This window comes from Anguilla rostrata, chromosome 2, assembly GCF_018555375.3.
Source record: "Anguilla rostrata isolate EN2019 chromosome 2, ASM1855537v3, whole genome shotgun sequence".
Taxonomy (NCBI): Eukaryota; Metazoa; Chordata; class Actinopteri; order Anguilliformes; family Anguillidae; genus Anguilla; species Anguilla rostrata.
Window position 1 is genome coordinate 62,673,121 of NC_057934.1, and position 144,179 is coordinate 62,817,299.

Consider the following 144,179-nt stretch of genomic DNA (forward strand, 5'->3'; position numbering starts at 1 on the left):
AAGCACAGGCACATTACAGTTTTGCTCCGAAACATGTCAATCTTAAATTTTTCCCCTTGATGTAATAATAGTAATTCAACGAAATAGCCAAATAATCATTGTTCCCTTGATGTAGTAGTAGTCATTCCCAGATATTCAAATGTGAATTTGGTTTTTCATTTGGTTCTGTCTCAGGTAATAGAAATGCAATTTCTTTAGGCCTATTATCTGTCAATTTCATTGGTTAGATCTCGGCAAGGCTTATCTCACTGGCACATAAAAACGTGAGTCACACCTTACAGTTTACTCCACATTACAACCAGAGCCATACAGCTGTGAGGAATCAGCAACTGAACTGCCAAGATGTCTGTAAGTATAGAGGATTTTCATCTAAAACATACACAACAAAGAAACACAGAATGCTGTTTATGATACACATGGAGTAATTAATTTGATAAATTCAGCTAAATCAAATCATTGAAATACTCTTAACGCAACACAATAAAAGATGTCAAGAAATAGTTAAGAGAAAGGCAGAGTAACTGGTATGGATCACAAAGCAAACAATGTCTCAGTGTGATGCCATCTCCAGCTCTGCTTGTGTTGTAGATGGGGCACAATCTTTGGACAGTAATGTTGCACTGTTGAGAAGATGGTTTAAGTTTTCATTTTATTATAAAAGTTTTGACTTTCTAGTATAACTCCCAAGACAAGTAAAAAAATCTAGTTTATGGAGTGTAGATACATTTTCATGCTTTCATGTTGCAGATAATCACTAGAGAAATGCATGCATCAGTGTACGAGAAGGCCTTCTGGATGCGTTGAGCATAAATGTCCCTGATTGCTTCTGTTCTGTTGTAAACAGTACATGGAGGTGAAAAACATAAACTTCAGTACAGGAATGGAACTGAAGGTCAAAGGCGTCGTCAAACCCAATCCGGTTCGGTGAGTCATTACTGCCTCTGTCTCTATGGAGCCTGTTATTCACCTGGTAAATCACTTGCTGGCTGCATTTATGATCATCCATCTTAATTTAAAATATCAATGAACACCATTCTCTCTATTCGAGGTCTGCATTCTGATTGGTTGCCATCCCTTGCGCTACTCTGTTTCTTTTTCAGTTTCTCTATCAATGTGGGGCTCACCGAAGATAAAATTGCACTGCACTTTGACCCACGTTTCAACTATCGTGGGGACATCCGTACCATCATCTTGGACACCAAGAAAGATGGATCCTGGCAAGAACAGCAGAAAGAAAAAGACTTCCCATTTGAGGCAGAGCAGGAGTTTGAGGTGAGGCCTGGGAAAGTAAATTATAGAACAAGTAGGCAGATGCCAGAAAGGTAGATATGATCTGTAAACAAAGTGTTCTTCTTTTTAGGAAGCCTTTTTATAACACTTTGGCCAGGGACTACAGATGAAAATGAGCCTTTTGGCTAAATCTTGCATATTTACATTTGTTGTTGATTAATATGCACTGCCCCTTCTTAAATAAACAAAAGAAATAAATAAAATAAATAAATAAATATTGTAAATATTTTAGAACTTATTTATTTGTAGATTTATTGCATTGTTTTTCACTGCAGTCATAGTGTGTTCTTTGTAAGTTGGACTGCTAACATTCTTCTTCTCCTGCCTTCTCCCCCCATTTTTCTTTTTTTAACTTTCTACCTATCTTTCTATCTCCAAGGTGACCATTGTTTTCAACCTTGACACTTTTGACATTTATCTGTCAAGTGGCAAAATGGTGCAGTTCCCCAACCGTCTGGGTCTCAACAAATACAAGCACATTTTCTTTGTGGGAGATGCTACGATCCAAGAAATAATTGTGAAGCCATCTGGAAAAGCTACCAAGAAATAGTGTGGCTGCTGATTGGCTGCTTGGCTTCCTCCTTCCTGCCTACTGCTTCACTGCAACTACACCACCCGACCATCAGGGAATTTAGTCTTCTGCCTCTGCATTTCTCTGATGTCTATGAAAACTCACTGAGTATGGAAATAATCCCAGCTTTACAATAAATTTCTAGCAAGAAAATCTTGATGCCTGTGAGTGTATAGTCATTTGGGATGAGGGTTGGTGTCTGTGTTGGGTGGTAGGGGGGGGGGGGGGGGAGGGAGGGAGGGGGAGGATTGTATCAAGTCCTTTCTACACTGAAGAACAATATAAATGCAACACTTATCATTTTGAATATTTTATTGAGGTAATAAACGTAAATCAGTCAACTGAAATAGACTCATTTAGCACTTATCTATTGATTTCATGTGATTGGCGATACAGATATGCATTTGTTAGTCACAGATTCCCCCCAAATTATTTTAATAATAAACACAAGATACTTGTGCCCTAATGATAAGAATAATCGCTCAATGAAGAAACCCAATCCCATTGCCAAAAGAAAGTCAAACATGCCTATGCATATTTATACTATGGGACTACACACTACGAATGTATTACATGGCCCATAGCGGCCCCCAAACAGCATTGCCAACTTCAACAGACCCGTGCTCCATTGATACGAGTTCCAGGTATTGACAATGCCGATGCTACATACCCTACCACATGGCCCCTAATGGTCACCACAACCCAACGTGTAGATAGATAGGCAGTGCGAGTATAACGGATTATTGTAAATATTCCACTTGCCTTTGTATTGGCTGTTTGTATGTTTCTCTCAGCCTATGCTGCACGCTGCTGATTGGGTTGGGCGTTTGCTGACTAGGGACGGAAGTGACGTTGTGTTCGTCCCAGTCGGTGAGCGTGTGTTCAGTGGTAGGTCACCGTGAAAAATTTGTCCAGTAGATATTGTAAATATAACACTTTAAAATATGTGTGGTTCAATTTAAATGATATGGTGTCAAACATAAAGTTAAAGTAGACATCTCTCCTGAATGTGATGACTCTTAAAGTTAATATTTTCGGAGCTATTTGTATTTGAGTGTTTGAGCTAATGCCGATGTACTAGTTGTTAGCTAGTGCACAGTTTCACATGGGAATGTGTGTTTCGAACAGCGTGTTGCAGAGAGATGAACATGCAGACGGGCTATTGATAAGATGTTTCTTGTAACAGGTACCGTATCTCTCCTTGTTAAGTGTCATGTATTTTAGTATTTTTTAGTTATTTTAAGTTATCAGGATAATGTTTCAGTTAGAATAATCCGGATTGTACAGACTATTGTTTTTGTTGTATATGTTTCTTTTAAGTAATGGCGTAAGTCATTTATTTTTATATGAATTTATTTTTATATGTTTATATATATATATTTATATATATATATACGTGCCAGTCGGTGAGTGTGTGTTCAGTGGGGCAGAAGTGACGTTGCGTTCGCCCCAGTCAGTGAGCGCGTGTTCAGTGTGTGTTGCAGAGAGTTGAACATGCAGACGGGCTGTTGATAGGATGTTTCTTGTAACGGAATAAAACATGAAGACGATGACGGATGCTGAGTCTTTTATAAAACACAACATAGAAGAGAAGTGTTACACAAGCCAGCATATCAAGTGGGCACCTCCCTTCACCGGTGTTTTGTCAAGTTGGGCCCACGACACCTCGGGAAGGCTCAACAGTTAGTTCCAGCGTCCCAGAACCACCCCCTCCATAGCCGAGTTTCCACCGCAGGAACTTTACCCCGGAACTAGGAACCTTTTGACCGCAGGAACTAGGGTCTAAATTAAGTTCCGGGGACTTTATTTTACCCCCAAAAAAGTCTCTGCTGGGGGGGTAGTATTTTCCAAAAGTACCGGAACCTTTGGGGTGGGGCGCAAGCGCTGAAAATTTCTGATTGGTCGACTACTTGCAGTGTTTTATTTCAACCGCCATTTTTAAAAATCTGCAGCCGCAAACCGATTTATTTTCATAATAACTTGAAATCAAACTTGTATGTTATGCGGCGCAGTAGCCTACTTTTGGTTATAGCCTGCCAATGTCTTGGAATTATAATGTGTGCTCTTCTGTTCTTTTCTTGCTTTAGTATTCGCTTTATAAAATGCTAAGCATTTGTGCTGGGACAGCATATTACATACCAAAACATTCAAACGGTTTCATTCAGTTGCTGAATATTTTCTTCCAGATTTTCTTTGTTAGCCCGTTGTAATTGACTCAACACGTTATGTGAGGTATGCGGTAGTTCTGCGTAATTTACATTGGTGATACAGTAAAAGCAAACTGGAAATCACCTTCTGTACTTTTTGTCAGGGTAAAATAACAGGTTAATTCTAGTAATCGTCACTTTTGCTTTTTTCAGACGGCCATAATTTTACTCATTTTTCAATTCCACAAAAAGACCAGGAAGACTATGGACTAATTTATGGTGCATGGTTCGCATCTGGAGGGCACACTTCGCTGCTCGGCTAGCAGTAACTTTGAAGGAAAGCAAACGGTGGCTGTACCACTGCTAATTTAAATTTTCACGTTCTATTCTTGTCATTTTGCGATTAGCCTATATGGAATTGACAATGAGAAAGTAATCAATTCAACAGCAAATTGTTAACAACGTGTGCATGTTTTCTGCTGTTGTTGCCAGTTATTTGTGGAATGTGAATTCATTCTCGGATGTCAAGACATGAAAGTGAATGTTTGAGAGGATATATAAAACAGTTACAATCTGACTATTGGCCTGTTATATCCTATTTGTTGCATAACAACGGTCCAAGTTCAACCACCAACAACGGTAAAATATGCCCAAATGGCTGCGGAAGAATATTTAAATTTCAGGTGATTAAATCGATAAAAATCAATAAATACAAAAGTAACCATATATAGTCATTGTTGGTAACCCGTTGTATATAAGTGGAATAAACCCCTCCGGGCTGTCCCGGTTATTAGAAAATAATGTAGGCTACTTCGGTGGTATTATGGGGCTACAGAAGAAATCATAGGACAGGTGGACCGACGACAACGTTGCTTTTTCATACGTCAGTGGGCTAATTTGCCTAATCTTCGCGGGACTTTAGACTGCGGTGGAAACGCAGACAACAATGGGCTGAAGGAACCTTTTAGTTCCTTGAAAAGTAGTTCCTGGGACTAAAAGTTCCGGGTAATTTTGGTGGAAATGCGGCTCATGCTAGCTCTCATTGTCCATGATACACACATGCAGAACTTCCTTGGCAACATGGTGCGGTTTCCCAATCGTCTGAGTAGCCAGAAATACAAATGCATTATCTTTGCGGGAGATGCCACAATCAAAGACATAAGTGTGAGACCATCTTTAAAACCATCCAAGAAATAGACATCTCTCTTCTGACTCCTGGTTGGTTCCTCTGCACCCTGCTTCCTTCCTACAGATGTGCTACAACAGCACTTTGTCTGCACCTCCCAAACATCACGGTCGTTAATGTTGTGCTTCTCTGCAACATTGCACATGTTTCAGTGAAAACTCACTCAGTATGGAAATCATTCCAGGTTTGAAAATAAACCACTAGCAAGAAAATATTTGTGCCTGTGTGTAGATTTTCACTAGTACATACCTTGTCAGGATACAGTTTTACAGTATTTTTGCTAGGCTGGTCAGTGCTGTTTATGATAGGTGAATAACATAGATCAAATTTCATACATTTTATTTATTTTTTTATTTTCTGGAGAGATCCAGGTCAGGTTTCTTAATAACGGGAGTTAATGTTGATGCACCTGTACTCACCACTGGGCAGATTACTTCAGTTTCAAACCTTCTTTCAAAGAGCCAAAATCATACTCTGAGCATAATGCTTTGTACCGTATATTGGCATTTTTTGATATTAAAGCCAGAGACAATACACATACAGATTGTTCACTTTCACATGTGTCCATGTGTTCTATTTGAGACCATATGTATCACTCTTTCAGCAGAGCTTCTCCACTAACTGAGTTGGTACATAGCATACAATATTTAAATTTAGTGTGATTACCTGTGATTAACTAACAGATCCTGTATTTGATTGTATATTATAGAGTGTCAAGAGCATACAAGTGCAATATGAATCTAATTTTCAACCCATAACTTGGCCTTGACCCATAACAGGTCGTATAGTTGCTACAGTACATTATAAGCATCAAACTGGTAGTCCAATGGCTCAATTTGTATAGCACTGTGCTGGCAACGCAAAGGTTGTGGGTTTGCTCAGGGGGCTCCATATGCTTAAAAATGTGTGCATTCATATACTGCACATTGCTTTCGATAAAACTGTCTGCTATGAGTATGTAGACACATGACAACTAATATCTGTCCAAATGTAATTGGCAAATCAAAGTCATGGCTAACCACTGTGCACCGACAGTCACTCAGTGATAGAGTCACCGACAAACCTCTTTTCTGAGGAATGAATATTATAATGTGATCTATATATTTCTATTTTATTGGCTGAATTTATTAAAATAATTACTATGTTGCCATCTTAATACCATTCAAACAACTGGATATAAATTAGAACAAGTTCTGGTTATTCACAAGCTATATATAAACTATATAAACTAAATGGCAAGATGACCATCTTGGGAATGTTATCTTTAACAATATTATCATCAGTCTTAATTATTCACAGTGCAAACATTTATATGATTGTCAATACTCTGAAATGCCCTAGCAGCATGCTATCATCACGCGTCACCTCACTGTCCCCCTCATATGCTGTCACCCTATGAGGAGGAACCTTGGCAGAAGTGGACAAGAGGGCAGGTTCAACAAATGGTGACAAACCATTTCATTCACTCAAAGAGCTCAATTCACAAACAAAATAAGGCTTCAATGAATTAACATGGTAAAGTTTAGTTGAGTTTCTGTGATCAGGAGTAGCTATTAAATACAGCAGTTCTGATCAGAAACTTTGCACAACACAGTAAAGGGACTAGTATTTTTAGCCATGAATGGCAAACAAAAAATAGATAAAAGGGCAAGGCTTTGATCCCCTGAACTAAACTGCCTTTCCTCCGCTCCACTATCGTAAATAACTTTTATTTTCTTCTGTGAAAACTGCAGTTCCTGTTTTGCTTTTACTCGTGCATCATGTAGTCGATGCCTAAAGCCATTCACAGTCAATTATGTTTTTGGGAGACTCAGATGACTGCCACTCATCCCTTAAAACATAAAATGGGCCACACACGGTATGTCCAAAAACCAGATAATTTGGGTTAAAACCAGCGCTTTCCTGAATGACTTCTCTAGCTGTCAGGAGTAAGCATGGCAAGCCCCCTGCCCAGTCTCAACTCAGCAGCAATAGCTTCAACGTCTGGTGGGATCGTTCCAACATACCTGGACTCTTTTGTGCAAGGTCAGCTGAAGATGCATTGTGCTTTATATGGTGTTGTTGGAGGACCTGAGAAAACAGCTGGAAGGTAAAGTCAGTTCCTAGGTCACTTTGAATGATCTTAGGTGTACCAAATACGGAGATGGACTATGCTTAAGCCCTAACCACTGATTTGGCTGTAATTCTGTGCAGTGTATAAGCAGCTGGATACCTTATGACCCGGCACAACTGTAAGTAAGTAAGTATTACCAAAACAAGACCGAATCAGAGGATCCACACAGTAAATAATCAATTGTTCAAATGACTGACCCACTGCAGGTGACAGGTTTTAATAAAAACTGAAACATCTTGTTTTAACTGAGGCCAGACAAAATGGCACAGCATGCATTCATATGTTTTCATAACCCCCATATGATGTGCTGTTTTGTCATGTGAAACCTGAAGCACCATTTGTTGAAATTTAGATGGGACTACTAATTGAAAAAATTAGGCCTCTCACAAAAACTTCCTCATGTGAAACCCACTTTCTCACCAACATTTAAAAGACAGCCACAATGTGCAGTATTTTCCATTCCATTCCATTTTCCAGTACATTATTATCATTTTTGCCCGAAACCAATGAGGAGGAAGGGTGATGATCGTTTATTTTATTTCTGGCGTGTGACAGTTTGGTGCCGAAACTGGAGAGGGAACCCACACAAACATGAAATAAAATAATCGCCATCTTCACCCTTCCCCTCACAGGTTCCAGGCAAAAATAATTAACTAAAAACACAAGCTAAAATAACAAAGACAAAAAAGTAAAACAGAGTGACAACTATTTCAGTTCCCTGCTCGTAGCTGGCCAGCTCCTCCCACTTTTCAGGAGGGGTTCACGTTTTCCCCCGTCTTGTTAAAAGAACAAAACGGAAATTAAACGCAATTCAAATAAAGAAACATACTCTCAGTGTGATCTCCTGGTTTCGGGACCCGAACTGTGGTGAGCAGCACACCTTTAAACACTTGGACTGATTAGCTAACGCAGCCCAGGTGCGTGTGCTCTCTCCACCGGCCTGCGCAGCCGAGACCAATCCGCCTCTCCGGCGCACCGAGTGCCGCATATGCATCTACATATTTCTTAACAGACATTTTTAACCATATGTAGTCCCCTGAGCCAATTCACAATCTTTATGCTGCGAGCGCAGTGCTGTACCAACTACACCATAGGACTACTTGTTTGATATTTATGATGTAATGTAGTAACTATATGACCTGAAGAAATGAGCTGAAAATTAGATTCATATCCTTCAGAGATCATAGAAATATACTCGACACTCTGTAATATACAATCAAATAAAGGAGCTATCAGTTAATCACACCAGTTAAATAATTGGATGCTAGGTACCAACACAGTTGAAAGAGTGATACAAGATATGTGGTCTCAAATAGCACACATGGCCATTTTGGAAGTGAAGCATGCTTTATGAAAGTGGGAAGTCTGGCTGGCTTTAATATCCACAAATGAGAAAATTCTATACAGAGCATTACATTACTAAGATGTTTGAATCTTAAAGCAATCTTCCCAGTGGTGAATACATGTTGTTTGAGGTACAGCATATATGGGGCTGTTGCAGTTGTAAAAGATCTGTGCTGATACACCTACAGAGCATTACATTACTAAGATGTTTGAATCTTAAAGCAATCTTCCCAGTTGTGAATACATGTTGTTTGAGGTACAACATATACGAAACGATCTGTGCTGATACACCTAGAGAGCATTACATTACTAAGATGTTTGAATCTTAAAGCAATCTTCCCAGTGGTGAATACGGGTAACTGAGTGTGGTAATCTTCTGGACCGCCTGAGGGCGCTCCGTGATTGCTTTTGATTACGACCGATTGTTTGCACCTGATTTAGAGAGCTTATATACGCTCACGGGAGATCTGTTCTTTGCGTTAGTGTCTACTGACGTACACGAAAGCCGGTACAGAGAAAAGCTCTCTTAGAGAAAAGTGTGGTGATGAAAAAGGTATAGGATTTTTCAATATAGCTTTGATTAGTAGTAAGACTTCGGTCCTGCTAAACACTTAGCTGCATTCTTTATTTTACTTTAAATGCCGTTTTGCCTTCCTCGTTACGAGGCAACTTTTCTTTGCTTTTCTTCCGACTGCACTGCAGTCGTACTAAATTTCTACTCACTCCCTACGCTTTAGATCCTTGTCCCGCTGAGACTATTACATTGTGTTGGGATATTCTCCCTTAGGAGTTGAGTCTTTTCTTTTTGTTACCCCCTCCTCGAGTCTCTTACTGAGACCTAGTGGTTTCCACTTTGGTGGTAACTTAAAAGAAACCCCCTTTTGAATTCACTGTAGTTGCATGTGGTCGTTAACACTTCCCCACCCTCACACCCATTGAAATGAATGGGGCTTTAATTATAACTAGTTAAAATTAAATTCCTGATATCAAGAATTCCAATTTTAAGTAGTTAAAATGTCATTATTGATATCAAAAACCAGTTGAATAAAAGCTTAAACGGCATGCCATACAGGAGCATTAACAGTACTCCTCTTAACATATAACCTGACCTGAATCTCTTTGGAAAATATCCGGCTGTGTAAATGGAAAATGTGTGAAGTTGAATCTGTTATCCATCCAACCATAAACACCTCAGACCAGGCTATTACATAAGTGTCAAATCCTGATAAAATACGTACAAGTAAACATCCACACACAGGCACCAAGATTTAGTTGCTAGCTATTTATTAACTTCCATGCTGAGTGAGATTGTACAGGCAGAAGCGCAATGTTGTAGAGAAACAAAAGATTAAAGGCATGATGTTTGGGAGGTGCAGACAAAATGCAGTTGTAGCACATCTGCAGGGATCGAAGCAGGGAGCCGAGCAGCCAACCGGGAGTCAGAAGTGGGATGTCTATCTCTTGGTTGGTTTGTCAGATGGTCTCACACTTATGTCTCGGACTCTGGCTTCTCCCCCAAACGAAATGTATTTGTATGCCATGCTACCCAGACGGTTGGGGAACTGCACCATGCTGCCATTTGACAGATAAATGTCAAAAGTGTCAGAGTTGAAGAGAATGGTCACCTGGGAGATAGAATGAGAGAACATAGGAAAGTTAAAAAGAGGGATGTGGAAAAAAGGCAGGAGAGGTAAGATACCAAAGAAGAACGTTAACACAGTCCAACTCACAGAGAACACACTAAAACACCACACCTGCAGTTTAAAACAATGAACCCACAACAGATCTATGAATAAAAAAATATTCAAATCTTAACAGTGCAGTTTTGTGCTTCATATTTAGGCTACATATTTATCTTTTGTTGGGAATATTTATTTTCAGAAATTTCTCAAATAAAAAACAACACTGGAGGAAATGAAGAGTTTGGTATTAATTAATGTGGAAAGCATTCAGTGGTGCCAATTCATCATTGGAGGTTCTCATAACCAAACACCACTCTGAATGATTTGACTGAAATATTTGTCATGAAGCTCTGCTGTCCTGGTACAGAATTTCAGACCTCTTTTTAAAGGGTCAATATATCTTGCATGCAGAATTGTGAAGGTCAATTATCCATGGGATGGTGCCTAACAATTCTTGGGTGAAATTTCTCATCATTTTGTATGATGCAAGGGCTTTTCATTTAGCCGTTTCAGGCTGATCCATTGAACGCAGGTGCAAAGGAGTGAGGGCCTACAACTCAGTGTGTCCCTGTCCCAGGCCTCACCTCAAAGTCCTTCCCTGCCTCAAAGGGGAATTCTTTGCTTCTCTGCTCTTCTTGCCAGGTTTCATCTTTTTTGGTGTTCAGGACGATGGTGCGGACGTCCCCAGCATAGTTGAAGCGTGGGTTGAAGTGCAGTGCGATGAGGTCACTGGAGTGGCCCACATTGATCGCGAAACTGTGAGATAAAGGGAGCCGCACAAGGGAAGGTAACCGACCAGAAAGCAGGAAATGATGAGATCTTTTTTTTTTTTTTAAATGGATGGTCATAGATGAAGTCAGTAAGTGGTTTAGTGAATACAGTAAACAGGCCTCATAGCAATAAAGTACTGGCTTACCGAATCACAGAGGATTGGATAACACCTTTGACACACAGTTCCATTCCTGACCTAAAGGTCAGGTTTCTCAACTGCATTGGTAGCTAAAAAAGACAAAAAAGCAGACACACTTATAGTGCAAGCACAAAGATTTCCTTCTGTACATGCAAACCGCTTTCACACTGATGCATGTATTTCTCTTGTGATTATGTGCAGTAAGAAGACGGCCAAATATGTCTGCATTCCGTACAATGACTCTTTTACTTCTCTCAGGCATTTGAAGTGAGAAAGTCGCCATTTTCATAGTTCAATGATAAATTACACAATTTTCTCAGGAGGGAAGCTATGAGCAAGGAATGCCCCCCATGATAAACAGAGCTGGTGATAGCTGCACACGGAGCTACAAGGGCTCCGTTTGGTGAATGCTTAATTACGAAACAATTAGATAAATAATTAATATTGGTTTCAACTTTCTCTTCGCTTTATCTATTGTGTAAATATCCTCTTTCTTTATGTCACATTAAGTATATTTCAACTATAAGATGGATTTGGATTCTCTAAATCTGAACAAATTACTCTATGCACATCATTTACAGCATTCTGTAGGCATTCTTTTTTCAGCTTTTTCAAATGAAAAATTCTCTATACTTACAACCATCTTGGCTGTTCAGCTGCGGACTCTTCACTACAGTACAGTTCTGGTTGCAAAGCGAAGTGAAATGTGAGGCAAGATTCACGTATTTATGTGAAACTGAGACTAGCAACGGTTTGCATTTGCAAGCTCTAACCAATCACATCGATGAGAAAATAATAGGCCTAGAGCAATTATGCATATATTATAAGCCGTGAGCTTACATTTGAATGACATCTTTGCCAATAGAAGCAATATACCTGCAGTTGAATCTTCTCAGCTTGATTTGTTTCAGAATTCTATGTAAAGAGAATATGTAAAACATGTTCATTTTATCTGTTCAGGTAACACTTAGTAGCACTTGTTTTCAATTAATGATGTGCACTGTTACTTTGCTCTTAATTTCTTTTTCACAAGTTGAACAGTTGAGACGTTCAGATGTAAGTTCAGTAAGTGTAGTTTAAGTAACTTTTACACTTTACTGTCTTTGTTACATTTACATTTCCTACTTTTTAAACGTCAGTCTCTTTATATTGAATGCTTCACAAATGGTCCCAAACTCAAACTATCAATGTTATGTTTATTACAATTTTACAAAATAACCTTTCCCTGATTCAGCAGTATTTGCAGTTCAATCCATCTTTGTGCCTCCCTTACTCTACTGGAACCAGCCAGCACTTCTAACCCATTGTTGCATTTGAGGGCACATGCAGAACCTACTCAATTCTCAAGATATCTCCCCAACCTCAAATTTATGTTCTGTGTGTGTTACTGTTATTATAAATCATGTTCCATGTGTGTTCTCTTTCCATAAATCATAATTAATTTAGGTGCAGTTAAAATCCATACAATCAAGAAGCGCTAATGTTTTTATTGCAGTGCTAATTGTTTTTCATTTACTTTCTTCATATTTGCTTAATTCCATTAAGTTCCAGTAGTTTTTTAGTTTAGTTTATTCTTTGAATAAACCTGTTATGTTCTGTTAACACTCTGTTATGTTCTGGCACAATACGACCACACTTTTGAAAGAAAGCACTTATGTTGGAATATGAGTGGCCAGGCTAGAATATGCCATCGAGCTAAAATAGAGATGAATGATTGAGGGTTGTTCTTTTACATTTTTGTCCAATAGCAGACTCTTTCCATTAGCATGCACCCTGCTTGGTGTTAAGCTCTTTCTAAACCCATTTTGCATTTCTGTTCTCTTCTCCAGAAGCCTCATCCAGCTCCGTCTCTTGCCTTGTTCAAGCCCATCTCATTATACAACCCAAAGGCCTTGATGCATTGCATCAGCCACACCTTTTCTGAATAGGAATTTGTGCTTTTTTGTTTGCAATTTCTGGTTTAACAGCTTGGATAATTCCCTATGCAATTCTCTGCATGCTTCAATAGATTCACCATTACCTGTCTCTTATTATTTATCTTATGTTCGACATATGAAACCAGGCGGGAAATGGGCTCCCTCTCTATATCTGTCATGGTCCTGCGTTCCCATTTTCCCTGTTGGGCCGCCAAATGGGGGCACTTCTGTTTTGTGTCCTGATCCCCCTGTGTTAATTGTATGATTGTTTCCAATTGTCCAATCATTGTTTTCTGGCTGTCTCATTTTCCCTTCTTCTTCTGTGGCCTGATTGTTCATGGTGCCCTCCTGGTTTTTTTTAGCTTCTTAAGTATCTTTTTGTGTTCATGGTATTTTTGACCTCTGCGTTTGGGTCCAACCCCCCCACGCAGCCTGACAGAAGAATCCAGCCAGTGCTGGACCCAGCGGAGTTTTTTTTTTTTTTTTTTTTTCATGCCACCAGTCTGGAGCAAGCCGGTGGTCGCTGGGGGGGCCTCTGAGCTCAGCCCTGCCGTCGGTGGACATGAGGCGGACCAGCTGACGAGCATACGCCAGGGGTCGCGGTCGTTCATAGAATACGCGACCGAGTTTTGCTCGTTGGCTGCGCAGAGCGATTTGGCCCAGGCTGTTTTGTGCCAGTTATTTCTGGACAGTGTTAAGGACTCTCTCCATGGTGGCCTGGACTACTCTGGGCTTATCGGGTCATCTGACCTAAGAGCCCTGATGACCGCAGCCCTCCAGTGGGAGGCTTACCTCCAGGGGCGCACAGAGATGCCCCCACTGGCCCAGACGTACGCCCAGCCCTGTCTCCCGCAGGGGTCTCCGCTGCCTGCTCGGCCCGCCGTTCCGCAGGAGCTGCCTGCTCGTCCCGCCGTTCCGCAGGAGCTGCCTGCTCGTCCCGCCGTTCCGCAGGAGCTGCCTGCTCGGCCCGCCGTTCCGCAGGAGCTGCCTGCTCGGCCTGCCATTCCGCAGGAGCTGTCTGCTCAGTCAGCCGTTCCCCAGGAGTGGCCAGCTCTGCCCCGCGCCCCAGAGAATCCGCCTGCTCTATCTGTTCCGCAGGGGCCACGGCCGCCTGCTCTGTCTGTTCCGCAGGAGCCACGGCCGCCTGCTCCGTCTGTTCCGCAGGGGCCACGGCCGCCTGCTCCGTCTGCAGTCCCGGAGGGGCCTTCACAGCCTGCCCCGCCCCAAGCCCCGGAGGGGCCTGCTCGGCCTGCTCGGCCTGCTCCGCCCCAAGCCCCGGAGGGGCCTTCACGGCCTGCTCCGCCCCACGTCCCGGAGGGGCCTTCACGGCCTGAGGGGCCTTCACGGCCTGCGCCGCCCCACGTCCCGGAGGGGCCTTCACGGCCTGCACCGCCCCACGTCCCGGAGGGGCCTGCTCGGCCTGCGCCGCCCCACGTCCCGGAGGGGCCTGCTCGGCCTGCTCCACCCCAAGCCCAGGAGGGGCCTTCACGGCCTGCGCCGCCCCAAGCCCAGGAGGGGCCTTCACGGCCTGCGCCGCCCCAAGCCCAGGAGGGGCCTTCACGGCCTGCTCCGGCCCCAAGCCCAGGAGGGCCTCACGGCCTGCTGCCGCCCCAAGCCCAGGAGTGGCCTTCACGGCCTGCGCCGCCCCAAGCCCAGGAGGGCCTTCACGGCCTGCGTTGCCCCAAGCCCAGGAGGGGCCTTCACGCCTGCGCCACCCCAAGCCCAGGAGGGGCCTTCACGGCCTGCGTTGCCCCAAGCCCAGGAAGGGCCTTCACGGCCTGCTCCGCCCCAAGCCCAGGAGGGGCCTTCACGGCCTGCTCCGCCCCAAGCCCAGGAGGGGCCTTCACGGCCTGCTCCGCCCCAAGCCCAGGAGGGGCCTTCACGGCCTGCGCCGCCCCAAGCCCAGGAGGGGCCTTCACGGCCTGCGTTGCCCCAAGCCCAGGAAGGGCCTTCACGGCCTGCGCCGCCCCAAGCCCAGGAGGGGCCTTCACGGCCTGCGCTGCCCCAAGTCCTGGAGGGGCCTCCGTTGCCGGCTCTGCCCGCCTCTCCGCAGGAGCTGCCTCCTGCTTTGCCCCGCGCCCAGGAGCTGCCTCCTGCTTCGCCCCGCGCCCAGGAGCTGCCTCCTGCTTCGCCCCGCGCCCAGGAGCTGCCTCCTACTTCGCCCCGCGCCCTGGAGAAGCCTCCGAAGCTGCCTAGCGCTCCTGCCCTGCCTTGTGCCCCTGCGCCCCCTGTTCCCTCGTCCCTTGGTGTTCCCTCATCCCTTGGTGTCGTCGCTCCCCCTAGTGGCCGTCCTTCCCCCGGTGTCGTTGCTCCCCCTAGTGTTCGCCCTCCCCCCAGTGTCCGTCCTCCCCCTAGAGTCCGCACTCCACCTAATGTATTCACGCCACCCAGTGTTCCCAACCGTGTGTCTGTGTGTTCCCCGGCCCCCGTGTCTATTTGTCTGCCCGCCTGTTTGTCTGCCTGTTTACCCGCATGTTTGTTAGCCTGTTTGTCTGCCCAATGTGTTCTCCCTGCCTGTCTGTCTGTGTGTCAATCTGCATGTCTCTTGTCTTGTCTGCCTATTTGTCAGTCCATGTGCCAGTTGTTGGGTTCCCCCCTCTCCTTCCCTGTCTGTCTGACCCTTTGTGTGTCGGTTAGTCTAGCCGTGAGCCTCCCCGCCTGCTTGTCCCTTTGTTTGTCCTTGTAAGTCTCCTGTGTCTGTCAGTCCGTTTTGTCAGTCGAGTTCCCGTTCCATGTAGTGTCGAGTCTGCTCCGTGTTTATCTTGTACCCAGTCCTGTGTTGTGTGGGTATCTATTATGTAGGGTCTTGGTGTTGTCTGTTCTTGTCTTGAGTCTTGTCCCTTCCTGTCATAGGTCCAGTCCGGTGTTCAGTCTTGAGTCTTTACCCAGTCCAGTGTTCTGTCTCGTCTCGTCATGTACTAGTCCGGTGTTTGTCGCGTTGTTTCTGTCTAGTCACGCCCCAGTCCAGTCCTGTGCGTCTGCCTCGCCCCAGTCCAGTCCTGTGCGTCTCCCTCGCCCCAGTCCAGTCCTGTGCGTCTGCCTCGCCCCAGTCTGAGTCCCTGTCCAGCCCTGAATCCCTGTCCAGCCCAATCCGTCCCTGTCCTGTCTAGTCCAGCCCAGTCCGTCCCTGTCCTGTCTAGTCCAGCCCTGAGCCCCTGTCCTGTCTAGTACAGCCCTGAGTCCCTGTCCTGTCTAGTCCAGCCCTGAGCCCCTGTCCTGTCTAGTACAGCCCTGAGTCCCTGTCCGGTCTAGTCCAGCCCTGAGTCCCTGTCCTGTCCAGTATTGTTCCTGCCCCAGTCCTGTTCCTGCTCTGTGTCCAGTCCCTGTTCCTGTCTGAGTCCTGTTCCCCTGTCAGAGTCCGGTCCAGAGTCCTGTTCCTGTGTTCTGTCCCTGTTCTTGTCAAGTCCAGTCCTGAGTCCTGCCTCCAGCCCCCACCCTCTGTTCACTCCCTCTCCAGGTCAGCCTCCTGGGACGTCCAGGAGCCGTCCCTTGGGGGGGGGGTACTGTCATGGTCCAGCGTTCCTGTCTGCATTTTCCCTGTTGGGCCGCCAGATGGCGGCACTTCTGTTTTGTGTCCTGATCCCCCCGTGTTAATTGTATGATTGTTTCCAATTGTCCAATCATTGTTTTCTGGCTGTCTCGTTTTCCCTTCCCCTTCCGTGGCCTGATTGTTCATGGTGCCCTCCTGTGTCTCGTCAGTGTGTTCTATTTAAGTTGCCCTCTTCCTTGACTCAGGTGCTGGATTCTTGTGGTAATGTCTGGTTGTTCTGTGCTCCCCTCCTCAAGTTCCTGCTCCATGCGTTCCTGTCTATGTTCTGGTTTCCTTGTGTTTGTTTCCACTCTTTTGAATGTATGTATTCTGCCCGCTTCGGTCCTGTTTGGACTGCAAATTCAGTGCTCAGTGCTCTTCAAATGGACGAGGCTGTGCACGTGCTATTGCAAATGAGATCTTTCTGTGTTGAAGTAGTTCCTGATAAAATTTTCATTCTATTTATATCATACATGGTGCATATAATGGGAACATTGTGCAGTTCTGGCAGGCCACTATATTCAAGGGCCATGTTTTGCACTTACTGTATGCCCTTACTCACGAAAATGCATGAAACACATTAGTATTACCTAGCTGGCATTTTCAGGTGTCTGCTTCTGGAACGCATGTACCTAACTTTAATGTTTTACAGTGGGTATATGTTTGGTGAAACTGAGAAGTGAAACATAACAAATATGTGTTAAAGTTAGTCAGTGAGTTCTGTCTTATGTGGATTCAATTTTTGGCTGGACCGCAACAAACTCAAATGTCTGTGACTGAAGTAACACCATTGGTCGGCCGAGTTATGAAGTTACACCATTGGTCGGCCGAGTTATGAAGTTACACCATTGGTCGGCTGGATGGCGTGTCTTAGGTCCAGGGATATATTAGGTTTTCACCTGGTCTTGTTTTTTTTTTTTTTTGATGATTGGAAATTCCATTACATTTGATCCATGAAAGTAAAATACTTTTGTAAATGGGAAAATGTGTGGTTGATTACTTGTGGATAGTAATGTGGTGGGTCGGGGTGTGTTATATGGTAACTTTGTGCAACATGGTATTGAATGTGGGTTTACAGACATAGTGTGTTTGGGTGGGATATTTTCCTCACCTGTGCTATACTCAATGTACTGTGTGGTGCAGTGTTATATAAAGTAAGGTTTAAACACCTGATGCACTATACAATCTAATACTTGCTTTAGGATGATGTTTTGAATTCCATTTTTAATTCAAGTTGGTAATTTAATAAAGTTGAATAATATTTCATAAGGCTGCATGCATAAAAATACAAAGTTTTAATTTAACCTCCCATTATAAAAATTAAGGAAATTAATCGCAAACAAAATAAAATAAACAATTTATCTGAGTGAAATGTTTGTGCTTGCCAAAAGCCTCAAAAGACAGGAAATGAATTGATCAACCCTAACACTAACACCAGCCTGTTTAGCATAAAGATGTATTAGCAGAAAGCTAACTTCTACAGCTGTGTGTATGTCTACTGTACTTCAAACAACATGTACTTACTACTGGTCAGACTTCTTAAGATTCAAACTTTTCCTCAAAGAGCCTAATTCATATTCTTCAGAGTAGTGACTATCATATTAATGTTTCCACTGTGAAGAATAAATACTGATGTTAATATAGTTACAGGTAACATTCCCAGATGGTCATGATGCCATTCGAATGACCCCTCATCGTCCAGAGAACCAAAAAATGTTAACTGTTAATATTTCGCTTGCACATAACCAAAATTTGGTCTTATTTATATCCAGTTATTTGCACAGTATTAAGATGGCAGAATATTATTTGGATAAATTCAGCAGATAAAATATAAATATATAGATTACATTATAATATTCATTCCTCACAAAAGAGATTTGTTGTTGTCTCTACAGTATCACTGAGTGACTATTTGCACAGTGAACTTTGATCTGCCAATTACATTTTGACAGATACTAGTAATTATGCATCTACATACTTCTGCATACTACGTACTTCTTAGCAGACACTTTTTTATATTTTTAACCATATGTAGTCCAATGAGCCAATTCACAATATTTATGCTGTAAGTGCTGTACCAACTGAACCATAGGACTACTTGTTTGATATTTATGATGTAATGTAGTAACTATATGACCTGAAGTACTGAGTTGAAAATTAGATTTATATCCTTAAGAGATCATAGCAATATACTCAACACTCGACACTCTGTAATATACCATCAAATACAGGAGCTATCAGTTAATCACACCAGTTTAATAATTGGATGCTAGGTACCAACAGAGTTGAAAGAGTGATACAAAATATGTGGTCTCAAATAGCACACATGGCCATTTTGGAAGTGAAGCATGCTTTATGAAAGTGAGAAGTCTGGTTGGCTTTATTATCCATAAATGACAAAATTCTGTACAGAGCATTACTCTTAAGAGTGTGATTCTTAAGATGATCTTAAAGTAATCTTCCCAGTGTTGAATACATGCTGTTTGAGGTACAGTATATGTGGAGCTGTAGCAGTTGTAAAAGATCTGTGCTGATACACCTTCATGGAGAGCAGGCTGATATTAGCATCAGGGCTGGTCAGTTTATTTTCCTGACTTTTAACATTTTTGGCAAACAAAACCGTTTCACTTAAAACATACCTTTGTGATTGATCATCATATAAATCAAACCACGCCTTTCCTATGCATGTCTGTGTGGCCACTAGTTATGAAAATGGAGTGGAGTATGACAAGCCGTTTTAGCTTAAATTCATTTCTAGAGGATATCACAAATTCAATTCTAACTAGTTAGAATGCAAATTCTTGATATCAGAAATTTAATTGTAACTAGCTAGAATGTGTAGTTCTGATATCCGAAATTAGATTTTAACTAGTTGAAATGCATATGATTGATATTGGAAATTCAATTTTCACTAGTTAAAAAGCCAATTCATGATATCAGAAATTCTATTTTAACTAGTGAGATTTAAAACGTTTTTTCTCATTAACTTCAATGGGAGTTGGAATTTGACCTAGTTAAAATGCCAATTTCTGATATCAACAATATAACTTCAACTAGATAAATTACCAATTTCTGATATCATGAATTCAATTTGAACTAGTTATATTTGGATTTCTTTATATCATGAATTCAATTTTAACTAGTTTAAATTAAATTAATGATATCAACAATATGATTTTAACTAGTTTTAATTAGAATGTCCAATTTTAACTAGTTAAAATACAATTCTTGATATCAAGAATTCCTATTTTAACTAGTTGAAATTGAATTCTTGATATCAAAAATGAAAGGTCCCATTTCCTCTCTTAGAGAAAAGTGTGGTGATGAAAAAGGTATAGGATTTTTCAATATAGCTTTTTGTTTTGATTAGTAGTAAGACTTCGGTCCTGCTAATCACTTAGCTGCATTCTTTATTTTACTTTAAATGCCGTTTTGCCTTCCTCGTTACGAGGCACCTTTTCTTTGCTTTTCTTCTGACTGCACTGCAGTCGTACTAAATTTCTACTCACTCCTTATGCTTTAGATCCCTGTCCCGCTGAGGCTATTACTTTGTGTTGGGATATTCTCCCTTAGGAGTTGAGTCTTTTCTTTTTGTTACCCCTTCCTCAAGTCTCTTACTGAGACCTAGTGGTTTCCACTTTGGTGGTAACTTAAAAGAAACCCCCTTTTGAATTCACTGTAGTTGCATGTGGTCGTTAACACTTCCCCACCCTCACACCCATTGAAATGAATGGGGCTTGAATTATAACTAGTTAAAATTAAATTCCTGATATCAAGAATTCCAATTTTAAGTAGTTAAAATGTCATTATTGATATCAAAAACCAGTTGAATAAAAGCTTAAATGGCATGCCATACAGGAGCATTAACAGTACTCCTCTTAACATATAACCTGACCTGAATCTCTTTGGAAAATATCCGGCTGTGTAAATGGAAAATGTGTGAAGTTGAATCTGTTATCCATCCAACCATAAACACCTCAGACCAGGCTATTACATAAGTGTCAAATCCTGATAAAATACGTACAAGTAAACATCCACACACAGGCACCAATATTTAGTTGCTAGCTATTTATTAACTTCCATGCTGAGTGAGATTGTACAGACAGAAGCACTGGGATCTGCAGGGATCGAAGCAGGGAGCCGAGCAGCCAACCGGGAGTCAGAAGTGGGATGTCTATCTCTTGGTTGGTTTGTCAGATGATCTCACACTTATGTCTCGGACCCTGGCTTCTCCCCCAAACGAAATGTATTTGTATGCCATGCTACCCAGACGGTTGGGGAACTGCACCATGCTGCCATTTGACAGATAAATGTCAAAAGTGTCAGAGTTGAAGACAATGGTCACCTGGGAGATAGAATGAGAGAACATAAGAAAGTTAAAAAGAGGGATGTGGAAAAAAGGCAGGAGAGGTAAGATACCAAAGAAGAACGTTAACACAGTCCAACTCACAGAGAACACACTAAAACACCACACCTGCAGTTTAAAACAATGAACCCACAACAGATCTATGAATAAAAAAATATTCAAATCTTAACAGTGCAGTTTTGTGCTTCATATTTAGGCTACATATTTATCTTTTGTTGGGAATATTTATTTTCAGAAATTTCTCAAATAAAAAACAACACTGGAGGAAATGAAGAGTTTGGTATTAATTAATGTGGAAAGCATTCAGTGGTGCCAATTCATCATTGGAGGTTCTCATAACCAAACACCACTCTGAATGATTTGACTGAAATATTTGTCATGAAGCTCTGCTGTCCTGGTACAGAATTTCAGACCTCTTTTTAAAGGGTCAATATATCTTGCATGCAGAATTGTGAAGGTCAATTATCCATAGGATGGTGCCTAACAATTCTTGGGTGAAATTTCTCATCATTTTGTATGATGCAAAGGATTTTCATTTAGCCGTTTCAGGCTGATCCATTGAACGCAGGTGCAAAGGAGTGAGGGCCTACAACTCAGTGTGTCCCTGTCCCAGGCCTCACCTCAAAGTCCTTCCCTGCCTCAAAGGGGAATTCTTTGCTTCTCTGCTCTTCTTGCCAGGTTTCATCTTTTTTGGTGTTCAGGACGATGGTGCGGACGTCCCCAGCATAGTTGAAGCGTGGGTTGAAGTGCAGTGCGATGAGGTCACTGGAGTGGCCCACGTTGATCGCGAAACTGTGAGATAAAGGGAGCCGCACAAGGGAAGGTAACCGACCAGAAAGCAGGAAATGATGAGATCTTTTGTTTTTTTTAAAATGGATGGTCATAGATGAAGTCAGTAAGTGGTTTAGTGAATACAGTAAACAGGCCTCATAGCAATAAAGTACTGGCTTACCGAATCACAGAGGATTGGACAACACCTTTGACACACAGTTCCATTCCTGACCTAAAGGTCAGGTTTCTCAACTGCATTGGTAGCTAAAAAAGACAAAAAAGCAGACACACTTATAGTGCAAGCACAAAGATTTCCTTCTGTACATGCAAACCGCTTTCACACTGATGCATGTATTTCTCTTGTGATTATGTGCAGTAAGAAGACGGCCAAATATGTCTGCATTCCGTACAATGACTCTTTTACTTCTCTCAGGCATTTGAAGTGAGAAAGTCGCCATTTTCATAGTTCAATGATAAATTACACAATTTTCTCAGGAGGGAAGCTATGAGCAAGGAATGCCCCCCATGATAAGCAGAGCTGGTGATAGCTGCACACTGAGCTACAAGGGCTCCGTTTGGTGAATGCTTAAGTACTAAACAATTAGATAAATAATTAATATCGGTTTCAACTTTCTCTTCGCTTTATCTATTGTGTAAATATCCTCTTTCTTTATGTCACATTGAGTATATTTCAACTGTAAGATGGATTTGGATTCTCTAAATCTGAACAAATTACTCTATACACATTTACAGAATTCTGTAGGCATTCTTTTTCAGCTTTTTCATATGAAAAATTCTCTATAGTTACACCCATTTTGGCTGTTCAGCTGCGGACTCTTCACTACAGTACAGTTCTGGTTGCAAAGTGAAGTGAAATGTGAGGCAAGATTCACGTATTTATGTGCAATTGAGACAAGCAACGGTTTGCATTTGCAAGCTCTAACCAATCACATCGATGAGTAAATAATAGGCCTAGAGCATATATTATAAGCCATGAGCTTACATTTGAATGACATGTTTGCCAATAGAAGCAATATGCCTGCAGTTGAATCTTCTCAGCTTGATTTGTTTCAGAATTCTATGTAAAGAGAATATGTAAAACATGTTCATTTTATCTGTTCAGGTAACACTTAGTAGCACTTGTTTTCAATTAATGATGTGCACTGTTACTTTGCTCTTAATTTCTGTTTCACAAGTTGAACAGTTGAGACGTTCAGATGTAAGTTCAGTAAGTGTAGTTTAAGTAACTTTTACACTTTACTGTCTTTGTTACATTTACATTTCCTACTTTTTAAACGTCAGTCTCTTTATATTGAATGCTTCACAAATGGTCCCAAACTCAAACTATCAATGTTATGTTTATTACAATTTTACAAAATAACCTTTCACTGATTCAGCAGTATTTGCAGTTCAATCCATCTTTGTGCCTCCCTTACTCTACTGGAACCAGCCAGCACTTCTAACCCATTGTTGCATTTGAGGGCACACGCAGAACCTACTCAATTCTCAAGATATCTCCCCAACCTCAAATTTATGTCCCGTGTGTGTTACTGTTATTATAAATCATGTTCCATGTGTGTTCTCTTTCCATAAATCATAATTAATTTAGGTGCAGTTAAAATCCATACAATCAAGAAGCGCTAATGTTTTTATTGCAGTGCTAATTGTTTTTCATTTACTTTTTTCATATTTGCTTAATTCCATTAAGTTCCAGTAGTTTTTTAGTTTAGTTTATTCTTTGAATAAACCTGTTATGTTCTGTTAACACTCTGTTATGTTCTGGCACAACACGACCACACTTTTGAAAGAAAGCGCTTATGTTGGAATATGAGTGGCCAGGCTAGAATATGCCATCGAGCTGAAATAGAGATGAATGATTGAGGGTTGTTCTTTTACATTTTTGCCCAATAGCAGACTCTTTCCATTAGCATGCACCCTGCTTGGTGTTAAGCTCTTTCAAAACCCATTTTGCATTTCTGTTCTCTTCTCCAGAAGCCTCATCCAGCGCCGTCTCTTGCCTTGTTCAAGCCCATCTCATTATACAACCAAAGGCCTTGATGCATTGCATCAGCCGCACCTTTTTTGAATAGGAATTTGTGCTTTTTTCTTTGCAATTTCTGGTTTAGCAGCTTGGATAATTCCCTATGCAATTCTCTGCATGCTTCAATAGATTCACCATTACCTGTCTCTTATTATTTATCTTATGTTCGACATATGAAACCAGGCCACTCAGCGGGAAATGGGCTCCCTCTCTATATCTCCCTTGATTTTGCCCAACTGGTCTGTTCTTCCTCATCATTTGAGTTTTTTTCTTTTTTTTTTGTGCCAGCTGGTGAGTTCTTACCTCACTTGCTGATTTTTTTGTGTTCCTGCTGGGAGTTACCTAATTTTTTCAATGGCCTGTTTCTGTCAAGTGTCTCTGTGAAACTTTGACATCAGAAATGTGTAATTGAACTGAATATTTGACAACTGCTTGTAAAATCATGGTCTAGTCCTTTTTTAGCACAATGGATGCACTGTATCCATTGTGCTAATCTCAATGTAAATAAAGCCCCATCTTCAACAGAACTGTGCTATTAATTTGTATGCAGTAATTAATGGCACAGGTCTCTTTGAATGCTGGAGTGTGCATTTGCAATGGTAATCTCCATTTTTTTACAGTCGGGCAAATGCTGGGAGGCTATGGATACGAAGGCCTTAAAGTCCTACAAAGAGCATCCAGTATGGATATAAATACTCATATTAAAGCTGACAATCTACACGTTCACCTCGTGTTCCTTGCTTTCATTTCAAAAGAGCAAAAACATGATGGCCAGATCAAATAGATTTAGATGAAATAGTTTTCATGTAGAAAATCCTATAGGGCTTTTGGGGCCCATAGTCCTGTGGGATCTCTTGCAGGAATCCTGCAGCACTCAGGACAGACAACACTAATGGAATTAAATCCCAGAAGGTGTCCTATAGAAATGCATCAGACACAGTCTGTGCTCACTGTCGGTACGCCAGAATCCTGCAGTGGTTTAATAGAGCCTGCAGCAATCTGCTTGTTCTGCAGGAATATCAAAATTCTAAAGTTTTGATCCTATAGGACTCAAAAGGGATATATGCAAGATTGTATAAAATCCTACAGGACTGTAGACTGATGTCCTACAGGTATTTATGACTCCTCACCTACAGGAATTTGACACTTTTTTGGCACAATTCCTTCAGGACACCTCCACAATTCCTTCACAAATGGCAGAAGTTCCTGAACAACTTCTTTAAAAAAATAAATAAATGAGGGGTCGCAGTGGATTTTTGAATGAAAATGAAATTAAAAATGAAAATGTTAAATTATATCATAAATTTTTTTTGCTCTGCAACATTCTTTGCATAAATAACCAGAAAATTCAGATATCACCACTTGGTGTTTGTGCCAGAACAGAACTGAGTAGTGTTGCAGATTTATTCAGTTGATAAAACCAGATCATCTTCAATTCAAAGGAACTCGCATAAAAAACATTTTCACTAAAAACACAAACACAAACACAACACTGCAATAGCTAAATTATTTTTTGTTCATTATATAGATTTTAACTGCCCCTCAATTAGGTCACGTAGCCATGACACTACTATAGACTGTTTGATTTCTAAACATATTTTATAAATCATTCTTAATAAGTGATCACGTTATGAAAATAGCCGTCTGATACCAGAAGCTATTTAAAGGACAGTTCAGTCAGGACCGCTGTCATCAAAGTAAGATCTTTATTGACAATAAAGGCAATATATTTATGTTTGGAGGTATGGCTCTGTTCTGGAAGCCTTCCCACCAACCATGCAGCAAGCGTGGATAAGGCCGGGAGGCCAGCAGCCAAACCCCCCTAGAGGGATACACACAGAACAGATCCAGCAGCAATGCAAATTATTAACTCATAAGGATGGAGCTGGGGTGGTGGAGGGGATTTATAAAGCAATGTGCAGGAAGTTTGCATGCAGGAGGAGCAGCCAAATGAGTAGAGGGAGGCTATTTAAGTAGATTATTATGTGAATGTACTGTGTGACGACTATCTGCCCTGTCTGCTTATGTGGTTTGTGTGGATGCTGTCTTTGCTGTCTTGGCAGGTACTGGAGGTGGGCGTGGCAGAGTTATCAGGAACACTGGCAACACTGTGTGTGCCAGTGGTCTTTATCTTCTTGGAGCTCAGTTGCTGTTGGCTCTCCTCCCTGAGACACCCTTTGGTTTTTGGTTTGCGTTTGGCTTGTGTTTCTACACATGCCACTGTTAGTTTCGGTTCCCTTATGGTATTCCTTTTTCTTTTAATAAATTGTTTGTTAATTGGCTTGGTTGTGTCTGCCTCCCACTTTTGACATGGCCCCATCAGCTGGAAGCGGCTTGAATCTAGTGGCCTGCCAGAACTGCACGGTGTTCCCATTATATGCACCATGTATGATATAAATAGAATGAAAATTTTATCAGGAACTACTTCAACACAGAAAGATCAGCTCATTTGAGATAGCACGTGCACAGTCAAAACTGTAGAACTGTTAGTCAAAAAGCAGCCTCGTCCATTTGAAGAGCACTGAGCACTGAATTTGCAGTGGTAATCTCAAAGCAAATGTAGCGCACACTCATATTCAAAAGGACAATTCAATTATTTCATAAGCAGTAGTCAACTAATGGCACAGTCCTGTTGAAGAATAAAACTGCACAGCATTTACCCGACTGTAAAAAAATGGAGATTACCATTGCCAATGCACACTCCAGCATTCAAAGAGACCTATGCCATTATATTACTGCATACAAATTAATAGCACAGTTCTGTTGAAGATGGGGCTTTATTTACATTGAGATTAGCACAATGGATACAGTGCATCCATTGTGCTAAAAAAAGGACTAGACCATGATTTTACAAGCAGTTGTCAAATATTCAGTTCAATTACACATTTCTGATGTCAAAGTTTCACAGAGACACTTGACAGAAACAGGCCATTGAAAAAATTAGGTAACTCCCAGCAGGAACACAAAAAAATCAGCAAGTGAGGTAAGAACTCATCAGCTGGCACAAAAAAAAGAAAAAAACTCAAATGATGAGGAAGAACAGACCAGTTGGGCAAAATCAAGGGAGATATAGAGAGGGAGCCCATTTCCCGCTGAGTGGCCTGGTTTCATATGTCGAACATAAGATAAATAATAAGAGACAGGTAATGGTGAATCTATTGAAGCATGCAGAGAATTGCATAGGGAATTATCCAAGCTGCTAAACCAGAAATTGCAAACAAAAAAGCACAAATTCCTATTCAGAAAAGGTGCGGCTGATGCAATGCATCAAGGCCTTTGGGTTGTATAATGAGATGGGCTTGAACAAGGCAAGAGACGGAGCTGGATGAGGCTTCTGGAGAAGAGAACAGAAATGCAAAATGGGTTTTGAAAGAGCTTAACACCAAGCAGGGTGCATGCTAATGGAAAGAGTCTGCTATTGGGCAAAAATGTAAAAGAACAACCCTCAATCATTCATCTCTATTTCAGCTCGATGGCATAATCTAGCCTGGCCACTCATATTCCAACATAAGCGCTTTCTTTCAAATGTGTGGTCGTGTTGTGCCAGAACATAACAGAGTGTTAACAGAACATAACAGGTTTATTCAAAGAATAAATTAAACAAAAAAACTACTGGAACTTAATGGAATTAAGCAAATATGAAGAAAGTAAATGAAAAACAATTAGCACTGCAATAAAAACACTAGCGCTTCTTGATTGTATGGATTTTAACTGCACCTAAATGAATTATGATTTATGGAAAGAGAACACACATGGAACATGATTTATAATAACAGTAACACACACAGAACATAAATTTGAGGTTGGGGAGATATCTTGAGAATTGAGTAGGTTCTGCGTGTGCCCTCAAATGCAACAATGGGTTAGAAGTGCTGGCTGGTTCCAGTAGAGTAAGGGAGGCACAAAGATGGATTGAACTGCAAATACTGCTGAATCAGGGAAAGGTTATTTTGTAAAATTGTAATAAACATAACATTGATAGTTTGAGTTTGGGACCATTTGTGAAGCATTCAATATAAAGAGACTGACGTTTAAAAAGTAGGAAATGTAAATGTAACAAAGACAGTAAAGTGTAAAAGTTACTTAAACTACACTTACTGAACTTACATCTGAACGTCTCAACTGTTCAACTTGTGAAACAGAAATTAAGAGCAAAGTAACAGTGCACATCATTAATTGAAAACAAGTGCTACTAAGTGTTACCTGAACAGAGAAAATGAACATATTTTTACATATTCTCTTTACATAGAATTCTGAAACAAATCAAGCTGAGAAGATTCAACTGCAGGCATATTGCTTCTATTGGCAAAGATGTCATTCAAATGTAAGCTCATGGCTTATAATATATGCATAATTGCTCTAGGCCTATTATTTACTCATCGATGTGATTGGTTAGAGCTTGCAAATGCAAACCGTTGCTTGTCTCAATTGCACATAAATACGTGAATCTTGCCTCACATTTCACTTCGCTTTGCAACCAGAACTGTACTGTAGTGAAGAGTCCGCAGCTGAACAGCCAAAATGGGTGTAAGTATAGAGAATTTTTCATATGAAAAAGCTGAAAAAGAATGCCTACAGAATTCTGTAAATGATGTGCATAGAGTAATTTGTTCAGATTTAGAGAATCCAAATCCATCTTACAGTTGAAATATACTCAATGTGACATAAAGAAAGAGGATATTTACACAATAGATAAAGCGAAGAGAAAGTTGAAACCGATATTAATTATTTATCTAATTGTTTAGTACTTAAGCATTCACCAAACGGAGCCCTTGTAGCTCAGTGTGAAGCTATCACCAGCTCTGTTTATCATGGGGGGCATTCCTTGCTCATAGCTTCCCTCCTGAGAAAATTGTGTAATTTATCATTGAACTATGAAAATGGCGACTTTCTCACTTCAAATGCCTGAGAGAAGTAAAAGAGTCATTGTACGGAATGCAGACATATTTGGCCGTCTTCTTACTGCACATAATCACAAGAGAAATACATGCATCAGTGTGAAAGCGGTTTGCATGTACAGAAGGAAATCTTTGTGCTTGCACTATAAGTGTGTCTGCTTTTTTGTCTTTTTTAGCTACCAATGCAGTTGAGAAACCTGACCTTTAGGTCAGGAATGGAACTGTGTGTCAAAGGTGTTATCCAATCCTCTGTGATTCGGTAAGCCAGTACTTTATTGCTATGAGGCCTGTTTACTGTATTCACAAAACCACTTACTGACTTCATCTATGACCATCCATTTAAAAAAAAAAAAAAGATCTCATCATTTCCTGCTTTCTGGTCGGTTACCTTCCCTTGTGCGGCTCCCTTTATCTCACAGTTTCGCGATCAACGTGGGCCACTCCAGTGACCTCATCGCACTGCACTTCAACCCACGCTTCAACTATGCTGGGGACGTCCGCACCATCGTCCTGAACACCAAAAAAGATGAAACCTGGCAAGAAGAGCAGAGAAGCAAAGAATTCCCCTTTGAGGCAGGGAAGGACTTTGAGGTGAGGCCTGGGACAGGGACACACTGAGTTGTAGGCCCTCACTCCTTTGCACCTGCGTTCAATGGATCAGCCTGAAACGGCTAAATGAAAAGCCCTTGCATCATACAAAATGATGAGAAATTTCACCCAAGAATTGTTAGGCACCATCCTATGGATAATTGACCTTCACAATTCTGCATGCAAGATATATTGACCCTTTAAAAAGAGGTCTGAAATTCTGTACCAGGACAGCAGAGCTTCATGACAAATATTTCAGTCAAATCATTCAGAGTGGTGTTTGGTTATGAGAACCTCCAATGATGAGGCTTTCCACATTAATTAATACCAAACTCTTCATTTCCTCCAGTGTTGTTTTTTATTTGAGAAATTTCTGAAAATAAATATTCCCAACAAAAGATTACATTACATTACATTATAGGCATTTAGCAGACGCTCTTATCCAGAGCGACGTACAACAAGTGCATAGGTTTCATGATGTAGAGGCGCAAAAGAAACACTAGAGTGAAGTAAGGATCGTAGTGCCAGAAGTGACCACATCGATCAGGACTCCAACCCTGTAGAGTAAGCTTGTTCAGCAAGCAAGAATCCTACCAAGTACAAACTAGCACTGGAATCACACCTAATCATACAAAAACAATCCTGCCAGATACACTAACATAATCAAATTATCCTAGCTAGGTACAGTGAGCTGAACTATAGGCTAGGGAGGGGTGGGGAGAGGTGCAGCCTGAAGAGATGAGTCTTCAGTCTGCGTTTGAAAGTGGTGAGATTCTCTGCTGTTCTGACCATCACGGGGAGGTCATTCCACCAGCGGGGGGCTAGGACAGACAGCAGACGGGAGCGGGAAGTGCAGACGCGAAGAGGGGGAGGTGCCAAGCGTCCAGAGGTGGCAGAACGGAGAGGTCTGGCTGGTGTGTAGGGTCTGATGATCCTCTGAATGTACCCTGGTGCTGACCCCTTAGCTGCCTGGTATGCAAGCACCAAGGTCTTAAATTTGATGCGAGCCATAACAGGCAGCCAGTGGAGGTCAGTGAGCAGGGGGGTGACATGGGAATGTCTGGGGAGGTTGTAGACCAGACGCGCTGCAGCATTCTGGATGAGCTGCAGGGGTCTGATGGCGGATGCTGGCAGACCAGCCAGTAGCGAGTTGCAGTAGTCCAAGCGGGACAGGACCATCGCTTGAACCAGGAGCTGGGTTGCGTAGGTGATGAGGAAGGGGCGGATTCTCCGGATGTTGTACAGGAAGAACCTGCACGTTCGACTCACCGCCGTGATGTTCTGGGAGAGGGACAGTCTGTTGTCCATCACCACTCCAAGGTTTTTGGCAGTGGGTGATGATGACACCACAGTGTCCCCTAGGGAAATAAAAAAGTCGAGAAGGTTAGAGGATGGAGCAGGGATGAAGATCATCTCCGTCTTGCCTGGGTTCAGCTTAAGATGGTGGTTATCCATCCAGCTCTGGATGTCCCTCAGGCAAGCAGAGATGCGAGCAGAGACCTGAGTGTCAGAGGGCGGAAAGGAGAGAAAGAGTTGGGTGTCATCGGCATAACAATGATAGGACAACCCATGGGCAGAGATTACAGGACCAAGAGATTGGGTGTACAGGGAGAATAGGATGGGACCAAGGACAGAGCCCTGGGGAACTCCTGTGGCAAGGGGGCGAGGTGCTGATACTGCACCAGCCCAGGTGACTTGGAAGGAGCGACCGGAGAGGTAGGACTCAATCCAGTCTAGTGCGGTGCCACAGATCCCCATAGCTGCCAGGGAGGACAGGAGGATGGGGTGGTTGACGGTGTCAAAGGCAGCAGAAAGGTCTAGGAGGATCAGGACAGATGAATGGGAGGCTGCTTGTGCGGCGTGAAGCGACTCATTGACCGAGAGGAGTGCGGTCTCTGTTGAGTGGCCAGGTCTGAAGCCAGACTGATAGGGGTCTAGGAGGTTGTTCAGGGAGAGAAAAGAGGAGAGTTGATTAGAAGCAGCTCGTTCAATTGTTTTGGATAGGAAAGGGAGAAGGGAGACAGGGCGGTAGTTCTGGATGACAGAGGGATCCAGAGTGGGCTTTTTCAACAGTGGGGTGATGTGGGCCAGCTTGAAAGAAGAGGGGAAACATCCAGAAGACAAGGAGGAGTTTACGAGGGAGGTGACATGTGGGAGGATGTCAGGTGTGATAGTCTGAAGGAGAGAGGAAGGGATGGGGTCAAGAGCACAGGTGGTAGGGCGGTGGGAGATAAATATGTAGCCTAAATATGAAGCACAAAACTGCACTGTTAAGATTTGAATATTTTCTTATTCATAGATCTGTTGTGGGTTCATTGTTTTAAACTGCAGGTGTGGTGTTTTAGTGTGTTCTCTGTGAGTTGGACTGTGTTAACGTTCTTCTTTGGTATCTTACCTCTCCTGCCTTTTTTCCACATCCCTCTTTTTAACTTTCCTATGTTCTCTCATTCTATCTCCCAGGTGACCATTGTCTTCAACTCTGACACTTTTGACATTTATCTGTCAAATGGCAGCATGGTGCAGTTCCCCAACCGTCTGGGTAGCATGGCATACAAATACATTTCGTTTGGGGGAGAAGCCAGGGTCCGAGACATAAGTGTGAGACCATCTGACAAACCAACCAAGAGATAGACATCCCACTTCTGACTCCCGGTTGGCTGCTCGGCTCCCTGCTTCGATCCCTGCAGATCCCAGTGCTTCTGTCTGTACAATCTCACTCAGCATGGAAGTTAATAAATAGCTAGCAACTAAATCTTGGTGCCTGTGTGTGGATGTTTACTTGTACGTATTTTATCAGGATTTGACACTTATGTAATAGCCTGGTCTGAGGTGTTTATGGTTGGATGGATAACAGATTCAACTTCACACATTTTCCATTTACACAGCCGGATATTTTCCAAAGAGATTCAGGTCAGGTTATATGTTAAGAGGAGTACTGTTAATGCTCCTGTATGGCATGCCGTTTAAGCTTTTATTCAACTGGTTTTTGATATCAATAATGACATTTTAACTACTTAAAATTGGAACTCTTGTTATCAGGAATTTAATTTTAACTAGTTATAATTCAAGCCCCATTCATTTCAATGGGTGTGAGGGTGGGGAAGTGTTAACGACCACATGCAACTACAAGTGAATTCAAAAGGGGGTTTCTTTTAAGTTACCACCAAAGTGGAAACCACTAGGTCTCAGTAAGAGACTCGAGGAGGGGGTAACAAAAAGAAAAGACTCAACTCCTAAGGGAGAATATCCCAACACAAAGTAATAGTCTCAGCGGGACAAGGATCTAAAGCATAAGGAGTGAGTAGAAATTTAGTACGACTGCAGTGCAGTCGGAAGAAAAGCAAAGAAAAGGTGCCTCGTAACGAGGAAGGCAAAACGGCATTTAAAGTAAAATAAAGAATGCAGCTAAGTGATTAGCAGGACCGAAGTCTTACTACTAATCAAAACAAAAAGCTATATTGAAAAATCCTATACCTTTTTCATCACCACACTTTTCTCTAAGAGAGGAAATGGGACCTTTCATTTTTGATATCAAGAATTCAATTTCAACTAGTTAAAATACGAATTCTTGATATCAATAATTGTATTTTAACTAGTTAAAATTGGACATTCTAATTAAAACTAGTTAAAATCATATTGTTGATATCATTCATTTAATTTAAACTAGTTAAATTGAATTCATGTTATAAAGACTTCCAAATTTAACTAGTTCACACTGAATTAATGATATCAGAAATTGGTAATTTATCTAGGTCAAATTCCAACTCCCATTGAAGTTAATGAGAAAAAACGTTTTAAATCTCACTAGTTAAAATAAAATTTCTGATATCATGAATTGGCTTTTTAACTAGTTAAAACTGAATTTCCAATATCAATCATATGCATTTCAACTAGTTAAAATCAAATTTCGGATATCAGATTCTAGCTAGTTACAATTAAATTTCTGAATTTCAAGAAATTCAAGAATTTGCATTCTTACTAGTTAGAATTGAATTTGTGATATCCTCTAGAAATGAATTTAAGCTAAAACGGCTTGCCATACTCCACTCCATTTCCATAACCAGTGGCCACACAGACATGCATAGGAAAGGCGTGGTTTGATTTATATGATGATCAATCACAAAGGTATGTTTTAGGTGAAACGGTTTTGTTTGCCAAAAATGTTAAAAGTCAGGAAAATAAACTGATCAGCCCTGATGCTAATATCAGCCTGCTCTCCATGAAGGTGTATCAGCACAGATCTTTTACAACTGCTACAGCCCCGCATATGCTATACCTCAAACAGCATGTATTCAACACTGGGAAGATTGCTTTAAGATCATCTTAAGAATCACACTCCTAAGAGTAATGCTCTGTACAGAACTTTGTCATTTATGGATATTAAAGCCAACCAGACTTCTCACTTTCATAAAGCATGCTTCACTTCCAAAATGGCCATGTGTGCTATTTGAGACCACATATCTTGTATCACTCTTTCAACTGTGTTGGTACCTAGCATCCAATTATTAAACTGGTGTGATTAACTGATAGCTCCTGTATTTGATGGTATATTACAGAGTGTCGAGTGTTGAGTATATTGATATGATCTCTTAAGGATATAAATCTAATTTTCAACTCAGTACTTCAGGTCATATAGTTACTACATTACATCATAAATATCAAACAAGTAGTCCTATGGTTTAGTTGGTACAGCACTGCACTTACAGCATAAAGATTGTGAATTGGCTCATGGGACTACATATGGTTAAAAATATAAAAAGTGTCTGCTAAGAAGTACGTAGTATGTAGAAGTATGTAGATGCATAATTACTAATATCTGTCAAAATGTAATTGGCAGATTAAAGTCCACTGTGCAAATAGTCACTCAGTGATACTGTAGAGTCAACAACAAATCTCTTTTGTGAGGAATGAATATTATAATGTAATCTATATATTTATATTTTATCTGCTGAATTTATCCAATTAATATTCTGCCATCTTAATACTGAGCAAATAACTTTGAGAAAAATTTTGAATCTTAAGAAGTCTGACCAGTAGTAAGTACATGTTGTTTGAAGTACAGTTGAAACACAGCTGTAGAAGTTAGCTTTCTGCTAATACATCTTTATGCTAAACAGGCTGGTGTTAGTGTTAGGGTTGATCAATTCATTGCCTGTCTTTTGAGGCTTTTGGCAAGCACAAACATTTCACTCAGATAAATTGTTTATTTTATTTTGTTTGCGATTCATTTCCTTAGTTTTTATAATGGGAGGTTAAATTAAAACTTTGTATTTTTATGCATGCAGCCTTTTATGAAATATTATTCAACTTTATTAAATTATTACCAACTTGAATTAAAAATGGAATTCAAAACATCATCCTAAAACAAGTATTAGATTGTATAGTGCATCAGGTGTTTAAACCTTACTTTATATAACACTGCACCACACAGTACATTGAGTATAGCACAGGTGAGGAAAATATCCCACCCAAACACACTATGTCTGTAAACCCACATTCATTACCATGTTGCACAAAGATACCATATAACACCCCGACCCACCACATTACTATCCACAAGTAATCAACCACACACTTTCCCATTTACAAAAGTATTTTACTTTCATGGATCAAATGTAATGGAATTTCCAATCATCAAAAAAAAAAAAACAAGACCAGGTGAAAACCTAATATATCCCTGGACCTAAGACACGCCATCCGGCCGACCAATGGTGTAACTTCATAACTCGGCCGACCAATGGTGTTACTTCATCACTCAGTCACAGACATTTGCGTTTGTTGCGGTCCAGCCAAAAATTGAATCCACATAAGACAGAACTCACTGACTAACTTTAACACATATTTGTTATGTTTCACTTCTCAGTTTCACCAAACATAAACCCACTGTAAAACATTAAAGTTAGGTACATGCGTTCCAGAAGCAGACACCTGAAAATGCCAGCTAGGTAATACTAATGTGTTTCATGCATTTTCGTGAGTAAGGGCATACAGTAAGTCCAAAACATTATTTAGCCATATAGGATATGCTCCTAGATCATCATCACTTTTGTTGTTCCTGAAACAACATCCCAATTAACCAATCATTTCCCTCTGATGTCATCAGCATGTTCCAAACAACCGTCCCCTGAGCCATTTTTAAATTCTCCAAAACTCCCTGCTTTTCAGAGAAATAAGATATTGCGTAGCTCCCCATTTAAGTTCATAACATTGAACAAAATGTATTATGTTGATTTAAAACAAAATAAAAAAATAAAGAAAACTGGGTGCCCTTGTTAAAATGTAGTAAGATGGGTGCTCTTGGAACTGGGAGAACAAAGCAAAAGCAAAGAAGCAAAACTGATTGTCATTCTAGGCAGTCAAAAAATAAAAATGAATGAAATGGATTGAATGCATTAAAAAGCTTCAGTGATCACATGGATAAACACACCGGATGGCAAGGACTCTTGGGAAGAGGGGCTGAGAAGCTTTCCCTTCCGGCCTGGGCAGGAGTTTAAGGTGAGGACGCGAACATGGACGTGGACGTGAACGTGGACGCGGACATGGCTATGGATGTGGATGTGGACGAGGACCCTGACTTTGAAGCCCTAACAGGAGCCTTCGTTTAAATCTCTGCACCCGATTTTCCCGCCGTGACAGCTCTCTACTTATTCCACTGAATGTCCCCAAATGCCAGATATTGAGCCAAATTTGTGTGTGGTTCAGTAGGTTATTATCACACATAGCCTCCTACCCGAAGGCTAGATTGCCTACAGTAGATTACTGCTGCCCCCTCTGGGGTCTCCTCTGGTAGACCTCGAGTTCTGGTTCTTCTGTGCCAGGTAGTCCTTGGAGCTGCTGATGCAGCTGTTCCCACAGGTGAGATGGGGTGGTGGGATCCTTAAATTACCATGATTCCCATGGGCTGGGGCAGGACGAGACCATCGCTTTTCCATGATAAATGTCTTTTCCATGATAAAAAATAATGTAAATGTTTGTTTCCTTTTTGTTTACTAATGAACTACATCAACTTGTAATGTATGCAATCACTTTTCTGTGCATAGCACATTTATAGCCGATATGATTAGGTTTTAATCAACATCACATTGATCACAATGACAAGTAGGCCTATACGCTATATCCAATCATCCATTATCTATACTCGCTCATCCTGGTCAGGGTCACAGGGGCACTGGAGCCTATCCCAGCGTGCTTTTGGCGAGAGGCACATACAGTACAGATAAAGTTAATTTAATGAACCAAGAAACACACGTGGAGCATGATTTATAGATCATAGTAACTCACATGGAACATAGATCTGAGGTTGGAATTGAGCGGGTGCTTTAAATAACTGCAGGTGCCCTCAAATGTAACAACGCATCGGTGTGGGCAGGTGCCAATACAGTGAGGCACATTATTAATAATTTATTTTGCTTTAGTCAGACAGAAAGAGTAATAGACCAAGAAGGGACCACAGCTGAGATAGGCGAAATCGTACGGGGGAAACACATATGACTGAAAATCAGTGTTGTTTTCCTTTGCTTTCTCTTTAGAACCACACACACACACAACCAGGCATAAACACAAACTTGTTAAAGAGCCATAACAGCAACTGTAGCAAGAGTGTCTTGCCATACTGTGTTGCAACGCGCCTTAAAGGCACAGTAAATCCTTTAGCACCTCATCCCGTCTCTGAATTCTCACTGATTCCTTGTGGCGAATACTACCTCAGTACAGTCCCTACAATACCTGTCCTCCATCACATTATCACAGACACTGAATGGTTACATTGGCACGGTGACCGCGGATCTGTGAATGGAGGTCATCATTCCACTGTGTGGGTCAGCCCCACTGAGACGGCCAGCTGTCTCTGAGCAGCCATCTCTGAGTCCACATGAGGAGGGAAGGATCCTAGGAAACATACCTTCTGTGGTCCAGCTACCTCTGGCCTCCCATTTTTAGATCCCCAACAATACCATGCCTGGAATGTATTCCTGGTGGTGGTGGCCCTTCAGCTTTACAGTGCTGCTGCTAGCACAGACAAAACCGACCGCAAGGCAAAATGCATGCCGAGCCCACTGCGGATGACAAATTACAAGAAAAACCTGAGTAAATGAGCGGAGAAACATAACAAATATAGACGCTTCCATACAGGTGTACTGCATGATACAATTAAGCAATTAACATCCTATAATGGCCTGTGGCATGTGTAAAAATGCTATGCAGACCGAGGTGACCTCGATTTTGGATTAAGATGGCAAGGGGCAATATTGGGGCAGGGACGGCAGGAGTTTCAGTCACAAAGACTGTTCGACTGGCTTGTGTTTCAACAGGAACAGTGACTAAAGTGACCTATGTATTCAGATCGATGGGAAAGGCATCAGTAAATTGGGTCAGAAATTATGGTTGAAACCTTCAATGACCATGATTCGAGTGAAGATGTGCTTCATTTGTCGTTAGTTAGTAGACTAATGCATAGTTTGCCTGACTGTTGAAATTCTTCCTTAATAGTTGTTTGTGCATGCATCTAAGTGTAAGTATGTTGTTATATATTTATACAAATGGTGAGTAATCTTGTTTGTTAAAATTTATGCTATCTTTAAACAGATCAGCAGCTGATTACAATGTTCCATTGATGGAATAATATTATGTTTCTTGCTTATATGCACAGAACTTATCGCTAGAGCGCTACATGTTTGCCTTATGGACTGTATGTGGTACAGTATTTGGATGAATTTATGGCTCAGTCATTAACTCTTGCTCTTCCTAGAGGACTAACCAAATTGTTGTTAGCCAGCACGACATAGTTATTTAATTCTGGGTAGGTGCATGTGTATACTGTAAGTTTACTAATTTATTTATTTATTTAACCTTTATTTACCCAGGGTAGGTTCACTGAAAATGCTCTTTTGCAGGAATGCCCTGCTTCACACTCATACACATTCACACCTGGGAGCTGCCCAGTACAGCTACAATTCTCTATTGTTGGCCACTGAGCAGCTCCACTGGAGGAAGAGAACATTTTTTAGCCAATTAAATCGGGGGATGTTTAGTTGATTAGGTGATTAAGTTTTTGCGAGAGCCAGATCTGGGATTTAGCCAGGACATCGGCGAACCCCCTACTCTTTGCGAATAGTGTCATGGGATCTTTACTGACCACAGTGAGTCAGGACCTCGGTTTAACGTCTCATCTGAAAGACGGCATCTCCTACAGCACAGTGTCCCTGTCACTGCACTGGGGCATTGGGGTTTATTTGATCAGAGGGAAGATTGCCCCCTGCTGGCCCACCAACACCACTTCCAGCAGCAACTCCCTGGTGGTCTTCCATTCAAGTACTAACCAAGCCCACACCTGCTTAGCTTCCGCCAGTCGGCAGGAGCAAGTGGTATGGCTGCTGGCAATTGCTACTGGCAAAACTAATTGCGTCATCCATAAATGTGACCCCTTTAACATTTACAATTCAACAGTTATACAGTTGGATATATACTGAAGCAATGCCCTTTCAGTACTTATTTAGGTTCTGAAGATCTACGGATATTATCGTAGTTAGATAGTTGTCTTACAATAAGTGAGCCTTGTTAGTATATTTTTATTTATTTATTTATTTTTTTATATGGTCCTGCCCGTTGACACCTTCATTCCGTTTTTTCTTAATCACCAATTAATCATTTCTGTTACACCCCTGTACCCACAGACCACCTAGGGGCATGTACACGTACTAAAGCCTCCTGTTGTTCAGAGAGGAAAAATAAAACTGAACAACAAAAATGCAAACACTGACACTGACCTCAGGCACATTCACACACACAGAGCCATATATCTGTTAAAATAACATGGGCAAGAAAATATTGTCAGGGTTCTGTATCTTCCCCGTGTTATTCCTGGTTGGGCCGCCAGATGGCGGCACCTCTGCTTTGTCTCGTGTCCCCTTCCCTTTCTGTGGCCTGATTGTTCATTGTGCCCTCCGGTGTCTCGTCTGCGTCGTGTCTATTTAAGTCCCCATTTTCCCTGACTCAGGTGCTGGATCCTTGCTTGTTTGTTGCCTGCCCCTTGCTTGCCTTTTGTTGCTTGCCCTATGCTTGCTTGTTGCCTGTTCCTTGCCTGCTCGTTGCCTGTTGTCTGTTCCTTGCCAGCTCTGTTCTCCACATTTTTTTGGGGACTTTTGTATTTCTTGTTTCCCGCATTTTGGAAGTTTTCCTTTGTTTGTTATAGCCGCCCTGCGAGGCTTTCTGTTTCCTTTGTTCCCCTTTTTCTGATTAAAGTCTTTTGTTCTCCCCATTTTGGAGTTTGCATTTTTCCCCACACTCTGCGCTTGGGTCCATTCCCGCGCCCTCACCTGACAAATATTCACTTAACTGATCTCGGCACTAAGCATCAAGAGGTGTTCACATGGGTGTGTGTGTGTGTGTGTGTGTGTGTGTGTGCGTGTATGAACACTTGTAAAAAGGCATGTTCTATTAGAAAGACAAAATAAATGCAAAGTGATCCTGGCATTCCCATGAGAACAGGTGGCAGCAGGTGTGGCAAAGACAGCGAACAGGTTAGGAGTGTGACAGCACCCCTCAGAGCTGAAGTTGGAGGCGGTGATGATGACATCACTTTGTTCTGTACCAGAACAGGGATCGCCCTGGGGATTTCAGTAACCTCTATAACAGCTTCAGTGAGTGAGGTGCCACAATTACATATGAAGCCAGTAGTTTTCCTACACTGCTTTATTGGAGACTTTTTCAGCTGTGTAGCCTACAACCCTTCACAATCACCCTAAGGTATTATCCATTTGGCTATTGCTGAAGTGTGCACTATCTTAAAGAAACAGCATTTTTACTGAATCTATTTTTAAAAGACACTTTCTGCCAATAAAATCTGTAAAATAAAGGAATTTAGATAACTCCATTAGTATAAAGCTGTTAAGAATACTTTGGCCTATAGGACTAGACATTAAGCAAAATGAAAGATACTGCTGTTGCATTGCCTAATGCTATTGACTTAAAATAGGCTGTACCATTTTAGGTGTCCTGGTTGGGGTTCCAAGAAGCAGAAGAGAAGCACGTTTTTGGGTTTCACATAATAACAACAACTGGTGTACATATATTTCCTGGCTTTTCCACCCAGTACTATTATAGGACTTATATTTTATTTCTTCATAAAAGGATAGGTCACTTATTCCACCAAAGATACAAAAAGTGTCATGGTTCTGTGGTTTGTCTGCATTTCCCTTTTTGGGCCGCCAGATGGCGGCACTTCAGTTTTTAGTTCTGTTCATTTACCCTGTTTAATTGTATTATTGTTTTCAATTATTCAATTATTGTTTTTTGTTGTCTCGTTTTCCCTTCCCTCTCTGTGGCCTAATTGTGCATTGTGCCCTCCTGTGTCTCGTCAGTGTCTTGTCTATTTAAGTTCCTTTCTTCACTGACTTGAGTGCTGGATCCTTGCCTTTCTAATTGTGTTTCGGTATGTGCTCCCACGTATACTTTTGGCTCTGTGTTTTGTCCTGAGTGTTTTCTACCCTGCCTGTGTCCTGTTTTTGCATCGTTTTAAATTTCTGGATTTTCTTTGTTTCTGCTTAAGGAACTTTGCTTTGTCCTTTTGAGACTTGCTCTGCGTGGCTTAGTTTTTGTTCTCCCTGGTTTTTGTACTTATTAAAAGTAAATTCTCGGTTTGTTCATCTTCCATTTTCTCTTCCCATTTTGAACTTTCCTATGCTCACACTTTCTTTCCCAGGTGACCATTACCTTCAAGGAGAATTTTTACATTTATCTAGAAAATGGCCCCAAGATGCAGTTCAGCAACTGTCAGGGTGACGAGGAATTCAACTAATCTTATTTTGCGGGAGATGCCACAATCCAAACCATTAGTGTCCAATAAAGAGAAGCCAGTAGTTGCCATGCATCCCCTTCCTGACTGCTGATTGGCTGCCACGGTCCCTCCTTCCATATCACTGCCAAGTAGCTATACAGCCATGCTGCAACTGCTGTCTGTCCCTCCCTAACATCAGTGCCTTTAATCTTGTGCCTTTCAGAATCATTGCTTAGTTTTACAAACGCAATCCAGCGTTGACAATAAATCGCTAGCATGAGCAAATCATGTCATTGTGCCCGTGTGTGGACATTATTTCAGGGAAGGAGGGTCCAGTTCCTTCTATAAATCTTGTGTATGAAAGTACTTTTAGGGTCACATTCACTCTTCAAGCAAGACTTCAAAAACATGCTCATTCATCAGTGCCTTTTCTAGTTGATGGTTAATATAGATTACATTTCTCAGGTTTTCAAATCAGATGGTTGGACAGTTACTGAAGAGATTCAGGTTAGGGCTGTCTCTTGATAAAAGCTGTTGATTTTGATGCAACGGGGACCCGAACTTGCACCTCACTGGTAGCAACAATAATTACTTAACTAGTGGCCACATGGACATGCATAGAAAAAGGAAGATCTGGTAGTGGGTAGCACTGTCACCTCACAGCAAGAAGGTCCTGGGTACGAATCTGGCCTGGGCCTTTCTGTTTTTGCATGTTCTGCCTGTGTCCATGTGGGTTTCCTCTGGGTACTCTGGTTTCCTCAGTCCAAAGACATGCAGGTAGGCTAATTGGTGACTCAAGATTTCCCAAAAGTATAAGCGTGTGAGTGAACGGTGTGTGTGCCCTGCAATAGATTGGCGGCCTAGGATGTATTCTCACCTCTTGCCCGACGCATGCTGCGGTAGGCTCCAGCACCCCAGTGGCCCTGCCGAGGGCAAGTGGGTATAAATAATGGATGGATGGATGGATATATATAAAAACTGGAAATAAAGATTTAAGATGGAAATAACATTTTTGGCATTTAAACACTAATTTATGGTAGAATATGGTCAATTTTTTTAGATGACTGTTTTTGAAACAATAGTTTAAGATTCTATTTATATATCTATTTGACTTAATATTAGGCTTTGAAATGGAAATGTATTCGCAGCTTATATAAAAATATAAGCATTTATTTTTTCAATTAAATATCCATTTTTTGAAAAAATATCTAAAATGTGTATTCTGAGATTTTGTCAAGTAAATTTGAAAAAATCCTCCCAACGTTTAATTTAGCATGTCTGTTAAATCTGACGAGAGAATCATATTTAAAACGAATTTTTGGGGCAATGGTAATACGATGGTTTATTTTACATTTGACAGCCCATATCACCATGCCGTTTTCAGCAGAGGAGCAGAGTGGAGGAGGAAGGAGGGGTGAACACTGTGAAATGGAACCAGATACACAGACCTCAGGCACACCTTACAGCCTTGTGTGTATTAACACAACATGAGCAAGGAATACATGCACATTTAACCTATCCATCCTTTAAGCACCAGGACAGGATGAGGGGGATTGACACACACACACACTCGCATGCACAAAATGTATCCATCCTCAAGAACACTCTTGCATGGGCTCAGTCATGTTTTATTAGAAAGACAAAATAAATGCAATGTGATGTTGGCCTTCACACGAGAGCAGGTGGCAGCAGGTTTGGCAGAGATAGAGAACTGGCCAAGAGCGTGACAGCACCGCTCAGAGCTGAAGATGGAGGCAATGACGATGACATCGTCTTTGTTCTGCACCAGAACAGGGATCTTCCTGCACCCTGGGGACTTCAACTAACCTCTGCATTACCAGCAGTCATCTTGGGGTAACAGTGACTCGTAACAGCCTCTTCAAACCACATATTTCTTGTAAATATTTTCTGTGGATCTTCGTATGAAACCGTTAGATTTCCAACCATTATTATTATTTTATTTTTTTGCTAAGCACCCAACTAACTGCAAATATTAAAAACCGTAATTATCACACAGTTTATTTAATGTACTGCTCAAGCATATACTTATACTGTTTCTTAAAAGAACAGCCTTTGATAGAATTTAGAAGAGACAATTTTTACCAACTTTGCAAAATATAGTAAAGTAACTAAATTTGTATTAAAAAAGCAAAAATAATGAGGTCTACTGGCCTAAAGATTAAGTAAAAAGAAAGATATGCTTCTGCTGCACCATTTTTGGTGTTCTCTCTGGGATTTCAAGCAAGGAAGAGAAGCATGTTGGGTTTCAGGGGAAAATGAACAGGGGTGACTGTGCCCTGCTGAATATGTGTGAGTGCATGTGTCTGTGTGTGTGTGTCTGTTTGTGTGTGTGTATGTTTGAGCGCATGTGTGTGTGTGTGAGTGCGTGCCTGTGCATGTGTGTATGTGGTCTCATCTGTGTGGTTTGCTGCATCTGTGTGGCCTCTCTCTTTTACACTCAGTGGCCACTTTATCAGGTACACTAGTCTAGTACCAGGTACAGTAAAACCCCCTTTTGCCTCCAGATCAGTCTGAATTCTTTGTGCCATGGATTCAACAAGGTGGAAACATTCCATATGAATTTTGGTCCCAAAATGTAGCCGCTCCTTGCAACAATGTATTCTGAGCCACACTAAGTAATGGCAGCTACAAAAATAAGCGAGAGCACATTTTTAATAATGATGATTCCCCTCTCTAGTTATGCAAACCTTTTAAATGCAAAATTACTTTTGTACAAAGCGGATTGTTAAAAAGAAGACCAAATTCAGTTTTGCATTTTATTACTTTTTGCCTCCACGGCTGTGTTTTGATATACCTACATTACAGTGAAGGTGTGTTTTTACATGTGTTAAACAAATGAAAGCCAGTCTGCTTGCTTCAGGGTCCATCAGAGTCAGCAGCTGTGTTTGAGTCACGCATGGCTTCTCACAACCCCTTTCCCCTTCCCTATCCATTCTTTCCTTCTCCTTTACTCCTTTCTCAAGCTTTATTTTCTTCCTGAATCCCCCTGCCACACATCTGACTCTCTCACTTCCTTCCTTTTTTCATTTCTGCCTTCCTTCCCTTTATCATTGAGGGTTTGTATATTTCAGAACAAACACACAGTTTCTTTATTTCATCTGTATGGTCTTTCTCTCTTACGCTCAGTGGGCACATATCTAGTACCAGGTGAGACCCGGTTTCCCTCAAGAACAGCATGACTTCTTTTTGGCATGGATTCCACAAGGTGCTGGACACATTTCTCAGGGATCTTGGTCCCTGCTGAATATGTGTGAGTGCATGTGTCTGTGTGTGTGTGTCTGTTTGTGTGTGTGTATGTTTGAGCGCATGTGTGTGTGTGTGAGTGCGTGCCTGTGCATGTGTGTATGTGGTCTCATCTGTGTGGTTTGCTGCATCTGTGTGGCCTCTCTCTTTTACACTCAGTGGCCACTTTATCAGGTACACTAGTCTAGTACCAGGTACAGTAAAACCCCCTTTTGCCTCCAGATCAGTCTGAATTCTTTGTGCCATGGATTCAACAAGGTGGAAACATTCCATATGAATTTTGGTCCCAAAATGTAGCCGCTCCTTGCAACAATGTATTCTGAGCCACACTAAGTAATGGCAGCTACAAAAATAAGCGAGAGCACATTTTTAATAATGATGATTCCCCTCTCTAGTTATGCAAACCTTTTAAATGCAAAATTACTTTTGTACAAAGCGGATTGTTAAAAAGAAGACCAAATTCAGTTTTGCATTTTATTACTTTTTGCCTCCACGGCTGTGTTTTGATATACCTACATTACAGTGAAGGTGTGTTTTTACATGTGTTAAACAAATGAAAGCCAGTCTCACAACCCCTTTCCCCTTCCCTATCCATTCTTTCCTTCTCCTTTACTCCTTTCTCAAGCTTTATTTTCTTCCTGAATCCCCCTGCCACACATCTGACTCTCTCACTTCCGTCCTTTTTTCATTTCTGCCTTCCTTCCCTTTATCATTGAGGGTTTGTATATTTCAGAACAAACACACAGTTTCTTTATTTCATCTGTATGGTCTTTCTCTCTTACGCTCAGTGGGCACATATCTAGTACCAGGTGAGACCCGGTTTCCCTCAAGAACAGCATGACTTCTTTTTGGCATGGATTCCACAAGGTGCTGGACACATTTCTCAGGGATCTTGGTCCCTGCTGATTCAATCACATCATGAAATTCCTGCAGATTCTTCAGCCCCACATTCACGCTGTGAACCATTCCACCTCAGCCCAAATGTGCTCTATCGGATTGAGATCTGGGGACCGTGCAGGCCATTGGAGTAAACTGAAGTGACTGTCATATTAGAGGAACCAGTTTGAGATGATGTGTGCTTCGTGAAATGGCCATGCACACGATTAGCAATAACTTGGTATTAAAGGGGAATTTCACTTTATAACACTTCTGCTTCTCATGACTGATATTGTCCTTCTAATGAATGTGTTGCCCTTCATTTTTCGATTAGTTATTTCATTTTAAATGTCTAACGTTAGAAACAAAGACCTATATTTTTTTAACGCAAGTCTACATAGTAATACGGTTTCTTCTTCTTCAATTTTGTTTCGCGGCAAAATCAAGAAGAAGCGAAGCAAAACATTTAGTTAACTTACCGTTGAAACAAGCTAACGTCTGCTAGCTTTTGTTTGATGAGATATCGGTGTAATAATGAGGTGCATTGTACCCGGTTGTTATAATGCTCCCGTTAAACTTGCCTTGAAAGCACATTTTCCTAGTTTGCCACGCAATGCAACTTTGTGCCAGACATGGCTGGATGTAATCAGACACCCCAACATAACAGCCAAAGCAGTTCGCAAACGAGGACTAAGGGTATACAAGGGTAAATCAATTAAAAATGTAACCTGTTTCAACTGGAATTACTTGCCATGCATACAGTACACACAACACAGTAAATTAAAGCGTCAGTTGGTTTGATTGATTGAAATTCCTCAGACTGAATATAGGGCATTTTTTGGGCATGCGTAGCTATTTCTGACATAGTGTGACTTCACGAGGGTAAATCATCTTTCCATAGACGTAAAACGTCTAATTAATGACAATTAGTGTCTAATTAAGAACAATTAGAAGTTCATTATAATACAGAGCTCGTTGCTATGGTTAGAACAAAAAACTGCATACACGGTGTGTTCCCCAGGATTAGGGTTTACAAACACTGGCTTGGATCATGTTTCCTGCCCATTCTGAAGTTTAGTCGAACATCAATTATATCCCTTTACAGTGTAGTTGCAGCCATAATTTGTTGTTTGGTTATTTGCATTCACAAGCAGGCGTTCCTAAGTGCCCACTGTGTGTATGTTGTAATTTTGAAAATCTTGTTATTTTCTAACACAAGATATCGTCCAATACTGCAGATTCACAGATGATAAAGCAATCCGCACTCTGTACAATATTAAAATATGGCCTTCTCTTTCAACATTAATTCTGAGCCATACTAATGATTGGCATTAACAACGCTTCTTTGAAATTCAAAACAGAATGTGAAAAAGAAGAATAGATTCAGTTTTGCATTTGTCCTATGATGTCTATTTTCAGATGTGTTAAACAAATTAAAGCCGGTCTGCCTGCTTCAGGGTCCATGAGAGTCAGCTGCTGTGTTTGAGTCACGCATGGCTTCTCACGACCCCCTTTCCCCTTTCCTTGCTCCTGCCACTTCTTTCCCTTTCCCTCACTGGGTTTGTTTGCTTCCTCCATCCCTTTAATAAAAGCTGAGAATCTGCATTTTAACCACACGTGCTTTAACCCAATTGCTTGATGAAATCTAAAATTGTGAAGTACCAAATCAAGAAAAAAAAAATAATAATAATTCCAAAGCATTATGGAGGGCACTGTATAAAAAAGAATGGGATTTCTAAAGGAAGTCAGCTAAACAGTTGAGGAGGATTCAGATTGTTATCCCCTCACAATAAACATTTGCCGCAATGGCTCTGTATTAGTGCTGGGAAATTAGGAAATTCTTTATGATTTAGAAAAAAAAAAGTTTTCCAAAATTAAAAGAAAAGGCTAGACTCAGAGCTCGTCCTGTGACCACCCAAGCCTCTTGGTCCACAGAACCCCAGAGCCAGGTCCAGCCAGCAGAGTGCTGACTCACACCCAAGGAGGAGAACAAGCAGCTGCACGAAGGGCTAGCCAGGATGCCTGAAGTTTTGCTATTTTGCCACCATGTGAATGCATAGGCCATAAATCATTGGGCAGCCATCTTGGTAGGCTCAAGTAAAAGGTCCAGTGGCCATGGCTTTAACTAGCAAGGGGCGAGAACTGAGCACAGGGGGCTGAGAGGTGGATCCACAGGTTGACATTACATGACCAAAAAAATAGTTACACAAACGATTCCTTGCTCAGGAATTGTTTGAGAGCCTCCTAGCTCCTAGTTTCTTGATGGATAATTTAAGGGGTTAAAATGTACTTAAAGACATCGTAGGAATGTACGCGTCAGTCAAGGACTTTGGAAATGAATCACAAATAAATTAAGCGATTGAAATGCACCCAGGTTGACCATGTGTTATTCCAGATGTTAATTCCACACATTTTTGACCCATTCAGCCTTCCATACTGGGAAAGGAGGCAAGGAAAGAAAGCAAAGATGTAAGAAAAGGACAGGACAAAACGCATTAACCAAAGTACAAAATGATATCAAAGAAAAGCTCGCATTTGCAGAACAATCAACCAAAGTCAACCAAAATCCAAATGGCAGACTTGTAATGCAGGAATTAACTGAACATCAGCCTTGACTCAAGCTGCTGCCCTATGTTATTTAACATTCACATTATTTAAATGTTTTGGAACAATCTGCAGCTCCTGGACTCAATACAACATTTTTATTACACGCAAATGGACCTGGATCTGATGCTAACGCTTGCATTATCTTTCCGTCAATTTGATTGGTTAGAGCTTGCCAAAGTTTGTGAATTGTTTGACTCACTGGCAAATAAATAAGATAAGGTACAACGCATTTTTACTTCTCACCACAACCAGAGCCGCGCAGTTGTGAAGAATCATCAAACGAAGAGTCAAGATGACTGTAAGTACCGAGGATTTTTTGTTGATTAAAAAAATTACATTAAATAATTGAATGCTGTAAGTGATGGGCATGAACGTTTCAGATCAGTTTGTTTTGTACCTTAGACAATAAGAACAGCTCAAACAAATAGCTCAGTATTAAAAGCACATATATAGTACTGTGTCAACTAGCTTCCTACCAGTCTACTCATGGTTTGTATGCACACTGGGCTGATTGCATTTATGTTATATAATTTGATATGTCACAGGCATATCACTTTGTTTTATTTTCAGCAGTTAAAGTGTATATACTAGTTGTGCAGATGTTTATGAGCAAATACAAATTCAATAATTAATAATTGCAATATTAAGCTTCAGTCTTATTTCTGATCAGATACATCTCATGACTGCCTCTTCATAAGCTTGTGTATCTCAACATGGAAAACACAGACATATGGTTGTCTCAGCCATAGAACGCATGCATGAAAAGTGTGTTTGTCAGATATCCGTGTTTCAATTATCCCAAACCACACAACAATGCTGCTTCAGAGTGTGGTAGGTCATTCCAATGCAGATGCCTGAGAGCTCGCTGGAGGTAACAAGGAACCAAATAAAGAATATTTAATGAAATGTTTTGTTGCTCTGATACATTAGCAGATGGAAGTTTGATAGTCCAACAAATGCAATAAATCTTTATTTAGTTCTTGGAGGACACATTGAGGGACGGATCCCTTGGGATCCAGCACAGCTGAGCTTAGAACACCTAACGTGGGAAACAGTTTGTAAGATCAAAAAGACTTTGAAAAAGGGCAACAGTTCCTTTACCTGTTTTAAAGAGCTGGGTTAAAAAAAAAAAACTTGTTTCAGTTCAGTGTTCATCCTGAGTAATGAAAACCCTTACTAAGTTAACCTAAACCCATGTTATGTATATTCAGATAAAATCTTAATGACTTCATCTCTACTAACAGGTGGCACTAAATCGCTGTGCCTCATGGCCATTAGCGCCATAATTTAAACCAATTGTAATTGTCGTGAGTGCTACACATTTTGATTGGTCACAACCAGTCACCGGTCTGTAAGTGGCAGATAATGGGGGGGGGATTATCTTCATCTTATCATTGAAATACTCTTAAAATGACATGTGGAGGACACTTCCAGAACAGATACAGTATAATGTAGCATGACTGATGTATATTATTCAGCTAATTGTTTGAAAGTTCATCAATCACAAAAGAGCCCCAAGCTGTGTGTCACTAACCCCAGCTCTGCCTGTAGTGTAGAGGTAGTGTACAGAATACAGAAAAAGTTGCTTGTTTTCATGTTGCACATATAATGCATTAATATGAAAGTGGTTCGTATCGATAGAAAGCCTTCATGTATTTACCATACCCTGTCTGTTATGAACTACTTTGTTTTAAACAGAATGTGGAGCTGAAAAACTTGCCCTTCGGACCAGGAAATGACCTGCTGATCAAAGGTACCCCTAACGCCAATGCAAAATGGTGAGTCATTGCTGCCTCAGCCTCTGAGCCTGTTTATGCGACGGTCTTCATCCATCCGTCTTTTTAAAACGTCAGTGTGGGCCACGTCCTGTACTCACATTGTGCATTCTAATTGGTTGCCCTCCCTTGCACAATTCTGTTTCTCTCCCAGTTTCTCAGTCAACGTGGGCCACTCTGCCAGTGAAGTTGGGCTGCACATATCCGTGCGCTTCGACGCAGAAGGTGAAGTCAACACCATCGTCTTGAACTCCAAGCAGGGCGGCGTTTGGAAAGACGAGCAGAGGGCGGCATCATTCCCCTTTAAGGAAGGGAAGGAGTTTCAGGTGAGGCCTGAGGCACACAGGCTCTAACAGGAGCCTTCGTCCAGTCCGATGTACTCTCCTTAAACGGATCAGCCGCCAACTGCTAAATTAAAAGCACTTCCATAATACGTTACGATGAGAGGCTTCAAGCAGAAATCAGTAGCCGCCTGTGGCACACGAGCCTGCCACAGGCCACCGAAGTGGCTTTCCAAAGGGCCCTCCAGCACAGGGAGATGATGTTTAAACAGTGCACGTTTATTTATGAGGGTGGGAAGATGTTACAGCCAAGGAGCAGATGTAAACCACTGTCATGACAGTGAGGCGCTCTCCCTTGTGTGAGTGGGGATGTCAGATTTAACCTGTGCGCACTGATCACCTGAGCACATGTGCAGCCACCCCTGTTCCTGGGTCCAATTACCCTGACCAATTATCTAACCAATTATCTAATTAGCCAGGTCTAATTAGCTTGACCCAGGGCAGGTGTGGCTGTTTAAGCCAGCCATCCCCACACCACGCCTCCATTCCATGGATAACTGCCCTTCACAATCCTGCATGCAAGAGATACTGACCCTTTTAGGAGGAGGGAAGAAATGATACACCTCACTGCAGGAGAAATATTTCAGCTGAATCATTTAGCACAGTGCTTGGTTATGAGAACCTCCAGTGACTGTCCTCATGTACGCTTGTACATTTCTTCCAGTGTTATGTTTTTTATTCAGTGATTATAGAAAATAAATTGCAGAAAATAGCTAGAGGTAAATATGCACGTGATACAAATGTGGACCATGACCAAATAATGAAATATTTTAATACTTATTTGTAGATCTTGTGAGTTTATTACATTGTTTTTTACTGCAGTCGTAGTGTATTCTGAGTGAATGTTAATTTTCATTGTTGGTAACTTGTCTCCTGGCTTCTCTCTCCATCCCTCTTTTTAACTTTCCTACAATCATTTCTTCTGTCCTCCAGATGACCATTACCAACGGCAGTAGTGAATTCTTGGTTAACCTACATGATGGTCAAATCATTCATTTTCCCAACCGTCCGGCTAACAAGACATACGAATATGTTTTTGTCCGGGGAGATGTCAAAGTCGATCGCCTACAAGTAAATTAAACACAAATCAGAAGGTGCAAGACATCCCCTTTCTGGCTACTGATTGGCTGCTCTGCTTCCTCTGTCCTTCCTACAGCCATGGTTAGGCTGCATTTTGTCTGCCCCTCCTGAACATCAATGCATTTTATTTTGTGCCTTTGCACCATTGCTTTGGTGTCTGTGCAAATGTACTGAGTATGAGAATCATTCCAGCTTTGACAATAAAAAAATTAGCTTGAGCAAATCTTGCTGCCTGTGTGTTAAGGTTCATTACGGGTGTGTGGGGGTGTATAATACTTTCTATATTTTGTGCATGTACCTACTTTAAGGGTCACAAATTCAACTTTTCAATTCAGACTTGTTTTCCAGTATTACCTAGGCCAGTCAGTAGTGTTTCTAGTGGATGGTTAATACAAAATTAATGTCACGCATTGTCCAGTTAGGTAGTTTCATAGCTTGTTTAATATAATAGGAATAATGTTGATGCACCAGGGACCTGAACTTGCATCTCACTGTTCACAGCTACACTTAGATAAGCAGTGGCCACATGGGCAAGCACAGACAAAGGTACATTTGATTTATTATATACGAGTCATGTATAAGACAGCTATTGTACTGGGTCTAAAATAAAATGAGACTACATGAGTAGTCCTATCTGCTGTGTTCTGCACACAATTCCCCTGTTACTGACCAAAGAATGATGGTCTGATCCCAGAGGGCCAGGATGAGAATGAGAGTGGATCAAACTACCATGTGGGGTTGGAGAGGGGGGAGGAGCGGGGGGGGGGGGGGGGGGGGGGGGCTCTTGGGCAGCTTTGCCACTGCGGTTGTATCACAGCCACACTGCACATAGAGGACGAGATCTCACTGGAGCAAGGGAAAAGGAATCTGTTCTCCAGGACCCCAAAATGCAGGGCAACACACTATCTTCAGCTATGCAATTTATTTATAGCTAAGGATATCTTAGGTTCCATCTTGGGTAAAATGTGCACCTTATTTTAGCTGTTAATTTGATTGGCTAGAAATCACCAAAGCATGTGACTTTTCCCACCTACCCACACAGCAGAGCTTCGGAAGAAATATTCCATTTGAATCATTCTGTGTTGTGTTGGGTTATGGGAACCTCCAGTGGTGAAATGGCATCATTGCATGTTCTTCATAACAATCAATAATGAATACCAAACTCTTATATGCGTGTGTGTGTATAGTGAGCTCCATAATGTTTGGGGAAATTATTTTTTTGGCTCTGTTCTCCATTTTATATTTGTAATCAAGTATTTGCATAGACATCACCAGGTGCTGAGTATCCTCTCTGGTGCTGTTCTGCCAGGCCTGTACTGCAGCTATCTTCAGCTCCTGCTTGTTTTAGAGGCTAGTTGCCTTAAATTTTCTCTTCAGCATATGAAATGCAGAATTCTTTCTGTTGCAATAAGTATTTACTTCATCGATGAAGACAAGTGGCCATCTCGTTTTTGCAACTAGTGGCTTGCATCTTGCATTGCAGCTTCTGTTGTCATGTTCGTGAAAACCTCTGCCAATAGTAATCACTGACTCATCCATGCCTGCCTCCTGGAGAGTGTTTCTGATCTGTCAGGCAGGTGTTTGGGGATTTTTCTTCATTATGGAGAATTATTTGGTCATGGAACATAGAGTACCCAGTGCTCTGATTTCCTACGGACTGTATAGTATCTAACATCGTATCTAACACCATATCAAGCCTGATCTTGAAAATCCCCAATTTCCACCTCTACTACTTGACCTGGCAGGCTATTCCACACACTGACCACTGTCTGCGTGAAAAGATTCTTCCAAATGTCGGTATAAAATTTACCTTTTGCTCATTTCTATGTATGCCCCCTCGTTCTACTAACAAAACTCAACCTTAAGAATTTCTTGTAATCCCCAATATAAATTTAAAAGCCTCAATCAAATCACCCCTAGGTCTCCTTTTACTAAGCTTGCCATAAATTAAATTTAATTCGCCCACTTCTGGATTTTGTAGAAATCTTCTTAGATTACTTTGGAAATACCAACATCCTTGGTTGACTCCCGAAGGATGTTGGTATTTCCAACAAACAATTCTATAATGATAGATAAGTATTTTATGTTTGACGTGAGTTAAACTGACAGGCCTGTAGTTTCCTGGATCAGTACGGTCCCCTTTCTTACATACTGGTATTATATTACAGTCCTCCGGTATTTCTTCAGTTTTTAAAGACTGTAAAAATACTCACCAGTGGTTTAAAGATGAGCTCACCTAACTTTTTGAGTACCCTTGGGTATATACCATCAGGGCCTGGTGCCGTATTTATCTTTGGTTGATGTAATTGATTTAGTCCTTTTTTATCCTCTATCTCAATATCTGCCAAGACATTCTGAGTACTGAATATGCCTTCCAGTCTATTAGTAACCTCATCTCTTGTAAAACTCAACAAAGTATCTAAATCATCAGCAATATCATTACTCTAATATAGCAAAGCTTTATTTTTTATTTACCTTACATCCTCCTTGACTATACTTTTCCTACCACAGTATTGAAGGAAATGTTTAGGATTACATTTAGCATCTTGGGCAATTTGCCTTTCAAAGAGCTTCTTAGCTTCTCGTAGTTCTTTTTTAACCTTAGCACACAGAGAGTATTACAATATTCCACATTATTACTCTCGGTGCCATTATTTTTTCTTCATTTCACGGGGAGGCGGCTTCTTCAACATACTTTTCCTTATCTGCGGAATAAATTTACAATGTGCCTCAAGAATAACCATTTTGAACCTGCCACACTTTTCATTTACAGTCTTGCAATCAAGAAGCTGCACCCAGTCTATATTACTTCAACTTGCTCACATCTTGTTAAAATTGGCTCACAGAAAATAAAATATTCTGTCCTTAGAGGAGGCCCAATTAATTTGCCAAAATATATCAACTGCAGAATGATCTCTTGTCCCAATTGACTCAATTACCTCTGTGCTGCAAATTGTGCAAAGGTCATTTATAACATGTAAAATTTTTTACATTCTTCCTCAGTTTTGCCTCGTCCTGTCATCAATTCCCAATTAATAGCGGGGTAATTGAAGTCACCCATAGCAATAGTCTCACCTTCCTGACATGCCACTTTTAGCCCGAGTTCAATTTCTGGAATTTCCTGCACATTATGATTTACTCACCGTGCTCAGCTCGGTGACGGCAGGGTCATGGTGCTGCAGCGACCGCGGGGCGGGGGGGGGGGGGGTGGGGGGGGGGGTCTGGTAGCGTACCTTTCTCAGAGCGGTGAATAGTGGCCTGGGCTCCGGGGAGTCACATTCCTCGAGGTAATTTTCAGAGCAACACGAAACAGCCTGCCTACCCCGACTGAGGAATGTGACGGACGGAGGCGACATTCCGGGGGATTGGGGGGGGGGGGGGTGGAAGGGAGGGGGGTGGGGTGGAGGATAGCCCATACACTAACAATCAGAGAATACTTGCATCTGAGCACACACACACTCACACATGCACACACGCACACACACGCACACACACACACACACACACACACACACACAAGCATGGGTGACAACACTAAAGTGTGACAGATGCAGTCAGTGCCACGCAGACAAAAAAGCAAAAGGACAAGGCCATGAGGACTTCACCAGGTTTAAGATGCCCTTCTTAAAAATAACTTCAAAAAATATTTTAAAACACCTTTAAAAATCTGATCCTGTACAGTTCACTTCCCTTAGTAGAGAGCACTGTTTTCTCAGGTAATTTCTAAATGAAACTACAGCACAGTATGATATAATTACAGGATTTACCTTTCCTGTCCATGTCATTTATTTTTGTAAGGTACTGTATTCATGTGTTGAATTAATAAGAGGTGCCTATAAATCAGTGCCCAGGATGATATTGGGTGGGTGAAAGTGGATTGTTTTCACATGTAGATACGCACACCCAGTCACAGACAGTCCATTATTGCATTCTGACACTCCTGCATAAATACTCATTGCTGCAGACTGGGCAGGGCCACAGGAAACTCCATAAATCAATCACAGAGATCATGTTTCTTTGGGGGGAAAAAAAACTTGAAGGATTCATTTTATATGTACCCACCTTTACCTTAGGTTCCAATGGGTACCAAGATACAGGGAAGAAGGATTGAGCCTATATATGAACACTCAGGTAATCTAATCAAAATTAATTTTCGGTAAAAAAAATTTTTTTGTGCATATTGCATTAAAACCATTCATCTCCAAAAAACAAACAAACAAAAAACAAAACGTATTCTATTTCCCCGTTGCCAATTTATGGTTTTATCATAGTTTCATCATTTGGGTTTCTGAACCAACTTTATTAGTTTTCGAGTTCTCTGACGTACACAGAGCCGGATGTATATTCTCAACGTGTGTTAAAAGACTGAAATGACAAAAAAAAAGGAGATACAAGGTTTTTCTTGCACGACGCTGTGGATCTGCTATTCCTGGAGCCGGGCCGTGTAAAGATTTGGATATCCTCTGACCGCTTCGGTAAATACGTGGACGAGGAGACACAGGCAGAGGTGAGACAGGAGATAAAAGGCTTCAGCACCATGGCAACTCAAATAACAAACGAGCCAACAGAAAGCAGGTGCAACGCGGTGAATACAGTGAAATGCCAATTCAAAAACGTGTCAAAAAAGATACAAAAACACTTCCTCAAACAATTAGAAAAACCACATTAACATGAGAGGGCTTATGCACTGAAACAAAATCAATACCTGTCCTTAAGTTACACGCAAACTTAAAAACAAAGCTTCAATAAAGTTCTTAATTTCTCTTATTAGGCAGAAATCATCAGCTGTGTCCGTGAAGACCAGACGACAGGTCACTGTTTTAAAAAAAAATTTTTTTAACATTTTTGGAATTTGCAGCGAAGTTCCAGCACAGAGAACAAAGTATAGGCACCAGCTCTACACCTCAAAATCTATGGTGGTGTTTTTTTTTTTGGGGGGGGGTGTTTGAGTCCACTCTATAGGTCCTGCAAGGCAGAGCCCCCTGCGGATCCCCCCGGGTCTCCCCTGGTGGACCCTGAGTTCTGGCTCTTCTGTGCCAGGTAGTCCTTGTAGCTGTGGGTGAGCAGGGTGTAGAGCAGCGGGTTGATGCAGCTGTTCCCGTAGGTGAGGCAGGTGACAAAGAAGTTGACGTAGGTGTGGGCGGCCGGGGACAGGGAGCGCAGGGAGTCCGGGGAGAAGAGGCGGACCAGCTGCCAGGCCCAGAACGGGAGGAAGCAGGCCCAGTAGGCCACGACGATGCAGAAGATCATGGACACCACCCGCTGCTTCAGACCCCTCCGGCGGGCCGTCCTGCCGCCGCCCCCCAGGCTGGCCTGCGCCTGGCAGTAGCGCCTGGCCAGCCCGGCGTACAGCCCCAGCATGGCCAGGCCAGGGCAGAGTACGCTGGTGCAGAAGAGCACCGTCAGGTAGGCCTTGAAGGCCTCCAGGGTCCAGGTGGGGAAGCACATGCGCTTGGTCAGGCCGGCCGCGTTGGGCTTGCTCTCCTTCAGCCGGATCATCACCATCATGGGCAGGGTGAGCACCAGCGCCGCGGCCCAGATGCCCAGGGCCACCAGCTTGCGGCCGCGGGCGGAGGAGCGGCGGGCGCGGAAGGGCATGGCCACGGCACGGTAGCGCTCCAGGCTCATGGCGCCCAGGATGAAGACGCTGGCGTGCATGGTGAGGAGGTCCAGGCTGAGCAGCACCCGGCAGCCCGCCTCGCCGAACAGCCAGTCCTGAGCGAAGTAGGTGCACACCACGAAGGGGATGGTGGACAGGTAGAGCAGGTCGGCCAGCGCCAGGTTGAGGATGTAGATGTACATGGAGCCCGTCCGCCGCAGCGCCGCCGTCTTGGTGATCGCCAGGGTGTAGACGTTTCCCGTCACGCCCAGAACGCACATGGTGAGCAGCGTGGCGCCCAGCAGCGAGGTCACCCACAGACCGCCGCCAGCGCTGCCCGTCGCCGACGGAGACGAGGAGTTGGAGCTCTGGTTCATGATGGGTTTTTATTTTTTTAAATTAATTTTTAAAGGAGACAAAACTATTTCAATTGCCTTCTCTGTGCTGCCGTGGGAACAGACTGGCCCATGCCGGATCAATCCAGCCAAGTCTTTTCAAACCTCACGGAGATTTTGGCCGTCATAGAAATACTCTCAGGGTAACCGATCATCGGATGGTCATCAGTCACACATTACAGTGAGAGAACAGTTAACTTCTGAGATGCTGACAAGCCATGTAAACCCATGAAGATTTGATATCCGGGTTCACTGTTTCTCGCCGCCCTGTATGGCAGAGAGAGAATGCGAATGTGGGAGTCAGTTAGCGCCAGGCTGCCTGGCGAAGCGGTCACACAGTTTCTTGTTTAATGTGGCCGTGTCTCCTCAGTGACTCCTTCTCTGGCGCGGATGCCAGGCAGATTCCAGCTGGTAGAATCCCACCCACGCGTCTGATATTAAAAATGGCTTTACAGAGGGTCCGAGATTCACGTCCTTTCTGACGCAGGCGCCCGGTCGCCGGTGTGGCAGGGGTAGCCGAAGAGAACCCCGAAAGAGCGTCCCGTCCTTACCGCGTCTCCTTCGCCGCTCATTCCGCGGCCCCTCGGCTCGTCCGCGAAGCCATCGCGCCGCGCCCGCGCTCCGGCCGGGAAACGGGGCAGCGGGCAGACGGAGGCCGGGCCGGTGGAGGTTCTGTCCCGGGTCCCTCCCGACCGCGTCTCCAGCGTCTTGCGGACGGGCGAGCGAGCAAACTGAGACTTCCCGTCCGGCTCCTGCCGTTAACTCCCCTCCCTCCCTCTCTCTCTCTCCCTCTCTCTCTCTCTCCCTCACTCTCTCTCTCTCTCTCTCTCTCCCTCTCTCTCTCTCCCTCACTATCTCTCTCTCTCTCTCTCTCTCCCTCTCTCTCTCTCTCTCTCTCTCTCTCTCCCTCCTCCGTCTGCGCCGCGGCTCTGTGCCGCCCGGCGTGGGTCGTCCGGCGCTCTCTCCCGCGCGGCGCACCAGGGTTCTGAGGTCCGGAGACTGAGGTGCCGAGGAGCCCGTCTGGCTGCCTTCCTGGCCTCCCGCAGCCCTCTCCTCGCCCCTCTCCTCGCCCCTCTCCTCGCCCCTCTCACGTAGGTGCCACCTCACTTGACGCCCAGGATTTACGAGGCATTCGGCCTGCTCGCTCGCCCGCTTCGTCTCCGAACACCCCCGTGCCGTTTTGCACGCCCTGACTAAGTGCTCATTTATGGACTGTTCACCCCTCCCTCCTGCTAATCTACAAATCAGCACATAACCAAACACACACACACACACACACACAACATCACACACAACACACACAAACGCCATATGCACAAACTTAAACAACCCAATTTATATTTAAAGACACACATGTACCTACTTGCTCAAAAATAAGAATAGGCACACATATTTGTTGGGTACATAGACAAACAAATCCACTGGCACAAACACACACAAACAAACACACACACACCCACACGTGCGCGCACACACACACACACACACGCGCACACACAGGCACACTGTAACACAGCCAAGCACATGCACAGGACGTGTGAAAACGTGCTGTGCCGTGCTGTGCTGGAGAGGGGCTGGCAGTTTGCTGAGACAGAATCAGAGATGCGCAGTCAGCGCGATTCACAGCATTCTGTTCCACTGACCTACGCTCACGCCGGCGATCCATGCCAAAGAACAGCCGCTGCAAAGGTGGGGAAGACATCGCGGCTAGGTACCAGCACCCGTAACCGAAATAACTCTTTCACAGGTAACCGAAAGAGGACAGGGTGAGGGAAGGGATTAATTCATGGAACACTATCTCAAAAAAAAAAAAAAAAAAAAATGGACACAGAATTGCAGTAGCATGACTTTTATGTTTTATTACTGACAATACAGTCTGAGGCAATTCCCAGATATTAAGTTCTTATGAAATTCATCCGGGATTCGTCATCTTTTAACAGTGCATGCAGGGTCCTGTGGATCATAAAACTACTATATAAGAATGAATACGATTACAAAAGAAGATTAATTTTAATGTTCATAAAACTTGACATTTCTACACTTGCAAAATGTCTATCAGGACAACCGAAAGTCTTGTAGAATAGGGTCTTGTGTATTATTGGTGTATTAATATACTGATGCCGAGCATATTACCACTGGGTGGCAGTGTAGGATGCAGTACCTTACAGTCAAGCGTTCAAGGGCTTTTGCAGCCATTATAACCATTCAAGACAAACAATCACCTGCACTTTTCACTATATGTGCACAAAATCCAAATGCAGCTTGATCCTAGCAGAGAATCTGCCTATTCAAAGAATTGCCTCCAACAGGACTTCACAGGACTGATGTATAAAATGATAATTAAAAAAATATGAATCATAAGTGTAATAATCATCATTACTAGGTCAGCCAGCAGGTGTCAGCCTTACGAGGGAAAACGTATTCTTGTATGACCATTTATTATTATTATTTTCTTATCCTCAAAAAAGTTATTAAAAATCGAGGTTCTACATGGACCCAATCCACATTTCTGGCATGGAAACCACCATATGCTGAAACTGACTTATAAAAACATTCAGTGAACATCAATTACAAAAAATAAAAAATAAAATTAAAAACTTAGTGTAGGGACCTGTTGACAGTGTCATATACATATTTAAAAAAAAAAATATTTCCACTAGGTCCATATTTCAATGGCCTGGGGACGACAGTGAAAGAAAACAATGATCTGAGAAGAGCAAGCCTTCACAAAGAGTAACAATCAGTGGTGGTATGGTGGGCCTTTCCCTCACACAGCTTGATTCTGACTGAAGGGGAGATAGTGGTGTTTTACAGGCACTACAATTCTCAACTTGGAGACGTTAAAGCCACCGAGGTGACCCGTCATTCACCGAGGTGAACCGTCATTCACCGAGGTGAACCGTCATTCACCGAGGTGAACCGTCATTCACCGAGGTGAACCGTCATTCACCGAGGTGACCCGTCATTCACCGAGGTGAACCGTCATTCACCAAGGTGAACCGTTAATATTTTACATTAAGCACTCATTAAAAAATTTTTTTTAAAAAATAAAAAGATTTTGCAACATTTGGTATAATGCCCTGCACATCTATTCAAAATTATTTTGCTTTCTTTTTATCAGCAAACATTCCCAGAACAAAGGCTGGCAATAAAACTAAACACAAAACAAAATGAAAAAAGACAAAAGTTTGAACGGTTCAATTGTTGGCAAATGTTCGTATAAACTCATGCACCCCACTGGGAAATGTAGTCATTGGTAGGCAGAGGCTCAATCAGATCACACAATTACCCAGAACCTCTGCTGCTGCTTGAATTGTGTTTTTTCTCCCGTGTGTCACAGGCTGGTGTGATTGGACGGTCTCTCGCTAGCCAGGGATGAAGGCTAAGACAGTGAGGAAGGCCAGTTTGTTACTGAAGGGTTTATCGCTGGTGGATAGGAGCAGACTGTGTTGTAGTGTTCATATCCGTCAGTGTTTGTGCCTGAACAGAGCCTCCACTGTAAAAAACATGCATGGTTTCATTAGTGATACTTAATAATGAAATAAGCTGTACACACACACACACACTCAATTTATAACACACTCATGCATTTTCCAACATACACAGACACCCACAATTCATAACACACACATGCACTTTACAGCATACACACAGGTATGTACGTTCCAACACATGCACACACACACACACACACATACGCATACACTTTACAACACGCACACACAGGTATGTACATTCCAGCATACGCAGACACATAGGATTGCTTTTTACAACACAAACACACACACACACACACACACACAGTGCTAGTGTAACAGACACAGACACAGACACACACAATCGAACACAAAGACATGGCTGTGCTCACTGGAGTACTCTTGCGGGGTCATCACGGTGCTGATGATGGAATTGAAGTGAGTCAGCCATTCCTGCTGCTCGCTCTCCGACTCGCAGGTGAACAGGAAGCTGCGGTCCGGCGTCACTATGGTGATGCCGTGCTGCCACGCCCCATTGCAGTGGGTGTTCTGGGGCAGGCCGGAGTTGGTGCTGTAACCGTGGTCCCTGTGGCCCAGGAACACCTCGCCCTTGGCGAAGGCATCCTGGGTAAAGCACAGCAGCTCAGTGAGAAAGGAGAGCCTAGCCGCCATCACAGCTCAGCGAAAGAGACGCACAGCTCCGTCGGGAAATGACCCGTCCCAATTATCAGTGCACCTATTTATTTTTCTGACCGTGGCTGAAATGGCGGGCAGCTGAGCAGACGCGTCTAATCGACCGTGGGCCGCCATCCGGCCGCCATAAGCAGTGCGTAATTAAAACCTCGCCGTTGTTTGTTTCATTTATTTATTCCAAACAAATTGAGTTCATGATGCGAGCCGAGGGAACATGGCAGGAATCGTGTCCCGCTGTGTAATCATGTCGTCTCCACTGAAGTCTTTACCTGCCCCACCCTCTTCACACACACGCACATTAAACAAGCCTTTGTAAAAACCAACAAATGGCCGTTGTAAGGAATGGGCAAAAAAGTACAAACATCACACTTGTGTTTGCTGATAAGTAAAAATTTCTGGTCAAGTTTTTTTCATCACAGCAGGCAAACAGGTTACATATTCTACCACAAGTATATTTACCTTAGCAATTACTGTTACATTTATTATTTATAATAATAATAATAATAATAATAATAATAATAATAAATGCCACACTTAAAATATGCAAATCAATGAAAAACAAGCAGCTGATATATGTATACACCCCCCCCCCATCCCGAATCACCAGTGCCAGAGCGCCTGTCATACCAGGGGGTCTTTGTAGTACATCAGCCGTCGGTGGTCCAGGGTGAACCATCGCTTCTTAAAGCCCTCCGTTTGCTGTCAGAGAGGGACAGACAGGCACCGGTGATATTACGCCACACGTTTCCACAGAATATCTGCACAGCAGACAAAGTCTTGCTAACTTTTCAGGATAAGCACCGAGCACAAGGGTACAATGGTAGTTCTTCACCTGGGAATCAATAGCTATAACCTCACGCAGTTCCTTAGGCACTGTAGCGTTCAAGTACATGGTAGGATAGGGTTAGGGTAAGATTTATGGTTAGGGTTAGGGAATCAATAGCTATAACCTCGCGCAGTTCCTTAGGCACTGCAGCGTTCAAGTACATGGTAGGATAGGGTTAGGGTAAGGTTTAGGGTTAGGGTTAGGGAATCAATAGCTATAACCTTGCACAGTTCCTTAGGCACTGTAGCGTTCAAGTACATGGTAGGATAGGGTTAGGGTAAGGTTTAGGGTCAGGGAATCAATAGCTATAACCTTGCGCAGTTCCTTAGGCACTGCAGCGCTCAAGTACATGGTAGGACAGCCAGCGAAGGCTGACGCATTCTGCTCTGACTGTCCCTGTGACATATCTGCGCAAGCACCCGCCTCACTCCGACGAGAGCGAGAGGCCCAAAACGCAAGCGGCTCAATCTGCCGAAGGAGCGGCGCTTCCGGGATTTCGGAACAAAAGCCCCTCTCCCGATGTGACTCAGGAGTCCTTTGTTCTCCTGTCTTTATTTAGCTCCTGCGCTGCGATATCTCCCCGTACACACTCGTTTAAAGCATTCGCTCTCCAGGTGGAGCGCTCGGCGCAGACGGAGCGCCTGTCGTCTTTGAAGATACACGTTTTTTTTTTCCCTACACCAACTCAATTAGCGAGCCCGCCTCCTCGCTGCCCCGGCTGTGAGTGACACGCAGGAATTACGCCGCTCGATGAGTGACGACCGCATTGTTCAGCTCTGGAGCGGTTCGCCCGCGCGTCTCCGGAAACAGACCGGCCCGCGCTGACGAAGACGCCAATTATTCTGGTCCGGGAAATACAGCGCCAAGCCGACCTGTTTCCCTCACTAACCACCGTCGTGTGATTTCATTGACTCGGGGGGGGGGGGGGGAGAAAATATGCAAATCATTGCAATATGAGACGACATCACTAAAGACGGCTTTGAGAAAAAATGTAAATGCAGGAGGAAGTTGTGTCTGACTCTTGACTGTGACTCAACAGCAGTGGTGACTGTATCTTTCGAGCACACAGAGGCTGTGTCTTATCAGCAGAGGAAGACGAGGTCTGAGCATAGCCACTGTGAAGTGAATACTCACGTCGTCAGCACTAAGGGAACAGCAGGACTTTTGAAGCGTGGAGCATGGGCACAAAGAATCATGAGCAGTCGTAGTGAATGTGGTTTTAACATCGCTGGAAAATTTTCCAATACTACCCATTGTTTCAGAGGCTAGAGCAAAAAAACAGCCTAGTTGTACAACACACTGACACTTACCCTTGGCCCTGTCTTCTCCATGTAACCCTCCTTCAAAAAGTTCCTGGTCAGTTTGGGTTTCAGCTGCGGGACAGACATTCACATAAGACACGTACCGCCAGTCTCTCCTGGATTCAATCAAAAGCTTTCACGCCCAATCAAGATAGAGCGCTGTTCAATCAAAAACGAACAAACAAGCAAACAAGCAAAGCAAAAACAAATTCCTCGTTGCATAGCAAGGCGCAGCGCACTCACCTCCACACTACTCGCTCCTGGGAAAGCCACTTCCAGGTAGTGGAGCTGAACTGCTCGGATGGAGTTGAACCAGTCCACGATTTCCTATTGGGCAGAGTGGTAACAGGCAGGTATGTGTGATGCAGGGATAAGCGTGAGTGAGGTCACCAACACTGTAAAATCGTCTGTCTGAAGGAACGTTCTAATCTTGTAATGAAACTGAAACTCTGTTTTTCTTTTTTTATCTTAAGTTATTTTTTTCTTGTCAAGTGAAGTTGTCATACCTCATTGGTCAAATCGTCTCACCACATTGGCAGCCTTTTTCATTTAGTATAATTTAGCAAAAATGTAACAGAAGTAAGATCTTAAGAGGAAAATGTAAGGCTCAAGTGCTTGATAAGACTGACTCATTTTTTGTTTTTTTGCAGCACAGTGTTGTCCCTGTGCCTTCAGGGGGCCCTACAGCTGTACCTTGCCACTTTCGTGGTACAGGAAGATGTTGCGGGTGTTGTAGTCCTTCAGGTAGGTGATCTGGAGGCCGTTGGGGTTTCCGATCTTCTCCGGCTGGAAGCTGGCGTTTATGGTGTCCACCTTGATCACTGCTTTGGGCTCCTTGGCCTGGTTGAGCGGAAAGGGGAAACAAGAGACCAGCAAACAGCGGCGTATAGAGTTAGTCTGAAAGGTAAATCGTGGCCTCCTGGCAGGCTGGTGATTATGTTTTGCGCTCAGAGACAGACAGAAGCCAATTCAGACGTGTCAGAATGGGAATCCGATACGTGAAACGACCCATTCCAAAACGTGTCATTTGCAGATATGTGTTCCGAAAATTGGCAACAATAGTTGAACCCCCATCGAATATTGGCATCCAGTCAGTGTGAGACCAAGGGATTTGCTTGCTATTAATTAGCCACAGCCCTCTACAGCAACTAGCTTGAATTCAAGGAGTTTCACCTGAATATTTCATGAACTGTTATTCTGATGCAACATTAAGTGTGACCTACTTTATAGGCTTATGTAGTCAAAACTGAACAACATATAAAAGTTTTGCTTCGACTGCACAATCAGGAATTACTAAGCAATTCCCTCTCCTACAAGTAAACTGTATTCCATGGTCGTGGGATTCAGCCATTACACACAAGTAAACAGTGACTTAACACAATTATTACAGGGAATTACCACAGGGATTTAAATAAGTGGTTTCATCTTACGGTTGAAATGTCCTGGGAGTTTCGGTCAGCGCTTTATAGTCTAGTCTGAACATGTTTTGTGCAAAATGTGGTTGCGTTTCTCAGGAATCCTGCTGTTTTGTGGTGCCTTTAAGTATTACTGTACTCTTTCAAAGTACTTTTTTCAAAAAGGTTCCATCTTCATTTTACAGTTATCCTGTGGTTTAGATTGTCTTTATCATTCAGCAATAGAAGCTACTATATGCAGGCTATGAACAATAAAATTAGAAAATTGGTGTGTTATGAATCTTGACCAGATCATGGAACATACACTGGCTATAAGCATTCCAATGACGTGTCCTAAAGTACATTCAGGATATAAACTATACCCCAAATTTTAATACATGTTATTGTTCACTAACCCCTATATTGATAAATAGATTAGTAAACAAAAGAAGGTAGTAAAATTTGGGGTATAGTTTATGAATCATGGGCCAGATCATTGGGAATATGTGTGTATGCTCATCAAGTCACCCTCCCAATGATTGTGCCCCCATAAGTCACATCCGGTCCAGGTCCTTCCTGAAGCATTAGCAACCATGCGAATGCTGTGTAGCCGCTCCACAGACTCACGTCGTACTTGGTGTAGTACTTCAGCGTTCCCTCCCTCTCGTTGAGGACGAACCTCCTGCTCAAAAACTGCCCGTTGTCCCGTCCTCTCTTCATCAGCATGCCGTCCCTCATCCCTGCGTTGCCACAGCGATACGCAGTCAGACATAGAGCAACATGATAAAGGTGAACCGTAACTGGCTAATGACTCTAAACAAGAAAGAAACCTCTATCGGATACTGAAAATACGATTTATCATTTCACCAGCATATGGAAAGAAACTGTTAAAGGCACTAGTGCATGCAAACAAATTTGCATAAAACCACACCATCACACTATCAATGCTTGATTTAAAATAGACAAATGAACTGACAGCCCTGCATGCAAAAGAGCGCTCTCGTTCACTAGCAATGCAACATCGAGCTGCATATGACACATATACTGGTTACATTAAAGGGAACTCATAGAGACAATGACATATAAAGTACATTATGTACCAAGGACACAGCATATGAAATGAGCCACAAGACCTTCCTGTAACAGTGGATGAAGGGTGGAGCTGAAGCCTTTCTACCACACTCACCTTCCTCATAGGTCAGCTTCTTCCCAAGCTCCATAAACTCTTCCCTTTCATACTTGGCTTTGATCCACTGCTCTCTTAGTACCCTACACAGACATAGCACCACAGATTAGCACCACAGTAATGAAATCAAACCTGACATACACACACACACACACACACACACCAATAAAACCAGAATCACACCCACAAAGCCATGAAATTAGACCAGAATCACATACACAGAACCAACCAACAAGACCACAATTACACAAACATAAACAACCAACGAGATCACAATCACACAAACAGAACCATGAAATCACACCAGTCATCAATCGATTGCAGAATCTCACACACACAGCCACAATTTTAACAACCACCAATTCGTCAGCCAGATAGAGCCTACTGACCATCCTCGAAATCGCAGTAACACAGTCATCAACTGACCAGAAATCACGAACAGACCATAGCAGTCAGAAACACATACACACATGAAGTCGAGCGAGTCTGCAGCAAGCGAGTCAATGTCCTCGTAAGCCCTTCCTGCGTAAAGCAGGGACCTCTTCCTGGGTTAACACTGAACAAGCCTTCTGGAGTCAGAGAGCAGCCAGAGAGCGGCTGCCTTACAGCCAGAGCTTGGAGCAGCAGTGATTGCCCCGCTCCCGTTGTTTTTTTTTTAATGGTTAACGGCTGAACACGGGGGTCACACACCGAGGCCGAAAACACGGTGACCGCAGCGCCCGGGACATTCTGCCAGCTGTTAATTAGCCGTGTGTGGAGAAAAATAAAAAACAAACGAGCTGGGAAGGGAGCAGCACGGCGCCATGTTGTCGACGGCAGCGTGCAGAGGGTGACTTCGTAGCCAATCAGAGGAGCTCTCCATGAACACTTGGGGGAAGTGGGGGGGGGGTGGCTAGTGGCTGGATCACGTCGGTTTCCACGCCGTCGCAAGGTGGCCTAATTGCGAGGCGGCTTGGCGGTCAGGCGCTAGGGAGCCACTGCGAGAGCTGGAGTGGCTATTAGCATTCGCTAAGTACGGCCCGCTACTGCTATTTACAGCCTTCCCCTTCTCCCGTTCCCGTCGGCCCGACGAAGGTCAAGTGGAGCAATCATTTGGCTCCGTTCCCCTTGGAGCGCCGATTGGCCGCGAGAGAGCCGTTAGGAAAGCGGCACGCCGGCCGCACGGCGACGGTTGCCGCCCGGGGACGCTGATGAGAATTAATGGTTACTGATTACAGGGGGACTGGCTTTGCTTTGCAATTTTCATTAGGAGCGCCAGGCAGCCTATTGATCTGTGGGAAGGCCACTCTCATACTTTAATACCAGCAGAAAAGAGAAGACAAATTGTCCATTGAAGATGAGGAGGATTACCGAGGCCTGAAATAAAAGTTCTGAAGTTTTGGGTGCCAGTCAGGATCAATATAATCTCATTTAATGTGATGCGCAACGCAAAGGTTTTTCGAGCTTTCTTTGGTGTGGGGAACGGGCAGATCTAAAACGCGGGCACCCTGATGCGGTGGAGTGTGTTTAACGCATCATTGAGGATGCAACTGAGGACAGCTGCTGGGTGACTCATCCCGCTGAGCCAGTTTTAAAGCGCGTGGACGGGCTCCATGGTCTCAAACCCCATAAGGCGCCAACCGCCTTCGGCTGGCAGCCCCTGAGGATGGCACATAGCTGCTGTCCATGGAGGGAAGGATTCAGCGAATGGGACGACCTTGCCTGTTTGCCCAATAGTGACTCCATTTTGTCAATTAGGAGTATTCCTACTATCTGAATGCCCTTCCACCGACAAGCAAGCTGAACTAGCGGACCAGGGAGTGGATAACAGTGGCTGCCAACAAGGAAACACGTTTCAAAGGGGAGGAGCTGGTCGTAGAGACAATAGGGAAAAGAGGAAAATCTAGGGAAAAATAGCTTTATAAAGCATATAATTGAAGGAGAACGCTTTCAGTCCTGTTTTATTCTCCTGCTCCTCATTCAGATTACAGGTTCTGAGGGAACTGTACTGAGTGTGTGACAATGAGAGTCTGCCATGTTGCTTGTTAGCAGCACAGGTGGGGCGTGTAGCTGTAAACCAGTTCAAAGTCCACACTACAGAAAAGAGGTTCACACTCAAGTAACAATTTCACTGAAGGCTGTTCCCTCTTGTTCTCTCTTTCTCTCTCTCTCTCTCTCTCTCACGCACACACTCAGACACACACACACACAACTATGACATCAGCAGCTGGCTGCTGAGAAAAGTTGTTTCAGCTGCACGGCATTGTGGGAAACTGCACTTTCAACCTTTTTGTTTTTTCCAGCCACTGTCATACGTGCAGATCGCAACATGGCACCCAACTGAGAGCATGGGAAGGTCATCGGTAGTGGTGGCAACACAGGGCTCAGTCTATTCCACACATCAGCCTTACATGAAATAAAGCAGTGGGCCCATTACTGAGCAATTATATGCAGATTCTGTGTTATGAATATGCCCATTACCTTTTTTTTACACATGATAAAACAGTGCTTATTGGCGTCCATGTACGTACATACACCCACACACAGTAGTTCACATATTGAACACATGGCTGGTTACCGGCTTCTATATACATATATATATATATATATATACACACATATATATATATAACCAGAGCTGAAAAGGGAGGTGCCATCGAGACTTACTGGCAGTCCTTGTGGGTGGGCTTGTAGTAATACACTGGAACTGCAGCCTCGTACTTTGCCTTCATCGCTTCGTTTCCGTTCTGTGCCATGAACTGAAAGACGAACATTCAGAGAAAAGCTGTGTTTCAGAAAAAAGAAGTTAGACCGGAATAGGCAGCGCCCGGACGCCAGCTGAGAAGGTGTTATTTCAGACAGGCGTATGATAGCGGGCACTGTAATTACCCGAGTCACACAAATTGCAAACACACTGTAGTCTTAACTGATGGAGCTGGACGATAACCAAACTCTCTAGAACATGGGGGGAGGTGTTGAGGTCAAAAAGAGACCTGACTTCAGATTCAGATCTGCTATAGCAACCTGTAGCGACTAGCAGAGTTCTGTGGAGGCCACACCTAAACCAACCGACAGAGCTATCCGTTGTTTCGGGCCACTTGGGAGTTTGAGCTTGCTATTGGACTTGAGTTTGAGCTGGATTCCGAGATTGATTGTGCTCACCTGCACCTCAGAGTCCTCCCAGCGGGAGAGACTGAGGGACTTGACCTTGCCGAGGTCTGGAAGGTTCCGGTGAATTCCGGAGCAGCCCAAACAGATGAACACTCCCAGGGAACACGAGCCCCATTCTGGGTCTGTAAGGAAAAGAAGCAGCCATTTAAGTCAGACAGACTGAAAAACAGACAGACAGACAGAGCCGTGTACTGAAATGAGTTTTACGTCAGTGGCGACAGAGGTAGAGGAGGAACCCTCTGTGGTTATTGACGGACTCATAGCAGGGGTAAATATATTTCAATCAAAATGGCCACTATGCAGACCCTTCTCTCTGAGGTTTGAACTGAGTTACAGAGGAAACGGAGGAACCTGAATACCAAAGTGTATCGGGCAGCCGCAAATACTGTAGTTTAACTCACACCACTGTCACAGCGAAAACCACAGAAGAAGACCGATGGCCAACACCTAAGGGTGGATAAACATTTTTTTAAAAACCTCACACCCTGCTTTTAGGCCTCAGTGCTCAACCAAAAACATAAAATAATAACTTTCCCTACCAGGAAATAATAATACTAATAAAACTAAATAATGATAATAATACCTTTTCCCTACAGGACATTTTCAAAAGGCAGTGGTGCTTAACAATACTGGGTATCCATCCGGAGAGTTCCGCACATCTAAAAGATTCCTGCTGCAGTATATCTCAGTAGTGTTCATTTTAAATTAAAGCTAGCTGCCAAAAGTCAATACAAAAGTCAATAAGCTGGCTTTTATGTCGCTGTCACAGGGAACAAAAATAAATTAGACAGGGATTGAAAGTTACTAAAAATCATTTGGAATGTTCCTACACCTATGAGAATCTCAGCTTTTCCAGCGCAACAGCTGTTATTAATTTCAGCAGTCTGGTCAGTGTTCCCACATGTCCCACATGTTAAATGTTGAAATTTTGTTGTGTCTGCAATCGACTGCTGCTTTCTTAGCCAGGTATCTCTTGAAAAAGAGATTTCTAATCTCAATGAGACTAACCTGGTTAAATAAAGGTTAAATAAAATAAAATAAAATAATGACGCTAATGTATGAATGCTGATGCAGGGATACATGGCAACCAGTCAACATGTTAACAGTGTACTCTGATCCCACGCCCAGCCCACACCCCACACTCACAGCTTTCCAAAGAACATTGAGAAGTTACAGAATCATGTGACATTGAAGCGTTTCGCCAGTTAGCTGCCCAGCTAAAGGACATGACTGGGAAGAAAGGAAAACAATAAATATATTCATCTTGAACAAAGATATATTCCTTCATTCAATCACTCAAGACGGAAGAACAAAAGTGGATTGGCACTGTGCCAACCAAGCAGAACACCTGTAGTCATAGGCTTCAGAGGGACTGCAACCTCATCATACAGGTGTTCCTTCCATGCATTGGATTTGGAGATGGCTTACAGTGACTTTTCTTTCTGTTTTAACCATAAATATCTCAGTTCCTCAAGTCCATAGAGTAGCAAACACTGTTGCTGTGGTTGAGAATGTAAATGACGACGTCATGCCTTGGTTATGGCAACTGACCACATGAATTATCCAACAGGTGGAGATAAAATAAATCTTTTTATTTAATTCATTATTTTTAAACCCGTGTTTATTAATTTTATGAAGAGAAAAATGTATTCAGTACATAACATAAATAGCTTAATTACATACACACACGCACACTAGGGCTGTCAAAAAATATTCGAAGTTCGAAAACTATTCGAAAATCTTTTCTTTTTTTAAGTTTGAATATTAGTTTTGGGTCCCGCGTTTTGTAATTAACATGAATATACAGGCTTTAATTTCATGCGGCAAGTCATGTTCATGCACGCAAAGTTCATTTCCTGTGCTAACGTTACTTCCTGTCAACAAAAAACGTTCTGCCCTAGACCCAGAGCAAGTGTATAGTCTGGTTTTCTTTGACAATAACCTCCGGTGATACTTTCAGCTCCATGGACACCTAACGTCAGCTAGCCTCGCGAACCAGTCTCTTTTTTCACTTCGTTCAACAGATCTGGTCAGCTAACAATTTAGGCTAAATAATGTTCCCATGGCAGGCTATGTTTCCTTACTGTTCTGAAGATTTTGATAAAACTGGATGATAAAAGAAGTTAAACAAACTAAACAGAGTAAGTAAGTTATGTTGTTTTAGGCTACATGTATTAGCTGTTTGAATAGTTTTTGTGTTAAGAAATAAACAGGGATTCCTGTAAACAATAATTTCCCTATTATTGTGATTAATAAATGCCGAGCTGTGGCACATTACATCCACGGGAACGTCCTTTCTTCATTTGCGCATTAGGCTATAGAAACTGCAGGGGGCTCATTTATAAAATGAACTTGCGTGCATCCGTCAAGTGAAGACCTGACGTAAAGCCACAGCCGTTTCCACGGTCAAATCGAGTCATGTTGAAATTTTATAAATCACTACTTTGACGTGATTTTCTACGTACGCGCCACACAGTTGATCTAAAATACGTTTTATAAGTGAGGCCCTAGATGTACTAACCTAGTATGAAAGGTCACTGATGTCCTCTATTCTACTGCCCGCTTGTGGAAAATAAGGCGCAGACCAGTTTAGAGGGAGCGTCACGTGAATACGTGCATCACGCGCCTGACAATAAGCAGCTTATTTTTTTAAATTATAGGCAAATGATATTCGAATATATTCGAACTCTAACTAATTACAAAATCTAATATTCAAACTCAATTTCATGGCACTTTTGACAGCCTTAACGCGCACACACGCACACACAGAGAATAACAATCTTCAGGTTAGCAATTTTTCTGAAGGTAAAACATTACAGTGCCCAACCTAGGATTGGAACAGACAACCAGGTGCCCATCAGCTTGGTGTCCAAACTACATATACTTGAATGGAGTAACATATATAGGCTACACAGTACAGCCAGGAATTTAACACGTGGGATTTCAGTGGGAAGAGAGACAATAACTCTATGGTGATGTCACATTCAGCACCGTTATGATGTGTCATATTCACTCAGACAGCAATCACACGGTAACGCATCACATTCACCCAGACACTAAACACAGTATGGTGTCACATTAACCGCTGGAACCCTTGGCCCACGGAGAGTGTGGGTTGCACCATGGATTAGATGCCAAGCAATGCTGGCATCCGCCTCAGGCTAATTTTCAGTAGGTGTGCTTCTGGCCTCAACTGTCAGGCCACGTCAACAACAACAGTGGACACGTGCGATTGCTTTAGCAGACATTCGACTGCATGTGTTGTGTTCTCATGTTCTTCTGTCTGTGTGTGTGTACATGACAGTTTGTGTGTGTGTGTGAATCGGCGTATCGTCGGTCTCCAAACATGCCTGAATCTGGCAGGTGAAACTGCAAAATGAAATATATGATTAGTCCCCAGCCATGGAAACAAATCATACTCTGATTTTTGCTCCTGGGATGATGTCAGATTTTAAAGCGCCCATTCACATGCTAACAACGTGTCTGAGCTGCATTTTCACACGACATGTACTGTAAAATGTCTGTGTACTTATATACTCATGTGAATGCCTGTGTGTGTGTGTGTGTGTGTGTGTGTGTGCAATGCATGTATGTAACTGTGTGTGTGTGTGTGTGTGTTTTTGGGACCGTGGGAACTCTGTGGGAATTTGTGTGTGTGTGTGTAACTTTGGGAACTGTGTGTGTATCCACATGGCAGTATTAGTGTTTTTTGTACTCACTGTGATCGCTCAGTGTGATATAAATAACTGTCTGAGTGCATGTCATCAGGGGGACAGCACTGTATCTTACACGCTGCCTTTTAGCTAGTTTCACATCCGCTACTGCACACAAACATTCACACATCCCGCGCAGAGCGACCGGCTGGCTGTGGTCACATGATTCTGCTTCCGTGTCTTTATGTTTGTGTGTACAGTATGCACGGCGTGCACATGTGTATGAGATGTGTGCGTGTGTGTGCGTTTGTATTTGTGTGCGTGCGCGCGTGTGTGTGCGCGCATGTATGCGTGTGTGCGTGTGTGTGCACCCATGTGTTCATGTAACAGGAAGAAAGCTAAGACATATTCCAGGGAGAGAAACACGTGTATTTATAGCAGATAAACCTGACTGCACCAGCACATCTACACAGACACAAAAGCAGAAGTCCCCTCCCACCGGCCCAGCTTCACTGGAGTTTCCTTGTCTGCTGTCTAATCAGAGTCAATAGGGATCAGACTTTGACTGGCAGACCCAACGCCTACTCTCTCTAACTCACTCGCGTGAGGTTGCTGGAACTGAACCGCTCGGCCCGTAGGCCTGACAGCAGTTAATCTACTGGACCGCACTTCAACAGAGAAACAGAATACAGACTTAGACCAGACCATCCCAATAAGTCTGAGGTTAGCCAATCAGGAACAGGGATTTGCTGAGGTCTCACGCACACGGAGTTACTGCGAGAGAAGGAATGCAAATAGAGAAGGAAAAAAAAGAGCATATTTTGAAATATGACTCCTCTCTGCAGCCCGTGCGATGTCCCTGCATGTTACGGGCAAGGCAATCACACAGGAAGCAAAGGACCGGAACAGCAACAAAATATTCACCCGCCAATGTCCATTTCAGTGAAAATCAAATTACACAGACGGTAAAACTTTAACTTCAAACATCTGAGCTGAAGCCAAAGGGGACATAAAAAGCATCTAAACTGCATTGAAACTTAAAGACCCTCAGGTGTGCCACTGACCTGTTAAAGCGCTTGAATGAATGGGATTGTAACAAGGAGCTTGCCGGGCAGGTAAAGTGCAAATACAGGTGGTTTAAGTGCCCTTGATAAAAGAACCTGTGACATACTGCAGTAAACGTTGAGCTTTATACCCGTGTAAGAAAAAGTCAACTGTGTAAGCCACCCGAGATATAAGCCACCTTAAACCTCCAAAACTGGGAATTTAACTAAAGCAGATAGCCTATGTGAAGTGATGTCACCTAAATCTGAAACTAATTCAGCCTAAAGGTACAGTAAACTAATGCTGAGCACAGCGTGTTTCAGTCAAACGTATGATATTTCCTAAGCTATCCACAGGCTTACGCTGATGATTCGAGCACGATTTCAGTGCCTTCTGTAACATAATTTCAGTCCAGTTCCTTTCCTTGGAAAAGTGAAAGAATGACTTTGAAATACAGCCAGTATTCACTAGGGTATAATGACATTTGCTCATTACATTTCTAAGTTTTCAACATTACAATTGGCACACAAAGGAGTTATGTGGTAACAAGACATTCAGGCCCATAGATTCAAAGTTTTGCCCTTTAAGTACATCCTCAATGATTGGCAACTACATACATCCACATAGTCAAGTTGATGAATACTGGATGTGTTTGTACAGATATCAACTGATTACAATTACTTTAAGTGATGGAACCAACCCTGGTAACAGCTGCCATTTCTAGTTTCCCTGATAACTAACAGGAGGGCAATTTAAAGTGACTCTCCCCCTGCTGACTTAATTTCCACACCAATATATTTATTTCTGTTCTAATGCTAAGATATGCACTGATGTTGTTTAATCCACAATGGTGATTATTGACTAAATAATGAATAAATAAATAAATAAATAAATAAATAAAACTTTGGGAGCCCCACACCGAATAAATATCAATTTTCCTAGTCACTTCATGTTCTCATTGCACTCTAACTGGACCAGTAGAGCTCTGAAAGAGGTATGCTTCCACCAAAACGTGTCGGTGCTTGTCTGTTACCTCCAGAGTCAACTTCACGCCACCGAGTTTTCCCGAAGTGAGTAGACTACGTAATATAAAGTTACTCCACTTACCAGGTGCTCCGCAGTCAGCGCAGGCGCGGTTACCTGGCTTCTGAAGGATTTCTTTCAAAGCCCGAGCTGCCCTTTCGTTGCCAGCGGTCATTTCTACCCCTAGGTTAGTCCGTGAATGTGAAAAAGCACATCAAATTAAATGCCGCACGACCTTCTTTGGTTTCGACCAGCTACCTCGCTTCGGCCCCGCTGAAAAGAGAAATAGACTTCCGACAGGTCCCAACAGGTAGATAAATCTGAACGAAGTATGAGGAGTGGCACGCTTCTCAGTTACCACACTTTTTATTTTCGATTTCGTACGGAGAAGTTTTAGTTTCGCTGCTAAGGCTATCGGCAAAAAGCCTGCTTCCCTTCAGCTGCACACGTTGACGTTTAGGAAGAGAGTCGCGTACGAAAACTGTAATGAGCAGCCACAATATAGGCTACCGCCTCCCCGAGCTCCCTTTCTAGAGGGTGTGTTTTTTGAAAGATAAGCACTCGGAAGTCAGGGACTGGTGTTGTTCTGACATGCTGTTCCGCATATTTCTGTACGGCGTAGACTAATAAGGAACAGCGGCCCAGCGGCCAATCCCTCCTATATATATGAGAGCGTTTGCTTTAATTTAGTAAATATTTAATATATTGTCTATAATAATAGTTTGGCTATTTCATGGCCGTATCATAATATACTTATAGTCCTTGACAGCCGTGCAATCGCTGCTAGTTTTTACATACCTACTTGTTAATACTTAATGCAATGTTACATTGCAAATATGTAATGACTCCAGGTAAATTCTTATAACGTAGCGCACTTTTGTATTTATATAAAATACAAATGCCTACTTGGAAGTGTCAATCAGTGTCGGTAAGCTGATTTATGCGACCTCTGTCAGCTACGTACTGTAGTACCTTTGGTTTTTAACGCTAGGTGTCAGTAAGACACCGATTAAGACACTTCAATTGATCCCAACGTCACGTGGAAATTTACCAAGGTAAAAACTAAAAAGGTGGGGAGTGTGCTCACCCTGTTTGCTCATATTATTCATAATGTTTCAGATGTGGAGGAATCGTTCAGACACAAGCAAGTTGATTTGATATTCACTCAGGAGGACATAAAAGCGAAACTGAAACACACTAAAAATGCTGGCTGTTTTATGAAAGTGGTCTGCCTGCGTTTCGCCATCTGTTGCACTATTCCCTGTATAGAGTTAACTGCCGGCAGCGTTTAATGATGGGGTCACGGTCTCTCTATGAGCTATGCACTCTGCAGCATAAATGAACAGGGGCGTTTGTTTCATTTGTCTGTTTGTCCCTCTCGTGTTCTTCTCGTCGGTGAAATGTCACTATTATTAACGCTTTGTGGTTTCAAGTGATCTTCAAACCCTACATGCCAGCCAGACCCCTCCATTCTGCTACCTCAGGACGCCTGGCACCTCCCCCTCTTCGCACCTGCGCTTCCCGAACACGTCTCCTGTCTGTTCTGGCCCCATGATGGTGGAATGACCTCCCCGTGGAGGTCAGAACAGCTGAGACACCGACCCACTTCAAGCGACGACTGAAGACTCACCTCTTCAGGCTGCACCTCTCCCCATCCCTCCCTACCTCCCTGTAATCTCTTAATTGACTGTAAGCTTAGGATTGTAACTAGGTAGCTGTTTCGTAGGTGACTTAGTTAACTCACCTGTCTTAACCACTGCTTGGACCCTTCCGGGTCCAAGTTGAACTATGCGGTTGTTCCCTGCACTTGGAACAGTACTTCTCTCTAGGGTTTTCGACATACTTGTTCCTGGTTATGGTTATACACTTTGTTGTACGTAGCCAAATGCCTGTAATGTAATGTAATGTAAAGTGAGCTGTCCGTGGTACTGAGTTACACCGGCCTGCATTGACACTAGAGCAACATCTCCTACCCTGGTCCTGGAGAGCCACGGGTTCTGCTTTTTTTTTGTTTTCACCTTAAAATCAGCACCCAATTGAGACCCAACCGAAGAGGTGATGTAAGTTAACTGTGCAATCGTCTGCTCTATGTGTGTGGTTACATGCAGTGTACCCAAGAAAACCAGCAGACACTGTAGCTCTCCAGGACACTACTGTACTAGTCCCTTTCATGCATATTCCATTGGCTGTGCTATATTTTCTCTCCCCCAGCAAGACTACTGGTCTATATTATACAATGAGGTTTAAAACATCTATCCATTATCTATACCTGTTTATTCATGGTCATGGTCATGAGAGGTATATTTGTAAAGCGCTTTGGATAAAAGCGCTATATAAATGCAGTCCATTTATCAGGTGCTGGATTCCTATCCCAGTATGCACTGGGCGAGAGGCAAGAATACACCCTGGACAGTTTTTTAGTCCATCGAAGGACACACACCATTCACTCACACACTCATACCTAGGGCAATTCACACTGTCCAATTAACCTAACCTTTGGGCTGTGGGAGGAAAGCGGAGTACCCTGAGGATTCCCACGCGGGCACAGGGAGAACACGCAAACTTTGCACAGACAAGCACTGCCCAGGGACCCTCTTGTTGTGAGGCAACAGTGCTGCTCACTGCACCACTGTGCTGCCTGAGGTTTAAAATGGTTAAGGTCAATTGAGCTTACACTAGGGTTTAAAAAAACAAGCCATAAAAAAATCAGTATTTCCCTTTGTACCCCCGTAGTATTGCCCTTTTATACACCGTGACACGTTTTAGGGATTAGGATAGGTCTCAGCAGTTCAGTGTCTTAGCTTTAACTGTAAAGCTGGATGCCATCGCCTTCATGACAGCCTTTCATGCTGCGCACGTCCATCGTCGACTTGGCTGCCTTTGTATTTGAAAAAAAAAAACAAACAAGTAAACTAACAAACAAAAAATCTAAAAAACTATAAGGATTTTCTGCTTGTTGTTTTCTCTAAGAAATGGTGGGGAGTGAGAATATCAATGCACACTAGCGTTCGTTGTTATTGCGGGCCTACTGACGTCCGGTAGGGAAGACGGATAGATCCTATTTAATGCTTGGCGGAGTAAGCGGAGTTTTGTATGCCCACCACGCGGTCTAATGCATAGTTCATCGTGCCACAGGCGCGGAGCTTGTTTGTCAGTCCTCGACCGCCGCGTCGGCGAGCATGCGTAACTCGCCGCGTCGCGAAACGAAGGCCCTTTGTCCAGAACCCATTTTCTTTTAATACGGCGAGGATTGGCTGTCAGAGGAATCCCCCGCTGGCTGGCCCGGTGACGTTCGTTTCTATCTAACGCCTATAGAGGCTGTTGCGCAGTAGCGGGATCGTTGCGCAGTCACGTATCGATGCGTTGGGAACGGCCCCGGCCGCGTTGAGGTGAGTCACAGCCTAGTCGTTTTAAAAGTGAAAGGGATCACATGGGCAGGGCTATCTCGTTGCAGCAGCTACTACTGTGTGGGCGGGAGATGTCTACTTTAAATTATGTCCTAGTTCTTGTCCGCGATCAAAAGGCTGGAATTGCTCCGTTTGCACAAATTAGTTAATTAAAGCCCGAGAAACAGATCTTAGGCAAACCCCACTGAAGGAATGAGGGGACCTGGTTTGGGGGAGCCGGGACTGCCTGATTTAACGCTAAATCACTGGCTGGTATATGGCGTTCGGCCCGTGGGGTGTGGCCCAAGTGGACTGATGAGTCAGACAGGAGAGCTGGCTGCCTGCTCCAAGTGTCTGATGAGGCCCTGACACAATCCATCATGCCGCCAGCCTCACAGACGGCAAACCGCCACTCTGCGCTAACAAGGGCTGTAACGCCGAGCGTGGGTGTGCACCTTCGCGTGCCTGCGTGTGTTAGTGCTGACGGTACGCATGCGCGTGCGCGTGTGTGTTAGTCTCCGTGGCGGTGTGTGTTTGAAGGTGCGAGTGCTTCGGCGTTCGTGCGTGAGGCATGTGCCCGTGTTTGCGCCTTTGCCTTTGTCTGCATATTGATGTGTGTGCATTCCGGCATATTCTTTTTTGCACGTGTGGTGTGTTTAGCGCCTGTGTCTGTGCATGTAGTTTGCATGTGTGCGCTAAAGAGAAGGACGCAGACAAACGAAGGGGAGGGAGTGTTGATGGAAAAATACATCATTAGGTCAAGCTGTTTTAAATGCGGTCTGTGCACGTTTTGCAGACTTAAGTGTTATTGAGTTAAAGAGCCTTCAGCTCAGGGTAGCTGCGGCTGGATGACTCAGATACGTGCTTGCTGGAAAAGCTGACCTGAAGTCCAAGTTCAGTGCACAAATCTGCCAGTGTGGGTGTCTCTGGGCAATCCCGTCAACCGCAGATTTGACGCGTGCGGAACAAATTCGGGTTAACCCTTTACCCGCTGCTGCCGCCACGTGCATTTCCGAGTGCAGAGTTATATCGGCAATGCTTTTTAAAGCCCATCGTATCAGTCTCCTTTCTGAGTGCAGTCGTTTTGATGGACTGCAATTACCATGTCATGATTGACTATAGACACAGAGCCTTGAATGTGTAGTGCTGCTTCATGAAATTACTCATCACAGAATCACAATAATGGTGTGTGCGTGTGTGTGTGCGTGCGTGTGTGTTTGTGTGTCAGTCTCCATTGTTTACTGAAATGCAACGCCTCGCTCTCACACACAGGTGCGCAGTGGCTGCAAGCTGACCGGGATACATTAGAAGCAGTAGAGAAAGGGCAGGAGATGGAATGGATGGGACGGAGTGTAGCACAGTGGGTAAGGAACTGGACTTGTAACCGAAAGGTTGCAGGTTCGATTCCCGGGTAGGACACTGCCGTCGTACTCTTGAGCAAGGTACTTAACCGAAATTGCTTCAGTGTATATCCAGCTGTATAAATGGATACAATGTAAAATGCTATGTAAAAAAGTTGTGTAAGTCGCTCTGGATAAGAGCGTCTGCTAAATGCCTGTAATGTAATGTAATGTAAGGCTGTTCATTGCATGTATTTATGCATCCCAAACTGAATTTTCTTCTGTTGCAGCATTTTATGCTGTGCAATAAGCAGGGTGTGAAAAGCACGTGTGTTCAATCTGCATTTTACTTCTACTGCATGTCACAGTGTGCCCTGGGAGGATCTCCTTGTTTTCACCCTTGTGTTCTCTTTATTATCACCTGTGAATTTGTTAGCCTGCATGGGTCAGATTTGGACAGGACATTATTGGGATTTTTATAAGGAATACATAATTAAATGTATGCACAAATATTAAAAACCTATTATTATATCTCAATTCCAAACATTATAAAAATATGCATAGACTCATTGGCCACTGTAAAAGGTACACCTGCTCGTTAACACAAATATCATGTGGTTGTTACTTAATATATAAAGTGTGCAGACATGCCGAAGAGGTTTAGTTGCTGTTCGACCAAACATTAGAGTGGCCAAGACGTGTGATCTAAGCAAGTTTGACTGTGGTATGATTTCATTGCTAGTGCTAGGCGTGGTGGTTCTAGCATTTCGGCAACAGCTGCCCTCCTGGGATTTTCAGACACTGCAGTCTGTAGAATTTGCAGAGAATGTTGCAAAAAAAACATCCAGTAAGCAGCGGTTTCTGTTGGCAAAAACACCTTGTTATGAGAGAGGTCAGAGGAGAATGGGCAGACTAATCACAGTTCACAGAAAGGCCACCAACGCTCATATAGTGGCTGCATACAACATTGGTGTGCGCAAGGTCATCTCTGAATGCCCAACACGTCAAACGTTAAACTGGATGGGCTACAGCAGCAGAAGACCATGCCGGGTTCCACTCCTGTCAGCTAAAAGCAAGATGAGGGCTTGTGATCACCAAACCTGGAGGACTGAAGTTTGGAAAAATGTTACCTGGTCTGGAAAATCTTGAGTTCTGCTGTGACATGCGGGTGTTAGGGTCAGAATTTGGTGTAAACAGCATGAGTCTTTTTTATTTGACCTTTATTTACATTACATTTACATTACATTACAGGCATTTGGCAGACGCTCTTATCCAGAGCGACGTACAACAAAGTGTATAACCATAACCAGGAACAAGTATGACGAAACCCCTAGAGAGAAGTACCGGTCCAAGTACAGGGAACAACCGCATAGTTCAACTTGGACCCAGGGTAGGTTCACTGAGCAGGTTCCAGGGATCTATTCTGCTTGATCCCATTTAACAATGAATGTGTCTGTCATTTTTTTGATGTACATAAAATCCACTATAATGAAGGCATGGGGGCCATAAATCATGTTTGTCGGTGAAAAAATAAAATGAAAGGACAAAGGTTTTCATGCTGTCGATTATTAGTATTTATTGTCTTGAACTGACATTCTCAATTATTTTTTCATTTTTATCTTGTATTCAAAGTCACCACATAGAAAAAAGACATAAAGAAAATGCAGTGCAGACGATAAACAACAAATAAAAACAAAAAAAGAACCATCATGGGTTATTAAATACATATCTCAAAATTGTCATTCTCTTTTACTAAAATGGGTCCATTTGACCCAAGCTGAACGCAAGGGCTAAATTCAAAATTGATGTAAAACTGTTTATAATGAACTGCACTTTAAGCCACACTATTTGTGGAGCATGATTATTCATGCTGATTTATTTCTTTCTAGTATGATTTGTCTTGTGTCTTTTCTGATGGGAAGCGGTTACATTAGCCTGGCTTCATTGATTGATTAATTGACGGGCAAATAGTTTTGAAAGTGGTTACCTTGGTTACCAAAACTGTTACCTGGGTGAGGATGGTGCAAATGTCAATGAACCTAAACTACCTTTCTGACTAAAAATGAGAAGGAAATGACCATATGGATGGAAGGGTAACTGGATGTCTGGAAAAGGAATAAATAAGTGAATATAGCAGATTTATGATAGAAAGGAGGACCCCCTTGCCCCCTCCGCTCTCTCGCTTTCTTGTTCTCTCTATCATTGTGGAGTCCACTGTGTTGTCGGTGGGAAAGATTGTGCAAGTGTGAGACAGAGGGAAATGGAGAGACATAGGGAAACACACAGGAGTCAGTGATTTGCTTCTGCTATGCACTCACTTCCATAAGCCTGCATATGACCCAATGGCCAGGATCAACCCTACAGTCTCCTTCTAATATGTTAAATTGTGGTGTGGTGTAACACAAAAATCTGCACAGAAATTCAGGGTTGTCATGGAATCAGAGCCAGAATAAGCTAGTTTCCTGAGCCCCTTCTCTTTGATTTCAGTGGAGGGCTTTGGCCAAAGAACAGCTGTGCCAAAGGGTGTGATGGTGAATCTTTGTTAAACTGTGGACGGTGCCTAGATTGCACTCAAATGGACTTTCCATTACATCACAGTTTCAAACTGAGTGGCAGATTGACTGAAACCACCCAAGTGAAGAGGCTGTCATTTCCAGGTTGGTTTGACTATTGATCCAAACCATTGCTTCTCAATCTCTCTCTCTCTCTCTCTTACCTTAAATCAATTCATTCTTTTTCTTTTTATCATTCTTTTTAAGTTGTACAACATCATTTTTCCATAACTTCATTTTAACATAGATCATCCTGTGTCTGAAATATAAATGCATATATGTACACAGACACAGACACACAAACGTGCAAGCACGCACACACACACACACACACACACACTATTCCTCATGCAAGAAAGATTGCCAAAATACTCACTGATAAAGAAGAGCACAGCAGCCGGTGATGCAGCGGGAGGTTGACCTTTGACCTTCTGACAGCGCATACAGTGAGAGAGTGTGTCTAGTGCGGGCGAGCTTGTCCCTGAGCATATAAATGTGGAACGCGTGTGAGGGTCCCGTGTCTGTCCCTGAGCATATAAACGTGGAACGCGTGTGAGGGATAACGCCTGTAGGTCTGGAGCAATATAAGAGTGTGGCCGTGTGATGGTTGTCTGTCTGAGTCCCAGGAGATAGTAATCGGCTCTTGATAGGATCTGTGAGTCAAGTATCTCGAGGAGGATGGTGAGAGATTTGGATACTGTAATGACCATGTGTCAGAGTCTCCAGGCCAGGCTTTATTGCTTCTGTCTCTCTCTATCTCTCTCTCTCTCTCTCTCTCTCTCTCTCTCTCTCACACACACACACACACACACAAACACACGGACTCACGCACACAAACACTCGCCTCATACGCACACACACATTTGTTTTGGCCGACGGGCAAAAGAATTGGTGGAACTGAATGAGTCACCAATATGCTTATATAAAGCTGATCTCTAAATATCAAGACGGCATGACTCCAGATTTCTGCACAAAAGCAGCTGACCACATTGATGTGTGCCGCAGCGTCATACTGCTCCTTTGGGTGTTTTTTTTTTTTGTTTGTTTGTTTTTCCCTGCTGCTTTAACCCAGTCTGCTACCTGTTCCGCGATGTCTCGTCCAGTTAGAAGGGAGGAGTGAGGCAGCGCTGTATAATTTGACAAAAGGACACATTGTTCTGCCCGTGAATGAATGACATTACATTCTTTCACAAGCTGCAGTTTCTGTATACGTAGTGTGCTCTGCAGCCATCAAATAAACTGGGTGAGTGTGAGTGTGTGTGTGTGTGAGAAAGTGAGGGTGTGTGTGTACTTTATATGCCGGTAATTTAAAATGGCATCAAAGGCAATATGACTATAAAATGGTGGCAGACCATGCAAAAAGAATCGATCCCACTTGTAATTATTTCCCTATCTGACAGAACCGCATATCTTCCCCATAGCATTCTGGTGTTTTGGTCATCAGGTACAGGGGAATGTTATTATTTGTGTTATTAGTTACAAAGACTCGCATCCCTGTAAGAACGTGTGCCTGTTTAATGCGAACACATGCACGTGCGTGCAGGGGACTGGGAAGAGAGTATGTCATCTCTCCGCCATGTTCTTCCAGCTTGGCAGTACTGCGTTATGTGTCTTTATTCTGCACCTTCCTCTCACTCTCCTGACAGGCACTTTGTGTAACTCCCCAGGACGGCCTTGCGAGGCTGTCCGGATAAGTGCATCTGGCAAATAAATGAATGAATAAATAATGCGACTGTGACGGCAGGGGCCCGGGCTCCAGACCTCGAGCTGTAGAGCAGGAGGCTGCTGAAAGAGCCGCACCCTTTCACGCCCCAGCCCCCCCGCCCCCTCCCCCTCGTGGCTCGGGGCTACGTCCTGGTCCTCTCCGCGCTGCGGGCAAGGTCAGCCTGGCTGTGCTCACGCAGCGCTGCCTAATGGAGCAGGCCAGACCGCATCTGTTGACATTATTTTTTTTTTAAAAAGGGCCGTAGTCACTGTTCACAGTGTTAACGCGGGCGAGGCTGGGCTGGGTTGAGCGACGGGGTCTTTTTCATTTCGGGCCATGTCGTTTTCAGTTAATGGCCATCGTTGGCTTTGGCGTCCTGGGACGGGCTGAGAGACGCACCAGGCTCTCACCGCAGCATGGAACTGGCCACTCCGCCGAAACATTATTTGTGACAGTCTGATTCATATTTGAAGGACAAAGGGCAAGCTACTGTATAAAGATGATCATCTGTGCATTTTTATATTGTTTCGCGGTGTTTTAGCGATTCAGTGATTTTTTTTTTGACAGAGAGAGAGAGAGAGAGAGAGAAAGAGACCAGATATAATCCCTGTTAGCCAGCTGAGAGAGGAAGAAGGAACAGTTTCATAGTTTCAGACAGTCTTCAAGTTTCAAGTGTAGATTGAAAAAGATGGTGGGGAGACCACAAAGCCCGAAGAACAGCAGTTTTCTAAGCAGGCATGTCTGAAATATTTATATATTTATTTATATACAAATATATAAGTACACGGATAGGTGTGCATCGGCTATCAAAGTTTTTTTTTTTTTTTCATGGAACTTGCCACAAGCATCACTGCTGAGAAGTCTGTATCTCTTCTGAATAGACGCTGACAGCAATGTGGAGAAGAAGACTGAAGCACTCATAGCTTTCACAAAACTCACAAGGTCAAGCACAGCGCTCTGAATACACGTCTCTGAATAAGACTGATTCAAAGAGGCAGGGAGAGGCAGTAACTTGACCTGCTCTTTAAGAGCTCTGTATCGGGGCCCAGTCGTCGGAAATGGACTCTTGACAGTGAAAAGACGATCAGAGGAGAGTGTCAGAGAGTGGGATGAAGAGGATGAAGAGGATAACAGGGAAGAGAAGAGGAGGATCAGTGGAGCGGCGTAAGAGTCAGGGAAGGACTGGCTGCGTGTGTCACTATTTAATGACTCCAGGGGTAAAGGCAGGCCCTCTGCACTCTGTCAACACCGCCTAAGCTGACCTACTCCGTTTCACGGATCGATAGCACAGATTGCCATAATTGAATTACACGGTAATGGAACAACAAACTCATTTCTGTTTATTTACTTTGTCTTAAGGTTCCAATAGATATTATCGTGGGAGTACTGGAATTCTCCAGAGTCCGGCCTCTGCAATGTATGACGTTCCCGTGTCAACTCTTGATGCTGTTGATTTAATGCTTTTTCAATGTGGCCTCTAACGTTATCATCAATTTTTTTTCATCTTGGTGCCTGTTATAAACAGTATGATAAAAGTAATGCTTTTAATCTGAGTTATCAGTAATTAAGCATTTACAAGTACAGAAAAAAGTTTTTTTTTAAGAGCTCAACAAATCGACAGAGAGTAATGCTTTACACAGCTATGAGTGTTACATGGGTTAAAGAGTTTTTTGCTATTTTTTGCATGTATGAAAAACAATATTTACAGAACCTAGCATTACTCACTCCCACAACCACCCCCCAATTATTAACAATTGCTGCAGGTAGGATACCCTTTAAAATTGACATTTCAGAAGCAAATTCAACTCTGTCTTTCTCTTTTTCAGAAATCTCGTATTTTAATAATGTCCTGGGACACTCCTCCTGATTTCAAACCTGCAGTTAAATAGTTGATGCCCTTCCTTTCTGCAGATACATGCATTTTAATGCTTCAGGGGTTCACAGCTTCTGCTTTAAAGCACCGGGCATCATATTACATCTAAAGCATCATGCTGTGCTTTAGACAGTGTGTTATTATTCAATTTCAAAGTTTTAGCCGGGTGTCTTTATGTACACTGTCGCATTCTTATTTATAGCAGTGCGAGTTAGAAGTTCTGAATGTATTTGTGTATTATCATGAGCCAAAACAAATGATGTATGCCTTGTGTGTTCCAACAGAAGTAAATCACTGCTCGCTCGACAGGGGAAGGGTACGGTGAAAGATTTATCCAGCTATACAGTGTATGGCTTACCTCATCAGCACACATTGAATGAGTTGTGAACTTTGGCGTTCTTCTGGCCTCAGTGCAATGGAGGAGAAATGTCAAGTGAGAAAACGTCAGGCCCTTGGGATAAAAACGGAAGTTAAATTGCGTCTGCAGCGGTGCACAGTGGAGGCTGGAGCGGGCGTAAAGGTGATGTGTTTATCTACTTGATTTTCAGGGGATTTTTTATTTATTTTTTTTACACTGAGCTCTTGCGGGCCAGGAAGGGAGCCGTACGCTGTAAACGAAGGCCAAAGGGCGGATCTTTCCCCCACCCCAACCTCTTTTTCAGCGTCCTGCTCACAGGGCCGATCACCCAGCTGGTCCCTGTCCGATTCAAAGCGCTCCTGGGAATGTTTGCATTCCGCAAGTGATTCCGTTAGCAAAAAATGTGCAAATGTATCCTATTTCTCAGTATTATGTCAGTGTCCCCCAAACCCGTGTGGCTTGTTCACTACATACTGCTATGAACAAAGTCAATATGCAGACATATGTCTCCTCTCTCTCTCGCTCTCTCATATTTTCTTAAATGTTAACTGATATAGCACTTTATTCGAGTGAGAATGGTAGCCTATTTAAGTAATATTGAAATAGAAAATGGCAGGCAAGGAAATCACACACCCGCCATTGTTATTATTTACCCCATATTCTAGCAATGTTTCCACCAGACCTGGGTCAAATACGTATTTGTTTTGGATACTTTTCTACGCTTCTTGTCTGGTGTATTGGAACCAATGAAATACTCTCAAAAAATGCAAACCCCGCCTCCTGGTCCTATTGGCAGGCTCAATTACACCAGGCTGAGCAATAGAGCACAGAAAGGTATTTGAATCCAAAACAAATAGGTATTTGACACAAGTCTGATTTCCACATATCAGTATTAATCTCAGCAGTTGCAGAAACACCACCTCTTGATCTGCAGTCTGGCAACCAAAGAAGCGTGTATCGTGGTATAGATTGCACCACAAAATAAAACCGTAAATACACGATAGTTTAATACTTCTAAGTTGTCATATAAACTTATGCCATCTTTTCAAAATAACTTAAACCTCGTAGTGGGTCGTGTTCCTATATTCCTGTCCATGGTGCTGAATAGCAGGAGACACGGGTATAAGTGAGCACAAATCGTAAACCAGAAAACTCGTGGAGTTTGTATGAACTAAAAATAATCACTGAATAGGACACGGACATTAGCTCTTCGTCTCTGACGCAATTAAAAAATAGAATGAGATTAAGATTTCGTTCTTTATGTTAACAATCTAGTTAGAGGGGACGGAGAGTCTCCATTAGAGAAGGTTATCAATATAATGGACGGAAATAATTAAAGTTGGGCTTCGCGCAGGATATTTAAACATTGCAGGTTGACAGGGAGACGATTGATTCGTCTTGGATAGACCAGCAATAAGAGATGGCGTAGGACTGAAGAAGTCACGCGCAGCTGCCGGACTGTTAATAATTCGGAGGCGTTTGTGAATCATTTAGTAAAGAAGCATCTTTTCAGGCAAATATAATACCACTGCGGAGACATGTTAAGGCTCGCATTTTCCAGCAGGAATCGGCTTTTTAAGTCCTCTTGATCATTCTGTGCGTCCCTCAGAAGTGCTCAGCAGTCGGAATTGCAACTGAGTGCTAGTTTGTGTCCTCGTCAGATGTTGCGCATTTTATTCGTTTATATGTTTAAACGCCTCATATAGGTAAGCCCGGCACGTGTGACAAAAAAAAAAAAAAAAAAAACGTCTCGGTTATAAAAACTAACTAGGGAGTACAGAACCTCCCAGACCAACAGTCCAACAAGGGAATTCCAAAAATGACTGCGCTCTGCCCACGCGCGAAGTACTTACAGATGGCGAAGTGAATGAAGTATGAATGAAAATATGGTCAACGGTGTGACTGAAATAGCTCAGAATCAAATCAATGCTCTCTGCAAAAGCGCTCACTAGAACTGATACTGATGTAAACTAGGCGGAAATAGACTGGCCGAGATTTAACGTGTTTCCTTAGATTCAGATAGAACGGCTTTACCACTGAGGATAAACTGAAACGAAGCCATGCGAATCACTAAACAGAATTGTCTGTAACATAATTATGGAATAACCAATCCACTGATATGCATATGGCTGCCGAAAACAGCCGAATATGATACAATCAGTGGGCTACACCACAAGTAGGTACCTACATAGTAGATGTTCCTCGGTTGCAGGTTCATTGTGTAGTAACTGTTGTAGCTAGAAGTCTATGAATCAACTAACTATTTATTTGCTGATAAATTCGTCCAGGCTAGCCACTGCTTTGAGCGAAATATTATCTAATCGAAAAACAAAACTGTAACTTCCGGCTACAGATGTGTACGTGTTACATTACATTTATTTGGCAGACGCTTTTATCCAAGGCGACGTACAATAAGTGCATACCAAAGGTCACTGGACCAACTACAAAACACAGGTCCGATAAGGTACAATACACATTTTGTTCAGTTATTCATAGCTATGAACACATTAATGTCCATTTCACACAGTGAAGATTACTCTGATCTAACCTATGCCAAGTCAAACTAGGACATATACACAATGAAGAAAATCTAACCAAGTGTCAGTTTATGCATCTTATTTCAGTGTTTTTTCTCATTGTCAGCGTGCACTTGTTGGTTACTGATGAAAAAAGCAAATTGCGCCTATTTGTATTGTACATATTATTACATGTTGCAATTTGTGTGTAGGCCTAAGCTTTTGTTGTCCTTTATGACCTCGCATGAGTGTACGTTTTGGAAATTTTCTTTTACTTACAAATGCCACTTTCATTAACTCGCTGCGTACTTCCCTTCCTTACCAACGCGTTTTGATTGGGGGCGCGCGCGTGTATGTTTGTGACCGTGAGCTGCTGTTCCTCGCCGCCCGCCACTGTATGGCCGTTTAAAATCGCTAATTTGCTATGCCTATGGCGAGTGACAATAGCGCAAATTACATTTACATCTGATGATCTTCACCGGAGACCTTCCGCATACTCTGAAATCGTTGTTGCAACGGGAGAAAGGGAGACCGACAGTGAAGAAAGCGAGTCTGAAATCTTCCTGTTAATTTACAAGCATTTTCAAAATGTAATTGAAATATTATAGAGTATTTTGATTCAAACCTCCACGATCCTACGAAAGACGCGAATGAGTGGGATACGTATACATTTCAACAGGCATTGGTACATACATGTTTGTACTTGCACAATTGCTTTATATAGAACTCGAAGTGATGTGACTACAACCCGCCGTCAGAAACACCGAAAGGACGCTGAAGAAAACAAGGCAAGAAAAAAGCATTAATACAGAAGAGTTTTTCTCTTGATATCTCCTAAAGGATTCTTCTGACAGCTTTACGCGAGGAAGTGCAAACTGTACAGTTTTTGCCTTTGGATTATTGAACTAACTAACTAAATATTGGCACGCGACAGCACTTGTTCATCTACAGGAACATTAGCGAAGTGAAGAAGACATTAGTAGCCTATTTCTACATGCTTTTGAGCCAGTTATAATTAGATGAGTTGTTCATTTGGTTCAGAACAAAAGCGATGTTGTGGAGAAATTAAAAGCATCCTTCGCAATTGGAAGGAATATGCATTCATTCTATCCAAGATCTAAATAATTTATGCGTCTCCAAATTTGCCCAGAAAACTATATAATGATTATTTTCCCCTAGGGAGACGACAGTAGCCTTCTTTGCGACTTTTTGTAACATTTTTGCGTTAACAAATGACCTTTTTAGTAGTTGATATGAAGAATATGCATCCAAGTGGCACAGAATAGCGAAGATCAATACAGACTATACCATGGGGTTTACTACCCACATATCTTCTTTTTGGGGAGGGTGAATTTGTTTATGACAACTTGTAGCATACAAATCACTTACATGTATACATGAATTAACAATTTTTTTCTATATGCAGCACTTAAATGGGTAAAAAATAACGTTAAAATGCGGATTTCAAAGCCGCCGGAGACTCACTCGCAGACACGCGCAACTAAGGAGTTGCCAAGGCTACGGAGCTCCACGGCCCGGCAGAGCTGATTTTTAACGCATATATTTTAAGTTGAAAACGCATCAGTTTATACGTATTATGTAACACATTTATCTTTACTTCTCTTTAAAATCTGCCTCTGATGGATGCCTTTTACTTGGATTTCATGACTTATTCTTGAGCGGATACAGACATTTTCCTTATCTTTTCAAGAAAACCGCATCCTGAAACTCGGCTCTCCCATCAGTGTTTCGCGTCGCACCTTTCTTGGATGTCAGGCAAGGTAAGCTTTGTTTGATAATTCTTTAAAGTTAAGTTGAGGCTTGCATATTTATCTAGGAGTGTGTACACACACGTGAAGATGATTTTATTTCTCATGCGCACCGCTTTAATCGAAATATTTATTTAACTTTAATTGTAAGTCTTCAGTAAAATGTAGCCATGTTTCAGTACAGGGGATTCTAGCTAAACGGTATTTCAAAATTCTTTAATGGATCATTTTATTGTTTGTTTGTTTATTTGTTTGTTTGATGATGGTGATGCTGCTGATGATGATGATGATGATGACGACGACGACAATAACAATAATAATAATAATTACAATATAATAATAATAATAATAATAATGATAACAGCAGCAATGTACGATCTCACTCTGAATATTCCACCCTTTTTAAAGCGTTTGCTGGAAGTTAACGCTAAGAATGATCAAGCAATACGCAGGATTCTCTCTGTGCTCTACACACAGTTCTCAGTCCTTCAAAGGAATTTCCGAACACTTCGTACTGCTGACGTTTAAGGCATAGTGTACTGTAATTACTGCTTGGTTACCTAGAGACTTGTTTTTATGTGGAAATTCAACAGTTGGAAGCTGTAGGTGTACACTTTAAAAAGAACTGCGAGCGAATGGAATTCATGTTACCCAGCACCAGCTAGCTTTCTCTGTTTTCTTCCTATTCGCGTAATTTGGCAACAATTGTCTTCACAGTTCTTCCTGTCGTGCGTCATTATGCGCACTGTTGTGCAGGCATGCCATTCTTTTGAACGCCGTACGCCCTTTCGGTCTTCCCGTGCCAGTTCTTAACATGTATCCAAACGCGCTCTGTGGGTTTGCACGACCGTCATTCCCAACATATAGGCCAGAAATATTTTTAAATATGAATTTGTATATTTAAAGGGGAAAAGGGGAAATATGATTTATCATTGTTTTTTGGCTCTTTGCACTCGATAGGGAGCGAGAAGAGCCATATAATGATCCACAAACGATTACACTTCATATCTCGAGAATATGGACTCTTTACTTCATAAAATATCTAATTAAATAGATCTAAAACCAGTTCTGTACATTCTGTGGAAATAACATTACATTTGAATGCCAACAAGTTATCTAATGCAAATTTATAACCTGAACATAGTCGCCTATGTCTCGTTAATGCTTTCCATTGTTCACGTGATTTTGACAAATGAGCACAATTACTGTTACGCATCAAATTGATGCGCTCATTCGTATACACTGCAAGACGTGTTCACCGCGACATCCAGAATACAGTTCCCGTGTTTTGTAGACAGTGGTACTCGTTGGTATCGTGAAAGCAATACCTTGTTGCGACCCTTCCCTTGTATGCATTTTGGGTGATTTTGACGTACCTTTATACTGCTGTTGATGCAGTTGCATATCAGATCAGTATAAAACAGTAAAATGACTGAAGGTCAGATTATGCAATAAATTGCACTTTTTTTGAGATGATCTTGCGTTCAGATGGACATATGAAGCTCCGTTTTTGGAAAGAAGGTACGGTTTGACCACTAAGGATGGTGGGGTCTTGGTCATCACCAGTAAAGTACCTGCTCAATATTTGTACCTGAGCCATACTTTCAGTCAGACTGTATTCAGTAAATGGTTATTTTTAAATTATCTCATGGATGGCAGTGTAGCCAATTGTTAGGGAGCTGGATTTAAGGTGACTCTAAGGTAATTGGTGTGGTTCCCATTAAGGGCACTGCTGTTGTGCCCTTATAGAAGGTATATAACCTGTGTTGCTTCTCTAAAAAATCCAACTTCATGTGAAAAGATATAAGCTGCTATGTATAAGGGTGTATGAAATCTTCTGTTTTGTACTCTGTATTTGGAATTAAATTTGAAACCACAACATCAACACAGCTAAAACGGTCTTCATTAAATCAGGGGGACATTTCATGAAGCAGGATTACTGGAGTTAGCTGAATAACTGCACTGAGTAAAATCAGGTACAGCTCTTTTTAGTTCAGTCCATGTTCCAGATTTAGGAGGGTTCCGGGTTTTACTCAGTGCAGTTATTCGGATAATTTACTAATCCTGCTTTGTGAAACAGGACCCAGGTGTCAGTGCTTATCTTTTCTTGTGTACCTGTTCCACTTAGTTTGCGCTTTTCAAACTTTCTTGCTGTTGACAAGTTCCAGGGAATGCTATCGTATTAATAAGCTTTATTAGTATGCTTGTAATTTTGCACTGAGGCTGTTTCTGGTGTTGGCAGCAAGGAATGAGAACAAGAACGTGGGAGGAGCACCCCACAATTTAGTTTCTAAGCCACTTATTCCTGGGCAGGGCTGCAATTAGCCTACTGCATGTCTCAGGACCACAGTAGCCGGAGGATACTCACGTGGACTGTACACACATATCTTACACAGAAGGGCCCGGCTGGGCAGAAGTTGGCACAAAATTTTGGGGGCCGGGGGGGGGGGGGGGATGGCTTCCTTTCAGTCAGAACCCCACTTAGGCCATGGAGACAGGGTGTGTGGACTCTGCAGCCAAGCAATGATTTGCATCCATCACTGAGGTGCGGACACAAACCGAAAACCTGCAGGCACTGTGGCCCTTCGAGGCTGGAGTCTGGCTCCCATGCATCATCGGGTTAAAATGGGTACAATGCTAATGTGAGAAGTACAGCAATGGCTGGATATGCAGTCAAAAGCAGGGGCTTTAAAATGTCTTATTGTGATAAGCCAATAAGATAAGATGCGATTGGACATTCATGCACACCCTGCAGTTTCTATCACAGTGTGTTAGCAATGGCAAAATCCCACTGAGTCTGAAAGGTTCAATGGTTTGTCTGAGTTTGTCCCTTTGATTTGCCGGCAAGTCATGTTATTATGGCTGGTGCTGTGATGTAGCCTAACTGATAAGCTTACACCTTCCTTATCCTTAATCCTGAAGTGAAATATCATACCATCGTCTTCTGCTAGATACTTTCACTGAGTAAAGTGGCGAGCAGAGGTTGAAAATCCTGGTTCAGAAAGTAAAAGTCCTCCCCAGTATTTTGTTTCAACCACCAGGATTTGCTAATTAGCATACTTTTCCAGCCAGGAGGTAGAACCAATGTCTAATCTTTGATCATCCGGCTTTGAAAGGGGCAACCCAGGCAGCACAATGTGCACGATAAAGACACAAAATTGAGCAATTGATATATAATCATACAGAAACATAGGATAAAAAAAAATAAAATGGGTGGATAGGTACAAGTATATATCCACAGCGCTGAGACAGGGAATTACACTGCAGTTAGGGCATGCAAGAACATTCATAGGGATGGATTTGTTCTCATGACTTCTTATCTTACCAGCTCGCCACATGCTTTCAATATCAAAGGCACTTATTCCTCTTTCATTCAGCGGTAGCTTGGCATGCATCTATATAATTTTCACTATCCTCAAACAGCTCCCTCACTTCAGTGCTGGGAGTCTTGTATTGAGTAGTCTATGGGGTGCAGCACCACAGCCTACTCAGAACTTTTTTTTGGCTGGACCGCAACAGCGGGGCCAGCCCTACAAATGCGAATGTCTGTGACTGACTGAGTGATGAAGTTACACCATTGGTCGGTCGGATCACGTGTGTTAGGTCCAGCCATATACTAGGTTTTGACCTGGTCTTGTTCTTTATTTGCTTAGATAAAGCAGCAATATGTTTCAGGCTAATGACCTCAAGGATGCACCTAAATTTCCTTGCTACCATCCCCAAAGAAAATGCAAGGCTGCTGGCAAAATATTTTGGTAAAGTTTCCGCATGTGAATTAGACTGAGGTAAAACCTTGTGGCAACATTATTCATAACATTTGTGGAAAGCCGTTCTTGTTCTTGCCGGCACATTTTATTTATTTATTTATTTTTATTTATTTTTTTTGCAGCAGGTTCAATGCAAATTAATTTTCTGGAAAATAGTAACTCCACTCCTTCCATAACGAACATTTGAACATGAACTGTTGTTGTTTCCAGCGGAGTGCACCAGTAGGAGGTCCATTTTCAGAAAGTTTGCAGTAACAAACTGGGTAGCACAGCATGAAAAGAAGAACATCTATGAATAAATTAACAAATAAACGAATAAGACGAGGGCTAGTATGAAAAACAAAACAGTTTGGTGAACATGACATTGATGATAAAGTCTTTCAAAAAAAAATTAGAATGCAAAATAGCTCATATGTCCACTCCACAATTGGAGGTTTATCGTGCATGCCTAACAATATTTGATTCTTATCCAATCAGATCTACCTCCTTTATTCAGAAATGGCAATTTACTCTCCATGGAAACGTGTCTCAAACGGCTGAAAAACCAGGCATCAGACACAGTGCTCAGTGGTCATGGACTCATGGTTCATGTGAGATATCTTATACAACCCAATAACTGCACTGCCCCCTACAGGATACATAAAACATTCAGGATGAACAACAGGATAAATATTCACAATTTTTCTATATTCACTAAAAGGCGCATATATATATATATAGGCAAAATATATTTCTGTTTCACAGACCCAATGTTTTGTCATAATGTTGACATGGCTCATTTCCTTCTGCTTGGAAATTATGCAGTGTGAATGTTCGCACAAGCGAATTGCTGGGAGACCCATTTCCATTCTGTGGCAACTGTCTTTTCCACCACTGACAGTATGCTTTGCTTCATGAGTGCAGTGCCCTGTTCGGCTGTCAAGATGCCACTCTAACACTTCCTGCTTTATAGAGACGTTTGGCAGCAATTCTGTTTTGCTTGGTATTTGCTCTTGGGTGCCTGTTAAGTTTTCCAGACCCCCGTCTGTGCGATAGACTTGTTTGTAGAGTGTAAAGGAAAGCAAAAGCAAGCAAAACTCATGCATAATTGGCATAATTAGTCTACATGTGAAACATTACTAGACTTTCTCTTAGGCTTTTTATTTTGTGGATTAATTATTCAGAATTATAGTACGGTATTTGCAACCTGCAGTATGACTGTGTGGCTACTTTTCTTTGCAGCAATTTTTAATAAAAGTATATTTTTATTTATGTGTATTTTAAATCTATTTTTGTGTCATTTATGCATGCTGGTAGAACATCTATGGTATAAAAGCCAAGCCAAATGACTGTTGCCAGGCGATCCGTTGCCAAGCCAACCAAGCAAGTTTTAACAGCAAAAATCTGGCATGCTTTATTCTGAATTCATGAAGCTTGGAGGAGTAACTAGCTAAATTCACTTAAAGACCCTTAATAACCCACTTAAATAATCACTTTTTCTCATACATGCACAGTATTCATGCTTTATCCTGAATTCATAAAGCTTGGAGTATTAACTAGCTAAATTCACTTAAAGACTCTTAATAATCTACGTAATCACCTTTTCTCATACATGCACAGTATTCATAAGCAGCACAAAAAAATGACATTTGCTACATTAACGGACCGGAAAATAATAAAATTTCTCTTTTGATGTGCTGTATGTTATTTCTAAACGCGAAACCTGGATGTCTGCAATGGCAGGTCCTTTCTGAAACAAATATTAACTTCAAGTTCACCTCTGTTTGGCAGTCCACAAATTGGACACACCACTAATTGATTAAAATGTCAATTTTTATGTTGCTTACATAAAAACAATACCAAATTGTCTTGTATGCGACAGTATAAGATATTTTTTGCTTTCAGGGTAAAATAACTACCTGTAATTTAGTATTTTCTTTGAGGATTTATGTATAATACAACTATTATAATTGATGCAATTGTTCAATATTAAAATGCAAAGATCAAAAGTAATGGGTATTTTGTAATTTGTGAAATTAAAGTTATTTATGTAAAAAAATATGCTAGTTGATGCCTGGGATCTATCAGCTCGCGGCTAGCACAGGTACCACAGACACTGTATCAGTTTTCGTTAGGTACCTCACTGAAGATGTAAGCATTTATATATAAAGCTATGTACATTGAGCTACAATAATTTAATATGTTTGCTTTCCTGTTTCTAGTTCTAACTATGATAGCAATATGCTTTTTGAACAGTAAACATTAATGATCTCAAAAGTTAGTATATATTTTGCGAAATACTACAGTCAATCAAATATGGTTAATTTCATATATCGCATGTTCATATTCCCATTGCTATTATTAATTTAGCATATTATGATTATAGTGGATCACGTTGCTTTTAGTGGGTTTACATTGGGGGAGTATGTGTACATACTAGCATGTTATTACCTTCCATTAATATTAATTAACACCTATCATCGTGGATTTTGGTGATGCCTCATGTGGTCCTATGAAAAAATGGCCCAGCTGAGCAATTCTGCTTCCGGTTGCATCCAAATGTTGCACCCGCTGTCATTACCAGGTGAACCTAATAGTGTCAGACTGTTCGTCCATGGCAGGTATAGATTGAATTTCATTTTCAACAATTCCAGTCAAGCACAGCAACAGTATCTGTGCTGAAAATGAAAGTACTGCAGTGCAAGCTATTTTCTTGATTGCTGCAAAGCCGAATTGATTTGGATTATCTGGGTGCCGTATTCTCTCTGGCTAAAGCTAAACTGTCAATAACTTTGAAATCACCGCACTTTACTGTACATACTTTACAAGAGATTTTCGCTTTCCAGGACCTTCGTTCTCCGCAACCAAAGTAACAGCTGAAACTGGGAACTAAGTGGGGCAAAGTGTAGCAAAATCTGCCTAAAGTAGAGGTGTGATTGGTAGTGTGCGACATGCTGAATGCTACAGATGGTATTTTGTATGGACTTCCTCAACTCCAGTTCAAATAGGTGAACATTTTTACACAGTCGTCCATCTCCAAAAATTATTTGGTTTAGAGGATAAATTAGATTTTCCACATACACCATAAGTAGCCTTATTCAAAACAATCAATTTTAATGCTCACAAAGCCAGCACCTGTGCATGGAAATGCTGGAAGCATCAAATCCCAATTTTTGTACTTGTCTGTCAGGTCTATTCCATCCCATCAACGCCCCCCACACCCCCCACCCTGTCTCTCTCTAAGGACAGTCTGCACCAGTGCCTTCTTATCGGCTTGTCCACGGACAGGAAGATGGATGGTCCAATACCGTACCCTCAGATTAGCTAATTGAACCCCTTTGCATCACTCATATAAAAACAATTTCCTCATCTCCCTTTCACTCGCTGCCAACTTATTTAAAGTAGCCAGCAAAACGGTCCCTAATGTCACTCCGTACACACATCTGGTAAGTTCATATTTTGCGCTCCTTATCTGCTGTCTCCGTGGCGATGGGGACAGTACTACCTCACAGGTTAGGTTCACATAAACCCCTTTGGAGCACCATGGCAGCGCGCCGCTTCTCGCTTCTCTTGCGCGGGAAACCATTTCCCTGCGACCGTTTCTCAGATGCGTTCTGGCGTGTTCCCAGAACCACTCAATCCCTCAACCCGACTTAATTAGACTTAAAGGCAAAAGTTTTTTCTGTTTTTTTTTTTTAATAAGGAGAACAACCCAACAGGACTCAGTATCAAACATCGTCCGTGCATTCAAAAAAAATGCACTTTTTCACCTGGTAGCCTGGCCATCTGGCCAATTAGTGCTGTCCTGTTGTATTAAGGTGCTGCTACAGCAGTGAGTCTCTGGAACTCCATGGCTGGTATTAGTTCACCTGCTGTATTCGAGGCCAGTGCTACACTGCAGGGTCGCAAGGCTGTCAAAACTGATGATTTGTTCCCCTCTTTTAAGCACTGCTACCACATCAGACATGTCTTGTGCACGTTTTAAGCTTCCGTGAATCGGTGCACCATTAATGATATACAGACACCGGCACATTTACATCTAGGCACTCTTATCCAGAGCATCATGCATGGTGATGTCATGTACGTGGTAATAATGATGTGTAGTCATGGATTGTGCTGTGTCGAATGGAGACCTTGGTAAATACTTAAACACCTCATGCAATAATTTACAATGAAGTCCATGTCTTTATCTTGTGGCTTAATGACCATTTTGAATGTAAGAAAAAAAAGATTATTGCAGGGACTTTAATGCTATTACCTGAAAGGAAAGCATTATTCATACATAACTCAGCTATTTTTCTCTACAAAGCAGGCTGCTGGCCTTATTGTTTCTGTTGTCAGTGTGATTCTCTATAAACCCGGTTTCTATTGGATAATGGTGTACTGCTGATGCCCAGAGATTGACTCTCATCACCCTTCTCTCCAGTAACGACCTTCAAAGACGTTCTTCCTCAGCGACAGTCAGAGTTTTATGAAAACAGGCTTATCACGGGCGTGGCACGGTCAATATTAGCGCAGTGGGACAGAGGGATTTTTCGTCGGAATATCAGTCTCTGACTGCTTTAAGAACAGCTGCTTTTCCCTTATGACTAAGAGGTGCAGGAGTCGCGGAGCCATACACTGGAACCCCGACAGAGAGACCGTTTGTGATTCCACCGCGACCCCTTTCACACGCTCGCCCACCAGCCCGGCCAGCCGGTCAGCGGAGGCGAAGGTGTCACATTTCTTTAACAAGATGGCAGACAGTCTGCTTGTGTTTCACTTGAAGAAAGAAAGCAAGACAATTAAAGGGAAAAACCATCTAATATGTGTCTTGTCTTTCGCATGCTAGGTAAAGGTTCCGTCTGTAAGAAATGCTGCTTAGTGGAGGGTATGTAGGGGTTTTTACAGCTGGAATAAGCATACCTGTTCTCGGTTTTGGATTGCTGCAGCATTCATGTTGTCCAGATTCTGTTTATTATCTTTAAAGATTAGTTTTTTTTTTAGGCAACACATATTAGTGATATACAGCAGCATATTGATTTATGTACCTTTCACACACACCCACACATTAAATGAGTGTGTGCCTGGTGCACCCACTCTTAAATTGTATTTGCATTTGGCGTGACACTCTTTATGACGTCTTTGAATTTTGTGTGGGAAGAACACGATTGGTTAAAACACATTGCAGTAATTATGTCGCGGTACGTACAAGAAGCTTTCATGTTATGCCCCCCCCTGAGAAATACAGATCAAAAACAGCATTCTGTATAATCTGCTAACTTTAAAGAATGCATGAAGGACCAGAAAAATATAAATGAACCTCTCATGAACACACAAATTATGTGTGTTCTACTACATACCCTGTCCTGACAGGGAACAACTTCATTTTGCATTACAAAACTGCAATTATTATTTATTTCCAAAAATGATTTTTAATTTGGAGTGCCACATTGGTGGCAGTTTAATTTGCACCTATTTTCACATTTCAGAATGCTTATTTTTGATAGTCAAAACACTTGCTTTTAATAATATTGTAGGTCATACTCAATTTATGTGTTAATACACCTTCAAATTGTTTTTAATTTATGTACATACACATGTAATATTATTACCTACAGGCCTTTCTCTGTTCCAATCTGAAACTTGTTTTCAATCAAACGCCTTGTAGAAACTCACAAATCACTTAGCAGATGCCCTGACGTTACTTGTGGTAAAACACAAGGCTGTTGAAGGTAAGTAATTCATTTTGTTGCCTACTCTGAATCATTTCCATATTGCTATGATAAAACAATCTTTTCCGAATGTAAATAATAAAGACTGTATACATGCTCATGGTTGTAGCTTATTAGGATCCACAGTCTATGTCATACACTCATACACATACAGTAGGTGTGGGAGGAGACAGGGAGACATGTCACCACCCAATACTTAGAAAATAAACATACACCTTTGTACACTACAAATCATGCTGCTTTTTTAGGTAGATTATGCTCCATGTAGGTCATACAATTTGTTCTTTTGGTTCCCAGTTTCAGCTGCTATACCTTGCTGGTGGTAATCTCTAAGCAAGTGAAAATGTATTGTAAAGTCTGTAATGTGCTGCGATTTTAAAGTCCTTCTTGAGAGTTTAGGTACACTGAGACAATCCAAATCCACTCAGCTTCGCAACCATCAAGAGAATAGCTCATAATGTAGGCCTTTCATTTCTGAAATGTCAGTCTGTAGGCAAACCCAGGTACTCTTGCATGAAGCTCAGTACCGATATGGATGTTCTCAGAAATATAAGTATTCCTCTCTGAAATGTCGAATTGCTCAACATTTTGTCATAGCGCATGGATCAGCTGGAGAAATTCTCGCCTTTGTACTCCTGAGTGGCTCCAGTCAGTGAAAGGCTCTTCACATAAATACAGGCCGAGCTTTCCTACAGCATAGCTTAGCTTGGGCATGAGCGAGTATGACTCTGCTGGCCCAAGACACAGCTGTTGTTGCTCTCACAAGGATTTGGCAGGCTTAAGTTGGCTGGGGTTTCGTGGATTGACGTTGTGTTATTTACCTACTGACTTTACAGTCGCCCATAAGCCACCAGTTGTTTTCAGCGAGAGACGCGCTTGTCCTCTGCGTGCGGATAGTGCTCATGCTCATGAGATATGCTACTCCGGATTGCGCCGGTAACAGTTTAGCCACTGTCTGTTTGTTTAAGCACTTCTGTCGTGCTATTATATATTTTTTCTGCTCTCCTAAACATAAGAGCAACTCACTTTCAACATAGAGGCCCCAAACCAGTACTTACTCTATATCATTGAAACCTAATTACTGGTGAACGTTTCTCATTAATTATGAAACATGAAATTATGAAATATTGCTCATTTATAGAATTGTAACACCCATCTACTCTTACCCTATGTTTCAGTTCTCTCCTCCTCATTGGTAACGCACATGTAGTTCCAATTTATTTTGCCAGACTGAAATTATTAGTTGTACTTACCATGCTGCTCGAAGGGTTATTATTTCTAACTGCATGACTTCTTTTTCAATGGGATTTTAAAGGTCTGTCATTTTAATGTGTGAATTGAACCTGCCATTAAAAATAGTGATTTCACCATGTTTGTTCCCTTACACATTTTAAAAGAAGCTTAATCAGACCTCTTGACTGTCACTTGCCTGTGTCCTCATGAAGAATTGAATTCACTAACCCCATACGTGGTATGGTGGCACTACAGGGGTACTCAGGGTGAATATTCTCAAACGCATGTTTCATGAACACTCATACACACATGCGCATGTGCACAAACACACTCACCACACACACACACACACACACACACACACCCTCACACACAGGCACATACGGACGTGCGCACACATGCACGGACATCCCACAGGTAGCCGTACTGTCCCTCTGGCAAGGGAAAGCGAGTCCATTGTAAGGGCGTCTACAGTCTACTGCTGTTTTGCAGGCAGTGACAGGTGGCAACAAACACGCTGTTCCTGCATTAATAAAGCATCAGCATGCATGCAAATCTCGTACAACTCGAGTATGATGTGTAGCCCTGTGTCTAATATATATATATATATATATATATATATATGTATTTATGTATGTATAGAAACTATTTACATGAGCAGTGATTCAGTAATTCAGGCATTTTGGAACAGTCATTAATGCATTGGCATTAAAGTCAGCATGGAACTTCAGCCGTACCTCAGCGCCTGTGCCAGGCATTGGCGGCGTTCTCGTGGAAAGGCCTGTATCGAGGGCTTGAGTCACAGAGTGGATCTGACCGCTGTGCACTGGCCAATAGCGTCGGGCTTCCTGCTGCGCAGGGCCCAATGAAGCGGGGCGGGAAGAGGGAGGAGAGGGTGTTTTAGTGCTTTTTTTTTTTTTTTGCTGTTGCACCGCACTCACAATGAAAGAAAAGTGATGGTAGGTGGCGATGGTGGGGGAGGAAGTGGAAATGTTAGAGTTACTCAGCTGAGTGAAACGATCGGTTTAGCGCCCTGGAGGACCACGCGGAGCGGAACAAAAGCCCTGACAGACCCTGCTGCAGGCACAGCGCGGGAGAACGGTGTGGCTGCCAAACCACAGACTCCAAGCGCTTTGGTGAGTGTGTGTGTGTGTGTGTGTGTGCGTGTGTGTGTGTATGCGTGCGTGTGTTTGTATGTGCATGTGTGTGCGTGTGTGTGTGCGTGTGTGCATGTGTGTGTGTGTGTGTGTATGCGTGCGTGTGTGTGTGTGTGTGTGTGTGTGCGCCCATATGTGTGTGTTTGTATGTGTGTGTGTGCGTGTGCGTGTGTATGTGTGTGTGTATGTGTGCGTGTGTGTGTGTGTGGTGCGTGTGTGCGTCTGTGTGCGTCTGTGCGTGTGTGTGGTTGCGTGTGTGTGCATGTGTGTGTGTGTGTGTGTATGCGTGCGTGTGTGTGTGTGTGCGTGTGTGTGTGTGCGTGCGTGTGTGTGTGTGTGTGCATGTGTGCGTGCGTGTGTGTATGCGTGCGTGCGTGTATGTGCTTGTGTGTGCATGTGTGTGAGTATGCGTGTGTGTGTGTGCGTGTGCGTGTGTGTGTGAGTGCGTGTGTGTTTGCGTGGTGGGAATGTAGCCACCAGAGCAGCTGTCAGGCTTGTGTTATGGCGAGTGAAGGTGTGAGAAACACTGTGATGGAGCCGTGACAGAGCGTGGCTGTGCTTCCGAACGCTGGGGCTGCCAAACCACAGACTCCGAGCGCTTTGGGATCGACGGAAATGGCCCACATTCATATTAATACTTAGCCCTGTTTTGGCACACAACATGAAATACACCCTGGTACTGATGTTATGCTCTATGTTAGAATCATTTCCTGGCTCAGCATCTGTTGCTTAACATTAAGTTATGTTATGGCCACTTAATAAGGTTACAATAGGCAACCTAACTGACCACATTTACTGTAATTTATGTACTAAATTGCTGTACCACGATCAGTTGGGGTTAAATACTGCTAAACAATCAAGCGGAGTAATTTAAGCCAATTGGACCCACTCCTTGGGATCAGGTAGTCCTTCTTGATTTTGAGGAGCAATTATGTGAAACAGCTTGTCAGCTAAAAAGTAATCATTTGTAAATGTGTAGCAATTTTATGAATGCATTTCAATTTGGTTGTATATCACTTGAAGAATTCTATATCAGATAACCCTTTTTCAAATTCAGCAATGCAGCACCAAATGTGATTATTAGTCTAAAATCCTTTGCACTGTTTTCCGTGGTCTGAAATTTTTATTTGTACGATGTTCACATATTTATATTTGCACTTGCAATTTGTTTCGTCACAAGAAAGATTTAATTGCGTGTTCATTCTGATATTTCTCTCTGCAGTAGTGAATTTAGCCACTTCAGTATTTCTATTTAATTTATTATCATCCATTTCAACTCACATACCAATGTGTACAAGCTATTTACAGGTGGGATTGTGTTGTGATACCTGACATGCTGTTGCTGAAACAAAATCAATTTTCAGCCAAACATTTTTAGATGTAAAATGGAAGAGAAAAATGGAATAAAAAATAATTGTGGGTGTCCTTATAGCTGGCTGACTAGCTAACGGGTTACTTTCTGCAAGCACTGCTGGGTATACAGATAATAACTGTGCTTATTTATTCTGTTAAAAGGGATGGCAAAAAGTACACCTGAACCAATTGCCACATTCACCGCAATCCAGTAACTGCTTCATTTTCTGGTCCTGTGCTGCTAGGCACCCAGCTGAGAGTCTGAGGCATCGTCCACATTCGTTGTGCAAATGCACAGGTTGCCAGTTCCAGATAACACACCTGTAGTGAGGTGACTGCTTGCAGTAACAATCGTCTGGCGATGGTGCAGCAATGCTATTTCCATGCCTGGTATTCTACAGAGAGCTGTTATGGGGTCAGTGGAACAGTGAGAAGACAGAGATCTATTATCCCTTGTATCCTTGTATAAAATTGCTTGAGTTATAGTACGCATGCTGTTGTCATTACAGCACATTTGGAAAGCATTCATTATAACTTTCATTATGAGATTATAAGTTGTTCAGATGCAGTTATAGTACACATGCTGTTGTCATTACAACACATTTGGAATGCATTCATTATAACTAAAAATCCTTAACTGAACTTGTTGTTCAGATGCAAGCAGATTTTTTTTTTTTTTCCATGGCATTCATATTAACACAAAATAACAACAATTTATGGCTGTTCGGGTAACTGCTCAAGGTTCAACTAAGGTTAAAAAGATTTGATATTAAAGACTTACAGTATATATAATGCCAGAGAATAGTCAGACAATGTCAAATTTTCTTACATTAAGTGAAGGTGCAATTCGTATGGGAAGGTAGTCTATATGGTGTTTGTGGTGTGTGTGTGTGTGTGTGTGGGTTTGTCTCTGTGATGGCCTATTCTTCTTTGTATTCTATTTGTAAATTTGTATGGTTCTGTAGTTTGTAGGAATGGGACTGTAGATTGTGTATAATGGTGGACTAACAGGGTGTGGATGATAGTGATGTCTTAATGGAGAGATTTTGAGAGAAGTTGGAAAAATAGAGAAACTGAGAGCTTGGCCTGGGGTATATGCATTTTACCCTTGGATATGCACCCAGGAAGAGCTTTTGCTGGTGATCTACACTAATGGCGAGTAAAAGCAAAGTAAAGAGTAAAAGTTTGGATTTGGCAGAAGTATTTGGTTTTTTAAAAGGTTTTTAAAAGGTTTGAGAAAGTGGATGACAGCAGCTATTTCAAGCTAAGTTTGGGTGAGGAGTAAGACTGAACCTGACTGGATGAGAGTCAATGAGGGACTCATTTTGCCCTGGTTGTTGTTGAAACGCTCCCCACAACTCATTGTAGGAGCGCAGACACATTGCTGGATACACTGGAGACTACAGAAGAAATAAACAAGCCTAGAGGGGCTGTTAGGGTCTGTACTGATCATTACATTCTGTTTTTAATGTCCTTAAGTCTGAAAGCAATCAGTCAACTGTAGAAACATTGTCAGTGCTTTAATTTGCGTTGCCAACCTTTGTATTCTTACATTCATTGCGTTACAGGCATTTAGCAGACGCTCTTATCCAGAGCGACTTACACAACTTTTTTACATAGCATTTACATTGTATCCATTTATACAGCTGGATATACACTGAAGCAATGTCCTACCGACAGTGTCCTAACTGGGAATCAAACCAGTGACTGTTGGGTTACAAGACCACCTCCTTACCCATTATACCACACTGCTGCCCACATATACTACACATTATTTTTTTCCTCTTTCTCAAGGTCAGGCCAAAAAAAACAAAAAAAAAAACAGTCATTGCTGCGTGCGCCTTGGGCTTTCAGGCGTGTGATTAGCGACTGGGGCCGTTCCTTCTCATTCGAGCCCGCTCTTCGCTGTAGCCGGGGTCAGAGGTCGGTGCTGGGGTTCTTCTCGTTACGCCTCACCCCGTCACGTCCCGTGTGGGCGCCGAGCGCCACGCCCTTTGATCTTCCGCGCGGCCCTTTGTGTGCCGCCGAACACAGGAACCATCTGGAACCCGCTGCTCATTGGCTCACTTGTTTCAGTCACTTTTGTCTTCGCCATCACTCAGCGTTGCTTTTAAAAGGCCCGGCACCTGGGTCTAGTTCAGCGACAGATCGGTGTTCGCCTTTTGTTCTTCACATGGTTTTTTTATGTCGGGTGGGAGGCATGTTCTCGTCGAGCGTGCGTTTGATAACGAAACTCAACGGCGTTGGTTATATTTCCTCTTCGGAACAGAAGGATTTATTTAATCTTATACAAATAACACAGACCTCTGAGTTACACATGGAATCTTCAGCTAGGCTGGCTCCCTGCTGAGCAGTATGAGTGAACCTGCATATCATGTCTTTAGCAACAGATTGATCTACTTCTGTGTGTATGCGTGTTTGTGTGTGTGTGTGTGTGTGTGTGTGTGTGTGTGCAAGTGTGTCTGCGCATGCCCGTGCACATGCATGTACTGTGCATGTGTGTGCACCTATGTGCAAATCGTGTGTGTATGTGCACATGTGTATCCTGAGCACCATTTCAAGGTGAACTGCGGTTGTAAATTTTATTGGATCGCCATTAACCACAGCTAAATGAATCACTACGCTCTGCAAAATGCAGATCTTAAGGTTCCCTGGCCTGGTGCCCGGTACCTTCAACAGCATCTCAGACCTTCCTCTGGCACACATAATGGCAGGTTACACTTCTCCTCTTTGGCCACCTGCTCCAGTATGCCTCCTCCACTGCCTACCCCCCCCCCCCCCCACACACACACACACAAACATTGGGCCCGCACCACCCCCCCCCCACTTGCCATGTGTTTTCATGGTGAAACTGTAAACGCTGCCTTCTGCCACTCTCAGATCAAGCCAAGTGCCACCTGCTTGTTCAATCAATTAGCATTGTGACAAAGTTGAATCAGTAAAATATTGTTATTGTTACCTCCCAGTATCTCCTAGCTATTAGCCAATGCAGGAGCAAGTAACACGTAAAATAATTTAAAAGATGTGGCATTAATCTCCTCCTTGTCCTCGCTTCCTTCTTCAAAGCACCTTTAGAGGTCCGCAAAATGTTAATAAATCAAAGAAATGTGTCCACTGTATAGACCAAGACTGGGCAATTCCATGCTGGGAGGGCCAGTGTATATGCATGCTTTTGTTTCCATCAGCTAACCTGGTTTATTTGATTCACTGGCTCTACACAAATGCCAGTTTACACATTCAAGAAGTTTGATGGAGGGGCAAAAAAAATAATCTGTGATTTCTGGACTTAAAATACAAAAATAAGAAATGATTAATACTTTTAATAATTAATAAATACATTAATAAAAATAAATTAAGCTTAAATGTGAGATCACATAAATAAATGAGTGGGATCATTAAATAATCATGAACAAAAGTGAGCATGAAATCCAGAAATGGATGCAACTCTCCTTTCCAATCCTGGAATAGACTGTACTGTCTTGAGGCTCATTTATATTCATCTAGTTTCTGCCCTTCAAACATATATGTACAGTCCGTTAAATACAGCAACGTACCGCACCGAAAAGGTAGAGTCAGATGAGAAAGAGCCGGTAATGCTATCAGCATTGGCACCTTAGCGCTAGCATAGCTGAGCACCAGATGGGGAGAGAAACACATCTCTGTGCTGTAAATCAGTTTGTCGAGGCTATGAAATCTGACATTTGCAGTTGGTGAACAGCCTACAGCTTTGGGGACGGAGTGAGCGCCCTGCTGAATGGTATTTTCCACGGGGTCTTTAAAGATCCTCTTACAGAGAGTGCCTCGTGTGAAAGACCGCCAGCTCTGTGTGCGACGGCCACTGGTCTTTCCCTTGACGGAGATGGTTGCTCTTCAGATCTCGGTCGGATTGGGCTGCTGGAGCTGGCTTTGTCTGTGAGTGCTGTATTCTGCAGAGTAGCCGTGTAGCTGCTTGGGAGGCTATATCCTGAGCCATTTCAGGACAGAAATGGCTGTGTGTGCACAGCTAATTACATTAGTATGGCTGATTTATATGTTGTTGTTTTCCTTTATATCTTGTATTTTATTCTACTGCCTTTTAATTGTGTGTGCTGCACTGGAAAGCACTTTGAGTGCACTTTATGAAAAGTGCTGTGTAACTACAGTTACATAATAATAATAATAATAATAATAATAATAATAATAATAATAATAATTATTATTATTATTATTATTATTATTATTATTATTATTATTATTATTATTATTATTATTATTATTATCAATAATAATAATTATTATTTCTTCTAATTTCTACTTCCAAACACTTATAACTCAAGACCACTTAGATTCATATGCTTTGCTCTTCGGCACAGGCTCCTATAGAAACCGACAGTTACCGGATCGTCCACACCGGCTCCGGTCGAGCTGACGCTCCACGAAAAGAACAATAGCAGCTTCATCAGATTCCCACCTAACAAGTCATTTTAAGTCACCCCAATGAATTGGCAGAGGATAAAACAAGACCCAGCAGGCCTACTGCTTCCTGGTTCTTTATCACCCCACTGCAGCTCCTGCCTCCGTCTCGCTCTCCGCGCAGGCAATTCATCTTCCCAGCTGCCTCCGCTAATTCCCCCATTTCTCTGATTTCAATAAGAGGCACGTCCCCGCCGCAAGATCTGCTGTTATTTTTTTCTCTCTTTCTTTCCTCGGTAGATTTGATTGTGATGTGCAGCGTGGGCCGGCTATTATCTTTACGGAAGGGGTCCGGGGATATCAATTTCCTGCCGCGTGAAAGAGGAAGTTCTTTCATCATTGTCGAATAGGGCGCTTAATTGAGATCCAGATACATGCACCTCTGTGTACAAACGCAGGCAGCCGAGAACAAAAAAAAAAAAAAAAAAAAAAAGTGAAAGGGAGATGGATGGGTGAAGAGCTTCCTGTGTAGCGCAGTAAATTGCAGAGCATGGATGCAAGAGACACCGTAAAAGGCTTTCCGTACGACACCAAATATATAACGCAATAGCTGCACAAATCAAGCCCCATTCCACCCACTTATGGATTGAGGGATACAGACCTCATTACGTTCGTTGCTGTTGGAAGGCTGCTGTCTGTTTTTCCCGTTTACCAGTGGTCTGGAGGTTGAAATTAGCTCGGGGTGCATCGTTTATGTAACGTGGGCAAAGCACAGCGCTGGCCCAAGTCGTTACTCAAGCTGTGGCCTACTGCAGGACTGCATGCAATGGGAATAAATGTTACTGTCAGTACGGGATGTAGGCCAGTTTCATTAACTGGGAATGGAGTGCATGTAAAGTACACACCGACAGTCCTGCGTATAGCTACAGTAGAGGGAACGCTCATGCTGTAATTCTGCTGTGCTGATTTGCTCAACAGCTCTGGGTGAAGGGTGGATGAACACACAGATTCTAATAGCGTGACGGAATGTACATTCGCTCCTGTGGGTCCTGACCTGCTGGGGCTTTCAAAGATCCCATGACGCTTATGTCAAATTAGAACACGAAACCACCAGGCGGTTTCCTGGCCCACTCGCTCTTGGTTCCGATTAGTCCAATCCATATCACCATCACCCCAGTTTTTTAGAAATACTTTCCTGTCCACCTCAGGTACTGAGTGGTCAGCATTCTAGAGCAAAATGGCTGTCCTGCTTCACCCAAGTGCATGCTAAACATTTGCAATGATTGAGTTGAGTCACCTCCTTCCTCCCCCTCATCATTTTAAAACACTTTTAAAGAAATAATGGAAATGATCAGACTAAAATGCAGTATAGTAATTCAGTCCATTATTATTATAATTATTTATTTTAAAGAAAATGTATGCATGCACACACACACACACACACACACACAAACACAGAGACATAACATTTGGGGCATAAGCCTTTTTTCCCTTGATTTAGCTCTGTACTTCACAGTTTAATAATTATATTCAAATAATTCGCACGTGGTTAAAGTGCAGATTCTCAGCTTATATTGATGGGTATTTATACATTTTGGTTTCACCATGTAGAAATTAAACTTTTTATACATAGACCCCCCATTTGTGGGCACCATAGTGTTTGGAACAAATGTCTTCACAAGTGTTTCTGATTAGTGAGGTGTGTTCAGTTGCTTCCTTAGTGCAGGTATAAGAGAGCTTTCAGTATCTAGTCTTAATTCTAGGCTTATGAGCACCTTTGGAGTCTGTTAATGGCATTTGTCAACATGAGGTCCAGAGTTGTGCCACTGAAAGTCACTTTGTGAGGCTGAGGAATAAGAAATAACAGTCAGGGACATAGGCCAAACCTTAGGCTTACCAAAATCAACAGTTTGGAACATCATTAAGGAGAAAGAGAGCACTGATGTGCTCATTAATCGCAAAGGGCCTGGTAGGCCAAGGAAGACAGTTCAACAGTTGATGACCGAAGGATTCTTTCTGTAATGAAGAAAAACTCCCAAACACCTGTCCGACAGGTCAGAAACACTCTTCAGGAGGCAGGTGTGGACATATCAGAGACTAATGGCTGCAGACGACTTTACAAACAGAACTACAGAGGCTACATTGCGAGATGCGAAACAATTAGCTGCAAAAACAAGGTGGCCAGGTTACAGTTTTTAAGAAGTACCTAAAAGAGCCCACAGAGTTCTGGAAAAAATAATAAGATAAAAACTTTTATCAGAGTGATGGCAAGAGGAAAGTGTGGAGGCTAAAACGAACTACCCAAGATCCAAAGCACCCCCCCCCCCCAACTTGTTTTCGTCAATGATGTAACCGCTGATGGCTGCAGCAGGATAAATTCTGAATTGTACAAAAGCATATTATTTGCTCATGATCAAACAAATGTCTCCAAACTCATTGGATGGTGTGTCATCCTACGGCATGACAATGATACCAAACATACTGCTAAAGAAACAAAGGAGTTGCTTTTCAGAGACAAAAACATGAAAATCCTGGACTGGCCAGGTCAGTGACCCATTCTGAAACTAATGGGGGTGGGGGAGGAAATGTATAAAAAGTACTGTAATTTCTACAGGGTGGAAGAAAAATGTTTGAGTATATCCTTAAACAAAAGCAGAGAATGTGCACTTTATCCACATGTGAATTATTTGAAGTTGTGGAGTGAAATATTTTTTTAAATCTTTGTCCCACACATTTTGGGGCTCACTGTACACACACACACGCACAGACACTCACAAGCACAGTCACACATACAGTATATATATATATATATATGTTGCATGGGTTCTGGAGCCTATCCCAGGGTGCATTGGGTGACAGGCAGGAATATATATACTGTATATGATAACCTGATATCCTGCCAATAGGATTGGTATTAGGCCAGCAGTCTGATTAGCTTTTTTGTCCTAACCTTTTGCCCTCCTTTTTCATCATTATATCCAGATTGCATTTTGAGAGAATAATAGATCAATGAAGCATTGGCAGTGCAGTGTGCTGAGGTCATCACATCAGGCAGATGATGTGGAGGACAGGCTTTTACAGTGCCTGACCGGTCACTGTGAATGAACCGTTTCGCTCTCTCATGGCAACGCTAACGCTTGAGGCCAGCGGTCACATGGTTGACTGAACTCTGTTCTGTCCCTGTTCCGGGTACAGTGGCCATTTCTACGTTCGATTGACCAAGCCATCTTATTTATTTGTAGGGGATTCTCATTATTCCTAAGTTCCTTATCCAAAAAGGCATTACTTTGAAATGGATTGTTTTTAACTTTGATTCTGATTGGCCGCTTTACACAACACAATGGCTTGCAAGACAGTACATAACCTGGCTCTATCTCGCATTTTTTCTGCTGCCTATTGATCTGATGTGGAGCACATACAGTAGATTTTAATATTTGCAATCATTCAAGCAGGGAGCATAAAAACCTACTCTTTTTTTTTCAGTTTTCACTTGTACTGCGACAAACACACACCACTAAGCTTCTGTTTCAGATATTCTAAATGAGCCATAGAACCTCACAAGTTTCAAAATTTAAAAACTTCACTTGATGGATGCCAAGACCTAGACTCATGAATTTTTTGCACACAAGTTATGATTACAGGCAACTTCAAATTTCATTTTAGCTAATTTTCTACCTTACAGGATAATTCATGTAAAAGGTTTCAGTCAATTTAAACAGACATTGACACCCAAAAACATGACTTTGAAAAATGAGTGTTAAATATTCAGTTCTGCTCATTTCACATATTAAAAGCAATTGAGCAAATCTCCTTCAGACTTTGCTTAATTAATCAAAGTCAACATCGGAACAAGAACACTCTTAAATATGCAGAATTACTATGTCAAATCTGGCTCATAAATACAAAATAATCAGTTATACCCATTTCACATATTAAAAGCAATTGAGCAGATCTCTTTCAGAGTTATCTCAATTAATCAAAGTCAACATCGAAACGAGAACACTCTTCAATATGCAGAATTAGCGACTCAGGTTTGCCTGATAAAGCCAAGGCTGCCACAAGGAATCCTGTGTATATTTTCTTACTCTTATCTAAGATAACTTACAGACTATCCATTCTGGTACAAAATACATTTACAGTAGAAGGTCTGGTGGAATACCATAGTACAAACCACGCCAGCCTTTTTTTTTTGGCAGGGGAGTATTATGAGCCCCTCTACTGCCTCGGGATCGAGGGAGGCTCAGGACACGCCTCTTCCCGCCGCCTCCGCGCGCGGCCTCGAGCAGACGCCGCGCGTCACAGCTCCGCGGAGGGCGACGGGGTCACGGCGCCGATGGGTGAGCCGCCGCCGTCCTGCGGCGGAGTGACGGAGCCCGCCCCGCCCGGCCAGTGCCGCGCGCCAGACGGAAGGCCCGGAGACGGATTCGCCCGCCCCGCGCTCTCCAGCGTTTCTGGGGGCGGGGCCGTTTCACGTCGGCCTGGTTCAGCCCGTTCAGCGCGGTCATCCTCGAAGTCTGTGTCCATTAATGGAACGGTTAGGCAGTTAAAAAAGTCAGATAAATGATTCAAAACACTGTTTTTTTTTTGGGGGGGGGGTATTTTTCTTGCTGCAGTAGTTTGTTTGTTGTTTTTTTCCCATTTTGCTTTGAGGCAGAGACGCTCAGAGAGAGAGGGAGAGAGAGAGAGAGAGAGAGGGAGAGAGAGAGAGAGAGAGAGAGAGAAACCGTCACGGCAGTTATTGAACTAAATTGAATTTTTAAGGACACAGCCCGATTCTTTTGTCAGAACCCCAGCCTTGCGTTATAAATAGGACGCGAAGAAGAGAGCTCTTCCTCCTCGGGGCATGCAGCAGCCGGCACACGGCGAACAGAAATCCGCCTCCCATGGCGCGAGGCTTCGGGGCCCGCGGCGGCTCAGTGCAGCCGGGGCTGGTAATAGGGCCGGTGCCGGGGGGGGAGGACGGGGGGGTGGTTATGACGGGGTTTAAGTGCGAAGGCTCTCGCGAAGGCGGCGGAGGGTGAGGGACCCACGCCGAGCGCTGCGGCGTGCGGCGTCCTCCCGCGGAGCGCGGGCGTGTCAATATTTACCCAACGGCAAGGCGCTGGCGTCTCCGTGGAGATGTGCTGCCTCCTAGGGGGTGGGGGGGGGGGGTAGCTGCCTGGAGCAAACCACTTTAAAATCCACGGGGGTCGTCCAGGATAAAAGTTGGGTCTTGGTTGGTCAAACTTGGTGGAACTGTGTGCGCCCTCCCGGCATAGGCGTGCCATGGCAGTTTAGACTATTTCAAAGGAAATGAGCCACGACTGCCTGAGGTGAGTCGGCTAGTTTATGTTTCGGGCGAGTCCAATTTGAAGCTGAGAGTTCAGTCAGGCAAGTTGACCGGTTTACCTTGAAAAAAAAATAATAATAAAAAAAAAGGCGGGGGTTGGGTTATGGTAGTTGAATGCTCAGAAGCCTAATTGAGTTTCTAGCCACAAAAAGTTTTCATGGCAACACCATGGCAACGTAAATCCCTCACTGTTGCATGCCATGTGTTTTCTTTTGTGTGGACTTCCCTGCCTTCACCTGCCATCATCTTCGTTGGCTGCGTCGCCTGTCAATCACCATCCACCAAGTCCCACCTTCACCAATCCCCACCCTCTGTGTCAATTCTGGACAACCAATCAGAACTCGCCACCTCTGCTATATAAACCGTGACTGTTTGCAATGATGGTTGTCTGACTTTTTGCTCTGTGTTGTGTTAGTATTTGTTTTGTGTACACTTCCAAGGCTTGGGACAGGTAAGACTGGGGGCTCCGGTACATAGGCCCGTAGGCTATGTTGTGTATAGATCCACTAGTCCTTAGGAGTGATTGCCAAACAATTGTTTTTTCAGCTAGTTAGAGTAGATAGGCCTTTTGTTTGTGTACTTGATACACTAGATTAAATTACTCTCTGGTTTAGCTAGCTTGTTTTTCTGTTCTTTTGGCAACATCCAGCGTCCTTTGACCCTGGTAGTGTGTGTCTGGGATGTCCTGTAGTAGTTTGTTGCACCTTTTGTTTTGTTCCCACAGTAAAACACCCATGCACTGAGTTGCTGCTTTTGTCTGTGTTTGATTTATTGTTGTTACCGTCATTTATACAGCATTAACATCTCCCAGCATTCTTAACATCCAGTTACATACCCCATGGGGTCGTAACACTCACTATTTCAGAAAATCACTTAACTGCACTTTTTATTTCTGACTGCTCCACCCTCAGTGCATGGGCAGCCACACCCATGTCATTCAAATTTTCAAATGTGATATGTTATATTTTATAGGCCCATGTTTCAGATATAACATTTTAAGACAGGCTATTTGACCATTCTTTTTTTAAATTCCTAAATTACATTTGCACCAGTTTATTAATATTTTTATTTTTTTTGAAACATTATTTCTAGAAGTGTGTTTAATTTCTTAAAGCTTGTTTTAAAATTAATACAAAGAATTTACTTGTTCCTCAGAGCAAGTGTATCTAAGCAAAGCAAATGTATAGCCTGTATGCAATGCACATTTAATGTTTGTTTTTTGAAGCAGAGATTTTCATAATTCCAGCTGTGAATGGTTGGAAGACCAAAGACAAAGCTTCAAGGTTTTGTGAATAAGGCTCAGCATTTATATCTTAACCCTTTAAGATGTAAGATCCCAGATATGAAAAAGCATTTTAAAAAAACCTACTCTTCAAAGGGATAGAGGGTATGCATTGACGTCACTTTCCCACCGGAATACGCCCCCACGTTTCGGTGCCTGGATTCCAGTTGTTCCTGCGAATTGCAGCGATCCATTTGCTTCTCTTTTCTTTAGCTTTCGGCAGTCTGTAAAAAAGATAGCTCCGATTTCTTGTTGAATCTATTTGTACAGTCAACCGCACAACAGCTCTTTCCCATTTTAGATGTATTTTTTGTGTTATCACGGTGTTATCAAACGACGACTGAAGACCCACCTCTTCAGGCTGCACCTCTCCCCATCCCTCCCTTCCCCCCTGTAAACGACTAAACTTAGGGTTGTAACTAGGCAGCTGTTTAATAGGTGACTTAGTTGATGCGCCAGTCTTAACGACTACTTGTATTTTTATTTATTTTTATTTTTCCATAGATTGCGTTGTTGCCGTTCTCGTTGTTCGTGTTATCAGTTTAACCACCAGGGTCCAGGTTGAACTATGCGGTTGTTCCCTGCACTTGGACCGGTACTTCTCTCTAGGGGTTTCGTCATACTTGTTCCTGGTTATGGTTATACACTTTGTTGTACGTCGCTCTGGATAAGAGCGTCTGCCAAATGCCTGTAATGTAATGTAATTCAAGCTGAATGCTAACGCTATCACTTTCTGCCACTCAGTGGGTGTAACCACAGTGACTTCCACCTACTGTGACATCATGTGCATACCCTCTATAAAACGATCTTTCACTTTGCTGTAAGTAACTTTGTGGTGTCAAAATTGTGGTGTTCTGTAGACCCATATAGGCTAGTAGCATGTGGCGCAATGGTCTAAGAAGAGGAGGGGGCCTCATGATTGAGTTTTAAAATGGGCCCCCATGGGCCACGGAACGTTCCTGCCCCCGGGTGCCTAACACCTCATTCTGGTCTGTTTACATTTCAACCAGCGAGCTCAATATGGCTGCTAAACCACGCTGATGTTGTTTTCACTCTGTCAGTGACCGCCTTCTCAACCCTGATTCCCTCGTCTACCCCCTGATTTCCATTACCCTCTTCCTCATCCTCTCCTTTCTGTTCTGTATTCCCATCTCCAAATTGCTTTCCACGTGTTATTTGTAGCGAAAAAAGGATGACACATTACCCATGTGTTATGGCTCGACCATTGCACTCTCATTAATTGCTTCTTGGAATGTTTAACTAATCTTGGCCTCATTGCACTCTATATAAGAACATCAGCTAAATGTCTAAAAAGTAAATGTATCTGCCTGTTGGCCAATCAGCAAGCAAATGAGCCAGAAATGAAGGAGAGGACTACAGATTCAGAACATTCCTGTGATTTGCTGAATGGGTTAGCAACTTGATCGGTTTTAGCGGGGAGATTTGACGTTGACTAATTTATATTGTACTATCATGGGAACATATTTCTATGAATGAAGTTACTGTGAAAACATTGTTTTATACATCCAAAGAGAAGAAGTGACAACCTATGAGACATGGCTGTATATGCGCTCAGTGACTAACAATCTTGGCGTGAATGACAAGCAATTACAAAGACAAATGAGGGACATTTACATTTGTTCATTTAGCAGATGCTCGTAATCAGAAAGCCGTACAGATCAGAGCACATATGGGCGTATCTTAAAAAAGAAAATGAAAAATGATACTTGTATTTGTGAAGATTTAGTTTGCTGATATTCGGAGGCGAAGAGTGGAATGTTTCCCACTGAAAGTGTTTAATACGTCAGATACTTTTGGTGGGAAACATCCTTCTCTTTGCCTCAAAATAAAACAAATACAAGTGTAATTTTTTAAAATGTATTTATTGACAAGCATTCTTTTTCCATAATTTACGAAAGAATGCTTGTAAATTAATGTTGAGCATTTATGTTTGCGTTAATGGCTCAGACATCAATCCCAGTTATCTGATGTTAATAGTATTCTAATTTATTCATTTCCAAGTAACGCACAACTAAACAATAATGCTCACAAACAACAATGGTAAATTCATGCTGTAGCACTGTCTGCCGATGAATCAACTGTTTTTCATGACAACTGCCAGTCCAAATGGTCAGAATACATTTTCACTCAAATCTCAATTTTAAAAAGCAAACTGCTGAATATTCAGTGCGAGTACTTATCTGTTTTTGTTAGTTATCCCTGAGTGCCCTTGACATGATTTGAATGGCCAATGGCTACTTCGTCTTTTCAAAGAGCTTCACAGTGGAGGGCCTAAGATGCTTTAAACACACTGCGAGCATAGGATGAATTTAAATTGCATTAGATCCCTGGATTGTCAAAAGAAAGTGCAGCAAATATTACACTGGAGGCAATATAAGAGCTGTATTTCTCTTTTACAGAAGTTCCCCACACAATTATAAGGGCCAAATAAATAAATAAATAGAAGCTTTCAATGAATTATTATTCTGAGTAGGCCAGGGTCCACATGTCATAGACGTGCCACCTGCAGGTGTAGTACAGCCTGTGATTCTCATCTGAGACTGACCTTCAAACTGGAAAAAAAAAATGAATAAAAGAGATAAAACAGAATAAAAATGGCATTTATTTTATCCTTATGAAATCAGGGAGTTGAAAAGACTACATAGTCAGATGAGACCGACATGGCCGGGCACAAAGAGGAGGAGACAGAGGGACAGAGAGAGATCGGGAGGCTTTGAAGATCAGCAGGTGTATCTGTGCGGCGCCTTTGATACGAGCGGCTCCTTTAATTCCTCAATAACCAGGCAACTGCGCTGTGCCGCGTCGCGTCGCCCACACGCCAATGCGCCCGCGGACCCGGCGGCACGGCGACACCAGTGATGTCAACGGGCCTGACCCTCCTCTCCACACTGCTGCTTTTGTGAGACGTTCAGCGCTGATACTGAAACCTCCCGCCTGGCTATGAGCTAGGCCATGCCTTTTTACCACAGTCTGCTCTGAGACAGGAGACGGCCCCGCCTTGAGCCTGCCCCTCCCATGATGCACAGGGGGAAGGCTACGCGAGCCTAAATGAGTGCCGTATGGAGGATAATGAGCCGGAGTTTCGGCATGTTGTTCTGAGTGTGTGTATTTATGCGCGGCGTGTGCTCAGGTCATCGTGCACACCGCCCTGGGGGCCATGATGATGTTAAGGGACTGACCTTGTCGGCCAAAGGTTGCAGGATCGATGCCCAGGCAGGAGATTGCCGTTGTACCCTCGAGCAAGGTACTTAACCTGCCTTGCTTCAATCTGTATCCAGCAAATGGATACAGTATAAAAAATGCAAAAGCCGTGTAAGTCCTTCTGGATAAAATGCCCGTAATGTGCTTCTTAGTGGCAGCAGCCTCAGAGATGTTGAGGCAGAATGTGAATGGGAGAACTCGGGCCAGGTTTCTGCACGGTATTTTAAGGACCCATTTACCCTGCACACAAAGAGCATTGCCTTCCGAATGAACCCGTGTGGAGCGCAATCACGGGTCCCTTACTTCATTATGGAGGGCAGCCATCTCACCCTGCATGTGCTGCAAGTGCCTCAGACTCAGCCAGGTTATATGAGATGGGTGGATGTGCATTTTCTGACATCTGCTGTGTTTGGTATATTTTCATCACACTTGCATTATACTGAACTCAGTTAGCAAAGATTAGCTACCCATGTAGCCAGTCTACATATCTATATATTTGTATACACATGATGAATTTGAAGAGGTGCTGTATGGTTATGTTAATTCATATATTTACATGTATTTATTGTACCCATAGGCATAGATCCTCACAGTAAGACGTGCTTCTCATCTTTACCATGTCAGGACCACTGCAAGGAAATGGTCTGGAATTCCAAAGTGCTTCGCACATATCCATACATTCCACACTGCATTACAAGTGGCACATGAACTCACTCACGCTCTCTTCATACAAAGCAAATGCAAAATCAAAAAGTGAATTTAAAAGAAAATATAACACAGCACCATCATGCCATTCACACTGACTGCAAACAAATGATAATTATAGTTTCTTTCCAGTTTTTTCTTGAATGGCAGACTTTCCTATTATTAAAATTATCTCACACTATAAGACAAAACAGTTATCCCCTCAGCTCTTTTTAGATTTCAGTATTATGGTGAAAATCTTGGTGTTCAAGGTGACACTTGTTGCAGTGGAGGATGCTGAGGGCTGTTCTTATATACGGCTTTATATTCAACATTCTCAATTTTTAACATTTCAAGCAGATTCAGAATCAAAGCTTTTTCCTCTCTTATCTTCTGTAATTTGTAATTACTGACTGTAGTAGGAGCGCTGTGCTGTGTAGTATTTCCCACACCACAGGGCACGCAGTGCCACAGGAGAGCTAGCGCTGACTGAGGTAAAAGCCGTGTCCCTCAAGGGAAACAATCGTGAGCGGTAACCTGTGTGTCTCAAAGCAGTAACCATAGAAACCCAGGCAAACTAGTACACACCCTCCCCCCCACACTGTAGACTCTTGATTGTAGCCAGATAATGACAGAGGCCTAGCTTGGGATATAATGGGGAACTGCAATGTTTACTTTTCAAAAAACTATATCAATTGTATTGATGTTATTTACAGGGTATTTCACGCCAGCCATTTCATACAGTCTATCACTACTTTATAGTGTCTCTCTTCAATGACAATGCTAGTGGCATAGGCACACGCATAAGCAAACACTAATGAGACACCAGAACAATCGGGAATGACAAGCTTGTCTTTTACAAAGCCATCGCGGAAGCACGGAGGAAGACGTGGATTGACTGCGTCGCGAGCCATTTCTGTTGTGCGTCATGTTAGCCTGCCATTGCACAGGGCTCCGCTACCGTTGGCATCGTTGACGCGTATCTGCGCCTCGCGGGAGCGTAACCCATGGTTGACTGCGGTAGTGGTTACAGGAAAACGGTGCCCGTCTGGCTCTGCTGGCGTTGTGTTCCACCTGTTGCGTCTCAAAGGACTCCACAGAGAGACAGAGCAGTATGCCGGGCTTTGAGCGCCCTGAGTCTTCGCAGGGAGTGTCTGATGCTGGCCAATGCAGGGTTGCCACAGGCAGTGAGGTGCGTCACGGTGTCTTAACTCTCTTAACTCTCCGTTCCTCTCCCTCCGTCAGTCAGCCGAGAGTGGGTGTGCGGCACGCTTATATAAATGGCCGCGTTATGCAATGCGACGTGTGCGGCTGTCTGTGCGGGGCCGCTGTCTTCGTGGGGGTGGCGGGGGTGGGGGCTTCTGATGGTTCCTAATATAGAAGGAGGCACCAAAGGCCATGGCAGAATGAGATGATTGAACTGAACATATTTTGTATATTATGAGCATTTTGATTCCCTTTCTCATTCACTGCTGGTTTTATGCAATACTAAATGACTGGTAAAATAATCCCCATGTATCTGCATCTCCCAGCACATCAGAACATGCAAATAAATGAGAAGGAAAATGATATCTTCTCCCTTTGATACATTTTAAAAAATGTAAGAAACTGACTTATGCAACATTTTCTTTGGTTAGAAAGATGTCAACATGTTTTCAGTTTACGCAGTGCATACAGTACAGCCCACAATTACTAGGCCACCTGTGTTTTATTCTAAATATAAATCATAGGTAGAGAAGAATTCAGTTAATATATGCACACTTATTGAATAACAATACTTTCTTCCAGCAATAACAGTAATGTCTGCCAAATAGCCTCCTTCGGCTTTTAAATTAAACAAATTATTGGAAAAAAAAAAAAAAAAAAAAAACTACAGCCAGCCTATTACCTTTGGCCTGTACTACTGTTTCCATTTGATGTATATAAAAAGGCTAACGATAACGCTGACATGAACCACCTTCTTTTTTACTTTCACATCATTTTCTTAAAATTCCCTCCTCCTCTAGAATCTCAATAGTTTCTCTGGGCATCACCGTTTATTTTTACAAATGTAAACAAATGGTCAGGAACTTAGCATCTCGTTACCACGGAGACAACAGAACCCTCTTCCAATTAGGCCTTCGCCAAAGTATAAATGCCAAATGTCTTGTGACACCTTCATTTGAAATTTAGATTTGCTCAGAATTTATCCTTAACTTTGACAGAGAAATAAATGCAAGTATTAGTTTCTTCGCAAATAATGAGGTGAGTTTAGCAATCATAAAATTGAAAACAATGGATTTGCAATGAATACAACTGAACACATTTATTTTTAAGTCACAGTTATGGACAGAGTGATTGAGTCTAGTGCAGTACAGATACTGCTTAAATATCCCAGCCACGAGGTGTGAATTGAATTGCCTCACGTATTACATTGTCTGATATGTCAGCCAGTAGGCCTAGAATTGAAACCAAATCTGTGAAATTGTGGCCTGGCATCAAGAATGATTTGTCCTTAACTTTGACTCACATTAAAATATTTATTTTTTCTTCAGTTCTGAGAACCTTCATTATGGAAAATGTGTGCTAAATTTAGGACGAATGTTGATTGAATGTTTATTCGTGTTGATTAAACCAAAGTTAAGTGAAATTGCAGATGGATAAACAATATTTTTATTTTTGCAGGAAGTCAAACACATTGGCATGTTTTTTTATTTTATTGATTAATGTATTGTTTGCTTCTCGTGCTCTGGAAAACAGCAAGAGTGAGAGGAGTGAGAGACAGTGAAGCACTAAAGTCTCTGTGAGGTCGCGCTTTCAAACATAGCCGAGCTCCCTATGAGTGAGATAACAGAAGCCTTTCTCCTCACTTGTCCTCATCATTTCTAGTCTGTGTTGTGAGTCCATGATTTGATCCTCAGAACCTTCTGGAATTTTCATTAGAACTTTCATCAGGCCTTGGTATGAACCTTTGTACCTTTGCTCTGTGAGGCTCGTAGTTTTGTCCTTACTTGATTTTGTTGGCACAGATGTGTCGCTCTCATACACGTTTACCAAAACATTTGCAAAATATCAGTCCAAATAACAGTCATTTCCTCAGACGTGCTGTGTTAAGTATTTCAGTCTTCTTTTCTCATTGTCCCTGCCCAGTCACGCTCAATTGTATTTTCCTTCCTGCCATGGCTGTCATGGTTTTGGCTGATGCCACCATTTCTTTTTCTTCCTGCGCCTTTTCTTCAGTTATTACGGCCATTGGTTTTTTCATGCACCTTTTCTTCAGTTATTACGGCCATTTGAGTTGATTGAATTATACACGTGCAAATTTCCTTTTACTATTTGCACCTGTTGGTGTTCTATTTAAACCCTGAGCAAGCCGATAAGCTTTGCTTCAGTGTCACTTATGTTGCACGAGAGCCGGTATTCTGTCAAGCGAGGTAAAGGTAAAGGTATAGGATTGAGCTGCGATATTGGACTGTTGTGGCTATAAAATTAGCACAACAGTCTTTAGCTTTTTAGATTGTTGGCAACAAGTTAGTGCCACAATCTAAGCTCAGTATTCTTTCTTTAGGGTTTTACTTTTTCAGCCTCGGTTCGAGGTCTGTTTTCTTTGAGTTGCCCCGTTTTCTGCTCCGGCAGTTTTGTTTTATTTTCATACTCCTTAAGCCTTAGTTCTTTTTTACCCAGTACGTGGGTTGTGTAGAGCTTTTCTTTGGGATACTCTCCCTAAGGAGTATTGTTTTCCTTTCCCTTGTCTCTTGAGACTTTGTGGCTATTTTACCTCGGGTTAATAGCTTAAAGAACCCCCTGTTCAGTCGCGGTTGGTCTCCCAAAACTCCAACTCCCTCACAATGGCATGTCTCTGAAAACACAAACATGAAGATTGGCAATTTTATTTAACATCCCAAAAGAACATATTTTACCTCAAGTTGGCAATGCATTAGTGACATGGGTGGCGGTGTACAGTGTAATGATTTTGGACTTGGGCTTGCAACTCCAAGGGTGTATGTTTGATCCCCAGGTGGGGCACTGCAGTTGTACACTTCAGCAAGGTGCTTAGCTTGAATTGTTCAGTAGACCTCCAGCTTTATGAATTGTTCAGTAGATCTCCAGCTTTATGAAAAGATTGTACGTGAACCCTGCCTAAAATTCCAGCTAAGACCAACTGGAATTTTAAGATGTTTTAACCGGTGTTTTCGACACTTCTAGCTGGTCATAGCTGGTCGAAGCTGATCTGTCGCTGGTGTAGCTGGTACAGAAAGCTGGTATACCAACTGGTGGACTAGCTGACTACAGTCTGATCAGCTGTTAAAACACAGCTTAAATTACGTTAAATAAGTAATATACAGTATGCTATGTACAGCACAAGTGCACATGATAAAAAGTAAGAAATGTAAGAAATTGTGAACAGGGTTTCATCCTTCACCCACATAACTGCCAACACAATTCCACCTGCCCCCCTCTTCTTGTCAGCTGATGTGTGGTGAGCTTTCAGATGCCTGTTATGCGTCACCCATGGGGGTGCTACACATTGGTGACATTTTAAATGAACCCTCCACTGTAACATGCTTTGAAATCGTGAATGGAATAAATGCATCACCTAATGCTGTCATAACTCATTTACTTCCCACAAAAATGTATATTCCAGTGAATGTTAACATGTCATGGCCAAGCTACAATGATTTGAAACCATATCCTTGACAGATAGTTGCTATGTGTGCATATGTTTTCACATAATGCACAGCATGACAACTCACAAATGGAACTAACCGTCAAAGCTTTGTAATGGAGAACAAAATGAAACATGAGAAGTTTGCTTGCCAGCAGATTGGTCAGAAAGTCTTAATGCTCTTTAGACATACTGCTATACTCATCATAATGACATATACTGATTATAATATGATAATGTAAAATTGCATGGTACAGCAGAATATAAAATATTACTTGGTTCTATTGTGCTTATGCCTTTTGTTTGTATGTTTTTTGGTAGAAGCAGCTTTTGTATTGTATTTTTGTAGTCAGCTGTGCTATACTTTATGCATTTGCAAACAGATTGAACACGATGATGTGATAATTTTGTCCCCACAGTGCTGGAATATGAAAGGCTCCACAGCTGTTAGCTATTAGAGACAGGGCATTAGTCTTTGTGAGGAGGTGTTATTCTGGGAGGAGAAGTAAGTCACAATTGGGAAAATGTGACTGAATAGTACTGATGCCATTCTGAAATGGTGATTCATTTGACAGTTTTCGCTGGATGAATGTGGCTGGTCAAACTGGAGGCCGGAATACGTTTTCATGATTTGATTTTGGCTCTTTTCTGGAAGCTCCATAAGATCAGGTCAGATTGAAGATTTATTAATAATTAATAACACCTGTGCTGGCCCAAGTTTAGAGCACTGTGTCTATTTATCAGCATTACACTACATTCAGGAAATAGAACTCCGACAAAAGTAAAAAGAAGGGCAACAAGACTGGTTCTGGGTACCAAAATGAAATTGTGTAGGAAGAACAAACTTACAGCATGTCCCTTTATCTCATAAAGAAAGCAGACAGTGGGATTTGATTGACATTTTATGTATATTTTTTTAAATAACTCATAAGGATTGCATAGGTTATTTAAAGCTGAATTCTGTCCGCAGAACAAAAGGGCGTTTGAAATTATTGAAGGATAAACCTTTCATTGAAATTACAGTATGACGTCGTTTTAAGCACAGATGCTTGTTAATGCACAGAATAACTTTCTCTGACTCATAGTTTAAGCAGAGAGCCATGACATGATAATAACCAGCATGGTACTTGAAACACTGTCCGTGATACGCAAATTGTTGAGGGTAGTCTAGGGGAGGGGGAATGGGGATAGAAAAGCAAACAACATTCCGATGCACACACAGGACTCATTTTCCAGATCAATTATATTTGTCTGTTTCTCAAAGGTGATAATCTAAAACAAACTAGATATCTGTCACACCGCTTATCAGTCAACACACCTTATACACTAGCACAGTGCTGCAAGTGAAATTTTTCACATCCAAAAGTCTGGTATGACCCCCGGATCAGACAGCTCATCAAAACTGAGGAGCATGCAATTTAAAACTGGTGAAGTAGAGAGATACATTTTCCTGAAAAACAACCACAGGGGAGAGGCAACGATTCATCGGCATAGTTAAGTGGCTACAGCTATCTCAGACATCAAGATTACCAAATTAAAAGCTATGGAATGCAGACCAAAGACAGAACTAAACTAATCATATTTGTAAGTTGAATAGCTCTCACCACGAAGAGAGTGTTTTAATGGCTTCTCATTATTTTTGTTGCAAGAAAAGTCTATTAAAACTCAAGTGATCATAGACCACTTATTTGCGTGCATCAAATCACATTCAGCTGAACAAGCTCAAGGGGCCAATGTGAAATAAATAGACACGTCAGTGGAATAAAATAAATGGTTGAGCATGAAGGCCAAATTTGCCTAAAGATGAGGAAACATGCAAAGGAAGACATAATAAGCCACTTTGATTAACTACAGCAGAAAAGTAGCTTCCTAATAATACCCAAGTTGTTTTGTCCCACAGGCAAACATAGCAGGTGGAACTGATCAACAACAGCTACAAACTCCCACTGTCCAATAAATACATCCCTTGGCATGATGCACATTTGTCTCGCCATGACTAATCACTTGTCTCCCTGTTTTGTAAAACTGCCTATCTGAAATAAAAACCTGGGTGCAGTGAGTACGGAGGCTCATTAGTGGTCAGTAGGAAACACAGATAGATTCCAGTGGGGGTCATTTCGAGGACATACTGTAGCTGAGAAATTTGAGAGACGAAATGAAGGAAAGAAAAATGTATGAGTCGGCAATATTCTCTCCTAATTTCAACTATTTATTTTTGCTAGCCTAACTTTTTCTGCAACAGCCCAAGCAAGCCCTGCAGGTGACTTCGGTCAGATTGTTGTGTAACTGTCGTCAGGATGGCTTTGGAATTAACACAGCTGCGAAGCCAATCTGAGGAATCGGAGTAAAGAAAAGCTCCAGGGCCGCCAAAACTATGCATCTTCTAGTCAGATGTCAGGAGGCTGAGTGAAGCGTCCGTTATCTTCTCCGTGTGTCGCGTGTTCATTAATCTCGTCTTCATTAAGAGGCTAATCACCCAGAGAGATGAATTGACTGTTGCAATTACTCTGCTCCAAACAGGGGCCCAGGCTCCGCTCTGGTGGCTGCTAATTGAGAGCCGGCTCACTTCTGTGCAGGAGTCACAGGAGACGGGGCCCGTCCTGCACACCTGCGAGGGGAGGACAGGGAGGAGGGAACTTTTAATTGCGAAAAAGTTTGCGTGGAAACAGGTCTGGTGGGCACTGACACACAGAGGGGCAAAGCATATTCCTTCAGTGCCAAGGGGTCGGCACAAACTCAGAAATATTGGTCACGTTTTTGGCAACCCAGTCTTTGAAGAGAGGACGTGTGGACCTTGGAGCCCATCTGGTATAGCCTCAGATGTATCTCCCCACTCAGATATTCCGTCCAAGACTTAGTCTCTGCACTTCAAAGCCACCAGAATATTTAAGCTATAGTCAACTGCAAGGACACCATCATGAAGCAGTAAGAGTAAGAGCAGGAAACCAAACAGTTCCAAAAGCCAACATAGACCTTTCCATGCAGAGCAGAGGCTGTACCTTTGAGGAAGGTCCACGCACATGCTGGATTTTTTTCAAGACCTGCTAGATTTTTTCAAGGCTGCGTATCCTCGTCCTTGGTGTTGGTGTATTGAGCTCATGGCCAAATCCTTTGCGACAAACTATTCAGTGTGACAGGGAGTTCTGAGAAGTGATCCAGAAATACCTATAGTAGCGCCCGTGAAAGGTGGGTTTCTGTAAGATTTCCCCATACCTCTCTGTGCATTAGCGACTCCCTCTGGTCATTTTGGGCACTTTTGGTCCACCCACAGCAGCTATATGTCAGTGCAGCCCTGCATAACTGCTGCCAAGCTGCTGGACCACACGGTGAAATGCAGAGGTGGACATTCCAGGGGTCTCTGGGAGTGGTGTGTGCTCCAGAACTGACAGTTCCAGCCACGGCATGTCTTTCCAAATACGATTAGGCCTTCCAAATCACGAGACAAGTCAAGCAAGGGATAAAGAGCATCTGTTTTAAAAAAATACCAGCTAAACTTACATGTCTCCAGGAAGAATGACATTAAATTAATCTTGAAAAACAATCCCTTATCATGAAACAAGTCGGCCTGAATTGAGGGGATGAGGGGTGCTGTATTGTAAAAACTGGAACAGTGGAAGGTGCAGGGGTTAGAAAGTAACAGTGCAGCCATGTGTTTCTTCCACCCATGAACTCAGCCATCTGCTTTCACTAATTTTCTTTACCTCCTGGCAGAAGAGTTGTGCTAATTAGCAAGTCCAGGTGATTGGAGCAAAAATACTGGGGAGGACTTTTACTTTGCGAACCTGGATTTTCCACCTCTGAACTGGACTAATTATGTTTTGTCTGGAAAACCAAGAGCCAAATGACAGGGGGGCAGAGCCCTGTTATTACTGGTCTCCCTTTCGGAGACCGTCTGTTCCAAGCCTGTCATTCTGCCGAGCTCCACACCTGCGCCCCCTCCGTGCGTGTGCGCGTCGCACAATCATCCCCACCCTCGGGCAAACCGACCCTCGGGCCCCGGAGACCGGGAACGGTTCCGGATTGTTCCGCAGCCCTTTCTCCCGGGCGTTCCAGCTGTCTCCGCCCCCCCCCCCCTTTCTTCCGATGTAATCTGATGACTCACGCTGTGTCTTCACGGGCATCAAAACGCCACTTTGTTTGTCAGGAGCGCGGTCGCTAAAATAGAAACGGCGTCGTCTTATTTGCGCAGGAGTGAGCGCGGGCCCCCCCGGGTTCTCTCGTCGTCTGTTGACCCGGCGGTGCCGAGTCCGACCCGTAATACGGGCTGCCGGTCGCATCTGGAACATAAATTTTGGGCTTGCTCTAGATTTTCTTCCTCTGAGAGAGTGCAGACATTTTCAGACCATGGAAGGGGAGGGTGGGGGGAGGGGGGATTGAGATTGCTGGCACTCCAGACCCAGGTGTGTCATTTTCTGTTAGCAGGTGGGTCAAGTGTAGTCTTTTGAGCTCGCGGTTTATTAGACACTTGTCACCAAAGCTGGCACATGTCCACACTGACAACACTACCGCGGCGTCATCGCAGAGCTGCGATTGCATCATAGCTATGTTAGCTGCAGAGACCGAATGCATTGTGTTCATTTGCCAGGCTCTGGCTGCTGGTGTCTCTCTTATCTGTCGCTTTATTTTTTTCTCTCTCTCCATCTCTCTTTTTCTTCCCATCATCTCTGTTTCACCACTTTTACTCCCCAGGCTGTCCTGTTCTTTTGCTATCCTACTCTACACTTGTGTTTCTTCTCTCTGCTCCTCTCACCATCATCCACTGTTTTTTCTTTCTTTTTTTTTGCCCTAACGATGAGTTGTTTTGCCCGGTGGCATGTACCTGCACACCCGCTATCTGTCTCCTCTCTGCTCACCTGCTTTTAAACATTTCTGCCCTCTTTCCTGTACATTTACTCTCTGGCCTGTCTCCCCCGTCGTTCCCTCTTTCCCACCATCTTTCAAAGCTACCCCTCTTATACTGTTCTGTCTTTTCTTGTGGCGCCAATTTCCGTGCGCCTTATGTTGACCCACAGGTATTTTTCCTAAAAAGTCCCACAAAAATTCTATCTTTGGGCTCACCCCTTCCATCTCCCCCCAACCTCAGTGGCATGTCCTGATGAGTCTCTCTATTCAGGCTGGAGCCCCATGTGCGTACATGCCGCTGCGCGCCACAGTCTGCTGCTAGTTTCCAGAACGCATTCCCTTTAGCAAGCGGAGCGTAGCGTTCCCTGCGCTCCGCATCGCCGCCCCAGACCGAGAGATTCCTGCCGCACGGAAATCCAGCCTCTTCCTGCTCAGAGCTGCGCGCGGCGCGCTCGAAGCCCAATCTATTCCAAATGACTCACTTTTTTAATTACCTGTTTGCCAGCAGATTGGCGATGCGTTGGAGAGTTCGTGTAACGTTTGAAGCCGGGGCGTCGCGTTTTATGCAAACACGCGCTCGGAATCCCACCGAATGACTTTCACACCCTGTCCTACAGCAGATAAAATGACTGAGCTCGAATTTGTAAAACAGCTGCAGTTACAGCATATATAGTAGAAAAATGCCACTATATCATTTATTTGTAACCGATTTTACTGGCTCTTTTAGGCTACACTGTGTGCGCCAGAGACGCTTCTAAAATATCCATCGATATACAGACAATTTTGTTGCATTTTCCCCCCAGTGATGCTGAGGATATTTTCATATACTGTGCTATACCGTTCACTATGGCAACAGTTTACATGGCTGTTTTATTGCGATCCTACAAGCCAAGTAAACAATGCCCCCGAGTTTGTTTGAGAGCAAACCCCCTGATGTCCACAAACAGAGAAGCAATTTTTCAGGTGCCTATTTTTTGGCACGATGCTTTTTTAAGCCTGTCAGATATAGGTGCCTGAGGGATAGCAGTTTTCATAAAACATACACAGCTCTGTCATACGCTTGCACTGCTTTTCCTGTATTTCATTTATCGCGTTTCACTACTGGGACATGAATATGAATGGGTAGGTAGGGTGTGATAATTTAGATTTTTGCGGACTTTTGTGTGGAGTGCTCTCTGACTGGACGGAAAATCAATTCCTGATTTATTACTTTGGGCTTCAGGACAAAACACGTGTGATATTTTAGTCGATATTTCACACCTAAGCCCAACATCACTCACTGTCCACTGAACTGTCGGCTCTGCTGATGCAATCACTGTGAGCCAACTCTCTGAGCCATCATCAACATCAGGAGAGTCTCAGTAAATGAAAACAAAGAGATGCCACAAAGTCAAGTCAAGGACGTTACCGGTAGCGCATTAAAGAACCAAAATGTGATTCAGCGCAGAACGCAGTGCTTCAGAATGTGCCCTACTGCTTCAGACTGAGTCCAGAGCAGTGCGGCGTGTGTTCTGGAAAACACATGATGAAAATGGATGAGGGACATATGCAAATGAAGAGGCAGGTATAATTCTGTTGCTCAATACTGTATGCAAATGTTTCATCGAGAAAGCAGTCTTAAATGACTCCCTAAAGTGACGCGCACACACACACACACACACACACACACAGGAAATATGTCTCAAGACATAACAAAATATTCACATGTTTGACATGAGGGACAGAGCGGGCAGGGCAGACATAAGCATGCAGACGTACATTATTATACATATGTTTGCATTATTATGCATTACAATAGGAAGAGGAGGCAAAGGGGGTACAGGAAGTGATGCGGGATTGATGGGTATCCGAAGCAAACAGGAGGAAGTGGGATGAGTGAGTGACAGGTGAATGGACAGTGTGGTACAGTACTGTATGTCTGGAGGTGAGATGTACTGCTGCTGGTTGTCAGCGAGAGCAGCTGCCGCTCGTATATTCTCCAGCATTTCACACAGCGAGCGTTCCCTCACTGTTGATATGCGCTTTGTTTGAAGGGTCTATTTTAAAACATTAGTGCCTGGCGAGGCTCTGGGCAGTGAAAGAGAGTGACAGGTTTTCCTTGTGAATGAAAAACCCAGAGCTCTCTAATGAGCAGAAAAGTCACCTTTTAGCACCAGACCGGCAGTGGTGATTCACAGAACGGCAGGCTACCTCACTCGATGCGACGTCTTGGTTTCATCTCTGTCGAGAAACAATTCAAAGCAGTGAAGATCGGATCCGGATGCAAACATCCAAAAGGAGAATTTTGTTCGTCTGTCACAAACACGGCTGCCTCCAGCATTGAGAAGGCAAAAACAGGCCATTATCAGACATGGAATTTAAAGTGTGTGTTGACCTTAAATTTACCAGGATCTGCTGGACGATAACATTTCCTTCTGGGTCAAAGTAGTAGAGTCACACCGGGCTGGCAGTGCAGTATCTGGAGGTCACTTCTTTTTCGGTCTCGGGTGGACGTGGAACCAAACTCCCAGGCCCAGTCCCGTGCGAAGCCCATTAAAACCCTCTGAGGTTGGCTGAAATGTGGTCAGTTCCTTTTAGGAACTGGTGATTCAGTTAAATAAGTATGAAAAATAGGGAAAATATATCCTAATAGGGAAAATATGATTGCATTGTCTAATTTCTTGTCTAGATCACTTGAATGTTCATTTCTGCTTATTTGGTGTCCACATTAAGGGTGTTTGTCATAACAAGTGTAGCTGTGCAATGCCCACTAAGAGAATATTGAACCAGGACTAATCTGTCTTTGCGAATAATAGTACTTTTCTGTATAACTTTCTCTGGTCCACTAGTGTCATAAAAAAAAAGAAACGGGCAGTTCTTTTCCTAACTACGGTGCCCGGTCTGCCTCCATACAGAGACAGAGTGAGCCAGACACAGAGCAGGTCCCACCGCTGGGTCTGGAGCTTCATTCTGAGGTCATAATGCAGACACCCACACAGAGAAGCTCATTTTCACAGCCAAAAGCCAGCGTGTCACTGGCACCTCACCAGCATCTCAAGCAGCCAGTGTTGGGGGTGGGGGTGGGGGTGGGGTGGGTTGGGGACAAACAGCAATTGTCATGATAGCTGAGAGGTGCTTGACTGCCTGGATTCTCTGAGTGTTCTCAGACAGGCAGAAGCCTGACAGCTCCACCCTCACCCACGCCCTGCCCCTCCCCTCCTGAAAACCAGTGAAGCCACTGGTGAACCCCCACACCCCCCACCACCACCACCACCACCACCAATGCCAAGAACTATTTATTGACTGTTTTTACACTAAGGTCAGATACACAGTGGCCAGAATAATCTCTGTCTGGGCAAAGCACCAGGAAGCCCTGCCTGCCTTGGTCTAAAGACGGTCGCATGCATGGAGTACGGCTCACTGAATACTCCAGCTCTTACCGTTTCTGGGACATTTTGACTGGTGACAAGGGGCCCAAAGAAATGGCACTCCAAGTTTGGTCTCTGTGACCAACATTTAGCTGGTTGAAATAAATATAATAGATGCCATGATGAAATGTCACTGTTGTAGTTTGCCACAGTTTGTGTGGCGGTTGCAGTTTGTTATATTGTCTATAGTACACACAGGTGTCTTAGATGTCTTATGTGAGCATGGAGGATATATTATATGATCTTCCTCTCCTTCTGTTTGTCTCCCATACTGTGTGTGTGTGTGTGTGTGTGTGTGCCAGAATTTAGGACGCATCACTGTTCTTTATCTCTATTGAAATTATTTGTCTGACAGAGCACCCTGCTCTAAGTCATAATGAAATCCAATTTCCTAACCGCAGAAGATTAGAATGCTGATTCAGCATAAAGGCATAGCCGTAAAGGTTCGGTATGCAGTGTGGTGCCACCGGAGGACGGGGTGGGGGGGGGGGGGCTCGCTCCCATACCCACCGCTGACTCCTTCCAGCCTCAGTCAGAGCCGCTGTCGAACCTCGCCTGGGAAACCCCTCGACCGTGCCTGAAATGTGCGTTAATGCAAATGAGGCAATTTGGCTGGCAGGGTTGGCTAAAGTGCCGGGAGAGAAAGAGAAAGGAGGGGACATCTTCTGGTCTTCGTTTGCTCGACTTCTGTTGTTTTTTGGCAGCATGTCTTCTTGAAGATGCCTGCGCTTCCCGTTGGGTTTCTGACTTTTGGTCTGCGCCTACATGCCCTCACCTGCCACCCAGGTGACACCTCTGATCACATTTCCCCTTTTTAATTACACTGTCTAAGTCGTATAATTCCTCTGTGTGTGCAGGCCACTGTAAAGTGAGCTGCGCTGTACATTGAACGCTGATGCCCCCAGAACGGAGCGCGCTCAGTGCACTCTCTGCTCCCCGTGTCTGTGGTGAGCCTGACACAGCTGGTGCTGCTGTGAGTATTGCTGAATTCAGGCTCACCCGCGTGATCTGTTTCTAATGCATACGGACAAAAATGTAATAAATAAATAAATGAAGCAATGATAATTATACCGTTGACACCGCATTTGAGAGAGTGCTGTTTAGCATTCTTAGACATTGATAGGCAGACCTTTTTGTGTTGGCAGGCAGTTGAATTTCAAATGTGTAATGCAGCTGAAGTATGCAGTGTGCGTACTCCATACAGCAAGGGGCACCTGATAAAATATGGTCTCCTATCAAAATAGTCACTAAACACTTATTATATTACCCACATAAGTTATTTTGTGATTAAAAAAAAAAAAATTGTGAAGGATGTTTTTTTTTTGATCGAATTAGAAAGGTACTCAAATATATTTTAAAAGAAAAATTAGTCCAAGCAATGTCTTGTGTTCTATCAGGTATAGTTCTGTGACTTGAGACTGTCCTGATTACTTTGTGCGGTTCAACATGAAATATTTAAGTGGTCAATTTTATCAAATGTTTGGAATTGCCATATATAAACGTAATTTAATTTTTATTATTAGAACATACAGCTTGTACCTGTGTGTGCTCTGTGGCAGGCCTGCAGTTATGATTCTGTAAACTTCAGCCATTTTGTTACTAACTCATATTTTGCACTTGTTCTTGAGTTGTCTCGCTCTCTGGGACCATGGCATTACCCTTATTAACTGTGTGGTTCTTCTCCTATTAATGTTGCACTATATGTATTTGATTTTATATTTCATACTGTGAACACTGTTTGATGTGCTGTCCGTACGTATGGTGCTGTTGTCTTTGCTCGTTGGCCTATAGTCAGTTGGCTTTTACTTATGTGGAAGTAATGTGGTAGGGCGGCAGTGTAGTATAATGGGTAAGGAACTGGTCTTGTAACCTAAAGGTCACAGGTTTGATTCCTGGCTAGGACACTGCCATTGTACCCTTGAGCAAGGTACTTAACATTGCTTCAGTATATATCCAGCTGTATTAATGGATGCAATGTAAATGCTATGTAAAAGGTTGTGTAAGTCGCTCTGGAATAAGCGTCTGCAAAATGCCTGTAATGTAATGGTAATGACTCCTGCTTCTCTGTTATGGAGAAAGCTGAACATGGCTGAAACATCTGCTATGACGCTACCTTGAGAACTTTTTTTTGTTCAGTTTACATCGTCTGTAAGAATGGCAGCCTCTGTCTGTGTGCCTTGTCCCGCTGCAAATTGGACAATGTTGCAATTACTGGCTCTTGAGTGAACAAACTCTCCTGAATAGTCTGCCGTCTGCATATTTTTCAACTTTCTCATTCCTATTATAGACTCTCTCTCTCTCTTTTTCTCTCTCTGTCTCTCTCTCTGTCTTTCTCTCTCTCTCTCTCTCTCTCTCTCTCTCTCTCTCTCTCTCTGTATCTATCTCTCCTCTCTCTGTTTCTTTCTCTCTCTGTCTATCAGTCTCTCTCTCTCTGTCTATCTCTCTCTCCTCTCTCTATTTCTCTCTCTCTCTGTCTATCAGTCTCTCTCTCTCCCTCTCTCTCTCTCTCAAGGGGGATGTAGAGTATAACTGCTGGCATGCTGGGTGCTTTTCAACAAGCCTAATTAATCTTTATAGAAAAAAGAAACGCTCATGTGATTAATCAGATCCCGTGTCATTGAGTATGTTATTTTGCAGATTTTTCTTGCAAAACCTCTGCTCAGCACTAGGCAAGATGGCGTAAACACAAGCAGAGCACTGTTTGACCGTTGCATTCACAACCTCCCCAAGGCTTCTTCAGCCTGCCAGAACTTGTGATGGCTCAATCAAGGCTTTCCCTAAGGTCGGACACAAAACACATTCCCCTGACAAGAACAACATAAAACTGTCAATACTAGGCATTTTATCTTTTGAGATGTTTACATTTTTAATAATTTCAGACCCTCCAGTCTTTCTTTCTTGCTGCTTGAATAGGACATCCATTCCTTCAGACAAGGTGTCTGACCCCCCTGGTCCTTGAGACCTGTAGGGTTTGTTGGTTTTTGCTTTTACTCAGCACTTAATCGACCAAATAAAGCAGTTGGCACTCAACTGAGCTCACCTCACCTGCTTACCTGGGTGTGAATTTGTTCCTGATTTTAACGTGAAAACAGAAAGCAGCTGGACACCTGTGACTCTCTGGGACCAGGACTCCAGATCCCAGCATTCTTTGTTGTTACTCACCACTCCCAGAGCCCCCAGCCAATCCACCAGGTGCCGTCGACGGCTTCATTAAGCGTGAAATTTTGTGGTCTGAACGCCTCTCGTCATCCTCCAAGACATCATTTGTACAAAGTATAGTACTTGCTTAATTGAATTAAACTACATGCCATGACAAATTAGCGATTTAATGGTAGCCCATAAAAGGTTTTGTACTGGAGCTCTGTGAGAACAGGTTAGCAGCAGTAATATTTAAGGATGTGTCACAGCTAAGTCCACTTCAGTTCCCCCTTTATGGTTGTAATCCGTATGAGCCCAGTGAGCCCTCCCTTTACACTGTATGCCAGGAATAAAATATTCGATTTAAACTATCTATGGGAAATGAATCTCTGCAGCCTAATTTACACAATACTTTTTTTTTAAATGAAACAGCAAATGAATTGAAAGTTGGTATATAAGAACAGTGGTAACCATGCATGAAACAGGAACAGATTAAGTGGTAATCATTGTGTGGGCAATGTGACCCCTTATGAAAACATTTTTTAAAGTTGAATATACGTCTAAATATAGCTTCTAGGAAACTCAGATTCCCATTGAAATACCCTGTGGTTCCAGTACATGAGAACAGAAGGCATGCTCCTTCATTCGTTTAGCCACTTCCCTTCTTTTCTCGTATATCAGTTCAACAGACAATTTCAAGAACTTCCGCGAGCTCTAAAGATATCTTATGAAAAATTGACCTGCTCCCCACCTGACCGTACCTTGGAAAAAAAATTGGCTCATTTGAAGTGCACTCAGTTGCTTGTTGAGTTGTTGCCGCCACCGTCAGTGTGGGCATGGTGTACTCATGCAGACGAGGCTGGCACATGCTGATGAGGTAGGGACGAGACCCAAGATTGCTCTGGAATTGACTTGGAGCTCATTTAATCCTGAGAGCAACTACATCCAGGACGAAGATCCGTTTTGCATTCTGTTTTAAAGGAAAAAGTTCAACTTTGCCTCTGTCTACAGCGTTCCAGTATCGTAAATACCAAACAAACTTGACTTCTACCATCAGGTTATTTCAAACTGTAGCAAGCGTTGATTATCTTGTCATCCCTGCTTAGCACACCAATGTTGAAATTTGAGACAAGAAAATGAAAAAAGTTGATTTTTTCACCAAATCAAGATGCTGTTCTCTCTGCAAGGCAGTGCCATTATTTTACTGACACAAATGAAATCAGGTTTGTTTCACAAAGTAACATAGGCTTTAGAAAAAATTGTGTGCACATCTGCAGTGTACAGGTTTACACTGAGACGAATGAAGGCGTAATGTCCAAGGGTCAATAGGCGTGGTGATATCATATGGGCTATTATTATTTTTCAAGGAAAGTGACTTTGTCAAAGAGATTCGTTTAAGGGCAATGGGTGTTTCTGTTTGAGAAGAGCTGTGCCAGAGTGTAGACCCAGCTAACACAAAAACACAAAATTTTCTAACATTGTTACTGGAATGTTTTGTCAGAGTTATAGCATCGGTGCTACATAGCAGCGACATTGTGAGGGCATTTTAGCCGTTAGCTGAGGAACGCTTTCCATTTAAACCTTGGAGCCACTACGGCCTGTCAGCTGGCTAAGCACCACCATCCTCAGCCAAGCAACGATAACTGACGAGACACAGTGGTGCATTTCACTGTGTGAAGCCTGTTGGGCTCACCGTGCCGCTGCTTTCACTCACCGATGGCTGATTCGGCGTCACAGTGAGGGGTGTGAAACTGATCCGACGCAAAACTAGAGCCCACTTTCTCTGCCCACTCCTGGCTAGAGGTGGAGGCCCCCCCCCTCCATCTTTAGTGCAAATCTAAAGGGTAGATGACTTGTGAAGGTCCAATCCTAGGTTTATGTCTATAGAAGACTGGTCCTTCACAGTTTTATTCATCACCCAGATTCAATGTTCCCAAGTGCATTTGCAAGTCATGCTTTTACCAGTTTGGTCACAGACAGTAATGCGTCCTCCAAATTGCATGTACTTGCCCGCTGCTTCTTTTCACTCTGCAGCCAGGCAGCCACGGGAGTAGATACTGCACAGCTGGTACAGTTGGTTCAAACTCACCTTATTGGCCAAAACAGTTCTTATTGCTCCATTACATGAAAACCCTGGCAAATGAAAGCCGTCCTCCATAGACTATGAGGAGGCCACTTATGCTTCACCTGTTGGCTGCATGCACTGGTGCGGAAAAGCTTTTATTCCAGACCTAGGGCTGCATGACTGCACAAAGGGCCAGTGCATTTGCTGCAAACACCATGGGAGAGCTGGAGAAGCAGGAAGTAAAATATTTCAGAAGGAGCGGTTTAGGAGAATATCAAAAGCATCTTGTGCGCACAGTGGTTCTCAGACTCCGTTCTGGGGATGTCTGTGTATACTGAGTTTTGTTAGAGCCAGTCTCTCGTTCAATTATGGTTGTTGTACACTGGTGTTTGAGATATTTGCTTAAACCTATTAACACAAAGAAGTTCGTCTTTGAATTCTTCATTATTTGAATTTGAATTCTTCATTCAATGGTTAGGTTTAGTGGCCAGGGGTCCACACTTTCATGAGTTATAAGTCTCAATCTGATTCATCTCAGTCTTTAATTTAATCTGTTTTAAAAAAATAAATAAAATAAAATAAAATATATATATTTTGTATAGTCATTTGCACAATAAGCATAATGTGAATATATCTGACATTTATTGTTCATGCATAGCTTTTTTAGTCGTAATGTGGCTTGAGAGGGTAAATAATCCCTCAAAACGCAAAAAGCTTATAATTAAGAAACATGAACCGCTTTCCAAATTTTAGGATTGCAACTGAGGTTGGAACGAAAACCAACATACACAGGGGTCCCCCAGGACCGCATTAAATAACCACTGTTTCTCCCTCACTTGATTCTCAAGTCAGATGTCTTTTTCTTTATCTTCTTTCAGTTTCATTTGACTGACGATATGACATTTATACTTGATATTTTACCCTCGTATATTATTTTGTTATTGCTCACAGCTTTCTGACCCATGCAGTTTGTTTTTGTGATTCACACTATCAACACTGTCTGTCATTGTGAACAGCACTCAGTGGAGTGCAAGCTTTTTTTAAACAGGGCTGTACTGGCACATGGTGTACGTTTGGCCCTCATTCATGTGCATCTGCAGGTGAACCACATCTGGTGTATGTAGGGGTGTCATTTTTCATCTAGAGAGAATGCATTCAGCTGTGCAGACCTCCACAAAGGCACGTCAATCTTCCCTTGCATGAACGTGCACGGCAAATGCAAACATATTTCAAAAAGTAATCGCAATCCAGTCATTACTTTTTTAGATATGTTTGGCCTGATGGTGGCGCTAGAGGAAAGGTCATGGGGTCAGCAAAATCAATAAGTGTCTTGCTCTTAGTGTAACCCACGTAGAAACTGGTTAGAATTGGTTAGGAATGCACAGGGTTAAATTTCGGGCCCCAATGTGTTGAACTTTTGATACCTAACGGTCATGCTTGTTTTTATGGATTCCTATTGGTTAATTAGTTGTGATCACATATGTTTTTGTTTTTGACCTTTTACGCGATTACCTGGACAGTTTAAGTTTGATACATTGTTTTAAATTGATGTCTGGGTAGGAGGGATTTAAGAGAAAAGAAGTAGGTTAGAGGTGCTTCTTGGTGAAAGTTGGAGCCACGGAGATTTGGGAGAGGGACGGAGAAGTTTGGTGAGACTTTCATGGCAATCTTGCGATGACTTTTCCAGAAATGTCTATCACTGGTCGGACATCATTACATAACCTCATTGGCGGAGGTAAAAATTAGCCCCTTAATTTTATTGAGTGATACAGAAGCAACATATTTGCCATCTGAATTTTGAAACAGGCCTGCATAGTCAACAGACCTGCTCATTTTTGATCAAGCGCTGAATTTAAACTAGTCCATCCAATCCACACCCTGCACTAGATGCCCAATTACCCAGATTCTTAAAATGTGTTTTATGTGGTGATGCAGTTAGGGCCTTGAATTTCTAGCAGCCAGGTTTACAGCTTCACTTGGAATTCATGCTGTGTCTATATGGGCACTCAAATACTGCATTAATTCAGTTCATAAAGAGAGTTTACTGATCAGTTTAATGGGTTTACACTTTATTGCAATAACCGAATGGATTAGGCTAGACAATTATGACAATGGAAGAAACAGCAACAGCTAAAAAGCCATACTCTGTTTAATGTAGCTGTGCACAAATGGGTGCCGTTTAGTTTGTAGAAACCACAAGTTTAGATGACCCATCAATCGACGGCGATGCTGGACCAACAGCCAGATAAAGGAATCATTCTGCGAATAATTTTTAGGATGGCAAAATATTCAGTTTAATGAGGAATAATAATTATGTTATGTCCATTTATTATCAGTGATCGGTTACTTGTTTTTCAGTTTCCGTGCACTCTGAATGAATGAATGAATGAATGGTGATTCAGTGATTCAGAGCAACAGCATCAGATGGGCTTGAGGATTTACATGCGGATGGCTGAAGTCAAGCTGTGTATATCAGGCTATAAAAGAGAGTGGGCATGGATGGCAAATAATTCTAATCCTATTGCGCTCTGCTGAGAAACACAGTTTGGTTTTACGTTTAAACGGTTGAGGTGTGACTAGGGATAAAGTGTGTAGACCAGGGATACTCTAATCTGGCCCTTTAGGCCAGTAGTACTGCTGTTTCACATTCTTCCCCTCTAATCAGGACTGATGTGAATCGGGAGCACCAGGTGAGTTAAATCTCTGTCCGATCAGGGAAATTAATTGATCAATTAACTATCGGGTAGACGAGAAAACCAGCAGCACTGCTGGCCTCCAGGGCCAGATCTGAGCATCCCCTGCTGTAGAAAAACAGATGGGCGTGTGTGAGTCCCTGGGTGCGGGTGCATCAGTGAATCACACAGAACATTACCGCTGCTGGGTTAATGCCCTGCTGCAGAATGAGCTGTCTGTATCCTCCAACTCTCGGCTCTCGCACAAAAACCTGCACACTACCCGGAGCATCGCTAGACCTGATTCTGTTTTTTTTTTTTTTTTTTTTTTTCCCCCGGCAGTTATCATTCTGGTATTAATGCCCCTGACCTTCAGTCCCAGAGGTGCTGTTGATTTTTTCCTAATACCAGTCGGACAGATTGCGGTGAGAGCAGTCGCACATCATTTTAATCCCCGCTCTCGGGGACCTCCGGTGACATCATTCATTAACGGCACCCATTTGCATGCGTGCACAGTGGGGGAGTGAGGGGGAGGTGGAGGGGTAGGGGGGTACATGGAGAGAGAGAGAGAGAGAGAGAGAGTGGGGGGGGGGGGGGGGCAGACCAGAGGGTGATGCTGGAATTGGGCTGATCATTACCATGTTTTTGTCTCTGTGGTGGCAAAAAAAAAAAGAAACGCACTTTCATCACAATTATGTAGTGAGTGCTGTAAGCACTGTAGTTCAATTTCATGAGACAATTCCTGTCTTATCTATTTGATATATACTTTCATAATACTGATTATTAAATGTGAGTAACGTGATTTAAAGTGCATCCAGTTAAAATCTGAAAGTGAAAACTCATCCCTGTTTTACCATTCTATACGCTCTTTGTGGTCGCCAGAGCGGGTGTGCTATGCTAATGCGTCTGAATGTGTATTCATGTAGATCGCAACGCAGCTCCTTGTAAGTCTAATTCTTTCTGCATCCAGCCATTAAAAAGGAAATGACAGCCACTTCACCGTGCAATTACCTGAAACCAAACTGTGATGTGTGCAACAGACTAATAATGGTGTGAATGTGTGTGAAAGCTGTTGCAACAGCTCTGTACGTGAGAGAAGCGCAGTTCCTCTGTGTGTGTGTGTGTGTGTGTGTGTGTGTGTGTGTGTGTGTGTTTGTGGGGAGGGGAGGAGAGGCGGGGGGGCACTGCAATTGTGAAGGAGCGGTTCATTAAATATGATTATACATGCAATCACTGGAATGAACATTCACGTTGGGTTCATAGAGGGACTCGTTAACTTACATTACTTGTTTGTTTCTGATCAAATATGTACGGATAAATGTTCTCACTCAGGCGTGTCTGCTACTCATGAAATTAATATTTTCCTAAATGACCTGCTGTAACTTTTGCAGGAGGCCACATTCAAAAGATGGAAGACATAATTTACAATGGACAGGTATCCAGAGAAATTATGATATTGGTGTTGGTGACATCAGGCATGATTATGAATTCAGACATGGCACAGCCAGTTGAATATACCCAAATATGTGCACTATATGACCAAAAGTATCTGGACGCACCTTGGTCTGGAGCTGTTCTTCATGGTTTGGGCTAGGCCCCTTAGTTCCAGTGAAGACAAATATTAATGCTACTGCATGCTATCACATTCTAGATGATCCTGTGCTTCCTCAACAGTTTGGGGAAGGCCATCTCCTGCTTAAGCATGACAGTGCCACCGGGAACACAGTGAGGTCCATTTAGAAATGGTTTTGTCAAGAACAGTGTGGAAGAAAGTGACTGGCCTGCAGAGAGCTGTGACCTCAACCCCATCCGACACCTTTGGGATCAATTGGAAAGCCAACTGCAAGCCAGGCCTAATTGCCCAATCAGTGCCCCAACCTCACTAATACTCTTGAATTGGCTGAATGGAAGCAAATCCCTGCTGAAATGCCCTAACATCTAATATAAAGTGGAGCACCGAGCAACTGGGAGCACATTGCACTGGACAGACGCTCCTGGAAGAAATCCGTTGCAGGAAGGAGCTGCACGTCATGAAATGGAACTCCGCCGTGCCACAGAGGCAAAGCGACCGCACCGCAAGGAGAGAGAGAAAAAGGCTCAACCACCACCAACCACCACCACCCTCCCCTGCCCACGCTGCACCAAAGTATGTGGATCGCGGATCGGCCTCCACAGCCATCTGAAGACCCACAAGTAGACGACCCAACGGAGAGGACAGCCATACTCGCCTCAAGTGACCACCGATGATGATGAATCCCATCATTTTGGATGGGATGTTGGATGTCAGGTGTCCACATACTTTTGGCCATATAGTGTACGTTGAACAGCAAACAGATGCCAGTGAATTGAAGTGAAGAAAATGAATATTAATCTGAAAACAATTTTTATAATTCAAAAAATTCACACGGGAATCATTGTGCATTCATTGTGATGGAAACTGATGGCTGATTGCAGAAGACATTTGTCTACAACTGAATAATACATTTCGAAGTTTTGTTTATAAATTGCATGATTCAGTTGTTCCTTCAAGGATGTCAGGCATTAGAATTATTTCCAGCTGTTTTTTTCATGCAGATTCTTGGAGTGACTTAATGCTCCGACAGAAATCATTTAGCTTGTCTTTATCATAACCTAGGCTCCAGAGGTGTGTGGTTTCTGTGATGTGTCGCTTTGCATACACGGGCTGCGGTACTGAATACAGTTGGGTGATTAAGTTATCATCTCCGGCCGGCTTTGGGTCGAGGGACACCACACATTAATTAATGACGTATATAATGTGCTTGAGGCAGAGGTGACCTTTTGGAATGGTGGCAAATCTGAATTCCCAGATGAATTCTGCTGAAACTGCCGAAGCATCATTACGATGTTGCAGGTCAACCCTTAGAGGAAAATCAATGCGGCGGGTTTCCTAACTGAGGCTCATCTACAGTATAAAAACTGAGCAGGTCATTCCCACCATTTCTTAAGAAACTCCTAGGAAACATGGATTGTGCCATGTGCTTGTGTGTGTGTGTCTGTGCATGTGCTTGCATCCGTGTTTGTGTGTTTTGCGTGTATGTATGTGTGTGTGTGTGTGTGTGTGTGTGTGTGAGCATGTGTGTGTGCGTGTGTGTGTATGCATGTGTGTGTGCATGTGCACACGTGTGTGTGTGTGTGTGTATGCCTGCGTGCATTTATGTGTGTGTACAGTGCATGTGTGTGTGTGTGTGTGTGAGTGTACAGTGCGTATGTGTGTGTGTATGGGTTCCGTACGATCCGTGTGTGTGCGTGTGTGTGTGTGTGTGTGTGTGTTTGTGTGTGTGCACGTGGGTTTATATGAGCACAGGCATTCATACGTGGGTATATGTGCTTCATGTGTGTCTTTGTGTGTATTTGTTCATGTAAGTGCATGCACATTGCTGTGTGATATATGATTATATGCATTCTTGTGTGTGTGTGCATGGATGTGTGCATGTTGTGTGTGTGTCTGTGTGTCATGGTCAATCTGAAAGCATATGCATAAATACTCTCAATATTACAGCAAGCACATATAACTTGCATTTTCTTGAAGTGATGCCTGAGGTGTGAATAGGAAGTATGAGTCATGCTCTGTATTTTCATTTATACTCAAAAATTTGAAACTGGGAAAGAACGAGTGGTGGAGCCCATTGGGCAGCTCTGACTCTTAACTGCTATATAAATCTGATATACTAGGATTTATGTAGTGGTTTCCTGTATCAGATTTATCCAGTATATCAGATTTATAACCACTGTAAATATCCAATATACTGGATTCCCTGCCACAATCTGTACTATGTTCCCATCTCTGTATATCTATATTCCTCTCTGTTTTCCTGTGAATAAAGTGTAAAAATGCATAAGAATGATGAACTCCCTCAACTGAAGAATGAACTTTAAACAATAGATAAATTTCAATGAGGAAAACTGAGAGAGGTCGGTCTAAACTCCATTTATGGATTGACTGGCAGCTACGAAATGAGAAAAATGTCTTAATTGTCAAGTTAAGATATTAAACAGGAAGCAGTGAATGCTTGAAGGAATTTAATTTGCACGTCAGCTACGGTGAAATATGATCTGAGAAAACAGATAATGGAAGTTGAGGGTTTAATGATCTATAAGAATGAAAGGAGAAATACTGTGTACAGAGTAAGTTTAGTAATAGGCCAGTAAATTGTGGACCTTTACAGTTTTTCTTTAATCACGGAGGGGAGAAAAATAGGTCAGAATTTCCTAGACAGCTTCTCACTCAGATTTTCATCGCGTGTGAAATGTGCGTCGTGGTACCCGTGTACTTAGTACGCGGTGTTGTTAACTCTCCTGTTGAAAGTGATGGAGGGCGTGTCAGATCTGCGTTCTCCTCGCGCACACACAGGCCCGTGGCAGGTGATAGGACAGGAGCGGTACCGTTCCCCCCCGAGGCTCAGTCGCCATCTGGATCTTTAATAGCGCGGCTGTTACCCCCTTTAGGCCCTTTCATCCGAAAAACAAAAACAAACAGCGGTTTCCATTGCCCGCCCCCGCCCCGAGTGGAACTGCGCAGTGAATAGGGCTCATTCACCGTTCTAAATTTGTCCGCTATTCCATATTAAACGCGCGCAACACCGCGGGGCGGAATTACGTCAAACAGTATAGCGTGCTGATTTACGGGCCTGGATCTTGTCCGCCTCCTTGCAGTTTGTGACTGGGAAGGGGGGGGGGGGGGGTGGTGTGTATGACTGCATATCGTGTTCTGATGCTAGGACATGGGCAGAGTTCTGATGGATCTTATTTGGATTTTAGCATTTTGTATGCGTGCGTGTGTGAGTGTCTGTGTGCGTGCGTGAGTGTGTGCATGCGTATATGTGTGTGTGTAGAAAAAGAAGGAAGAAGTCCTTAAATAACCACAGTTACAGTATCAGGGGAGGTGGGCATTAAAAGGCACTCAGATGCATTCAGTTCCTGTGGAGGATTACAAGGTGCTTTTATACCATTTACATTTCCCTCTCTCTTTC

At 42.8% G+C, this 144,179-nt stretch overlaps 8 protein-coding genes and 2 long non-coding RNA genes across 11 annotated transcripts in view; 6 read left to right on the plus strand and 4 right to left on the minus strand.

Moving 5' to 3' along the window:
* The first annotated feature begins 4 nt into the window (after positions 1–4).
* LOC135248779 (galactose-binding lectin l-1-like) lies at positions 5–2,014 on the plus strand. The gene is made up of 4 exons (XM_064323706.1): positions 5–348; positions 845–924; positions 1,101–1,272; positions 1,670–2,014. The coding sequence occupies exons 1-4, from the start codon at positions 343–345 to the stop codon at positions 1,838–1,840; spliced, it is 429 nt and encodes a 142-aa protein (XP_064179776.1). The 5' UTR covers positions 5–342; the 3' UTR covers positions 1,841–2,014.
* A 7,904-nt stretch (positions 2,015–9,918) lies between these two features.
* LOC135249523 (galactose-binding lectin l-1-like) lies at positions 9,919–12,013 on the minus strand. The gene is made up of 4 exons (XM_064325139.1): positions 11,881–12,013; positions 11,250–11,332; positions 10,918–11,089; positions 9,919–10,276 (listed from the first exon to the last, which is right to left on the minus strand). Exons 1-4 carry the CDS (start codon positions 11,884–11,886, stop codon positions 10,106–10,108), a joined length of 432 nt encoding a protein of 143 aa, XP_064181209.1. The 5' UTR covers positions 11,887–12,013; the 3' UTR covers positions 9,919–10,105.
* Positions 12,014–20,741: 8,728 nt separating this feature from the next.
* On the minus strand, positions 20,742–21,985 carry LOC135248604 (galactose-binding lectin l-1-like). Its single transcript, XM_064323428.1, has 3 exons — positions 21,981–21,985; positions 21,675–21,846; positions 20,742–21,033 (listed from the first exon to the last, which is right to left on the minus strand). The coding sequence occupies exons 1-3, from the start codon at positions 21,983–21,985 to the stop codon at positions 20,863–20,865; spliced, it is 348 nt and encodes a 115-aa protein (XP_064179498.1). The 3' UTR covers positions 20,742–20,862.
* Positions 21,986–28,314: 6,329 nt separating this feature from the next.
* Positions 28,315–32,094, plus strand: LOC135248776 (galactose-binding lectin l-1-like). Its single transcript, XM_064323702.1, has 4 exons — positions 28,315–28,393; positions 28,941–29,023; positions 29,184–29,355; positions 31,813–32,094. The coding sequence occupies exons 1-4, from the start codon at positions 28,388–28,390 to the stop codon at positions 31,981–31,983; spliced, it is 432 nt and encodes a 143-aa protein (XP_064179772.1). The 5' UTR covers positions 28,315–28,387; the 3' UTR covers positions 31,984–32,094.
* Positions 32,095–40,736: 8,642 nt separating this feature from the next.
* On the plus strand, positions 40,737–41,683 carry LOC135249524 (uncharacterized). Its single transcript, XR_010328723.1, has 2 exons — positions 40,737–40,780; positions 41,051–41,683. It is a non-coding gene; the product is annotated as an uncharacterized LOC135249524 (long non-coding RNA).
* Positions 41,684–48,038: 6,355 nt separating this feature from the next.
* LOC135248775 (beta-galactoside-binding lectin-like) lies at positions 48,039–51,291 on the plus strand. 2 transcript variants are annotated; one of them, XM_064323701.1, is made up of 4 exons: positions 48,039–48,170; positions 49,571–49,650; positions 49,802–49,973; positions 50,922–51,291. In XM_064323701.1, exons 1-4 carry the CDS (start codon positions 48,165–48,167, stop codon positions 51,066–51,068), a joined length of 405 nt encoding a protein of 134 aa, XP_064179771.1. In that variant the 5' UTR covers positions 48,039–48,164; the 3' UTR covers positions 51,069–51,291. The 2 variants fall into 2 exon arrangements, with proteins under 2 accessions (XP_064179771.1, XP_064179770.1); XM_064323700.1 differs by lacking the exon at positions 48,039–48,170 and adding an exon at positions 49,283–49,430.
* A 3,557-nt stretch (positions 51,292–54,848) lies between these two features.
* Positions 54,849–57,816, minus strand: uts2r4 (urotensin-2 receptor 4). Its single transcript, XM_064323710.1, has one exon. The coding sequence runs from the start codon at positions 57,042–57,044 to the stop codon at positions 56,025–56,027; it is 1,020 nt and encodes a 339-aa protein (XP_064179780.1). The 5' UTR covers positions 57,045–57,816; the 3' UTR covers positions 54,849–56,024.
* Positions 57,817–59,796: 1,980 nt separating this feature from the next.
* On the plus strand, positions 59,797–60,195 carry LOC135248783 (uncharacterized). The gene is made up of 2 exons (XR_010328506.1): positions 59,797–59,916; positions 60,037–60,195. It is a non-coding gene; the product is annotated as an uncharacterized LOC135248783 (long non-coding RNA).
* On the minus strand, positions 60,017–75,364 carry zgc:92360 (uncharacterized protein LOC436988 homolog). Its single transcript, XM_064323711.1, has 11 exons — positions 74,893–75,364; positions 69,080–69,210; positions 68,585–68,676; positions 65,939–66,021; positions 65,380–65,492; positions 64,052–64,198; positions 63,602–63,685; positions 63,368–63,430; positions 61,859–61,930; positions 60,931–61,162; positions 60,017–60,558 (listed from the first exon to the last, which is right to left on the minus strand). Exons 1-11 carry the CDS (start codon positions 74,981–74,983, stop codon positions 60,530–60,532), a joined length of 1,137 nt encoding a protein of 378 aa, XP_064179781.1. The 5' UTR covers positions 74,984–75,364; the 3' UTR covers positions 60,017–60,529.
* Positions 75,365–88,962: 13,598 nt separating this feature from the next.
* The window catches only part of LOC135248786 (uncharacterized), a 60,475-nt gene continuing 5,258 nt past the window's right edge, over positions 88,963–144,179 (plus strand). Inside the window, exon 1 of the mRNA XM_064323714.1 lies at positions 88,963–90,319. The gene's annotated coding sequence lies outside the window, so the exon portion shown is untranslated. The remainder of the gene's footprint in view (positions 90,320–144,179) is intronic.

Excerpts from the sequence above, each read along its gene's own strand:
- LOC135248604 (XM_064323428.1), bottom strand. Across the intron at positions 21,034-21,674 it reads AGGCAGGGAAGGACTTTGAG|GTGACCATTGTCTTCAACTC; the intron begins GTGAGGCCTGGG and ends TCTATCTCCCAG.
- uts2r4 (XM_064323710.1), bottom strand. The coding sequence starts at position 57,044 with ATGAACCAGAGCTCCAACTCCTCGTCTCCGTCGGCGACGGGCAGCGCT.
- LOC135248779 (XM_064323706.1), top strand. Across the intron at positions 925-1,100 it reads GTCAAACCCAATCCGGTTCG|TTTCTCTATCAATGTGGGGC; the intron begins GTGAGTCATTAC and ends TTTCTTTTTCAG. Across the intron at positions 1,273-1,669 it reads AGGCAGAGCAGGAGTTTGAG|GTGACCATTGTTTTCAACCT; the intron begins GTGAGGCCTGGG and ends TCTATCTCCAAG.
- LOC135249523 (XM_064325139.1), bottom strand. Across the intron at positions 11,090-11,249 it reads ATCCAATCCTCTGTGATTCG|TTTCGCGATCAATGTGGGCC; the intron begins GTAAGCCAGTAC and ends TTTATCTCACAG. Across the intron at positions 10,277-10,917 it reads AGGCAGGGAAGGACTTTGAG|GTGACCATTCTCTTCAACTC; the intron begins GTGAGGCCTGGG and ends TCTATCTCCCAG.
- LOC135248776 (XM_064323702.1), top strand. Across the intron at positions 29,024-29,183 it reads ATCCAATCCTCTGTGATTCG|TTTCGCGATCAACGTGGGCC; the intron begins GTAAGCCAGTAC and ends TTTATCTCACAG. Across the intron at positions 29,356-31,812 it reads AGGCAGGGAAGGACTTTGAG|GTGACCATTGTCTTCAACTC; the intron begins GTGAGGCCTGGG and ends TCTATCTCCCAG.
- zgc:92360 (XM_064323711.1), bottom strand. The coding sequence starts at position 74,983 with ATGACCGCTGGCAACGAAAGGGCAGCTCGGGCTTTGAAAGAAATCCTT. Across the intron at positions 65,493-65,938 it reads GAAGCTGACCTATGAGGAAG|GGATGAGGGACGGCATGCTG; the intron begins GTGAGTGTGGTA and ends GTGGCAACGCAG. Across the intron at positions 61,931-63,367 it reads TGGAGAAGACAGGGCCAAGG|CAAACGGAGGGCTTTAAGAA; the intron begins GTAAGTGTCAGT and ends CCTCTCTGACAG.
- LOC135248775 (XM_064323700.1), top strand. The coding sequence starts at position 49,329 with ATGACTGATGTATATTATTCAGCTAATTGTTTGAAAGTTCATCAATCA. Across the intron at positions 49,431-49,570 it reads GCTCTGCCTGTAGTGTAGAG|AATGTGGAGCTGAAAAACTT; the intron begins GTAGTGTACAGA and ends TGTTTTAAACAG. Across the intron at positions 49,651-49,801 it reads CCTAACGCCAATGCAAAATG|TTTCTCAGTCAACGTGGGCC; the intron begins GTGAGTCATTGC and ends TTTCTCTCCCAG.